The sequence below is a fragment of the Neopsephotus bourkii genome, unplaced genomic scaffold, assembly GCF_033783945.1.
Source record: "Neopsephotus bourkii isolate Nb327-2 ecotype Australia unplaced genomic scaffold, CSIRO-AGI_Nbou_v1 NB_580, whole genome shotgun sequence".
NCBI classification, from domain to species: domain Eukaryota; kingdom Metazoa; phylum Chordata; class Aves; order Psittaciformes; family Psittacidae; genus Neopsephotus; species Neopsephotus bourkii.
This window is the reverse complement of record NW_026901081.1, coordinates 1,685,279-1,827,500: the sequence shown is the minus strand read 5'-3', so window position 1 is coordinate 1,827,500 and position 142,222 is coordinate 1,685,279. Positions and strand designations below refer to the sequence as shown.

Sequence of the window (142,222 nt, the reverse complement as noted above, 5' to 3'; positions counted from 1 at the left end):
AACAGCTCCACGTCCCTCTTGTGCTGCTGCCCCAGGGCTGGATCAGGGCTGCAGGGGGGGTCTCCCCTTCACACAGCAGAGGGGCAGGATCCCCTCCCTGAGCTGCTCCTCACGCTCTGGGTGTTCAGCCCAGCACACAGGGAGGGGTTCTGGGCTCAAGCGCCCATTGTCAGCTCATGTCCGCTGTTCATCCATCAGCATCCCCAAATCCTCCTCAGGGCTGCTCTCCATCCCTTCCTCCCCAGCCTATACAGACAGTGGGGATTGACCACTCATTGCTGTGCCATGCCCATTCCTAAGTATGCAGAAAAGAGGAGAAACATCACAGTGAGCGGAGTGGGGCCACCTTGCTTCAGATCAATCAGATGTGTGCATACTGCCTCAGTAAACAGTGTCACGTAAATACTGATGCCTCAGATGTGGTTTCATCACTGGGGGATGCGTACCAGGGAGTGGCTTGTTTGATGCCAAAGGCATGCAATGGTTTAGAGAAGATGGGGAGAGTTCAGCCACATGAAAAAGAAGCTAAAAGCAGCTAAAAGAGACTGGCGATGCTTTAAAAACACAAAATAAATCTGAATGGCAATTTAATACTAGAAAAATTAAACCTTTAGCTCAGATGCAGTGTTTAAAAGTCAAATATACTTCAAAGTCTTCTGGGCATGTGCAGGTCCCAACACATGGCCTTTTCCTCAAGCACAGTTGAGCTTTTGTTTTGCATTTGGAGAAAGATAGGGACTAATCGGTTTGTTTGGGAGCACCGGGATTCATAGAATCACAGAATGGTTTGGGTTGGAAAGGACCTTAAGGTCATCCAGTTCCAACCCCCTGCCATGGGCAGGGACACCTCACACTAAACCATGGCACCCAAGGCTCTGTCCAGCCTGGCCTTGAACACTGCCAGAGATGGAGCATTTACCACCTCTCTGGGCAACACATTCCAGTGCCTCAGCACCCTCATGGGGAAGAATTTCTTCCTTTAATCCAACCTAAATCTTCCCTGTTTCAGTTTAAACCCATTCCCCCTTGTCCTATCACTACAGTGATGTATCAGCCCCTTCCCTTGCCCCACATCTACGTGTGCTTCCTAGCAAAACCCACCCTCTCTAGCATCCAATCTCCTTTTGGGGTGAATCCAGGAGTTTGAGTTATTATTGCAATGATCGGCTTCACTCCCCATTAAAAATCTCACTCTCTTTGTTAACTACCACTGGGCAAACGCTGTTATATCCCCTCTGCTTCTTAGAATTGCTCTGCGCAAGCTCAGGTAGATACATACCTGGCAGCAACGCAGAGTTAGACCTTCCTTTACATAAACTAAAAGCTAATTTTCCCCTGGGGCAAAGGCTTTTCCAACACTTTAAATCACATCCACTCCCTTCTGTCACCCCTGCCTTTATCATTTGCTCAGCCAAGCGTCCGTCTGTCCATCCTCATCATTGCCTCTGTGGGTATCTGGAGACCCAAGGGAAATAATCTGGCCGTGGGTCCCCATTCCCCACCTCTCCCCCTGCCCAATAATAGGTTCTGTGATGTGGATTTCTGTCGACAGAGCGAGACGCCCGGCTCTCTCCTCCTTGATGAACACGTCCCATGAGGGCAATGATGGAGTTCCTGCGCAATTTTTACCGCTGACCTTTCCTCCTCCGTGGACAGGGAATGCGTCTCCCAGCGAAGGCCGAGGGGACAGCGGAACGTGTGTTATAACGCTGGAAAATGTGACTCTGTCTTTGTGGAATGCCATTTTCTTCCCCCTTCTTTCCTTCCCTTTTTCTTCTTCTCTCCCTCCCCATTAGGAAAAAGGCAGCGCTGAAAACGTGAATATATAAGGCAAAAAATCACTGTCTGCTCCTCCTCCCCTCCGCTTCCCAGCCCCGTCTGAACAAGCAGCCAAGCTGTTAAATGCTTTTACCTGCTGTGTCCGAGTCAAAAGTTAAATAATGTGTGAACGAACGTGGAAGGAAAAACAAGAGGCAGAGAGGGAACGCGGGAGAGAGCCCCCTTTTACAACAAGATAATTGTTCCGTTATGAGAAGCAAATAACACACTGCTCATCCTCGGCTCTGTGTCCGTGACATCTTGACAGGTACATCTGAAGGCAATTACGGGCCTCTCACTGTGTTTCACTCCGCTGCTGGGGCTGGGTCCTGCAAACACACGTCCCAGAGCATCACCCCCTGGCAGCCAGTGCTTGCTCTTTGGAGCTCAGTGGGTTTGCAACGGGGTTGATTTGCTTTCTATGGGCCATTGTGGCTGCAGAAATGGCTTAGCCAAGAGGCTGGGGCATCCCAGCTGGCTGTGAATAGTGAGTTGGATGCTGGTGTCAAGGGAGCTGCCTTTCCCCCATGCCTACAATGAGGAGTTCCTGCCAAAATAAGAGAGGTTTATTATTCTTGCTAGCTAAATAGCGCAGTTACCACATCTTTTCTTCCTGGGGCTTGCTTGCTGCTCCTTGGTGCTGGGAAGCTTTTGCCGTCTAAGCCGATGCGTTCCTGTTTGCCTACAGATGCTGGTTTAACCCCAAGTGTTCCCACCATTGCTGAATCTCCTTTACCAGCACTCCTTCCTCCTGCAAACCTTCTGCTAGATCACCCATCCCACCTTCATCCCCATGGGAAGATGTCCTGCATGTCTCAATTACTTGTAATTGCTAGTAGTTGAGTCAGTGTGGTAAATGAAAGGGCTCTTGGTCCTTTCTGAGCATGGATTTTTCTCAACTGCATCAGCAACCAGATGTCTTTGAGCTGCCTTTGTGTTTGATGGAGAGTTTATTGGAAAGCACTTCATCTGTCTTCTCCCATGACTGCATTTAGAAGAGGTGTGTCAATGTGTCACTCTTTCTGTGCTGACTATAATGGAAGCTGGACACGACTACCTCAGATGGAGGGGACATGGGATGAATATGTTTGGTCAGATGTCTCCTGCCCCATGCATAGAAATGTGTGGTGCACTCATTAAGAATGCTTATTTAGTCTTCTTTTTTAACATCACTTTTATTGTGGCTCATATTCAAAGAGATGAGGAATTTGATGAGTGGAAGAGTGGGTTTCCCTTCAAACTTTCCCCCCAGAGCTGTGTATGTCATGATGGATCTGAGTTTCTTAAAGGGAGGGAGTAAAGAGAGGAGCCTGTACATGCATGGTACAAAAGGGACATCTCTTCTGTTGCCCACGTTGGGTGGCCTGAGCTGAGAGCCACCAAGACAAAGTGGGTTTGTCTGCATTGCTGACCAGGAGGACACTAGAAGATGAGCTTGAGACCATCCTGATAGGCCATATTCCTCATCCACCTACCCCATACCCAGCCTGGAGTGAGCATACTCAAGTCCTCATGAGCAGGGAGTGTGAGTCTGAACCTGTTTTATCCCCTTCCATCTGATGTATAGACCTATATAGCATTATCCCAGCAGGCTTCACACCCTCAAGCATCGGTTTCGTGCTAGAAAACACCACTCCGGTGGTCTGCAGCACACCCGCATTGTATTTCAGACAGCTTAACTTGGCCAAAACACACAAAACAGTTGTTATGTCTTGGGGCCAGAGGGGCAACACGTGAGATGGGGGAAAGCCGATGTTGTGTGCAGTGTAAGAGGGATGTGCTCCAGAAAGGGACACCCACTGCTCCATAGCCCTTGCCTCAGGGCCAGGAACACTTGCTAGGCCCCTCTTATTTGGCAGTATAGCCATGACCTATGAGTCTTTACATGTCTCTTTATATGATCTTCAAGCATACCTCAACATTAACTACAGCTCCTTGGGTGAAGATGTCTGGCCATACCCACAAAACTAGGCTATGAGGAGTGAAAAAGTGATGAAGACTTGAGATCTACAATTCAAAGAGGGGTTTTTTGGTCCTGTAGACCTGCTCTTGATTGGTGTGTGGTAGGTGCTCCCTAAGAGCGAGTTGAAACATCAATGGAGATGTAGGCCCTCCCCTTGGAGAGGTGCGATGGTGAGGAAGACCATGAAAAGCTTCCCCCCACCCTTAAGTCTGTGTCTTTGACTTCTGCTTCAGCTTTGAAGTTCAAATAAAAGCAGAAACTTGAAAGAAAACCTCATCCAAAGCTCCCCAGAGGCAGCTTCACCCTTGCAGCCATAGTGAGACCACAAGCTGTTTGCTTGGGGAGGTGTACCTTGCCCTGCAGAGTCTCACCTCCATCTCAAATCCCAAGTCCATATGATCTTTGCCTGCACAGCATTTAACTTCTACATTTGACCCCTCTAATAATGCCATTACTATTCATAGAATCATAAAATCACAGAAGGGTTTGGGTTGGAAAGGACCTTAAGATCATCCAGTTCCAACACCTCATGCCTCACGCTAGACCATGTCATCCAAGGCTCTTTCCAACTTGGCCTTGACCACTGCCAGGGATGGAGCATTCACCACTTCTTTGAGCAACCCATTCCAGTGCCTCAGAACCCTCACAGTAAAGAACTTCTTTGTTATATCTAACCTGAACTTCGCCAGTTTCAGTTTAAACCCATTCCCCCTTGTCCTATTGTTAATGTCCCCAGTCATCTTCAGTAATACAACAAATGTCTTACCTCGTTTTCTCTGAGGATGAATTTTGCTGAGTCCACTCAGCTATTACTTTAAGGTGTTATGGATTTACTGTTATCAGTACTTTCTGTCTTTCTAACTTGGATGAAACCTCCACAAAGACAATAATCAATAGTGAGTAAATACACATTGCCACACACTTCACAACAGGTTTACAACCTGAATACCATCAAGACTTCTCAGTAAAGACCACATAGGTTTTTTTTCCCCCCAAACACTTTATTTGGAAGGTGTTCCTGGAAGACCAGGGCTCAGCAGTGGGGTTGGGAACCGACTGAACAAGACCCGCAGCCATGCTTATGGGATTGTGAGCGTTTTTAATGCTCTTGGAGAAAACACCAAACAAAATAGTTTGGAATTAGGTTGAAGGCACTTTCTCAAGGCTTATTTTTTGCCCAGAGGCAAAATATATCAGGCGAGACTCTTGTCTTTCTATCGCTCACAGACAGAGGGGAAGGGAACTCATTTGATGTTCTCTCTGAGTAGACCTGCCTCGAGACTACCATGCATTTTTAATATTAGCCCTAAAAGCATTCCAGGTACAGTTCTAGATGCTGGAGGGATTTCAGAAATGCTTTTGTGCTGCATGCCAAACTGTTCAAAGCAGGGCTCCATTGTGTCATCAGTTTGCAATCAAGCCTCTCTGTGCCTCTTTTTGGGAGCTGCTAAAAGAGTTCTGCATAAAATGATGAGGAAAAACTTTCCATAGAGCCTAAAAAATGAGGTTCCTCATTGCAGCTGCTGTAGGTGGGTTAAGGTGCTCTGCTGAAGGACCTGGTCCCGTCTGGGTTCATATGGCAGTGGCGAGAAGAGGGGAATACTTTAGTTTGGCTTAGTTTGCACATTAGCTGGGTTTTGCACCGAATTTGATCATCATATTTTACAATTCCATCCCAAGCAGGAAATCTAGACTATGGATCAGTGGCTGCCCTAATTTTTATTGGCAAATCATGATCTTTATTGGTGGAATTATGAGCTAGCTGGGCTTTACAGTCTTGTGTAATGAAGCCAATATATTACTACCAGCATGATGTTTTAAATTTAATGTAGCAAAGAACAAAGGTTGCTTTCTCCTTGCTTTTCTTCTCTTTCTTTCTTTCTTTCCCTTTTCCTTCATTCTATTCGCTTTTGTTCTTTTCCTTCCTTCCTTCACAGACTGGTTTGGGTTGGAAGGGACCTTAAAGCTCATCCAGTTCCAACCCCTGCCACGGGCAGGGACCCCTTCCACTGGAGCAGCTTGCTCCAAGCCCCTGTGTCCAACCTGGCCTTGAACACTGCCAGGGATGGGGCAGCCACAGCTTCTCTGGGCACCCTGTGCCAGCGCCTCAGCACCCTCACAGGGAAGAGCTTCTGCCTAAGAGCTCAGCTCAGTCTCCCCTCAGGCAGGTTCAAGCCATTCCCCTTGGCCTGTCCCTACAGGCCCTTGTCCAAAGTCCCAGCACCTCCATTCCTAAGCCAGGATCAAACCCCCCCAGGTTGCTCAGCAGGATTTTGTGTTTCACTTCCAAAAACCTTAATGAAAAAATAAATAATAATAATGAAAAAGACCTTTTTGTGACATTTTTGTGTGCTTTTGTCATGTTTTCAGAATGAGAGTGCTCACGGCAGTGATGTAAAGGATGAGACGATCAGGCCCCCGATGCTGCCAGAGGTGTTGATGTAGCCAGAGGAGCACATCTGGCTTCTCAGATCCTGGGACCGTGGGTTGGCAGCACGAGCAACAAGAAGGAGCTGTGCTTTACTTGTAAACCACACCAAGTTATGGTGGTGTCACCACAGAACCATAAACGTCGAGTCCCACAATACCCATTTTACAGCCTCCATCCAGCCCAAAGCCTTGCTTCAATATTGCTTGCACATAATCTTCGGTTTGTAACATTTGCTTAATTCCTTCTTGTTAAAAACCCCAGAGGAAGAATAGGCTTGTCCTAACCTCTTCTGGCCTGCAGTTCTGAGCTATTAATCTGTCATGTCAGCATATTTTATTAATACTCTTTTCCTGCGGACGAGAGGTGGAATACATCATAAGTCACTTACCATCTGCTGTGCAAGTGCGTTGTAAAGTATCTTTCTTCCATAGATTATTGCTTTGATAGATTAGGGGCTTGTACAGCCGTGATGCCTCATCCCATCAATTTTAAGCTCCCAGAAGAGCTTTCAGGGCTGAAGTATCTGATCAATGTAAAAGTCTTCAACAGCATCTCACTGTGCCTCTGCGGGCTAAGAGAGTGCTATTACACCCACTTTCCAGATGAGGACATGGTGTCCCAGGTTTCTGATGCATTGCTTAAATAGAGTGTTTTCTCCTTCTCTTCCATCCCTGGCAATGGGGAGAGATATGTAGGTCTAGAGGAGAACAGCCTTTTCTCCAGATTGAATCAGGGATGGATCTGGATTATAGGGGTGCCTCATAGCATCTCAGCCTGTGAGCCATCTGCTCTGCATTTTGGAGCTTGAACACATCTACATCACCAGCTCCTATGGTCAGAGCTGCATCAGTGCAGTTGGGGTACTGCAGACCTAGCCAGAGCAGCAGCATCTATGGGTGCAAAGCTCACCCATTGCTGTCAGAATCCACCTCACGCTGTTCTAGCTGTATTTAAACCACGGTGCTTAAGAATGAAGACTTGTGCTGAGATTCCAAGAACGAGAAAGAGGGAGGCCCCAGGACAGAAGGGGTTTATTTCCAGCCTAAAGAAGGCATCTAAAGAAGGGGGGCTGACCCTGAAGTGTCTTGCTCCATCTCACTGCAGCTGCAAGATGGTGTCATCCCTTTCCTTGCACTTGTTTATTCACATTTAGAGAGATGAGGAATCTATGGGCAGCTGATACATCAGCGGTTCCCATTCTGCCTTCCCCGATGCAATGTCTCACAGCACCTCCATGGCTTCCTTTGGCCTCACTCCAACAGCTCCACATCCCTCTTATGTTGTTGTCCCAGAGTAGAGGGAGACAATCCCCTCCCTGAATAGCTTTCCGAGCTGCTGGTATATCTGAGCCACTGACTGCATGAGTTTGGCCTCAGAAACCAGCAGTTGGTTACTGCTGGTTGAACTTAAGTGGTCCTTTTGGGAGTACTCAGTCTTTCTGAGGAGGGCTTGGAAAACAAGGACTGATCAAAGGCCTGATTGAGCAAGATGGAGACCAAGGGCCACAAAGTGCTTTTGAGTGCCGTCCATCAAGTTAAAGTTCATAAGCCTGGGGTTTTGTATGAAAGTATGCATTATCTGCATAAAGAAATTCAGTGTGAAGAGCTCAGGAATGGAGCAAACATGAGGCACCCATGAAGATGGGGAATAAAGGTGTCAATCAAAGAAATAAGGCTTATCAGTCTGTAGTCCAAGAGTTGCTGAGAGGCCATGGTAGTTGGGATGTAGCATTGCCCACCTGGATTTTCACTGTATCTTGCTCTCCAGATACCACAAATCAAAGTGGACCACCCCTTCTAAGCACTCATCTCCCTCATCTTGGCATGCTTAGCACCCCAAAACCCTCACGTACCCAAAAGCAGTTCAGCATTCTCAGGGTTAAATCAGATTTGGTATCCAACCAAGACCTGGCAGCTGAATTTTAGCCCAGCGTGAGATTTTTTATGATCAAATTATAGACCCCAGAAAAAGAAGAAAATATACCCCCAAAAGTCCACTCTGAGGTTTATAATGGAAATCATGACAGAGCCCTGATTGTAGTAGCAGGAACAGCATCACTCTTACACAGTCGTAAACTGGTACTGTCCTGCAGGGTATTGTAAAAGGGAATAAAGGCGTCTAAAGTGCACTTGGTACCCACAAAACCTCTGAGGGGTAGGTGCCATGAATGGATGGGAAAAGGGCTGCTTGCCAAGATGAACTTTAAAGAATTAAATCTACTCCCTGGTGCAAATCGTCATCCATGGTGTCCCTGTATCCCTGTGTTGAGGGAGGCGAGATGCTGAACTGGCCTCTTTGAAGCGCTAATGGTGAGTCTTTGCACCCTTGAGGTATGGAAAATGGAACATGTCCATTTCCAGGATGGATGGTTGTCTATATGTGAGTAAACTCAAACTATATTGGGCTAACGAATGCTGGACTGCAGGGATTTTTCATAATGTGGGCCTAACAAGGTGGAGGCTCAGCCTTTTCATAGAATCATAGGATAGTTAGGGTTGGAAAGGACCTTAAGATCATTCCAACATAAAATTAGAAAAGCAAAAAGTAATAAAGCTTCTGCACCTCATCTTTATTATTCTCTGGGCCATAAAGGGAGGCAAAGCATTTGTGGGTTGCTTGTAAATCCCAGCTTCTGAACTCCTGCTCTAGATGCTGAGCTTGCAATGAGTTTGGTCCATCCTCTCCAGGACCTCTTAAAGATCTAGTGTGAGGCGTCCCTGCCCATGGCAGGGGGGTTGGAACTGAGCTTAAGGTCCTTTCCAACTCAAACCATTCTATGATTCTATGGAGCAGAAATGATGTTAGGCTCCAGCAGAGAGAATGATACAATAAAGAACAAAATACATTTTATTGCCTTACTCACCCATGGTTTCTTGAGTATGACTTATGGAAGCTTTGATTTACACTGGTGCAAGCTTTATCTGCTGCTGTCTTGGCCAGCTCATTCTTAATACTGAGACCTATGGGCCTCTGCTGACTTTCTTGGTTAAATAAATTCAAGCAAATATAAACGTTAATGGAAGGCTCTTTATTTATAGCTAGATTGGAGCACAGCCTCTTACACCATGGGTCCAATCCAAAACCCATTAATCCGAAGCCTACTGACATCCCTGCATCGGGCTCTATCTTTGGGCTTTTCCTTCTCACTATGAAAGGGGCAGTTCAAAATTCGCTTTAAACCTGATTACATTATCCCACAAAAGCCATTCTGCACAAACTCCCAGCCTTTGGCACCTCCGGGGAGGCCAAGCATCGGGATGTTTTAGTGGCTGTTGTTTGAAGGCTGAAGATATTCCTCCCTCAGCGATGCCTCTCCCCCTTCTCCTCTCCATGCCAACCATCCCACACTCTAAATATCTCCTCATGAAGCGTTTTGCAATGCATCACGAGCTGTTTGTGGCCAAACACATTTTTGGCTCTTTTGGATGATACGGAACCTACTTGCAGCTCTTCAGACACTTTCTCAGATTGTTCCTTGCCAAACCTTGATTTGTTTTGGCCTGGTTGGATGGGAGAGAGCTTTCTGCTGCTTTTATTAGTATTATTAGTATTGTCTTGTTATTGTTTATTCAGGGATGCTTTCTGCCACATGTGCTTGTATAACCACTGGCTTCTCATTCCAGTGTCTGCCTGAATGCATTCTTACGCGTCTTCCCTTCACCCCTATATTTTACCTTCTCCAGTTCAAAAAAACCCCAAACTAACCCCAAACCACCACAAAAGCAAGAAAACAAAACACCACCCCAACAGCCAAAGAACAGTTACGTGCTGTTTTGGTGCTGAAGAAGAAAGAAGCAGCACAAAATGTCAAAAGCATGGAAAAATATAGGAGTTGTCCCACAGCGGATTAAGATGAGTCAGTAGTTGAAGCTGTTGTGTTTTCACATGGAAGTAGCAGGTTCGGGGTTATTCTCTTAGCATAAAGACTTATTGTTATCACAGCTGTGGGAGGGATAAAAGGAGCAGTGAGAAGGAGGATCAGTTCCTTGGTGAGTACGAATTAGTATAGTTTATTAAGGCTGTGGCTTTTCACATCTGATTGTGTCTTGTTGGTATCAATAGAGCTTTTACACAGAGTCAAGTGGGGACTGGATTCAGAAGGTAAAAGGCAAGAAGAAAGTGTTTGGTTAGACCTCGAGAATGGAGAGAAAAAGGGAATCTACCCAAAGCATCAATCCCTAAACCTCTGTGTGAGCAAAAAAGCATCCTTTAGGATGGCATCCAAATTTGTTGGGTTTATAGATAGTGTGGTCTTTCCCAGCCATGCCTGTTAAAGCATGTGGGCATCCAGGCATGGTATGTGTGGCTCTGCAGGATTAGGAAGCTGCCAGTCTGACAGAGTGGGATAATTCAAGGCATCCTGATGCCTTTATATCCATGTTTAAAAATAAAGAATACTATTTATGTTGCAGCAGTGGTTTTTGGGAGCCCTGGCTTGCTTTGTGCCAGGGAGCTTGTGTGCATATAGTAAGAGGGATTTTGTACCCTCTGGTGTACCACGATGCTATAGTCCAGCCTACAGACCAGATTTGGGGACTGCTTGCAGGTTGGTTGCCCTATTTCTTACTGAATTTAAGATAACAACCCTGACTTCCAGGGAAAATGGGGTGTTAGGCAGGTGGGATGGGATGTCCTCTATAGGACACAGCCTATGTGAGCTGGTGAAACAGCTCTATACTCCCAACTAGGTCATACCAGCATAACCACACTCTGCCACACGCATCCTTTGGAAACATCCAGAATCCTCCTTAGACCCATCTCACAGGGCCTGATGGGGACCCGGGATGGAGGTGGGATCAGAAGAGAGGATTTTGCATGCGGTCTTCAGGCGTTTGTGGCTGCTGGGCATGCAGCTCAGCATGGGAAAAGTCTGCTTGTATTTTGCCTTCATTTTCATGCACATCAGCACTGATGGGACAGGGGTATGTACCTGGGTATCACTGAATCATAGGATGATCAGTTCCAACCCCCTGCCACAGGCAGGGACACCTTCCACTAGAGCAGCTTGTTCCAAGTCCCTGTGTCCAACCTGGCCTTGAACACTGCCAGGGAAGGGTCAGCTAAGGTGGTTCAAACAAGGCCCTATTTCTCTTTGCCATTACCTCACCTTAATGAACTCCCTATAACCACCCTCCTGCCAAGCCCTTGACTTTTTGAACAAAGTGACAAATGGCTTCCAGATCTGCCTTGCATTTTGCTGATGGGAGAAGGAGCTTTGTGAATATTTACCCTGCAGATTTCCTCAATTAAAACAGCTTGGAGAGTATTTGTTCTGTAGATTCCATGCAATTATGTGAATAAGCGATAAGGAACAGCCCCTGTTTTCCAAGAGCAGGATGGTGTCCAAGCGATAGCGCAGCAATGGCAAAAGGAACAAATGCCTGCCTGTGTTTTTATGCCAACCTATAATTAACCCCTGGAATAGCTATGGAATAAAATTCAAGTAACTCAGTGCAAAGTCAGGCCCTGAATCCATACTACAACCTCAAAAGGTTAACCAAGCCAAGTGCGACGTCCTATACCTGGGTCGGAGCAATCCCAGGCACAGCTACAGGCTGGGCAGAGAAGAGATTCAGAGCAGCCCAAAGAGAAGGACTTGGGGGTGCTGGTCAATGAGAAAATGAACATGAGCCGGCTTCAGTGTGCGCTTGCAGCCCAGAAAGCAACCGTATCCTGGGCTGCATCAAAAGGAGCGTGACCAGCAGGTCGAAGGAGGTGATCCTGCCCCTTTATTCTGCTCTCGTGAGACCTCACCTGGAGCACTGTGTGCAGTTCTGGTGTCCTCAACATAAGGGCATGGAGCTGTTGGAACAAGTCCAGAGGAGGCCATGAGGATGAGCAGGGGCTGGAGCACCTCCTGTGGGAAGATAGGCTGCAAAAGTTGGGGCTGTTGAGCCTGGAGAAGAGAAGCTGCGTGGAGACCTCATAGCAGCCTTCCAGCATCTGAAGGGGGCCTATAGGAGTGCTGGGGAGGGACTCTTCATTAGGGACTGTAGTGATAGGACAAGGGGTGATGGGTTAAAACTTAAACAGGGGAAGTTCAGGTTGGATATAAGGAGGAAGCTCTTTCCTGTGAGGGTGCTGAGGCACTGGAATGGGTTGCCCAGGGAAGCTGTGAATGCTCCATCCCTGGCGGTGTTCAAGACCAGGTTGTACAGAGCCTTGGGTGCCATGGTTTAGTGTGAGGTGTCCCTGCCCATGGCAGGGGGGTTGCAACTGGATGATCTTAAGGTGCTTTCCAACCCAAACCATTCTATGATTCTATAATTCTATGGTTCTAAAGTGCTCTATCTTGATCAGTACTTAATTCACAAAGTTTTCATGATTGACATGCTCCGTCATGGAAGATGAACCAAAGCCTGTAATCAGGTGTTTGTCAGTAAACAGGAAGCCTATCTGAACCAAGAAGGTGGAATCTGAGACAAATCACACCAAGATCAGGAAGAAATCACTCAGGAAAAGAAATCAGTGCTTTCAACAGAAAGGATTCATCTCCAGGTTTTTCCTGGTAGCTTTAGTTAAGAACCCAAGTCTGGGTGTTTCTGGGAAACGATGAAGGGGGTTTGTACCTGGAAGATCAATTCCTTAATAAAACTACGTGGAAGATAGCTCAAGCTGGGATGGCTTAAGAAAGTCTGAAGGATGTCTTAAAGTGTGCCTAAGAAAACAAAATGCCAGGTTCTTGGGAGATGGGCTTGGAGCAACCTGCTCTAGAGGAAGGTGTCCCTGCCTGTGGCAGGGGGTTGGAACTGGGTGAGCTTTAAGGTCCCTTCCAACACAAACCAATCTGGGATTCCATGATCCATAAAGCAGATTCATCTGGGACAGATTTTCCTTGTCCAAACGGTTCCCAGCTTAGTTTCAAAGCATTGTACTTTGCCTGGTACCTTTCCAGCTCTTGTCAATTAGGTCACGGTGTGATTATGCCATTAATTCCCTTTCTGTTCCCAATCTCTATCAAAAAAGCAGCTTTTTCTCACAGTTGCAAATAGAAATACTTGGCTAAGACGGGGCTTTGGGGTCCTTCCCATTCTGAGTGCTGTAGGTTCTCCATTCAGTCCATGGATTGCAATGAACCAAAGTGACCCGTGTCTCATCTTGGTTTTGCTTTATTCTGCCTTGCCTGAAAATGTGTCCCATCAGCAAAGTCATGACTGGATCTTTAGGAGTGTTCAACCCCTTTCGTCACAGCTGGGTTTGAGGGATGTGCACACAAACAGCATTGGAATAGCTTCCCAGGAGCTTCGACAGCCTAAGGTCCACCTTCTTTCCTGCAAGGAAACTTGTTTGAAAACCTCTCCAAAAGCCCTTTGGATAACCTGGCCCTCATTCTGCCTTGCATGAGGTGGTCCCAATACCCACTGAGTCAGAGCAAAACCTGGCGCAGCTCTCTCCTGGTCCCTGCTTCCCACTACAGAGTCAGAATGGATGTTGGGATCAGGGATGAGGTTAAAGCTGGTCAGAAATAGGGATGTCTAACAAATGTCTTGCTCACAGATGAGGTGTTTTTACTCTCAGCCAGCACTTGCAAAGCCAGGACCATAATGGCAGATGCTCCCCTGAATATTTATCGCTATTCCCTCTATTCCAAAGAGGCTATTCAGGCATTTTAATCTTTCCAGTCGGTCTCCATCTCTTCACTCTTGCGAATCACTGTTATTAATTATGCACCCACTGCTAAGCCCCCATGTGAGGGGGTCTCACAGCACCGTAGCAAAGCAGGGGTTACTGGGCTTCATAGGGAAGAGAAAGCACTACCCCACCCTGAAGGGATCCTTCAGCTTTGGAGAGAGGAGCTGACAGCTGGTTTTTATTAGGATAGAGGCCTTTTAAAGGCAGCATTGGGGTAGGGGTGGGACCTTTGGTCCGGAAGGGAAGCGTGTTCTGCTCAGTCCCAGTCAGGCTCGCATGGTCTGCAGCCAAATGGTGCAAGAGTCATGAAGCTCTGCTTTGGTTTTCCTTTGGATGGTGATGGGAACTGGGCTGGTGCAGTGGGACCAGAGCTGGCCACTGCCGTGGCTTGGACTGGGCAGGGACTGGGCACTCCTGCAGCATAGGTGATGAGTGACGGTATTAAAGACAAGGTGAGGGAGACAAACAGCACTGAAATATAGGGAAAATGAGCTGTGGCTGTGGGTCTGAATGCAATCCCTTTACAGGCAGGTAAGCAGGGTGTTAGTGCACGAAAATCTCTGTTACTTAACGGCAGGGTAGGAGGAGGAAAGGGGCAGAATAAAGCAGAGCTGTGAGGCTGCAGGCTTGCATTTTACCCTGGAAAATGCTGTAATCTTCTGTAAGGTGTCTGGTGGGGGAGAAATCTCAGGTTGCTGCAATCTTGCTGCTTTATAGGGATGGCTTTGCATGCCAGAGGAGGATAAACTGTGGCCTCATCCCCTTTTAAAGCTGTCCATGCTATAGCTACAAAGGAGTTTGTCTATGAGCTCTGTAAGATCTGGCCTCTGTCACCACGGTTCAGGCTCTACAAGAACCACAGAGCATTCACCTCCCTCTGACTGCACCTTCTTGGGACAAAAACCCCATTTCCATCATTTCCCTCAGAGTTGCCGTGTACCACCCAGGTGTAACTGCAGCTGCATCCCCTCCACAGGCACAGCAGTGATGTGATAGATGCTCACACATTGCTCCTCCCTAAAGGGGCTGCAGGAAAGCTGGAGAGAGGCTTGGGACAAGGGCCTGTAGGGCCAGGCCAAGGGGAATGGCTTGAACCTGCCCGAGGGGAGACTGAGCTGAGCTCTTAGGCAGAAGCTCTTCCCTGTGAGGGCGCTGAGGCGCTGGCACAGGGTGCCCAGAGAAGCTGTGGCTGCCCCATCCCTGGCAGTGTTCAAGGCCAGGTTGGACACAGGGGCTTGGAGCAAGCTGCTCCAGTGGAAGGGGTCCCTGCCCGTGGCAGGGGTTGGAACTGGAGGAGCTTTAAGGTCCCCTCAACACAAACCAGTCTGGGATTGTGTGAAACCAGTAACTGAACAGGGTCAAGAGCACAGACCTGTCACTGACATCTAATTCATCATTAATAGGCATTGCTCAGTAAAATCTGGCAGGGCTTGGGGGAATTAAGGTAGATATTTCCGAATGTGTGGATGTGATCATCCTGTTTTGGGTACCAGAGCTCAGTTTCCCATGCTGGTTGTGAGCCAGACTGGTAAATGACCATTAGCCTGAAGTTATCTCTATTTATAGCTGAAGCCTATGTCTGAAGATGGCCAGAATACTTGTTTAAAAGGGAGGAATTGCATCCTGTCCCTGGCTGTGCTGCCATATGGAACCTTCCAGCCACCATTCCCAGCTCTATGGTTTAACCCCCCCCTCCGGGACATTTATCAATGGCTCCTTTGAGCTTCACATGCAGAGCACACCCCGACACTGGGTGAAGTGCTATCCTAACCCCTCTGCGGGTGTGATGGCTTTCATAGCTCATTCATAGCTCACAGCATCTTGAAACTCACTGATAAAACCCTAATACCACAGCCCACAGTGCACATAACTATGTCATATTGATAAATATTTGCAGAGTGCCACGACTTGGCACAGCTCTATAGAGATTTGTTAAATAAAGGAGCACAGCCGCCTGCTCCAGGAGAGTTTATGCTTCAGTCCCGGTTCTGCATATGTTTAATGTTATCCTGAGTCATCCGTAGAGGGCCTTCTCCTGTAGGCAGGATGGAAGTAGAAGAAAGGGTGAGGAGACACATGCATAGAAATGACTGATAAATGATGCTACTGAAACAGCATGGGTGGGCCTGTGGGTTTAGGGATGCAGTATGAGCCCTCAGCATGTCATCCCACTGGAGGGAAGGGATGGGATCCAGAGGGACCTGGGCACGTTGGAGAGGTGGGACCGTGTGAACCTCATGGAGCTCAACCAGGCCAAGGGCAAGGTCCTGCCCTTGGGTCAGGGCAATCCCAGCACAAACACAGGATGGGGGAGATGGGATGGAGCAGGTTGAGGAGAAGGACTTGGGGTGCTGGGTGAGGAGAAGCTCCCCATGACCCGGCTTCAGTGAGCGCTTGAGCCCAGAACCCCCCCGTGTGCTGGGTGCACCCCCAGAGCGTGAGCAGCAGCTCAGGAAGGGGATCCTGCCCCTCTGCTGTGTGAAGGGGAGACCCCCCCTGCAGCCCTGATCCAGCTCTGGGGCAGAGGCACAAGAGGGACATGGAGCTGCAAAGCCAAAAAGGGTTGTTTGCTCAGCAACCACTTGTATCCCCAGGGTTAAATGCATTTGGAAACCCAGCTCTGATTTATTTATTGCCACACTGATGTGGTGAATTCTCTTTCATGAGAAAGCCTGGAATATGGTGACTCAAGTTATCTTCTAATGGTGAAAACTGCTATAGCTTTGACTCATAGAAGCAGTGCGAAAGGTAATGATTGCTAGAAATGAAACCCCATATGTATCTCCTCACTTTCCAGGTGCCCCAAAAGCATCTTTGCTTTGCCACCGGGCGCCACTGTGTGCATGAGGTGCAGGAGACAAAGATCTGCGGTGTTCCTGCTGTGGCAGTCCTGATTCATTGAAGCATTTAAAGCACACAGGGTCACATAGAAATTAAAAGGAATTGAACATGTGCTGAAATTTCATAGCACAGGGCCTGGGGGGGGGCTTCTCTTTGTGCAAAATTGTCTCAGATTAAAGGTTTTGGTTGGTTTTACAGTTCCTAAAGCTCTTCCTGAATAACCACTATACACATGGGGTTAGTCCAGAACACAGATGATCTAAAGGTCTTTCCCAACCCTAACCATTCTATGATTCTGTGGTGCTATCCTTCATGTATACATCCTTTCTCACTAGCTTTCTGGTTTCTTACTCTTTATCCCACCTTTTGGCTTCTGCCTGCTACGTCCTTCTGTCTGGATGAACACTGTGGACAAGCAGATAGTTCTGCTCCTAGCACCATTATTTATGGTTCCCCAGCATGTTGTCCTCTCAAAAGAAACCTTAACAAACCATTAGAGCTCAAGACAACCATGCAGAACCATCTTCTCCTTTCCATGTTCCTCCTCCACACCATCGTTTTGGGCCATTCAGCTCATAGCCTTTGTATTTAGACCATGGAGGGCTGGTGGTAGGACTTGCCTTGGTGTGTTGTGTCTGCACAGCTCCAAGCACAGCAGGTGCCTCCTGCAAGATCATGACTATTATGACTACCGCTACTCACTACTTCTGCTCCTATTGATTAATAACAACCACATTTCCCCAGCAGCCCTTTTAAAGATTAAGGTAATATGGAAAAAGGCTGTTTGTATAGAAATCAGGGCATTTGGACCGCAATTGATATTCCAGGCAGTGTAAATAAGTCCTCCTTGGAGAACCCTGACAAAACCTCCTCCTTGTAGGTACATGTATCTGGGGGGCACTGGGGTGGAAATGGGGGTTTGTAGCAGTCTGAGCACTTATGGGCAGCTGTCACACATAGAAAAATGGACACACTGTGCAAAGCTGCTGGCAAAACCGGGTCTTAAATAAGGAATATAGTGCCTTGGGGAGCTTGGGGTTGTGTGTACAGCGTTCTTTGCTGTTCACATAGGAAAGCCCATTAGCGACCTGTGTATATGAACACGATCTTTCCGGCACAGGGACACACACATAAACATATGATGCTGTATAAATAGCTGTTCCCAAAATAGACCTTTAGGAAATGTATTCTGGGTCTCTGGTCCTGGGACTAAAGCATTTATTCTGCTCTTTCCTTCCACCTGACAGTCACAGTTACACTCAGTGGTCAAAATGACACCGGTGCTTTCGCAACCAGCACCCGTTAGTGCAGTCCACAGCTGACACAGGCTCATGAGGTTTGAGGCTGAGGAGCCAGCTGTGCTTTGCTTTCTTAAGGGTATTTTTTCTTAACCTTTCTTTTTCCTTTTCTTTTTCTTTTCTCTTTATCTTTTCCTCTTTTTCCCTTTCTCCTTTTCCTTTGTATTTTCTCCTTTCCTCCTGTCCATTTCCTTTTCCAATTTTTAATTTTCCTGTTCCCTTTTGTACTTTTGCTTTTCCTTTTCTTCTATTTTTCTTTTTCTTTTCCTTTTTAATTTCTCCTTTTCCTTTTTTCATTTCTTTCTCCTTTTCCTTTTTCTTTATTCCCTTTCTTTTCATTTTTTCCCCTCTTCATTTTCCTTTTTTATCTTCTCTTTTTTCTTTTCCTTTTCTCATTTTTATCTTTTCTCTCATTTTTCTCTTTCCCTTTTCTATTTTTCTTTTTTTTTTAATCTCTTTTTCTTTTCCTTTTCATTTCCTCCTTTTTCACCTTTTCCTTTTTCCCCTTTTCCTTTTAATTTTCTCCTTTTTTTCCTTTTTTTCTCTTCCTCATTTTCTCTGTCTCATTTTTATTTCCATTTCTTCTTTTTTTTTTTTTCTTAATTCTATCTTTTTCATCCTTTTCCTCTACCATGCAACCCGCATCCCCAACCCTGCCGTGAAATCAAACCCCCGATCTCAACATCTGAGCTATCCCACCGCTTTAAAGCCAGATCAAAGAGCAGGAGGCTGAGGACCCCGAAGGCTGCGGCAGGACCCGGCTCGGCAGGACGAGTACCCGCACCCCGCGGGGGCAGTGCCGGGCACTGATTTCCTCAATGCCCGGAGAAGGAAATCCACCTGACGGCATGAAAACTATCTTTGTGCTGTAATTGCGGAGCGCAGCAAAGCGCTGAGCGCCCTCGGGAGAGGTAACGGCGGAAAGTTTCCGGTGACCACACGAACGAGCGATTTCTGCTGCTAATCATTAACCGCTCATTACAATAACGCCCGTAGCACTTGCGGCACCGGCTCCCGGCCCCTCGGTGGGGCAGAGGGGAGGGAGGGGGGAAAACGATCCCCAAGGGGGGATAACTCAAGCCCAGCGGAGCCCCTGCCCTGCCCGCGGGGGGATGCGCGGGGCGCGGAGCCCTTTGTTATGCTAATCCGGGCTGACATCACGCCGCATATCAAAGCCGAGGGGGCCGCATATAAGGAGGCTCCGCGGGCTGCCCCGCCAGAGCCGGTCCGGACCCCGCGCAGCCCCGGCACGGGTGCAGGTAAGCGGGGTACGAGCCGCTGCTGGGGTATGGGGGAGCGGGGAGTGACCGGATGGAGCACCCCGAAACGCTGAAGGGGTGGCCAAGAGGAGGGCAAAGAGACTGGGGGGGGGGGGGGGTGGCTTGGAGGTTGCAAGGGAGATGGGAGACCTCGGGAGGGAGGTGCAGGGATTAATGAGACCCGGTGGGATACGGGGAAAAGTGAATCTTGGAGGCTGCAAAGGAAAGAGGAGACTCAAGGGGATATAGGGGTATAGGAGGTTTGGAGGCTGCAAAGGAGAGGGGAGACCCTGCAGAGGGAGGATGTAGAGAGAAGGGAGACCCAGGGGAATGCAGGGAAAGGTGAGTCTTGGAGGCTGCAAAGGAAAAGGGAGACCCGGGGAGATGCACGGATTGAGGAGGTTTGAGGGCTGCAAGGGAGAAGGGAGACCCCAGGGGGATACAGGGAGAGAGGACAGCAGGGGGGTGAAGGGAGGGAGGAGACTCAGAAACTTGGGACCTTTTGGGGTGCAGGAGAAAGGGGGGACCTAAGGGCTGCAAGGGAGAAAGAGACCCACAATGTATAGAGAGACCTGAGATGGATGTGCTGCATGGGAGAGGGGCTGCAAAGGTCCCATCTGAGGGTTGAAGTGAGAGGGGAGAGCTGGAGCCTGAGAGAGAGGTGGAAGATGGAGAAGGGTATGGGGATACCTAAAATGCAGGGGCTGCAAGGGAGAGGGTGCAAGGGACACATGGGGGTTGCAATGGAGAAGGGAGCTGCAAAGGAGAGGAAAGGCTGCACAGGGAGGGAAGACCCGGGGGCTGGAATCAGCTTGTCCCAGCTCCCCATCCTTGCTGCAGGTCAACTGGGGATGTGCTACACCTGGGGGAGAACTGGAGGCTGGCACCAGGTTCAGGTGAATCTTTCCTTCTTGGGTGGGAAAGCTGGAAAAATGGGATGGATACGCACACATTTCTATGTAATTCATATTGCCTATTCCTATCTTTGGGATCAGACTCTTGGAGGTGTTGGATGGGAGCGTTCTCAGTGCACGGGAGTGGGGCTGGCTGCAGACAGCCTCGGGTAAAGAGAAAAGAGAGCATTGAGCTAAAACCAGCTCCAGTTTTTAGGAGCCCACAGGCCACTTGCTGCCGGTTTGATCAGTGACCCAGAGCTCTCCAGAGCTGTAAACATCACGTCTGCCCCTAAGAGTCTCCTTCCCCTCCCCTTGCAAATTCCTCTTGCAAACGTAACCTGTGCTGGGCTGAGTGGAAAAAGGCATTATTACCTCCCCAAGTAACAGGGGTGCGATTGCAGGCCAAGCTTGCAGCTCTTAGAATGGGCATAGGGGGGGTACATCACTTCTATTCCTCCCTGGGGGTCGGAAACATCCTCCAGAGTGTTTTCTTTAAGGTAGGGGGTAAAGCAGAGGGTGATGTTGTCTGGTCAGGGTTAGCGAGAGGGTTTTAGAGCATCTGAGACATTTTACACCCGACTCTTGTGCTGTTCAGCAATTCAGCAGAGGGAGATAAGGGGTCTGAAATATCTAAATGGACACTAAAAGGCATGGGCAGGATTAAGGGCTGAAGGTTTCCAGTGTGCTCATGGAGGGGTGGGAAGAAAAGAGCTTGCAGAGATTAAGAGATATAGAAATACCCTGAAACAAGGAGTATGCCTGAATGCTCGCGGGAGCGCTGCCTCCAAGGGACACATTGAACCCAAATCCAAGCAGGCATTAAGGAAAAACAACCCATAGTGATGAAATCCTGCCTCCCTTGTAGTCAGTTCAGTTTTGTCTCGGACTTCAAGGGAACAGGGAACTTGCCCCTAGAGGTTATTAAAATCCTTTGTAATAACAGCACTTCTCTAGTAACCCTTTACACCAGGCGCTGGGATTTGGGTAGCCAAAAATGAGCCTGAATGGAAAAATACACTGCAGATAGCAGAGAAAACACCCCAAAGTACGCCTTCCCCCAACCCAATTGCTCCCAAAGTTGAGCTATTGGGGCAGAAAGCTGCATATGGGACAAATCCCAAGCTTGGGGTCAGGTGGGATGTGCTTTTCCCAGGGTAAGGGGTTTGCCGAAGTGATGCCGACTGATCCAGCCATTCCCAGTCCTAACCCGAACCCCTCTGAGGGTGCAATGAGGGGGGATGCCAGCATGCAGTGCGACTCCCGAGGCGCAATGTGGCAGGCAGGGTTTTCTGTTTATTTTAGTATTGGCTTTCAGCTGGGGTGGGAAATCACCGCAAAGACCACAAAGAGCAGCCTGGAGCGGTGTCTGAAGTGAATAAGTGAAGGGAAACCCATTTACTGCTATTAATACCCCTGCTAAAATAAGCAAGCAGTGCCCTGGAGACACAGAGGAACCCTTCTCTAAGAGTTTAAGCCCTGCACCTGGTTTGTTTGTGTGTTTGGGCTGACGAAGGGAACAACAACAGTAAAAGGCAGAGGGAGGAAGGATCCTTGGGAGCTTTTGTGTCCTCCTGGATGCTCCCTAGAGACAGAAACGTGATTTCATGTTTACGGAGTTGCAGCCTTTTCCGTGAGCTCCAGGTGCCCGAGGACTTGGAAGGAGTGAGAGGCAGAGTTAATGAGGTGAGAAGGAAAGCAGAAGGGAAAAGAGCAAAAGGCATTTTGTTGTAACAGATCAGACCGAAACATCTGCAGGGCACGGGCACCTGCGTTGAGTTGGGCCGTGCTGCTCCCATCATTTGTCTTCTCTGCAGGAAAAGAAGGGAGAGGAATGAAGAGGGAAATCCAGAGAGATGAATTTGGGCTCGTTTAAGGATTTATCTTCTTTTCTTTTTTTACACAAACCTTTTGGAGAGAGAGGGGGGAATAGAAAACCTGAAGCAGTGAATAAAGCCTTGCCATGTGCAGGGTTAAATGGAAACACACAATCAGACCATAACTCAGGGTGTAATTCAAGCCATACGGTTTGTCTGTCTGTTGACTCGGAAGGTTCTATCAAGGCTTGGCGAGGGAGGGGACTGAGAGGGGAGAATCCAAACTCTTCGTGATTCATAAACCACTCCTTTGCAATTGGGATAATAGAGCTCTCTCTTGCGACGGCTCGCTCAGCCTCGGAGCTAACCGTGGCTCGTGTTCTTTCTCTCTCCTTTCAGGTTGTTCAATGCCCAAGGACGAGCAACACCCAAACTGAAGGGAAATACGTTGTGCAGAAAATCAGGAAAACCCCTTTTTTGTGTTATTCTTTTTCCTTTGGAGAAGCCGATTTCCTTCATCAAGTGGGGGAAAGTGGAGAAAATGAAGCCGAATCCACGATTTTTCTTAGCTGGTTTTCTGTCCTTGATTCTGCAGACGGGGCTTTGCTATGGGATAAAATGGATGTAAGTACCTGCCTATCTCTCTCTGTGTTTTTAAAGCTTTTGTAGGCATTGCTGTTCTCCTCCCCAGTTATTGCTATGTGAGGCATGCTGTGAAGCTGTTTAAAGAGCAGCGAGCGCTGCGTCTCTCCGGGCATTCATTGATTTCAAGTGTGTGTGTACTAGGGGCTTGTGCTAACAATATGTCTCCATCTTCTTTCCAAAATATGCATGATTTAGGCTCTCTTTTTATCTTCCCCTCATTGATACCCAAGGAAAAGCACACACTTGAGTGCTCACATGAGCCACTTCATGGAGTTTCTAGCATTAACTTCTACCACGCTGGGAAACTCTCCCACCGGGACCGCTGGTCGTGCTGAGTAGGAGATGAGAGCAATAGGGACGGCTGCTAAAATAATGCCGCCAATCTCCAGCCACAGGGGATGCTTGACAGATAACATGGGTGTTTTTTTTGTGGACCTTTTAACCTTTGGATTTCATGAAGGGTGTTAAAAACGACGCAGGGGGGAGGAAGGAGGGTGAAGAAATACCAGGGAGTGTGGCCAAGTCTGGATTGAGTTTCCTCGGAGGTAATGTCACTGCAAACAAAGTGAAAACATCACTATCTCATTTCTTTGCTTGAGCAAGCAATCAATTAGTTGCTTGCTGCAAAATAAACAAACAAGCCCCTCCAGCACCCATCTGGTTTCGTGTCCTTGATGAGTGATCTGTTTTTTCTACTCGGGTTTGAAGCTGTGCACAGAATAAAGAAGGGGATGTGGGCTAGCCCCAAATGAGCATCTTGCGTAGAAGAAAAAGCCCAGTTAAATGCAATGACAGGAAGAGTTTGTTGTGTAGGGTATAGCGTGTTGAGGTGAGGATCTTTGGGTTAGGTGGAGAAACCGGAATGAGAGGTCCCTGCTTTGTTCTCCTTATGACACTGGCCTTGTGCTACCTCTCATTCCCGTTTCACTCTTCCAATCATTGTCATTTGAGGCTCTCCTGGAGTCACCTTTTACAAAGGCTCTCTTAAATCTGGATATCTGCAGATTAAAATGTCTTGTTAGAACCAGTGTTTTCAATGCCCTGCATGCAGTCAGGGGAGAGATGACCTTCCAGGTGGTAATTCGTCCTCTTCAAAGAGAGACATCCAGCACAACTGTCAAGAGATGCAGGGAGCTGCTTGAGACCACAATTATATCTGTAAAGAGAAGCAGGGTGAATCCCTCTGTAGAGTGCTTAAATGCACATGATTGGAGGGGAGGAATAGGCAGCCTACTTTAGAGCATCTTTCACTTGCTGTCTCCATACTCTAAGGATCATGTTGGAAGCACAGGAGAGTCAGGATCTGATTTGCTCTTCACTGTCTTAGCTTTACACCTTGTAGTAGTGACCATGGCTAAATTACACAACCCAGCTATTTCTTTCTGTCGGCTTCCTTAAGTATTTAGGCTCTCAGCTCTGCATCTATCTATGTATCTATCTATCATCTGTCTAAAATATGCGATAGATATATATACATCCAGCACCTTGCACAGGGTGGGCATCTCCTCTCTGCAGGTCATTTATCACCATGCCCATGAGCTGGCAGACTCACTCAGAACCTTTATTTCTATGCAACACAGTAATCAAGCTGGTTTGTGGCACCCTGATTCCTCAGGGCACTTACGTACAGACCCATACATCAGTGGAGGGGCTCTCTCAAACACTTGCCATTAGGGTCCCACATAAGCAAGATGCTTAATCCCGAGCAAAGAGCCTGAGTTTCCCCAAAGGGCAGAGGTGAGACGAGCTTCAGAGGGAACCTGATAGCATTGTGACAAGCCATAGACATGAAAAACAGGTTGGAAAGCAGCACAAGGTCCCCATTACTTTGCTGGCCAAAGCAGCTTTTTGGCTGGTAAGTGGTTAAGTGCAAGAGTTGCTTTTGGGGACGGGGGAGAAGCAGTTGGAGGAAAGACGCTGCAGTTGCTGCTCCTCCCCTTCCCAGCAGACATATCCCCCCTATCGCAGAGCGAGTGGGGAAGATGAAAGCCAGGATTAAAGTGGCATTTGAAGCACGAACTGCATCCAGATGTGCTCCACTCACACCTGTTTAAAGCCTGGCAGGGACCTGCACTCCCTGTCCCAGGGCACTTCACCACTGGGATGCTGCCAGTTGGGATCTCACTGAATTATAGGGGTTTTTCTTTTGCTTTCATTTGCTGTTTTTCCTCACTTCTCCACCCTTGTTTTTCTATGGAAACATGGGCCAATTTTCCCCTCCTCCCCATCACTCTCTTTTGCCTGCCACCACTGGGGGTAGGGTGCCATCCTTGGAAACCCCATGGGTAAACTCTTATGAAACAGAGATTGATGCTACTGAAGTAGTACCTCAGAGCTGCAATCACAGACCTGGACTCACATGCTGGGTGCTGCACAATCAAACCCTGCCCTTTCCAATGCTCATGAATAGAGAAAGAGGGGGGAAAAGGGACGGGAGGAAGAGGGAGGAAAGTGCTACGAGATGTTTTCAGTCTTAGGCTTGTCTCAGCAGTCTGCCCGCTGCGATGTTGTTGTAGGCATGGTGCCAGGGAGAGCTTCAAAGAGGGCTTGGGAGGGAAAGGGGAAGATAAGGGGGTGGGTTTTGCCAGCCTGGGGAAGAGGGAGTGACTGATATGAGAGGCGATAGGAAATCCAATTTCGATGCAGGGTGTGATGTAATTGCAGGAAGAAGAAAAACACTCTGTTCAGCTGTTTAGTGCTTCCCTGTAACACAATTACCCCCCATAAATTAGTAGAAGCAGGGAGAAGCTAAAAGGGAGTTATTTGTTTTGTTTTAGTTGGCTTAGTTTTACGAGTTCTATGGTCCAGACCCCCATGGTTGTGAATCGCCACCGTGCCCTTCCCTGCCACAGATGCACTGTTGAGTATCCAGCCTGGTGCATGGATGGTTAGCAGCTCATAAACGTGCTCTTGCTACTGGAGAGATTGCATTTTGGCCTCTTCCATCTGAAATCCAGGGAACTAATGGACTGTGGGCAGATCTTTGCAGGATCAGGGCTGTCATGAAGAGGCAGCCTTTCAATTCAATGCATATAAGACCCTAAGTCTTATTTTTGCATGCTGCATTCTGCAGCCAATTTTCCATCCTTGGGCAGGGTTTTGTTTCATCACTTCATGGTCCTCAAGGATTGTTTTGCACAGGAAGGTGAGGCAGCCATCGGTTTCAAGGGGATATGTCTTAGTGTCAATGCCTGTAGGGACTCTTGTCACACTACCACCTCCCTTTGCACCCCCTTTAGCTAGGGGAGCTTGAGTTTGGCCAAGCAGGTTGCCAAAGCAACGTTTTTGGGTAGAGCTGAAAAACAGATGAGCACTAGAGGGAGCTGCAGCCAGATGTGCATGCCAGAGGTCTGCAGATGTTGGGATGTCCAGGCACCAAGTCGTTTTTGAGACACTTCTGTCTCCTTAGGGGTTGGCATCTCCTCTGTTCAGGACACAGGTTGGACTGTCCCCCTGTATTGAGTATCATCCACCTTCAACAGCGGTTGTAAAGAAGCCCATTGGAGCAAGTGGTTGTGTGGCTTTGGGGATCAGCCCACAACAGCAACTGATGGCATTAGGAACCCCATCATTTATGCATGGAGCTTGGCCACTTCGAGAGAAGCCCTTGTTGTGGTGCCCTGGACATGCCCCATGCCCTCTGGAGCCAGCCCAGCTTTGCTGCACGTGGTTAAATCACTGCACTTCAGGATCACTTTGGTGAACCCAGGATATCCCCCAGCTCCGAGCATCACCTCTCTGCAGCCAGCAGAAAGCAAGGAGGGAGGGAATGGAAAGGGTTTGTGCTTCCCGGCACCGTCTGCTTCTCTCCTTTAACCAGGGAAGGGGGGAGCTGGGACATGGGGGCACGGGCGCCTGCGAGGAGCCCGTCTGCCTGGCAAAGGGGCTGCTAGATGAGCTGCTGTGAAAGGACTGCAGGACGGGGAGCGAGGGAAAGAGGGGGGGACACACACACACAACGGCTTTGAAGTTTGCTCTTCGCTCGGGAAAACTTGACAAAGCTCCATGGCCTTCCCCAGTGCTCGGGGAGCCAACGCGCCGCTGGCATCCACTTCAGTGGAGCTCGGGGGGAAGTCAACAGCCCTGTGCCCGCTGCTGCCAGCGCTGCATTTGGCACCGTGTCTGAAAGCAGCTCTTATTTTAAGGTTTTACTTCTGGGTTGGTTCCCCCCGCCTCCTCCTCATTTCTTCCCCCCTTCCCCCTCTTTTTTCTATATAAATCTTGCTGTTCTGTTTAAAAACTCTTTGCAGAACCAGTGGGATGTGGTGGCTTTTCCAGCGCTTGTTGGTCCCGATACCAGAACTAACGCAGGGCAGGGCAGTAGGAGCATGGGCCTCCTCCAGTCACCAGGACAAGGTTATTGTAGCAGTTCTGCAAGGCTTTTCCAGTTGAAAACCTGGGGGAATGAGGCTTCTGCAGACTAAAATCCCTCAATGAGATTGAATGTGAAAAACCCACAGACTCAATCTCTGCCTCTCTTTATTACAGTTTACTGTACAATTCACTGTGCTTAAATCTTTCTTTTCCCACTCAAATCTCTGCGAGATCGAGCTGTTTAAGCATAAGAGTGCCTTCGCAGAAAACAAAGTGGACAATTTGGAGGAGAAGTTCGTGGTTTCACTAACAGTCCTTGTGTGAGGCCTTTCTTGGGTCACATCACATAAGGGAGGAAAGCACGATGCCCTCCAGAGAGAGCCCACATCAGAAAGAGAGAAGGTCCTTCCACCCTTTAAGGGTGGTTTAAAGGGCATCAGTGCTTCACTGCTCAATTCAATGAGTTCTTCCTCTGTTTGGCTTGGCCAGGAGCAGTTTTGTGCTCACGGTGGTCCTTGCAAACCGAATAATGTATGGCTTTTACTGATATCTGCTCAGATCTGAAGGTACTTATCCCAAGATGTTTCTCCTATGAATAGTCCCCTCACATCTGCAGGAATGGGCCCATACTTCTCAAAGGACCTAACACTGTGGAGCATTCATGTTTCGGAATGAATTTATTAGCTTGCTGAGATAATTAAAAGAGTAAATGAAAGTCATGATCCATCCGTGCATCATGTTTCCTCTGTAATTACGTTTATGATTTGCTGTCAGTACCCATAACTTCAGTTGGAAGCTCTGCTATGCTATATATAAAGCAGGAGATGTTTGGCTTGGGGGCTGTTTATTTTAAGGGATGGGTCAAATATGTACGTATAAAAAAGCCCAATCATCCCCTCCAGTGTCCTCAGCTTTCTGGAGAATGAAAGATGGGGCAGGAGAATCAAGGGAGGAGAGCATGACATTAGGAAGAGGAAACAGTGAAAACCAGCATTTATAGAGTGGTGGCAGGCAAAATGTGAGTCCAGATAAAGGTATTTAACAGGTTTTTGCCACCAGATGTAGGACTAAAGGCTATTCTGCAGACTATGCCCTTGAGGGCTGCTTTATTCAAGCTGACTGTGGCCCATCGGCTCCAGTTCCACTCCCATTAATGGTGGTCAATGAAGACTGGATAGAGATGGGATAGAAACCACCAAATCCCACCATGGACAAGCCTTTTCTGGGGGAAGATGATTTCCTTTTCTCTGCCCCACAAATGGACTTTGCTTCCCATCAGTATCCTTTGTGGGCAGTGGGCATCCGTCCATGGTGCTGCCAGAATGTGGGGAGCAGGGAGGGTTGGTGCCTTTCCATGGGGAGGGTTTGGACCGGCAATGGGTGGAGAAGACGTTTCTGAGTGCAGGACGGAGACTGAGCAAACCTGTGCTGTCAGGGCATGGACTAGATGACCTAATAGGCCCCTCGCATTCCTGATCCGTGATTTATTGATGCACTTTTTGGGCTTGGAAAGCAACTGCAGTAACTGTGAGTTTTCTTTTCCATCTCCATTACCCTTTACTTTTTCCTCCCGACGCTTGGAGATGTTTCCAGTTATAGGTTCTCACAAGCAAAGGCACGAAGGTCAGGCCTGGGAGATGTTCAGAAAACACCTTTCTGCCTCTTGGATCTTTGTTCCTGGTGGGGTCCCTGGAGCTCAGTTCATTCAATGGAAAAAGCCACTGTTGCCATTTAGTGAGCTCTCCTCAATGGGGCCATGGTCCTTCCTCTTTTTACTGTCTGGCAGATGTTTTCCCTCTTCCACGAAGCAAATTTCTTTCTTGTTGCATTATGTATCTGCTTCTGTAATGGTGATCATTTCAGGCCACCTGTAATAACATGATCTTGTTGTATCACGTCCCCTTTTATCACAATGGGGATGAGTTTCAGTCTGAATTCAGCTCTCATTCCATCCTGCCAGTGGTTATTTCTGGTGTTCCAGACTTGTCTGTAATGATGAGATCCAGGTGCCTCAATGTAGGCCTCAAGGTCCTTTAAAGATGCTGAAGACATCTATACAGGACTAGAAAATGTGGTGCAGGAACTAAGAGAAACATCCCAAGGCCTCTAAAGCATCACTTGGTACCTCTGATTAGAAAACTGAGCTGGTGCCCTGTAGTGCAGCATCTCTCAAAGCATTCCTCATGTACCTGGAGCTCAGAATGTGAAGATCTCTCATTTTGCTGCCTTCCCCTGCCTGCTTGTTTTGCTGCAGGGACAAGCTGTGCTGAAGTATTTGTCATTTTAACTCTATTGGTGGTGAGCTGCTTTGGCCTCTTGTCTGATTTGTGTTTCAGCCCATTCCTGAGGGTTGCTGATAGGCTTTCTGGGATAAGTTTTCACAGGTTGCTGGTGCCAAGTGCTAGCGGTTGGGCACATCTCACCCAGCTCTGCGCTTATGCAGTCCAGATGTCTGCATCTGAGCTCGATGCCGGGGTTCCCTTTATAGTGCAGAAATGAGCACTTCTAGGGCATGATGTTATCCTATTGTAGATCTTCAAAGCACGTCAAGTTAATCTCTCTCTAGATGTGGCTTTTCCTTTCCATGGGCTAAAGGAGGACCCTGAAGGACTACCATGAGGTCCAAACCATAGAGTTCCAGCTAGGTGATATTCACATTGTCCAAAGACTTATGGCTCTACCTTGAAGGACATGATATATCTGAGATACCTGAGCATCCAGAATGTCACAAGTAGGTTTCGTCTGCATGAGCTCAGGTCCAGCACTGGGTCACAACTAAGTCAGGATGAGTTGCCTTCTGAAGGTGCCCCTCTTCAGATAAGGGAGCATTGCATGGACAACAGTGGGCAAGGGACTGAGATGAACTACAGGGCAACTAAATACTCCCCTTTCCCTTCCCCTTAAAACTCACTGGCCAAAACTTCTGCTCGCTGTACATTTAATGGACCTCTTTAAATACATGTATGATGTATATATTTGCATAGCTAGCAGAGTGGTTGTTTCCCTTCCAAGTTTGTACCTGATCATCTGGTGCCAGCAAAGCCAAACTCCAGCCACCTGGGAATTTGTCAGTGCAGACCTAGTCAGACCCTAGCAAGGATCATAGCTTTTCCCAGCTGGAATAGTGGTTGGGGTTAGCAGTTATGTACAGCCCAGAGAGAGCTCCAACATACACAGCAGCTGGTTCAAGCCAAGCCTGAGGGAGCTGGTGGAACATAGATGTGTTTTCCTGAAAACCGGAGATCAGAACTAATACCCACAGTCTTGGTTAGGGCTCAATTTTAGCTCCGTTTCCATCTCATTTAACTTCTGAAGGATGTGGATGTTACAGTAATAAAGTGAAATGCACCCAGAAATGTGTCTGCTAATAAGCCAAACTAACCAAGATGGCTTAGGATGAAACTGAAAGGCAACACATTTAACAAGGAGAGAAGGAAATATGTGTTAAGGCACTTGTGTTGCCAGGATCAGATGCCAGTTACTGATGCAGCCAGCTAGAAAGTTGTTTTATGGGAATGAATAACATTTATGACTACCCTAAGCAGGTCATAAAGATACAAAGAGAGTTACACACCAGGCTTCTGCTGCTTGCTGTGGGTGCTTGGGGAAGAAGAGCACGAGTGGTAAATGCTCCATCCCTGGCAGTGTTCAAGGCCAGGTTGGACAGAGCCTTGAGTGTCATGGTTTAGCGTGAGGTGTCCCTGCCCATGGCAGGGGGTTGGAACGGGATGAGCTTAAGGTCCTTTCCAACCCAAACCATTCTATGATTTTATGATTCCATGCATGGCAGCATTTGCTGTTTTTTTTTTCACTTGGAAACATTGGCAATTACGCACTAGAAGAACCAGTGAGGTCTTTAGGGTGCTGTTGGTTTCTTCCCTGGTGCTGGCGGATCCCTCCTCAGTATGTGCTTTCCCTGCACATACTCTCATTGTGCTTCCGCACTACGTTTTTGGAGCCTACAGAAACAGAGTTATCTACATGCAGCAGTGATGGATTTGGTGAAGGCCCTTGGCGTTAATGCTAAGGGAAAGCATCTGTTTTGCAAATGTGGTGGCTTTTCCCTGGGCCTTGCAGGGGATTTTCTCCATAATTAATTACATGACATTTAGTATAATCCTCAGAGAGTGAGTGAGACAGATGCTGAATGCAAAACGCTGATAACACCAACTTCACTTTCTCTCCCCCCTCTGAATGCCACAGTCTTGGAAGATCCAGCTTTCTGTTATCGTGGGAATGATGGGTCATTTTTCACTCTGTTGGGGGGTCTGTCCTCTTCAGTCTTCAGCAAAAACCCTTCCCATAAGGATTTACACATTCAATCAAGTTGGCATGTGCCCCAGGAGCTTTGTCCAGGCTCTCCGAGATGATGGAGAGTGCACTTCTAGAGGATGTTTCTTCCCACTTACCTTAAACACCTACTTTAGATGAGATAAATCACTCTTCATAGTTGCCTATCTTTCTTATCCAGCTTAAACTAAGCACCTATTTACAGGTAGCTAAAATGAAGCCAGATTAACTTAATTTGTAGTTCACTAGACTGGAGGTGATGGAGAAATTCACATTGACCTGAAGATTAACTGGGATTTTTTGCAGGTTTTAATGCCTTTTTGCATGTGTTTTCCTCCTCAGAGCCTTGTCCAAGACTCCTTCAGCTCTGGCCCTGAATCAAACCCAGCACTGCAAGCAGCTCGAAGGCTTGGTGGTTTCCCAGGTACAACTGTGCCGCAGCAACCTGGAGCTAATGCAGACCATCATCCAGGCGGCACGGGAAGTGATAAAGACCTGCCGTAAAACCTTCTCGGACATGAGGTGGAACTGCTCTTCCATTGAGCTGGCTCCTAACTACCTGCTGGACTTAGAGAGAGGTAAACAGCACTGCTGTCAGCCAGGGACATGAGTGAGTAGAGTCAGTCGGTGACCGTGTGTATGTGTGCTGGGGCAGGAAGCGTCTTGCTACCAAGGGGATGTTGAGGAACTCCATAGCCTCGTTGTCCTGTTCTCTGAGACCATGTTTATTGTTATGGGGCCAGTCATGCCCATGTGGTCTCCAGTCCAAAGTCTTCCACAGAGCATGCCCCCATCCTGGTCTACTCATCTCATTAGGAGTCATGGTGCACTTGCCTACAGCAGTGGAACTGCTGCTCAGAGCATGCAGGCTTGTCAAGCAGCAGGCTGCACAGTCAGATCTCATGGGTCAGAGCATCCTTGCATGCTTATGCTGCAGCTCTGTGGCCTCCCATGCTAGCTTCATGACCTGCTGGCAAGCAGCATCCATCACAGTGACAAAAGGAGGCAGGAGAGTCCATGGAAAGGCTCCAAGAATAGATCACACCATGACGGACAAGTTATATGTGCCTCCTTGTCCTGTTGGGATGTTGCATGATGTTGAAGAGCTCACTTAGGTGATGCTTCAGGTTAATGACACCATGAGAGGTTTCAGCTGCTGTGACTTGGTTTGTTTGCTACTTTATGGGGCACAGATTGTGTGGATCACTTGTTAGGGGACTTGCTTTCCCAGGATGCTGAGCTGGAATTCTTGTCTCTTCCAGGCACAAGGGAGTCAGCATTTGTGTATGCCCTTTCTGCTGCTGCCATCAGCCACACCATTGCCAGAGCCTGCACCACCGGGGACCTCCCTGGCTGTTCCTGTGGTCCCATCCCAGGTGAGACACCTGGACCTGGGTATCGATGGGGAGGATGTGCAGACAACCTCAACTATGGTCTTATCATGGGGTCCAAATTTTCAGATGCTCCCATGAAGATGAAAAAATCAGGATCACAAGCCAATAAACTGATGCATCTGCACAACAGTGAAGTAGGGAGACAGGTAACAAATCCACGAGAGTTATTGTACTTGTACAATCATCCGTAGTGGTCGGTTGCTGTTAGGTTCAGTGTCTCTATCAGCTAGCAAAGGAGCAGGCTTCTCCCACATTGCTCTGAACTCCTTTGGCCTGCTGAAGACTGTGGTGCTATAACCCCCACTGGGACTCAGGAGGTCCTGAATGCTGTTATCAGCCCTATAATATAGAACCATGGGTGGGATGTCTCATTGCCACCCTCTCCACAGCCAAGGATGGCTCTGGCTTGCTTATACCCCAGGAGGTGTGGTGGGGATGGGTCCCGTCATGCTCTGCCAAGGGCGTTGCACAGGCAAAGTGCTGTGTAAGCGTGGAGGATTATCATCTGCCAGATGCATCCAGCAGCAGCTGCCTCCCTCCCAGCCATCCCATGCAGCCAGGAGGGATGAGTCTTCCTTTCCAAACTGCTTTGCTAGTGATTATTCCCATATCTGGCAGAAGCTGCTTTTAACAGCTTGCATCCAGCAGAGGGATAATGCTTACCATGTGCAGTGCTTGGTGTGCACCGAGGTGTAAATCCCTATCTCAGCCCTCCACACAGTGGAGAAATGAGTAGGGGGCTGTAAAGCTGAGCCCTGCACCCATCTCTGGGGATGCAGTGTGGTTCCCAAGGCTGGTCCTACCACACAGCTTGGACCTTTCTAGGGCACTGGAGAGGATAAACCTTGGAGCATGCTAAGCTCATTGGCAGCTTCCTGTGTAGCTACAGGCTGAACTCACCTTTGCAGAGCACAGCCATGCCAAACCTGCCTCCTCTGGGTGTTTACTGTTCCCACTTTATCTGATTTATTTTTTCATAATGTTTTAAGCTTTTGTTTTGATTTCAATGGGAAAATCTTCTTTTGGGACATAGCATTGCCATGGCTGCTGGATTCAGCCCTTCTTACCAGTGTCCCACTGCAATTAAACCAGTGCAGAACCTAAGTAAAAGGCTCTTCTGGCCCCGTAGCCAGAAGAAAGGCAGGGGTGAGAATGCCCTGAATTCATCTGAGCCTTAACATCTTTTGCCCAAAGGGCTGCTGGGGGCAGAAATGGGTGTTTAATAGCATATTTAATGGATTGCTTTGATTTCCAGCTCCTTAGGAATTTAGAGGGGGGGAAAATGCAGCCCTTTTGTAGATATCTGATCAAAACACAAAATGCTTTTCTGTCTGGTGGCTGCAAAAGTACCTTGGTGAAAGCAGTATTGCGATAACCCTAACTATTCCACGATCCCATGATAGTGATCACCAAGGAGTTGTTTGGTATCTCATTCCCTTTGCACAGGAGCTACTCTAGAGTGACTGTGCAGAAATCAGAGCAGCATTCCTTTTCTATAGCACACCCTACTAAGAAAGCGCTTTCTTTAGCAAGCTTATGAGTTGTTTGGAGGTAAGAGAAGGGCATTTCCTAACTCCTGCATTCCTTTTTGCAGGTCTTGAAAGCCTCTCTTGAAATGAAATGTAAGTGCCATGGAGTTTCTGGGTCATGCTCTATCAAGACCTGTTGGAAAGGCCTTCAAGAGCTGCGAGACATTGCATTGGACCTCAAAAACAAGTATCTATCAGCCACCAAGGTCGTTCACCGCCCCATGGGCACACGCAAATACCTCGTGCCAAAGGATATTGATATCAGGCCGGTTAAAGAGACAGAGCTGATTTACCTGCAGAGCTCGCCTGATTTCTGCATGAAGAATGAAAAAGTGGGGTCGCACGGGACCCAGGACAGGTGAGGGTTTCTGCAGTGGGTGCTGACTGTGCTCTGAGCCCTAAAGAGGGAAGGGGAAGAGGGGAACATGTATGGATGAGAGGCAAATATCCATATGCGTGCAGGTCAAGTGTAACTCTAGCACATGGCATGGTCTATAGATACCTAAGCGATGGCTGCGGTCAAAAAAAAGGGCTGCAATCCCTTGCATTATACAGGCAGGCACAAGATACCTTTGGAAATCCCCCACACCTCCACAACAGCTTATAATGATCAAGCAGATGCTTTATGCTGTGTTGATACTCTCCAAGTCATTTCCTGCAGTCACTGCTGATGTGATGAGTTGTTACTCTACTGTAAGGCTCCTCTAAGTAGGCAAGTGTTGACTCCATTACGACTCGCACTCTTAGCATTAAAAAAGCCCTGATAACTACAAAGGTTACTTTTTAGTTTTTTTTTTTTCTGTTGTATTTAAAAAATCCAGGTGTGTTTGTGTTTTTTGTCTCTACAGAGGAATTTCTTCATCTCATTAATACTAGTGATTTAAGGTCATCTTAACCAGCCTCCACTGGGTATGGCCCTGTCCCCTTTCACAGGCAGCAGACATGCTTGTCTCTTCCATGATCTATTTAATTCCACCCAAGACAAACCATTTCCATGTTTCAGCAGTCTGATCATCTCTAGGTGGGCAGCAGACCCTTTCACAGCCAAATAGCTGTGGTTTTCAAGATGTCTCATTAGTTGCTGTCTGCTGGCTAGGCTTTCCTTACGTAGTTCTCATAACTCATCTTTGCTCTTAGCGTTACTTTATGGTGGAGACTTGGACAGTCCAGTTGCAAGGAGCATGTGCCTGCCCTTTTGTAGGGTGTTTTCATTCTAACTCTTGTTAGATATAGTGGTAATTGGACTGCTTTGGTTCAGTGGATGGAAGGCTTTGTTGTAGTGAAAATGAAGTAAGCAACCCAAATGCAGAAAAAATACTCTTTGGATTTCTTTGATTGTACGAAGTATTTGTGGGGGGAGACTTCATAAGCTATCGTTTTGGCAATGGCCATTTAATCTGGAACTGCAAGTCTGTACACAATATATCACCATTTAACTGCTGGAACTCATCAGGAGATGAAGACAGTTGAGTGAGACAAGTGTTTCCTTTTTGTTGTCTGATGTTTCAGGCCAGTTTTAGTTTTGTATCCTCCAAAACCACTGGCTTGACTGCTCTACAACAGCACTTGTCTGGCAGCTTTGTGGTGGGAACACCAGGCTGATGCTCATTGCCAGCCCAGTGGTGGAGCAGTGATTAGCAAGTGAAGATGTTTATGAGTCACTGAGGACTGTAGGGAAAAAGTGTGTGTTCAAACCAGGGCTTCTGAGGGAAAATGTAATTTGAGTGGGAGCTGTGTTTTTGTAGATTTGTATGGATTTTGACAAATTTGTGTCTCGAAAAAGGCCTCTTTGTTGTATGCTTTGCAATGAAAAGAACTGTGGAGGTCATTTGGAAATTAATTTTATAGGAATTGTGTGAAATCAACAGACTGTGTCAAAACCAAACCGAATCCATTCCAGATTTGCCAAGCTAAACATTTTCCATGAGCTGAAATCCTTTCAAGAGAGAGGCATGGCTGCTTCTTCATCTAATTTAATTTCATCACAGATTTCTGCCTTTTTTATCCCAGCTAAGGATGAAAACTGTGTCAAGCTCTTGACCGATGTGTTGTTTTCTTTTCCCTTCTGAGGATAGGAAAATGTGTATTGCAGGCATCCGTTTATCCTGAGCTGGGCGACAGCAGTGATTGTGAGCCTGCCAGGCGAGGGTCCAAAGGAAGTGAGATTGAGTGAGGATTTAAAGGCCCGAGATATTAAGGCAGGAGGGGATGGCTTTCAAAAGGAACCTGTCAAGAAATGCTCCTGATGTTCGAGACGATGATGGCTGTGGGAGGGGAGGAGGGTGAGATAGTCCTGTGCTGAGCTGCAGGCATCTCTCAGGCCAAGTTTTAAGGTCATGTGTAGTTACGCTCATTTTCATCACAGTCCATCTGCAGGCTCTTGAGAAGATGCCTAGTATCTCTGAATTGGCATGAGTAACACAAGCCATAGCATCCCCATTTCTGCATGGAAATAGCAGAGGAAATAAGTGTAAAATGCACACAATGTGTTTGTGGATCGGATCTGTGGTTTCTAAGGGGAGCAGGGAGAGGGAGGGGATCTGGCTAGATGTGGATCTGAGCAATATGGTCTAGTGGAAGGTATCCCTGCTCATTGCAGGGAGATTGGAACTAGATGAGCTTTAAGGGCGCTTCCAACCCAAGCCATTCTGTGATTCCCTAACCTTCTCCTCCCGTGGATGCCTTTTTCCCTTCACAACTATTCTCTCATGAAGATGACATCTAAATGTATTTTAAACGCAGTGGCTCTGTTCCAGCCAGCCGTGGGGCTGCAGATAGCACCTAATGACAGGGATGAGAAAGAAGGAACACAAAAGGGATGATGTTAGTGAGGGCAGGCGAAAATGTGGCTCGTGCTTACTCTGCTAAGTAAAACACTTGCATGCAAGCAGGTTTTTATAAGTAGAGTCCCAGAGGCATTTTAACACTTTATCCTTGTGCACATTAATTTCTTCTGGGGGGAGATCCTCCTGCTTCTTACTAGGCTAATTGTTAAGGCCTTTTATGGCAAATGCAATCAAAAAGGGATTTTTTAGTAGTGGTCCCTCAGTTCCTTTTCTCTCTTCTTCCGCCACCTGTCTATTCCCTCTTTGGCCTTATTCTGGCCATAAGTGTGGGTGCAGGGATCAGCTCACAGGGTGTTACAGAGCACACCCTGATCAGCACAGTCCAAGAGACTTTGGTTTGGGCATCTCCAGCATCTTTCCAGTCCTGCTTTCTGCCTTCAATGGGGTGCAGAGGGGAGGAGACACCATTAACAACTTTGGTCATCATATAATTGTTTGTGTTGGAAGGGACCTTAAAGCTCCTCCAGCTCCAACCCCTGCCATGGGCAGGGACCCCTTCCACTGGAGCAGCTTGCTCCAAGCCCCTGTGTCCAACCTGGCCTTGAACACTGCCAGGGATGGGGCAGCCACAGCTTCTCTGGGCACCCTGTGCCAGCGCCTCAGCACCCTCACAGGGAAGAGCTTCTGCCTAAGAGCTCAGCTCAGTCTCCCCTCTGGCAGGTTCAAGCCATTCCGTTTGTCCTGTCCCTACATCCCTACAAGCCCCTCTCCAGCTTGCTTGTTTTTTGTCCTCAAAAATGGATAGTTTTGCATCATATAGACAAAAAGTCCTTTCCCTCCACCCTTTCCCCCAGGTCTGGTGCTTGCTCAAAGCACGCTGGAAGGAAGACAGCAGTTGATGGCTCAGTTGCAACACCTCAGACATATTGCGTTTCAGTGTATACTGCAGGGAACAATCCTGCACTGGCAGGTGGGTGGAAGGGATAATCTAATTGGTGGCTTCCATCTCTGTAATTATCCCTTGCATTATGCAGACTTGTGTGGTTTTCAGGCAGGAAAGGGAATTGAGTTACCTTGTAGTGGAATCACATGAAAATCCACTCGGAAAAGGTTCACTTGGGTGCTCAAAAGCCTTTCAGAGCTGAAAGGATTTCAAAGTTTTTGCTGAAAGAATTTCAAAGTCTTCTTTGGAGCAAGCCTGAAATGTTTTCTGAGATGCCTTTCCCTTTCTTAATCAGTTGAAATTAGAAATGGTTTGGAAACCCGCTTGCCTCCAAGCACTTGGGGTGCATCCAGATTCCAAAGTCAGGGAGCTGGACCCAAACCTGAGATTTGAAGCCTCTTTGAAGTGCTCAAAATCTGATTAAGGAGCTGAGTTTTGCAACCGGTGTCCAAGGCTCCTTCAAACAGGCTTGTTGCAACCACAGCCCTCATCGACTCCAGCCAAACTCTATGTGCTTGTGTGCCACCATCAGGGTTTCATAGCCGAAGAAAGAATGGTCTGGATTAAAACCTGAAGGAGCTGATCTGCAGAGCAACAAGTGGATTGTACAGATTCCCATACAACAGATTAGCCACTGGGGTTGGAACTAGATGATCTTAAGGTCCTTTCCAACCCTAACTAGTCTATGATTCTATGTTCCCATTTCAGAGCTTTCTTGGATAGAAGCTCCCCATAGCTCACCTTTTAACAAGGTAGTTCAGTTTCTCCTGCCTGGAAATTTTGTTCCTGGCTTTGAGTAAATGATAAATAACAATTTATTGCCCTAAATAATAGCAGATTATAAACCTGAGATCTCTTGTGTGAGAAAAGAAGCAAAAGTATTAAACTTCTTTATCAGTTGGGTGCAATGTATCACGTTTCAAAGGCTGTTTAAGGTCCCTTAAGGGATCCAAGGCAAGGGAAATTCTGCCATGCATGCAAAAGCCTTGCAGAGATAACCAAGCTGCTTATTACTGATCTTTCCCAGAGCAGCCTTGGAGCCAAGTGAACGCTGTTTCCTCCCTGCTGAACATGGGAAGGAGCTCTCTTACACTGCAGAAACGGGGCTGCAACCTTGTGCTGCAGCTCATCTGGGTTGGTTAGCCACCACTCCTTAGGTGATTCACTCTGGCAACAGATGTGGCTGCTCTTTGGTGGTTGCTCCTTGCTTAGGTATTCATCCTTTTTATTAGTTTTATTTATTAGCATTATTAGTCTTAAGTGCCTCCCAAGCTGCCTTAGGCTGGTGTATTTTCTTGTATAGGAACACACATGAGCATTCAACTGGTGCTTGATGATGACTGCAAAGACTTCGTGGCTAGTACCTCTTTGGCATCTTGGTCCCAACAGTGGGGCTGGTCAAATGCTGCAGATAACAGTGGTTTTCAGTGCTCAATGGCAGCCCTTGCTACCACTTGTTCACTGCCACCTCAAAGGTATGCTTTGCATTGCACGGGTTATGTAATTTCTTAGCAGAAGCACTCATATTTAGGTGACAGAGTGGTAGTTGTGGGTAGACAACAGCATTTGGTGTTTGGTTTTTATTACAACCTCTTTCAGTTTCTGTCCCTCAGAGCAGGCAGGAGAAGTGATACAGTGAAATTTGTCTTTGAGTAGCTCATAATGTGTGTGATGATTTAGCAATTTTGGGAGCTGTTTCCATGTGTGCCACCTTTGTTTCATGGGCTCCAACAAATGATGAATAACAAATAGCAAATAGCTCTTCTGTGAGTGTCCTAGGAGTTTAAACCGGAGGGAAGTCAGAAACAGGCAGCTTTCTGTTCCTCCCACCTGCAATACTATTTCTGCTTTCCCAGGGCAATGTGCTCATAGCCAGTGCCCATTTCAGTATTTGGGCCAGCTGTGTTTTTGGAGGGCTTTTTCTAGTTAATCCCTAGGGAAGTCTGAATCCTTCCCACTTTGAGAGACCCGGATTTGACCATAAAGTTTCCTGAACAGATTGGTAAATCATAAATTTAGCAGTGGAAAGAGTAATTTCACACGGTAAAATTACAGTGGGCAAGTGAATTAGGGAATAAAATATTGCAACCAGCTCTCCTAAATGTGTTTAATCCCTCTGCATCAAACGAGTATTAGAGTTAAGGAATATCAGGGTTAGGAATGCCTTTCCACAAAGCCTGATCTTACTTAGGAGCAGGACTGAACTGAGTACCTAGTTACTGAAGGTATTTGTGTACTCTGGTCTTAAAGTTTCCCAAAACAACCTGTTTTAGGGTTTTATTATCCTCAGAGTTATGTTTTTCTTAACCTGAATTCAAACTAATCTAAAATCAAACTCATTTCTTGTCTTCTTTTGTCTGCATATAAAGAACATTTATTCTCTTTCCTTTTTGCAATGATCTTTTATAGATGGGAAGAGGCATCTTACAAACTTCCCTACATCAGTTCCTTTGTCCTTTTCCTCTTTCTCAACTGCTCCTCTGGTTCTCCTGGGAACACTCCCACATTTATCTGTGTCTTTCTCAAACTGTGCTGCTTACTTTGCATTTTAATCCATGCTCTCAGCTCCTTTCACCCCAGCCTTATCCACAAGTTTTTAAGCTCATTCTCTACTCCTCATTAATGAAAATACAGGCTGGTTCCCGGATCTCCCTCGACATCTCCTCGCTGACATGTACTATTGATAACTCTCTTTGGTACAGTTGTTCAGCATCAGTCTCTAGTCATTCCTTGTGGATGAGAAAGCAATTTAAAAGTAGTTAAGATTCTGCCCTCAAAATCTTCTGTAAAGCTGTACACTTTGATGTATTTTTAGCATTGTCCATTGTGCTACACGTCTCCAGGGGCATTTGAGTTATTTTTCTCTTTCTTTCTTCTATATACTGCTGTAAGACTTGACATTCCCAGAGCAAGGGGCACCAAAGGAATGAATAGGAATTTGATTTAAAAGAGAGAAAGTGAATTACTTCTTTACACAGCAGTACTGTCTTTTGGGACTTGTGGCTGCTAGAGCTCGTGGAGGCAGATGGTTTCCCTGAGGTCAGAAAGGGATGAAACAAGCCTATGGCCAAGATGTCCACAAGGGGATACTGAGATATCTAGGCAGGAATATGCCTTCTATCATCCTTAATGTAACAGCCCAGGTGCCGGTGATGTATGGGGAAAAGGACGACAGAAAGTGGCTGGATTTGTGGTTTCCTCCCTAAAAAAACATTTCCCACAGCCACTGGGAGATGTATTGGGCCAGACAGGCAGTTGTTGTGACCCAGAATGAGTTTTATATATACATATGCATATATATGTATAGATAGTTATAAGCAGCTTCCACTTAGCAATAGGACTGGTAGGATGAGGTCCCAGTGGACATCTGGCCCATTACTTTGGTTGACACATTACAGACCTGGTCTCAGTGTGGCTCCCAGATGCCAGATGGGCAACCAAAAAATCTATTCTTATATCTGCTGGTGTGACAGAAATGAACTGACATTCCCAGCAAAACTAAGTGTGGCTGCACCATCCCTGGCAGTGTTCAAGGCCAGGCTGGAGGGGGCTTGGAGCAACCTGCTCAAGTGGAAGGTGTCCTTGCCCGTGGTAGGGGGTTGAACTGGATGAGCTTTAAGGTCCCTTCCAACTCAAACTATTCTGTGATTTTATGATCTCCCCATAGCTTTTAAAATGAAAATCCCCCAGGAGGTAACTATGAGATGGATTCGCTTCTCCATCTGGAGAAAGACTCTTAGAAGTGCTGTGATGTCCCTCACCATCTCTGCTGAGGAGCCACCCCATGATGATGGTCTATGATGTTTCTCCAAATGAGGGCTGGAAGGGGTTGATTTTGGACAGGCGTATTAAGTAGGATTTGTCCAGTCAGCAGGGCTGACCTCCTCCCTTCTTACATGAAGAAGGAAAACGCACTGTGACAATGTGAAAGCCTGTTCCTGAGCCAGAACCTTGGCTGGGATTATGCCTGAAGCATCATTTTTCACCGGTCTTCCAAGTGCTTGTAGAGGTTACGGTGTTGTGTTAAGATGCAATCGCCTGCCTTCGTGTTTTCTCTCTGGGGCTCAGGAGGAGGGCATTTCTCTGAGTTGATGGAATCGTGCTGGACCAAGCCCAAAACAAATGAGATTGAACTTAACCCATCAGCGGGGAGCTTGGTGAGATCGCAGCCGCGGGCTCTGAAAGCAGATGCTCGAGGGCAGCTTCTGTGGGTAAACTCTGGTCTTTGGGCTCCTTTGTCTTCTCCCACTTGCTTTTTGTGTGTATAGATACAGCTGAGAAAGTAACTCTGTTTCAGCTTGTTTAAAAAAAAAATAAAGATAATTCATCCAGGCCTATACTTTAAAATAGAAAACACAATCTCTGGTGAGTGGCATTGCAGGGAAAGTCTTCTAGAAGCCCATTGAGGTTCAGGATGGGGTCAAAAGCTTTGTTTTGCCTATTCAACCCAACCATCCAGAATGTCCCTGTTCTTTTATCCAGAACTGAGGGAAGATTGTGGACTTTTAAATGAGATTTGGGTTTTTTTTTTTCGTTTTTATTTCAGGCTGGGTAGGATGGGGACATCTATGGAAAGGAATATCTCAGAGTAGATCCACTTATTTTCTACAGACTACAGGAGTGGGTGCAAGGAAAAGGAGATTCCCAGGTCCCAACAGAGCAGGTAGAAGAGTTTTGCTCCATGAATAGGGTAAATTTGACTGTTGGGTGCTTTGTACTTTTGAGAAATGAATGTCCTCAGTGGTGAACTGGAGTCAGAATGGAACCATAGAATCACAGAATCATGGAACAGTTAGGGTTGGAAAGGACCTTAGGATCATCCAGTTCCAACCCCCCTGCCATGGGCAGGGACACCTCACACTAAACCATGGCATCCAAGGCTCTGTCCAACCTGGCCTTGAACACTGCCAAGGATGGAGCGTTCACAACCTCCCTGGGCAACCCATTCCATTGCCTCAGCACCCTCACAGTAAAGAACTTCTTCCTTATCTCCAATCTAAACTTCCCCTGTTTCAGTTTTAACCTGTTACCCCTTGTCCTATCACTACAGTCCCTAATGAAGAGTCCCTCCCCAGCATCCCTATAGCCTCCCTTTAGACACTGGAAGCTGCACTGAGGTCTCCACGCAGCTTCTCTTCTCCAGGCTCAACAGCCCCAGTGTTCTCAGCCTGTCTCCATACAGGAGCTGCTCCAGCCCCTGCTCATCCTCGTGGTCTCCTCTGGACTTGTTCCAACAGTTCCATGTCCTTTTTATGTTGATGACACCAGAACTGTACACAGTGCTCCAGGTGAGGTCTCACGAGAGCAGAATAAAGGGGCAGGATCACCTCCTTCGACCTGCTGGTCACACTCCTTTTGATGCAGCCCAGGATACGGTTGCTTTCTGGGCTGCAAGCACACACTGAAGCCAGCTCATGTTCATTTTCTCATCGACCAGCACCCCCAAGTCCTTCTCCACAGGGCTGCTTCATTTCTCCAGGCTGAACAGCCCCAACTTTCTCAGCCTATCTTCATATGAGAGGTGCTCCAATCTATTCCTTTTCTTGGCCATTTTAATGAGCTGTCAGCAGGAGGTGGCATGGATGCACTGCACATCCATCACCACACCTCTGCAGGCTCCCCATCCTCCTTAGGTGAAGAGCCGGGCATCCACCTTTCCATCCACCAGTAAAGCTGAGTAAGGATGTCAAGTAGCCTCCCCTCTCCTAATGTCAACAGGCCTATATTTGAACCTGTGCTCCGAATATTTAATGCATTTACTAATACATTTATGAGGAGTCATTTGGAGGTTTCCTGGCGGAGGGGCCCTGGCTCACAGGGGCAGTAACAACGCCTTTGGTTCAGCGTTCGGCAAACATGCTCAGTGTGGTTGCAGACCTCGGCTTCAGCAGAGGCTTTCAAAGGTTGGTAAATATTTACACAGCTCTGAAAAGAGGGGGAGCAAAAAGGGGAGGGCCTTTACACACTGAACCTGGAGAGGAATGCGAGTCAGGAATAACAAACAGGAGGCCTGCCTGAGTCAGGAGAGAAGAAAGGAAGAACGAGAACAAAATCTCAGCACCTCATTAATCCAGTAACTTCTCCTAAAGTATTACCTCATGAGGAATTCCTATAAATCTCATGGATTTGTTTTCGTCTATTAATGGAGTGCTCAGCTCATGCTTCTCTCTCCTTTCTTTGCCCCTGAACCAGCCATAGGATGTTTCGGGCTAAATAGCTGTGCAGAACAAGACTTCTCCATCCTTAGAAGAGTTCAAGGCCAGGTTGAACAGGCTTGGAGCAACCTGATCTAGTGGAAGGTGTCCCTGCCCATGGCAGGGGGTTGGAACTGGATGAGATTCAAGGTCCTTTCCAACCCAAACCATTCTATGATTCTATGTCAGCAATTGCTCAACTCTCCATGCCACCCTTCTCGCAGTAGTTTCAAGATACCATCAATTTCACAGCCCCATGGTCTTGAGTGCATAGTGATGCCTGTTACTCTACAGTGCTAATGTCCAGCCAAGCACCTGACCAAACAAGAATACTTCCATCATGGGCTGTTTTTACAGTCAATATAGAAACAGCATCTCTAGGACATGCTTCATTGCATCCGAAATGGGTTGGATGGATTAGGAGGAAATTCTTTCCTGTGAGGGTGGTGAGGCACTGGAATGGGTTGCCCAGAGAGGTTGTGAATGCTCCATCCCTGGCAGTGTTCAAGGCCAGGTTGGACGAGGCCTTGGGTGCCATGGTTTAGTGTGAGGTGTCCCTGCCCATGGCAGGGGGTTGGAACTGGATGATCTTAAGGTCCTTTCCAACACTAACTATTCCATGATTCTATGATTGACATGGCCTTTCATGTCAAGTGTGGTCCAAATGACCCAGCTGAGTAAGGCTGGATCAAAATATGCCAGGTTGGGTCCAAATGACCCAAGCTGGCATATTTTAGGGGAAAGAAATAGCTGGTTTTTGAGACTGACTGTGGATCCATGATCAATGGATCAGTTGTGGGAATGGCCGTGGATCCATGATCAATGGATCAGTTCTAGGAATGGCTGTGGATCCATGACCAGTGAAAGAGAATCCCCAGTCCACAAGTTACATCTGAAACCCTCAACCCCACCACTTGCAAGTGAACAAAGCGAGGGAACCCAACACAACGGCCGACTTATCCCGATGAGTCTGGCTTTAATTAAAAGCAGAAGCAAAACAAGCAGTGGAAGTCCCTGTGATATTTGGCAACTTGTCATCCTACACCATGCTCCCGCTGTGCCGCCTGCTCCTGGGTCAGCACTCGGGGTGTTATAGTGCCAGCTCCCTGGCTACTCTACCGTGCTGGGAGACACTTTGAGAGGAGAAAGTGCAGAGTCCAGCCCTGCCAGTATCGGTTGTGATTTCCCTGATAGTGTCAGGGCTGGATAGTGGCTGTAACAGCCTGTTTGGGAGCTTTCCCAGCCCTGAATCATTGGCATGGAGCCTGTGCAAATACTCTGTGCCTGCAGGGTTTCTCCTCCATCCTTTGCAGGTTAGGTAGTGTTGGACAAACACTGGTGTTTGGTTTTTAAGGTATCATCTCCTTCTAGCTTCTTTCAAATGGCTTTGGAGCCTGCCAGGGGATGCAGATTGCAGGGACTATGAGGTCTTGATTTGGTGGAGGTATCATGATTTACTTGTTTGCCTGTATGTGAGCTGGGTCCTGCCTTGCCTGACAGGGAGCTTGAATGCTGCTGAGCCTGAACTGAGAGTCAGAACAGGAGTTTAATGTTAGTTTGGGTGTCAGAGCTGGTGATGTGAGTGGAGCCCTGGGGCTCTCCCCATCTCCCTTGAAGGTGTTGAGGGCTGCTTGGCTGGGTGCTCACCCCTGCCATGTGCTGGCTGCAGCTGAGATGCAACTGTGCTGCCATCACCCAGCACCTTGCAGAGCTGTCAGATCCCAGCACCACCACGAGCCGGTGCTTTGGAAAGCCCTGCAGGGAAAGGAGTGTGAGCAGCAGGTTGAAGGAGGTGATCCTGCCCCTCTGCTCTCGTGAGACCTCACTTGCAGCACTGTGTGCAGTTCTGGTGTCCTCAGCATAAGGAAGACATGGAGCTGTTGGAGCAAGTCCAGGGGAGGCCACGAGGATCATCGGGGGCTGCAGCACCTCCTGTATGGAGGCAGGCTGAGAAAGTTGGGGCTGTTGAGCCTGGAGAAGAGAAGCTGCGTGGAGACCTCAGAGCAGCTTCCAATGTCTGAAGGGGGCTACAAGGATGCTGGAGAGGGACTCTTCATCAGGGACTGCAGTGATAGGACAAGGGGTGATGGGGTCAAGCTTAAACAGAGGAGATTTAGGTTAGATATAGGGAAGAAGTTCTTTACTGTGAGAGTGGTGAGGCACTGGAAGTTGTGAATGCTCCATCCCTGGCAGTGTTCAAGGCCAGGTTGGACACAGGGGCTTGGAGCAAGCTGCTCTAGTGGAAGGTGTCCCTGCCCGTGGCAGTGGGTTGGGACTGGAGGAGCTTTAAGGTCCCTTCAACCTAAACCAGGCTTGGATTTGCACTTGTTTACTGCGTATTCTTTCTTGCAGGCAATGCAACAAGACCTCCAACGGGAGTGACAGCTGTGACTTGATGTGCTGCGGCAGAGGCTACAACCCCTACATGGACAAAGTGGTGGAGCGATGCCACTGCAAGTACCACTGGTGCTGCTACGTGACCTGTAAAAAGTGCGAGAGGACTGTCGAGAGATACGTGTGCAAGTGAGATCCCTCCTGTCTCCACCCGGGAGCTGAGATGCCAGCGGCAGCCCAGCACTATACAGAGAAGAGAAATCATTTCCTCGACTAGACGTTGTTTATCTTGTAAAGACACAGACTTGGAGGAAGATGGTAGGAGGAAAACAACAAGCATTCACACCAGTAAAGAGAAGACCCTTAAAACCCCAAAACCAAATGTTTCCCCCGCCAATAAAATGCCCTCTGAGAAGACAAAAACTCATTCGGGATGTTATCTTCTTCCCGAATATTTCCTATAGTTGCCAGTGATGTTCAACCATCAAGTGCCTTAGTATTCTGAGAAACAAAAGTAGAAAGCAGCTCTTGTTTGAAAACAACTACGGCTCCCATTTACCTTCCAGCACAGGTACTCAGTCTGCATTAGAACCATCCCAAAAGGGATAAAGCTACGACTTCTCAGAAAAAACTGCCTTTGTTGCCAAAGACTTTTAGCAGGAAAGCATCCATCCCAGATGATAAAAGTGGAAAGATTTCAGGTCAATGCCCTGAAATGAACGATTCATTTTAACTTTTCTTTTACGCAGGTCTGAGACTTTGAATTCACTTCTGCAGGAAAAGCTATCCTTGGTTTATCCAGGCTGGATGGGGTTTTGAATTCAGCCATGCAAAAAATCCCCTGGGATCACAGAGACAGAATAGGACTTTGTTGGGTCTGTGAGATAGTAGTGGGGACATTAGGGTAAAATATCAAAGTGAAGGCAAAATCCAGTGGGAAGTGGGAAAAAAACCCAGCTCCTGCTCTCTTTCTGTCTTGCCCTTTGGGTACAATGCCCTTAGTCACATTGGGCCGTATTGGGCTACCAAATCCTTAGGGAAATATGTCGCTGCCTCATTTTTCCCTATACAAAGTATTGACCCAGCCCCAAGAAACTGCAGAGAGCTGAGCAAGTCCTGTCCCTGCTGCAGGGAGCAGGGCAGCAGCTATTCCCAGCAGGAAGGAATGGGAACGTGTCAGTCCTTCACATGGCCCTGCCTTGAGACAGCAGAGAACCACTATCTGTGGCTGTACATATTTTGTATGAGAACATACAGAAATATTTATATCTCCTGCTTTTGTCTACTCTACTTCCTACATAAATATATCATTATGTTATAAAGAAGCATTAACAATAGTATGAAATAAATGCTGAAGTTACTGGTGCAACAGCAAAATGTTAGATGATTATGTTTCACTCTCCTACTTGGAAAGCAACCCTGGTTCTCCTCCCAAGGATGGGAGAAGAGCATGGCTCAAGGCACTCACTGGCGTGGGATAGAGAAGTTCCTTTATTCCCTGTCTCCCCAGCCTCTTCATTTGGAGCAGAATTAGCCAAGATACAGTCAAGACAAGGAAACAGAGCACTTGGAGAAAGGAAGAGTCACCGTTCTTGTTTTGTATCAGCCATCATTGTCAACGGTAAAACATCTCAGTGCCCCCAAAGGAGCTTGATAACGAACGTGACTGATACCTCTCATGGTGGTTTGCTCCTGTCTGTGAAGAGAAGCTGCTGTGCAGGGGAGGTTTTAGTTTGGGTTAGGTTCCATTCCTTGCTCTTTTACTCCTGCAATAGGCAGCCAGCTCTGTGTCCCTGTTAGGAAAGGGGATGCTGGAGGAGGGTGTCTGCTAGAGGAGTAGAAGGCAGTGGAGCCTTTGAGGTTCTTCAGATCATTCTGGGAACCCCATTCCCTAAGGAAGTGCTGTACACAGCCGGAAAATCACTCCTACAGAAATGAGGGGAAACAGTGGCTCTTTTCTATGGGGAAATATGTCCATAACACTGCAGTCTTCATCCAAATCCCCTTCTGTCCCCCTCACTCAGCTGCCTTCTAGGAGGCAACTGCCTCTGACATCAACCTGAGCAGTCCTGAGACCTGGAGGAGAAAAGCATTGCTGGCTATAGAGCAACATTAGAGATATTTTGCTCTCCTCAGCTACTTCGCTTTGCTGTAATGGGTTTGGTCTCCTCGCCTCCTTCCCTCCCCCAGCCACGAGCAGGCAAAAAGAGGCCTTTGGTAGTTTGTCAGTGGTTTGTGTTATTGTCACCCCATAAAAGCTGGTGGACTAAAACGTCTCTGCAGTGTGGTGTGATGAGCGGTGGGTGTCTTTAGGCTGACATGCAGACAGGCTGGTGGCACAAATCCCACTGCTCTCCAAAGCCAGGACTTGGCTTCGGTTGAGATGTAAAGAAACGGTCCACTTTCATTCTTTTAAGGAATTTTTATTTCCAGCTGCTGATGGAGCCAGCAAGGCAGGGATGTTCTGAGCGAAGAAAAATCTGAGCATTTCAATGCTATTCCGTAATGACTCCTTTTCTTGCTCCCTTGATGTTGTCCTGAGTCTTTCTGCTTGGCGAAAAAAGCAGTGAGGTGGAAGAAGTGCTCTATATGCACATTGCTTTCAGCTGCCTTTCACTCCTGTGTTAGAGCTGTGCTCCTCAGCTGGTTTTCTCATGTCAGAAGAAACTTTGGAGAGCATGAGAAGATCTGAGTAAGCCTACCAGGCATCTGCAAGTCCATCTGGTGGGACATGACCATTCAGCAGACTTTGAGCCATGGTAGTACCTCACGTTTTGTGTCTGCCTCTGCCCATAACTGCCTGTTACTGAAGATAGCAGCCTCCCAGTATCTGAAGGGGGCTACAAGGATGCTGGAAAGGGCCTCTTCATCAGGGACTGTAGTGATAGGACAAAGGGTGATGGGTTCAAACTGAAACAGGGGAAGGTCAGGTTGGATGTAAGGAAGAAGCTTTCTCTGCGAGGGTGCTGAGGCTCTGGCACAGGGTGTCCAAAGGTGTGGTGAATGCTCCATCCCTGGCAGTGTTCAAGGCCAGGTTGGACAGAGCCTTGGGTGGCATGGTCTAGTGTGAGGTGTCCCTGTCCATGGCAGGGGGTTGGAACTGGATGAGCTTAAGGTCCTTTCCAACCGAAACCATTCTATGATTAGATGATTCTATGCTGAACTGAAATGCTGTGCTCTTTGGGGGATTGCAGTTTGGGACATCCAGGCTCAAAATCTGCCTGCTCCGCTAGATAACTAATTGTAGGCTTCATCTGAATTTTGCTTCTTTGAGCTGGCACTGTGTGTCCCCAGCCCATATTCTAGGCTGTTGGTCTATGAACTAACATTGTTACACCCCTTTTCCCATAACTCCTAAGTTTAAGAGCCCTTGTCTTCTTTGGAGCAGCTGCACCCTGCATTGACAATGTGCTTTACCAAGACAAGAGTAATGCACAGGACAAGGTCTGATGATAAACTGCAGCTTCCATTGTTACACAGCCCTATTTCATCCTGCAGACTAGGGTCATCTCCCTCCTGATGCTCTTGCATCTTCTATTTTGCCCAGAAAATAGCTTTGTATAAGAGGGAGACAAGGGCTTTATGTTTTATTTTCCTTTTAACAGAAACTAGGCATAAAAAGAGAGTCTATAACACAGAGTCGATAACACGGGACCATACTCTGGAAGGTCTAATGGTGCGTCTTGTTCCTTGCAACCTGGCTCTGGTACTTTCCTCCTGGCATTAGCAGCAAAGCATAGAGAGACCAGAAGAGAGGTGCCCTTGCTATCAATTGCAATTCTCACTGCAACAGGACTCCAGGCCTTAGCTGCCAAGTTATTTTCTGTGTGGTCTGAAAGATATTTGGGAGAACATTTGTCACAACCCAGTTTTGCAAGGAAAATACATCCCTAACAGCAGGGCATGACCTTCATGTACCACTCTCCTTCACTCCCCCAGCTCCTCAGCAACCAGTTTTCAAGGCTTTGCTCGGAAACACTGAGGTCTTTCAGCTTCTGAATGAAATGGCTTTAATTATTGTGAAGGTCTCAGGTGATGCTGCAGTTCTCTCTCTTATAACATTGCCCTATCAGATCCTTATAGCTGGTATAATTTGGCCAAGGCCCATGTCCTGCTACACAGCTCTGTTGATTTACATTAGTTGGGAAAATACAGCTGATATGTTCCCATAAATACTATTATTTCCAACTATTACAGTATTAGCCCTGAGGGAAGAAGACAAGCTATCTCAAGAGGTATTATATCAGTGGCTTTGTAGCATTTACTCACTTGAAAAAATAGCCACAGTTTAATAAACCAGTTTGGACTTAATTCTATTTCTATATCTGAGGATTTAAACCTTATGTGCATCCAGCTGGATTTATATGTTTAGATGAATTCCCCTTCCAATCCTCACCCCCTTCCAGTTTTATATCGTTTCAGTTTCTCCCTAAGGTGAGCAAATGATATTCATCATAGAAAACTCCCATTTGATGTTTTAGTTGCAAAATGGAAAGTATCTTAGTCACACTAAAGCAGCAGCCCATGAGTGTTTCATAAGCAGCTACAAAAGCTCTTGCTCAGGGGAAAGGGGGTGAGGAAAGGAGGCAAAAATCAGAATGGAATGGAATGGAATGGAATGGAATGGAATGGAATGGAATCATGGCATCACAGACTGATTTGAATTGGAAGGGATCTTAAAGCTCGCACAGTTCCAATCCACTGCCACGTGCAGGGACACCTTCCACTACACCAGGTTGCTCAAAGCCTCAATACAATTAACAGTGCCTTTGTCAGGAAAATGATAAATGAGTCCCTAAAGGACCATTCCTTTTCCTGCTAGAAAACAGATCCCTGTAGACAACCATTAGCATCCTGCAAGTGAGCTGGGCTTGTGCTGCCTACCTGCTCAGGGAAGATGTGGAAAGAAGCTCTAGAGGTACTTGGGGGCATGGGGAGCAAGAGGAGAATTCAGCCCTGGGATGACTTGTCCTTAACACCCTCGCCCCACCACGAAGGATTTGGCTTCCCTGCATGAGGAGGGGTTGTCAAACACCATCTCTTGGGGCTTTGCACCCAAGAGCTGCTCAGAGCAACCACCGACGCGACTTTGTCCTCAGCACATGGGAGATAGAGCAGAAACCAAGACCTGGGAGAGGGGGAGAAGGAACAGGAAACAAAATCCACCTGAGATTAATGACTTTAACATGTACACCGTGTTGTGTTGCAGTTTGTTTTACCCTCGGGACCCGTTTCATCAGTCAGGCAGAGCTTGATTAAATATCTCAGCAGAGCCATGGTTTATTCATCTAGAGCAAAAGTTCCCCCTGTTCAGGGGAGCAGCATTAGCTTTGTGTTCTGATTGTAAGAGCAACTATGATAATAAAAACAATAACAATAGCGTGCATTGTGGATGGGTTTTATTTGCTTCTTGCTCAGAATAAGCGGAGTGGGTTTGGTCTGCATTGTAAAGATGAAATGAGTTATTTTAAAGATCCTTTCTGGGCCGTGTGGAAGGGGTTTTTTTTTGCTCTTTTAACTGGAATTTTTCAAGGTATTCACCAGAACCACATGGCCTCGATATTTCTCTTAAGAAAACAAAGGCAGATGGGATAAAACGCAAGTGCACAACTCCGAGAAGCTGGAATGTGAAGGAACATGCTTTGAAGGCTGCAGAGCTTATGGGAAAGGCATCGGATCCAGAATGTTGGGGCTCTTGTGCAGCCATCAGGGAAGAGCTTGAGACCCCCAGATTGTCCTGGGTTGAGTCACTTTGGGTGTCTGCCCACCAGTACAGCAGAGCAACAGCTTGAACTGGGATGGCTCCTATGTTAAGGCTAAACATGTGTATAAGTGTTTTTCTGGATAAGGGCCAAAGCACTGAAAACCACAGAAGATTGAATCCTATAAATGCCAGTTATCGATATCTCAGATCTGTCTAAGTGGTAACTGCTGACAAACATGGGCTTGTTTAAATGGAGACCCGGATTTCTCTGGGATTTTCTAATGCTGGGCCCCAAATTCACTCAGCCTGGGATCAGGTCTGTAGCATTGCTCAGTGGTGATGGATGATGAAACTAGGCTGGACCAAAGGTGGGACTATAGAATAGAAACAGATACAGTTGAGTGCTTACACCCCCATGTTTGAAGCTCTAAGGATGTGTGAGAGCTCAACTTCAACATGCTTGAGGATTGGCAGTTTTATTGAAATTCATACTGAATTTCAGAGAGAAGAGAGATTTTAAGTAAGTCCATCAATCTTTGGGGTTTCCTTCTGACCCCGTTGTTTCTCATCCTATATTTCAAGCAATCTGGAGTGAGGCCAGAGGAGGCCATGGAGCTGCTGCGAGGGCTGGAGCAGCTCTGCTCTGGAGCCAGGCTGAGAGAGCTGGGCTGGGGCAGACTGGAGAAGAGAAGGCTCCTGAAGGGGAGACCTTAGAGCAGCTCCAGTGCCTAAAGGGGCTGCAGGAAAGCTGGAGAGGGGCTTGGGACAAGGGCCTGTAGGGCCAGGCCAAGGGGAATGGCTTGAACCTGCCCGAGGGGAGACTGAGCTGAGCTCTTAGGCAGAAGCTCTTCCCTGTGAGGGTGCTGAGGCGCTGGCACAGGGTGCCCAGAGAAGCTGTGGCTGCCCCATCCCTGGCAGTGCTCAAGGCCAGGTTGGACACAGGGGCTTGGAGCAAGCTGCTCCAGTGGAAGGGGTCCCTTCCTGTGGCAGGGGTTGGAGCTGGATGAGCTTTAAGGTCCCTTCCAACACAAATCAGTCTGGGATTCCATGATTCTATTGAGGGTTGTCCTAAAACAGCTTGAAGTCTAGGATAAGAGGATATAATTTGGGCCATTATAAAAGGCATTAATAGAAGCAACTACATCATCAAAGGAAACCAACCTGTTGGCATATCTCAAGCCAAACGCCCTCCAGGTCCAGGAGGTTTACCATGTAAAGGAGGATACAGACCTTTCTTTGCTGCATGCAGACACTGAACACCCAACCACCTGCAGCTACTTCCCCCTCCTCTACCTGCTCCATGTGCAGTTAATTTTACCCAGTGCTGCACCTGTTGACCAGGGCCAGGCTGAGGCAGGAAAACTGTTTCCTTTTCTCAACTCCTGCTCTATCCAGAGCTGCTTCCCTCGTCTGGTTTGCACAGATTAAAATACCACCTCGGTGCTCACCTCTGCAGGTGCTTCCTTCCTTGCTGCAGGCAGCATGCAAGCTGCAGGGAGGGCGAGCTGGAAGTACCTTTGCATTGGGAAAAGTGGGAAGTGATGTTTAGTAATTCCCTCTGTATCCATGCTTGATGAGCAACCCTCGGTGTGACATAAAAGTGTCAAGCTGACGGTTGCAAAGAATTGGCTGATTTAAGGCACCCACAACCTCCCTTCTCACCCTGACCCCTGTAATAACTCTTCTTCTATGGGGCATATGGCTCCTTCCAGCAGTCTGTAGTGAAGCATCTGGTGCACTTTGAGGCTTTGCTCAGGACTTTGGAGTGACTTAGATCCCACAGGAGTCCCCTGAGCACAATGGCTGGAAGAGCAACATCAAGGGGACACCCAAAGACATTTCAAATAGCAATAGTAATTAAATTACACCCCTGCATCCAGTGATCCAAGGACTCAAGGATGCTTTTTACCCTCTACAGCGCTGATCCCAAGGGCTCTTCCAGGTCCACCGGTGACCAGTAAACTGGGTGACACTCAAAAATGAGCTTTGCAAAGCCATCGGGCCAATCTGGTCTCATCATTGCCACTGACACACATGAATCCCAGACTGGTTTGTGTTGGAAAGGGCCTTAAAGCTCAACCAGTTCCAACCCCCTGCCATGGGCAGGGACACCTTCCACTAGAACAGCTTGTTCCAAGCCCCTGTGTCCAACCTGGCCTTGAACACTGCCAGGGATGGGGCAGCCACAGTTTCTCTGTGCCAGATCAGATCAGGTCCTTACAGCCCCAGTTCATCAAAAGGGATGCTGAGTTAAACAGGATCTTAGTGAAACATTCCCAAGTTGTTGAACAAATTCCGGCAGGAGGGATTCCCGTGCTCTGACACTGCACAGGTTGTGTTGTCCTCAGCTCCCTGCGCTGTCAATGAAGATATTTCCAGAGTGCCTGAATCCTGGCATGCCTCCAAAGAGGGGGTCAGGATAAGATGGATTGTGTCCATTGGGAGTCAGCGTGACCCTTTTCATGTAGACATCATAGAGCAGATGTCAGAAGTCGGCAGAGATTTATCCTTAACCTGATGCTTGTCATATAGGTCCTTCTGTTTTGATGTTTGGTCTTCTTATAAACCAAGCTAATTAGTTGTTAAGCATAGCTGGACTATTAGAGCATGATCCTAAATAACTCCTATGCCTCAAATGATTGCAGCTGCCATCTATTATTTTACATAAATTGCTTAAAGACACTTCCAAATAAAACAATGAAACACAATGGATGAAATCAAGCATTGTAAACATGAAAATATATCTGGTTAGATTTAACTTTTCCTCTTCTCTCCATTAGAGGGAACATTTTCATCTTGGGATTTGCACATAATTCTATGGAAACCTGAAAATGTTACTTTTTGTGGAGTGAATAAAGAAATTAAACCATTCAAGTGCATTGTCCACGGTGCTTGCAATCAAATGTGAGGCTTAAGGCCCCTGAACTTGACTCCTATTGTTAATTGCTCTGGTACAAAGTAACTTTCTTTTCCCAACCATTAACAGGGATATTCCAGATAATGAAGTATAAACAAAGGAACTTCAAAGAGCAAAATGAATACCATGCAGTAAGTGTGTTTTACATGAACAATGAATTGCTGGTAGAAGATTTCTCCTTGCAAAGTATTTCCCATTGCTCTGTGTAGGCTGTTTAACAGCCTAAGTGCCTTGGCTTACCTTTAGGAGACTTAGATAAGCTGAGAGATCTTCCTGCATAGAAATACACTGATCATCCTTTCAACATCATCCTTCTTCTGATCAAAATGATGTTGGCCGGTCTAATGAGATTGACCTTCTTTCTTGTCGCTTATATCATGATGGTGCTTTTGAACTCTTCTCTCAATGGTGTACTGGATGGAATACAGGAGAATAAAGGAATCATGGAGAATGAGCTGACATACTCCAAAACAAACAAATAAGCACTCAAAGAGAAGATGTTCCAAAGGGCCTTTCAGACACCAAAACCAGTGAGAATTGAATGCCTCAGTGACTAATACATTACTATATTTTATCTTTTTTTAGTCCAGAGCAATTGTTCCTTCCCAGCTTGACAACTGATGTAGGTTTATAGAATCATAGAATGGTTAGGATTGGAAAGGACCTGAAGATCATCTAGTTCCATTTACCATTTCTCTGGGCAACCTGTACCAGGGCCTCACCACCCTCACAGGGAAGAGTTTCTTCCAAAATAGAAGAATTCTTATACATAAAATTGATATAAAGGAATCGGGTTAAGGAATTCACCAAATACATTCTTAAATAAAACTCTCACCTTGTTTTAGCCTAACCAAAAGCAATTCCACAGATCTCGAATCCCATTAAGTTTTCCTTTTACTCCATATCCCAAGTCTTTTCAGGTGCTTTCATGCAAAGAGGTGAAAATCATCTCATAGAGCTTCAGGTGACAGTGATGAAGGAACCTATATCTGAGCTAACCCAGCACTTTCCTCATGATGGATGGGTGTGTAGAAGGGATGAAATGGCTGTGCTCCCTCTCTTATTCAGCCTTTCAGCCTAGTTTGGGGTAGGAACATATGATTTGAGTTTTACCTGGTTTGCCTCTGAGATCTGGCTTCACCTAATTCTGGTTTGTAATTGAATCCAGGACTGGGTCTACTACGTTCCATACTAAGGGACTCATCAATGAGCTGAAGGTAGGTAATGGAGTTATGTTATATTAGAGATCCAGTGGAGCTGGGTTTCTATTTATCATCACCCTGTAACTAGGACTGACACAAAAAAGAATAAAGCAATAAAACCCAAAATAGAACATCTTCGTGCAGCATGGTTTTTCTTTAAAGGCCCAAAGTTTTCAACTAGGATTTGCCTTGACAGGATAAAGCACATTTTCAGACTCAGCTTCTTAATGGGCTACGTCTGCTTAATGTAATTTTGCATCTCAACTGTGTGTCTTGTCAGACACAAGCACAGTCAAAGCTGCACTCAGCAGTACTCACTTTCCCTGGAATCAGATAAACTCAGGCCAATAAATTAGTTTTACTGCTCTCGGTATCACCCTGTTATCATTGTGAATGATTTAGTCTGGGCTTCCCAAACTTTCCCATTCTTTCCCAATGAAAGGAATTGAGCTCCCAAAATAAATAAAGATTATGTTTATTTCTTTCTCCTTTTTCTTTCGCTTCCTTTTCTTTTTCTTTCTTCTGCTCTCTCTGGCTCTCTTGCTCTTTCTATTCTATGCTTGCTTTCTCATTTTCTTTATCTGTTTATGGGTTACGTAAAGTAATTCACAGTTACACTTCTAAAAGTATAGCTTTTTTCTCAAAGAGAAGCTATTTAATTAGGCAGTTGTGACCTGGTTCTCAGCTGGTGTCAATCAGCAGCAGTGATTTATACCAGCTGAACATATGAATTCTGGTGTTTGGTAGCAGGTTTTAGAGGCCCTGCCTTGTAAAGTGCATTGGACTGTGTATTATATTAGCTACAAAAACATTTTGTAAAAATACAGTTGTGTTTTATGCCATCTTTTATTCATATCCTTTATATTCCCACATTGTCTGCATGATTAAACAAGAGGAAAGATGGACTTGTCGTTGCACAACAGAGCAGGAGCTGGGTGATAATGGTCTAAGCTCCCTCTTACATCATGGGCAAGTCACTTGAAGGTGAGGTGCTGAATATCCCATATGAGGTATTGACAGCTTGCAAACCTTTCTGGAGCCCACGGTGCTTTACAGGGATCTAAGAGGCCTCCAGAGGCCTTTGGAGCTGTGGTGGATGCAGCCCACAGGCTGGATATTTAGGAGGGAAGGAGGTGGGAATAGATGCCTACCAACCATGGTGCTGGATGGGAAGAACAGTGCAGCAGGAGGGGAAATAAGAAGCATTTGGGGTGGGTTTTGAAATGTATTTAATTTTCTCGGAAAGGCTGATGGAGCTGTGCCTGGGGCAAGTGAATTCACAGGGTGGCAATCAGTATATGGACCTCTGATTCGGGGCACCTGTGAACCTTGTGAACATCTACTCCTGTCACAGGGTTAGCTAGGCCTGACAGAGGGTTAGGAAAGCAATGAACACTTGAGAGTGGGAATATCCTAAATCTCCTAGCTAATTTGGCCAGAGTTGTCTATCAGAGCTGTAGGAGAGGTGGCAAGTCCTGGTAAGGTGCAGGGACTGTGGTTAGGGCACTGATTTGCTAAGGGTTTAAGCCTTTAGCAATATTCTTCTTCTGCCTTCATATGTCTGTCCTCCACTTCTCTCTCAGTGGCTAGTTCCAGCAAACTGGCAAGGGGTTGAGGTTTCAAGGACAACCAAGGTGGACAATGTCCTGTCTGTATAGATATGCTAACTCTGTCATTGAGCTAGCTCGTTCTAGACTCCTTCTATAAGCAGTGATAAGAAATTGGCATTAGGGACATGCTTTATCTGTGTGCAAAATAACCTTGAAGTTCTCTTAAGTTATCACATTGTCAATAACATTGAAGTTCTCTTAAGTTATCACATCGCCAGGGTAGTTCAGCATCAGTCTATTAAATGATCAATTATACTTGGGATACTTGGAATTAAAAAAACAAACCAACTGTACTCCTTGTGGAGCTAAGTAAATTAATTCACCTATAATAATTCCAAACCCTTGGAGTTGAGCTCCTGTGTCTATTCCGGCTAAACATCCTTCAAAACATGCTAGATCTATGGGCATAATAAGTCAAAGGAAGGCATTTCTATATGAAACAACAATTAATTTCCCTGCTTTCCTTTGGCCTCAATTATAACCAGGATTTCTTGAGTGTGCTTGAGAGTGGAAAACTTATAATCCTTTAAATATGGTGTCCCAGCTATGGCTGAACTTTCTGTTTGGATTTTGACCAAGCTGCTGGGCTTAAATCCCAGCTCTGGAGCTACCAGATGGACCACATTATTCTCACTTGCAGGAACCCCATCAGACAAATTGTTTCGACCAGAAAAGGCCTCCTGCTCATGGAAGGTGAGAGGTGCTAATGAGATGTTGTGTTCCTGCTCCTTCTGCTACCCATCTCACCTCGCATCTTACCTGGTTTGTTAAATTACCTAGATCAGAGGAATGGGGAAGGGTCTAGTGGAGATACAGCCTGGCTAGCAGATGGGGCAAGGCCAGAGGACCACTGGCATCTCAGCATCACAGCAGCCTGAAGTGCTTCACAAGGGATTGTCTCAGCCCAGCCAACTTGCATTGCCAAACAGAGACGTGTTGGAAATCACACTTCTTTCTTGGACTCAAGCGCCTGTGTACAGTCCCAAGATACCTGTGCCTTTGGCTGTGTTTGACTAGTAAATGAACCAGGTTGGAGCCTGTTGACTAGCTGCCCATGGCAAGTGGCACTGGAGAACCAGATGGCTTTTATCACCCGAAGAGATGACTTCACCCCTGCTGCCTTTTGTCCACGATCCTTGCTCTTTGCTAGCATGAGCATGTGTGGATGTTGTCTGGACTCACTAACTGGTGTGGGCTTCAGACATGGTGGGGTATAAGCTATGATTTAAGCCGCCTGCATAATCACGGAACAGAGCTGGAGCCATTGCTCTAGCTCTACCTGGTTCTTTAATACAAACACAGCCTTGGAGACATAAAGCATTTCATAACCCTTTTGTTTCCCTTTCCCGAAATCATACATTCTCCCCTTGAGCTGCTACCGTAGAATCATAGAATGGTTTGGGTTGGAAAGGACCTTAAAATGATCTAGTTCCAACCCCCTGCCATGGGGAAGAACTGTCACCTTTTCATATCCCAACAGTCCTGCAGTTCAAAGAAGAGCTAACTCCCTTGTTTGTCATGAACCTTGGCTCCCAATGCCTTCATTTGGTGTCCCCTTGTTCTCCTTCTACAAAAGAAGGATCCTGTACTAAAAGAATAACCCCTCCTTTTAAATCTCTTAATCTTTTTAAACTTTTAATCCCTCTCAGATGTCATTCCAGGATATCCTCTCATTTTCATGTAGCTATTACCCTCATAATCCTGAAGGATGGATAACACAGACATAAGTGGGATATCCTGCTATAGCCAGTAGCCAAGTTGGGTCACATCTGCTTATTTTTCTTGTCCCAGTGCCTCCCAGGAGATGTCATACCTAAAGGACAGAGCTTAAACAGTGCTATGGGCCACAAGTTCATGAAAGGCCAGGAGAAAGTTATCCACAATGTATGGACCACATCATCCTCACTGGTGGTATCAGGTCAGGTTTCAATATAGTCATTTACCTACCTTCTTACTTAATAAATTGGAGGCTGAGGAAGAAGACTGAAAAATAAGTGGTGGATCCTTTACTGCTTCTCTTGAGCTACTGATTTTTCTCCATAGCCCTTTTCAGGCAGGCAAAGAGGATGGAGGTGCTGGCAAGCCTCAAGCCCCTGCAGCAGGTTGGGAACAACAATAATTGTTGTTTGCCTGCACGTGCAGTGCTTTGCCTGCATGTAGATGAGATGCAGTTGGAAAGGCTGCCCAGCCAAATGTTCTTCTGGAGCAAAACCAGCATGTATCACCCTGGGAGGTAGTAACAGAGGTCACAAAACTCCTTTCTTCCATACCTCCCAATGGGACAGGAGAACGGAGCAGCTAACCTGGAGCAAGCTGATCTTTTCTGCATTGCTTAGATTTGGCATAAAACCTCTGTATCCCTATTATACTTGATCCTCCTCCATAAGACCCCTTTATATATGCTCAGAGAGAGGGACACACAATGAGGACCAGAGATTGATCCCAAAATGCTTCAAGAGTGAGTAGCTTCCCTGTCTCCTCAGCTCAGTTAACTTTAGGCATTGGGTGTTCAAGAACAGACTCCTGAGAGGTTCATTGCATGGGGTTCACCTGGACCACACAAATCTGTGCCTCAGACGGAGGTTTTAGCATCATCCGAGACTATAGAGTCATGTTCAGGTATCACAAGGTGAGGTCTGCAGGGAAAGCAAAGGGCTCCTTGCCCGAGAAACTAGGCAGGAGCTGGTGAATCAGGCCACAAGATCTTCATAGTACCACCAACCCTCACCAGTGCCCAGCATCCTCCATCCTGGTGCACTGGCAGGAGGGTGAGGAGCTGAGCTCCACAAGCATCTATGGAAATGAAAAGCCAACTGGCTTTTCTGGCTTCATGTCAAGATGGAAAACAGATGGGATCCTTGTACTGTGGCTTTCTTCCTCCTTGGCAAGCAGATGTTGTACCCTATTCTAGAGCAGGCTGGAGAAACGTGCCCTCTTCTCCAAGAGCTGGCCAAGCTCCCTGCCAGGAGAAGGAAGATTAAGAGACACAGACCTCTTCTTGGCCCAATTGACAGCCTGCAGCCCCACTGGCCTGCAAAGAGGGTGCAAAAGAGCATGTATAGGGGCACTGACACCCTCTTCATCATGGCTTTACATCCGTGGGAAAGGATCTGCAAAGAGAATCAGGAGTGTTGGCTGGCTCAAGGCGGAGTTCCCAGCACAGCTTGTGTGGGGTTGTTTTAAGCATATGTAGTCAATTGTGACCTGATTGTAGGAATGAGTGGGAAGCCTGGGTCCTTTGTGTGCAGGCAAAGGCAGGTAGTAAGCAGGTTTAAGGGTGGGCTGGAAGGCAGAGCGTTGGGAACCATGGAGCAAAGAAAGTGCAACAATCGAGGAAAAGAAGGGAATGAAGTCACTGATTGCTTCTCGAGGCTGTAATTTAAAATGTCACCGGATTGGTTTTCAAGCCAGAAAGGTTTCGGGTCCAGTGGGTTTCCAGTAACGATGGTAAAATAAGGAGGAGCACTGAAAGGAATTTGTAAACTTTGTATTTCTGTCCCAGTTTCTGAAAGTCTCATGAAAAGGACTTTTGTCCTTCCTGGCTTGGAATCAAATTGGGAGTAAAAACCTGTCTGTGTTCACCAAGAGAAAAGGCTTTTTCTCAGCAAGATTTCCAGTACTTGGATTTATAAAATTGGATGGGCTTTCTTAGGAAGAAACATTTTTCTGTGTCTCTTTTGCAGGATTTCCCTTGTCTGTGTGGAAACAGTCTTTTTGTAGGTGAAGTCCCCATAGCCACAGGATTCCAGCCCCAGGAGGGAGATGAGACATTTACAATGAAGATACAATGCTTCCACATCAGTCATTTGAAGATAGCATTGCAAAGTGCATGGATGTGTTCCGACTGATCTGATCTCCATCAGCTGGGAGCAGTGCCACTGCTGCCAAGGGTTCTTCTGGGTCTGCTCTTCTCCAGGCACATCTAGTGTCAGTGCAACCTGCAAGATGTGCAGCAATGAGGTTCTGGAGCCCCCATTAATCCATATAATTATATATATTGGTTATATCAGACCATGGGCAATTCACTGAAGCCTTTACATCACACCAGAGAGCAGAGACAACTAGAAAACAACAGGATGGAAGCAGACATAGCGTAAGTAGAGAGCACCCAGTCCCTTACTAGCACTGCAACAGACACTGGGGCTGTGTCTTGACCTAAACACTTGTTCAATAAGTCATAGCCAAGCTGGGGTTTCTACAAAGGTTTCTTTTCAAGAGGAGGAAATATGACTTCATCATGCTAGCAAGAAGCAGAGAAGGAATCATGCACTAAGGTCCCAGGGGCATTCAGGAATCCAAAACGTGTAAAGCCAGAGGCAGGGACAGGATTGCTGGAATAGGGAAAATTGCATAACTATCCTGGCAGCTTGATCCAGCATTAGTCCTGGTGACTCACCTGCAAACCAAGCTGAACAGCACCAGCTTGTGCAGACCCCAAAGCAGAGGGAGTTAGATCTTACGTGCTTCGTGTGGAACAGCTTGCAAGGGATTTGGTGAATCCAGTTTAATTTCCATGTGTCTTGTGATGAAATCTGCACTGAAGTCATTATGATAGAGCAGGCTTTTCCAGATGTGACAGTAAACGTCTGCAGGCACACTTTTTAACAGTCTGCAAGGGTTAGGAAGACGTTTTATGATCTAGGTGGATGAGGCTGTTTAATGTCTGAGCAAAAGGAAAGTAATAGCAAAGAGCTGCCTAACAAGCCTTTTTCTGAGTGATTGCTAGCCAGGGTAATGTGTATTTGGTCATAAACCAGCTGGGACATTTGGGGTGTATTAGCCAACTTTTGCATAACATGTGCAGGAAGATGCTGAGAAGATAGAACTGGTATGTTATGATGTACCCAACTATTGAGTTTTATGGTATAAAACATGAGTTTCTTTAACAAGTTGACCCCTGTCACTGGTATGGACATGGTTCATGTGAAAGGCTGAGATTTTTTGGTGTGACATTACCTTATGATATTTCATATGTATTCCCCTTTTCCCCCCTAACTGCAAGTTAAGGTTTTTACTTTATCGGCTTGAGGATCATTCAGATATGACAATAATGAGAGATAGACACTTACCTCCAAAAAAGTGTGGCCACTTCACTTTAGTAGTAGCAGATGAGTGAGTATTTTCTCACTGTTTGGGAAGCATTGAGTCTGCTGCTTCCATGGAAAATTATACTTTTTAATAATAAGCTTTGCTTAGCAATGGGGCTGTCTGTGTGAAAGACCCATAGTGGTCTTCTCATCTGGAGTGACCTTGTACTTGAAGGTGCACTGTGCTGCTGCTGTTGTGTTTCATGGGCAACCATCTAATTTCAGATTGTATTATAAATTACAATCTGAAGTCCTTAGCACTCTCCATAAGAAGGTTCTTACTGCTCCTAAGCCATAGGGAAACTGGTTTGAATACCCCTGAAACCATTCCTGGGATCTCAAGGGTTACCTTCACTGCTAAGGGCAGTCCAGGGTGCAAGCTCAGGTCTTGGAGCACCGGTTGTCCACGGTGCTTTGCCATTAGCTCACTCCCAAACCCTGCTCTCAAGCAGAGGAGAGCTGAGGTGTTTGGACACAAGCCATGCTGTGACACTTGGCCTCGGGGCCAGCGGATCAGCCCCGACCGGCTTTATTTAGTAGAGTAGGTGTTGCTGATGAGACTGAACCGCTTTTGGCTCCCTTTGCCCTGCTCAGTCCTTCAATACTCTCCCGGCAAGCTTTGCACCTTCAAACACCCCCACAAGTCTTCTTGCCACATCTCAGAGCTCGTAACACCTACCCTCTGTTTCTTGCTGTAAAAACATTACTCTGGCAGGCTGCAGCACAGCCCACTTAATATTTCAGACACTTTGAACTGACCCCCTCCTTTCCATCCCTCCTCCAATAATTACTATGAACTAGGGCCATGGGGCATCACACAAGACCCAGAGGAGGCTGAAGGCCAAATGCCATGTGCTGTGGACCAGGCAGTCTGTTGGCAACCCCGAGCTGTGTGTGGAGATACAAACCAGGCTGTGGGACTGGACTTCAAGATGGGAGCACAACTCTTTGCTTTAGCATTACAGAGGAGACGATTGTGGATTTGGGGGGAGCTGTGCCCTTAGAAGGCAAGAAAGGCTTTTGCCAGTGCAGACGTTGGAAATAGTCTGTGAGATGTACATTCATCTGACTGACTTCCCAGCTCACTTTCATGTGATGAAACTTATGGCTTAGAGACATGCTAAGACATGTGGCAGCACTCAAACCCCAACAAATCTCCATAAATACCCCTGGTGAAGCCCCCAGCACAAAAGAGTTGTTTAATAGGGTTATCAAATCCAAGCAAAGCCATGGCAGCCAAGTGTGAGGTCATTCACATCAACTCAGCTTACTGTGCAGAAGTGTCCAACTTCTGCTTGCCTTGCATGGAGAACATGCACTGGGATAGTCACTACATCTCAGCCAACATGTGGCAATGCCATATGGGCTGCCACAACTGGGTTGTGTGTTTGAACCCCAGCATCCAGCTGTTCACAGATGATGAGTTGCATCTCCACAAAGGGGTGGCAGATGTGGACTGCTCTTTGAGAAAGCCAGCCCAGCTTGTCTTTAATCCAGAACGCATGGGTTTGACATTCCAGGCACATCTTGACATTGCTGCAGATATTAGAGCAAACCTCTAGGTCCCCATGCAGCATGAGCACACCTGTGTTGTTATATATGGGAAAGGACCTTGCGCCAAAGCACTTGTGGTCTGAATTTGTTCAATAGCTTGGATGTGGTCTACAGCAATACGAGTGCCTTGACTTTGTAGGAAGGGGTGGGTAAGTAGGTAGGAAGGTAGATGCCTCAGGCAACACCATAGTGTAAGATCATGGGCACACTCTGGGCTCTGTTTGCTTAATGAACAAATGACTGAAAGGCCATCACTGAAAAAGCCACCCTGGCTTTGACCTGAGGAATTTGCATCTCTTGACACAATGGCCTTGCTGTTGGCCTTCAAGAGCCAGCCTGTGGAAGTGTGAAAGTCAACAGCTCATTTCCCAGCCAGCCTTTTCCTTCACCCCTGGGAGTACAAGGATGCTGCTGTCCCATTTCTATAGGTGTTGGGACAAGATTCCTCAAACCTTGCATCTGGCCCACCTCAAAGGAGACAGTTGTCCCCATTGTTTTATCTTCAGGCATCCATGTGTGAAGTTGCTCTGGAGCTCCTGGGTCAGGTAGGGCAAACAGGGCAGGTTTCCCAGCTGAGATACCAGTTCCTCTGCAAGCATGGAAGTGACATGCCTCAGTCAAAGGGCAGAGAGGCTTGACACATCTTCAGAGATAACGTGGAAGAGAAAAGGTCTCTCATGCTGTGAGCCTGAAGGAAGGAGCAGCTCCTTCAGCACCCACCTCTCTCCCGACAAAGAGATCACAGGGGGCAACCATGGTTTTTATAAGATGGATATAGTTCTACTTATTGACCCCAGGCAGTGAGATGGTTTTCACCCTTATCAAACCAACATGTATTCGAACTAGCATCCAAAACATATCCCAGCAGGCTTACAAGCCCCTGAATGCCTCCTTTCTGTACAGTACTCAGCTCTCAGAGGCCATGGGTGTTATTACTATAATAAACATTGATGTTAGCTCTCTATCTGCCAGACATGTTTCACTTCAGAAATGCCACACGTATTCCCAGCCTTTAGGAATTTCCCCAAATCCTACCTATTCAAAACAGATCCCACAGCTGCTTCCCCTGCAGAAATCCAGCTGCATCTTCTATTGTGCCTTTACAGTGATTATCAGGTTCTCCTCCACTATAGCAGAGCTGCAGCTTATACAAACTTCTGAACCACAAAGAGAAAGAAGGAACTAACAGGGCACAATGTCTCCTGAAGCCTTTATTCTACTAGGGCCAACCAAGCTACTGAAAGGGAAATCCCTGCACAAATTAAGGAAATTCAATGGTTCCTTCCATTCCCAGAGGCATTCCCAACAGAACCAGGGCTTATTTCCAAAGATATGGCTGCATTCCAGCATCAAAGAAGCTTCATTATGCAAATATTGACGACTGTTGAAGGAAACAGCAATAGAAGACTGTCAAAGGTGACAAAAGCTATTGCGCTTGGGCTGTAACGTCAAACCAAACTTGGGGAGCATCATTTCACTGATGAGATGGTTATTGCAAGGAGAGGGTAGCACTGGATGGTTTGTGTTTCTTCTTTTTCTTTTCTTATTACTTCATTTTAATTTGGGAAATTTTAGGCCTGGAAATGATGACAGAAACACCAGCGAATGCACAGAATGCTGTTATTGTCCAAGACTGAGCAAGGGTCCAAACAATAATCCAACACGGAGACCAAAACTAATAAAGACCTACCTGGCAGGAACATGAAGAGGAACATTATGTGTTATGGACCGGCCCCAGGAATGAAGGCGCTGGGTTAGAAGAATATTGGAAAAAGATGGGAACTCCACCTCCAGTGAAGCTGATGGAAAAGTCCAAAGGAGGCCCTGGAATGATGGGGGAGGAACTCAGTAATGATATACAAGTTGTAAGGTTTGAGGCAAAAGTCAGGGGTCATACAGATGAGGGTTTAAGTTACACATTGGTGATTAGTCTGAATATTTGCAGCTTATGTGTGAAGGAGCTAGAGAAGACATAAGGATCCAGCACAACCCTGCAGGCTGTGTAGGTGTGAGCTGGGGCAACATCTTGCCCTTAGAATAGCATCATCTGCCTCCACAGCAGAACTGAATTAAACCCTCAAGCTGGGGAGAAACACTAAACAGTCATCTCTGTGCAGAGAGAATTGTCCTTACAGAAGTAATGATAGAAGAATGACTACATTAGACCATACATACACAGATGGTGTCCTACTCAGCTGCGGTCAGAAACAAACATTTGAAGAAGTATTAACTAAAGCAAGTAATAGTTCCTCTTTCCTTTGCAATACCCACCTGGCTTCTGGCATGGGTGACTCTAGGGTACAGTGGACAGAGCCTTGGGTGACATTGGGTTTAGTGTGAGGTGTCCCTGCCCATGGCAGGGGTGTTGGAACTGGATGAACTTAAGGTCCTTTCCAACCCAAACCATTCTGTGATTCTATGGTTCTATGAATATACCAGACACACATTTCATCCTCAGGAATTCTTACTAAAGCTGAATTTGGCCCTGAGATAAGGGATTCTTTAACTGTTATTTTCTGCTGTTTATCTCCTTCTGTTAGACATGCCAAATCTAAGCCATGTTCACAACTATATATAAGCACTTCCCAATGGTTCTATAGGATATAGTCATTTATTCAAAATAGATCTTTTCATTTTCCCTTCAAGCTCCCCTCATCAGGTATATTATCAGCAGCATAGACAGTGTGAAATACAGACTTTACACCCCATCCCTGAGATGGCATATGAATCAGAAGCCAAAGACACACACTACTTTTAGGCATCTAGCCAGAAATTGTTGTCCAGGTTCCCTCAATACGTCATCTTCCGTATCTGAACCATGCTGAATAAAACATCCTCTTGCATTGCCCATCTCCTTTCATTGACTACATAGACAGTGTAGTTGCACCATACCAAATGCTAATTTGTCATGACCTTTAGCAGACTGATCCAAAAGTTCACAGAGGGCATGAGCTTTCCATGACCCCCTTACTCCCTATGTGTGCATAGGGAGTGTTAAGCGAGTGCTTGTTCAACCCTGTGGTGCTACCTTGATCTGCATATGATATTGCTCTTTAGGTTTGACATCTGGGAGTGTTTTCAGGGCAAGATGTTAATTGGGACCTTTGGGAGCATCACAGGTCCTTCAAAAGCAGCCTGTGTTGTGGTTAAACTCCAGCCGGCAACTAACCCCTACACAGCCACTTGCTCACTCCCTCCCACAGTGGGATGGGGAAGAGAAATGGAAAAGTGAGAAAACTCATGGATTGAAGTAAAGACAGTTTAATCAGTAAAGAAAAGGCTGTGCATGCAAGCAAGAGCAAAACAAGGGATTAATTCCCCACTTCTCATCGCAGGCAGGTGTTTAGCCATCTCCAGGACAGCAGGACTATATCATGTATAACAGTGACTTGGGAAGACAAACATCGTCACTTCAAACATCATAGAACCACAGAATCCCAGACTGGTTTGGGTTGGAAAAGACCATCAAGCTCTTCCAATTCTGATCCCCTGCCACGAGCAGGGACATCTTCCACTGGAGCAGCTTGCTCCAAGCCCCTGTGTCCAACTTGGCCAGGGATGGGGCAGCCACAGCTTCTCTGGGCACCCTGTTCTCATGCTGGTGCTTCTTGTGCACCTTCCAATGTTGCAGAGTTAGTGAGGGGAGACAGCATGTCAGCCCATGTCCCTACGGCTCTCTCTTCCCTTCCTTATCATGTTTATTAAGGTGCAGGAGGCGGGTCTGGCTCTGAGGAGGACTCTGTGTAACCTGACGTGGTCTCAGCAGTAACACAGACGGGCAAAACATTTTACTTTACATTTGGTGAGAGGCAGGCATTGAACAAAACCCACCCGGTGACACCTTCTGCAAACAGTCTGCAGTGGGAGGGGGGTGAATCTGCAAACACACTCCCAGGCAGGTGAGATTTAGAGGAGGAAATAGGGTATAGGGATTGCTTCTTCCTATGTACCAGGCACAAAGTTGTCCAGGGAGCTTTAGCAGTAAGAATCACACACGTACATACACACACAGAGAAAGAGATGCAGAGGAGTCTAGACTTCTTAAAGCCTTTTCCTTGCTGGTTCTGTCTGGCAGAGCCTGAGTTTTGAAATACCAATGCCTTTTCATGTCATTCTCAGCTTTAATTTATTCTTTTTTTGAATCAATAAATATCCCTCCACTCCTCCATCTGGAGGATTCCTCCTTCATCCCACCACTGCCAAGCTGATCAGAGCCACCTATGCAATGCCATTTGATCCAGAACATATTTCAATCTTGGCCCGTTCTCAACCTCATAAATTCCTGACATGATTCGGGAGGCGTTCCTGTTGGAAATAGCTCTCTGCTCCGCTGTCGTATTTATAGAGATTGCTGCTGCCTCTGATCTGAGGCCAAACATTAGGAATAACTGCAGCAGGAAGCAGGACAGAGCTCGACATATTGTTTGTCTGGATTGTTTTAATTTCAGGATCATGGAATACCCCCATTTATTGATGTTAGGAGAGGAGGAAAAAAAAAAAAAAGGGAAAATAAAAGCATTGTTCAGGAATTTTCTATTTTAATTTTTTCCCTTTTTATTGCTTTTGTTAGAGGCAAAGAGGGAATCGTTACGTTTGTGCTGAGGACAGGGAGGTGAATTAGATGTTGGTGACTTATTAATTCAGGAATCCTGTCCCTGCAGATTAGAGCAGAGGTTCCCACTTCTTTATTCTCTGCTTGTTGAAACAAAGCCAGGCAATGCACATGGCTCTGCGTACGTGTATGTGTGTCTATGTGTGTATGACATGTGTGCATGACAGTGCAGAGATGTAGGTGGGCCCCTGGAAACTTTGTCCATGCACCCCTGAGCATCACAGAAACACCAAGCACTGGTGAGGGCTGAAGCTGCTCATGGACAAGGTGCTAAGGCTGGCAGTTTGGAAGGAGCCACCCTTCCAGCCAGGAGATGGCCCTTACTCAAGGCGTGAAGTCCTTGGCCATGGGCTCGGAGTTGAGTAGGAAAACACAGGATGGAGATGCCAGGAGCCTTCAGACACAGCGTGTCTGAACTGGGAAGGCTGTGTTTGGAAGTGAGAGACAAATGCACATGCTGGGAGCCTGCTGAAGTCGACAGGAAAAGGTTTTTCACTTCAGTAGACGTTGGATGACATTGGAGGTGCAGCTGAGAGGGAGGATGGGGAAAAGGACAGAGCAAAGTCTTCCCTGTACAGGGGTATCAGGCAGTCTATGGGGGGAACAATGGCGTGCCTGGTGTTCAGAAACCCCATCATAAATGTCTCCCACCCCTGTCTGGCCATCAACTAACTGTGAGGGGGTTTAGGACACTACTGAAGCACAGAGTGAGCTGATGAAGTGGGATCTCACTGCAGAGAGGCACTGCACTGTCTTCTCCCACCGCCATGCTTTCCTTGTAGCATTACTCTGATACAATGGGGATTTAGACTGCCCCAATCCTACTGCCTTCAGAAAGAGTACTTAAAGACTTAGGTATCTTTTGTTTTGGTAAAATCATGGAATCATAGAATCACAGAATGGTTTGGGCTGCAAAGGACCATAAGATCATCCAATTCCAACCCCTCCTTAGGGTCTTTCTTAGGTACATGTTAAAGTACGTTCCTAAGTAGGCATCCTGAATTTGTGCAATTGTGTCTCGAGAAAGAAACCCGAGTGTGATTTCATTGCTGGGCAATAGCACTGGGAAAAGAGGTCTCTTCTGCCAAATCCTGGGCTGTGCTGGTTCAAGCCTACCCCTGTTGCTGGTTACAGAGAGCTCTGTTAATTGAGCATAGATATGGAGTAAGCTGCTGTAAGTTCAGAGGAGAAAACCATCCACGTTTCCAGCAAAAGCTACAATCATATTAGCTTGACACAAGGGAATAATGAAGGGCTCTACTCAGAGAAGAAAATAGCAAGAGCCAACAACGGGGAGCTGAAGCCAGAAAAACATTGGTTATGAGCAAGTGAGCCTTGTAAATGGAAGGGGGAGGTTGACAGCCTGGGGCAAGCTATCAAGGAGTGGTTGAAGGGTTGGCCAATCGCTAGGGTGCCTTTAGGAAAAGATACTTTAAACAAATCCAGGTCACTGGGCTCAGTCCAGCTTTGAGGTGAATGTGCCTGTGCTGTGCTATGTGGGAGACCAAATGAGGGGTTTGACTGTTTCTGCCATCCTCAATGTCTCTGAATAGAGAAATGCCAGGAATCACTTGTGGGCTTCCTAAGCTGATAGAGAAAATGGAGATGAAGCCATCTCACATTGCGTCTTGGATTGTCAGTGCTACTGTGTGTTTGCACTTTGTTCCCAGCAACCTGTGAAATAGTTCAGACACAATTCTGCAGTGGTGGAGAACAGATAAGAAATAATCTGTGCTGTGTGTCTGGCTTCACAGGGAGAGAAAGCAATTGCCTTGACTCACTGCTATGTGAAAGTTCCTTTAGTATCATAGAATCACAGAATGGCTTGGTTTGGAAGGGACTTTAAAGCTCATCCAGCTCCAACCCCTGCCACGGGCAGGGACCCCTTCCACTGGAGCAGCTTGCTCCAAGCCCCTGTGTCCAACCTGGCCTTGAACACTGCCAGGGATGGGGCAGCCACAGCTTCTCTGGGCACCCTGTGCCAGCGCCTCAGCACCCTCACAGGGAAGAGCTTCTGCCTTATTACATCCAACCTGACCTTCCCCTGTTTCAGTCTGAACCCATCACCCCTTGTCCTATCACTACAGTCCCTGATGAAGAGTCCCTCTCCAGCATCCTTGTAGCCCCCTTCAGACACTGGAAGCTGCTCTGAGGTCTCCACGCAGCTTCTCTTCTCCAGGCTGAACAGCCCCAACTTTCTCAGCCTGGCTCTATATAGGAGGTGCTCCAGCCCCTGATCATCCTTGTGGCCTCCTCTGGACTTGCTCCAACAGTTCCATCTCCTTCTTATGCTGAGGACACCATAACTGCGCACAATATTCCAAGTGTATCCTTCATTACCTTTCTAAGAGCGGAGACCAGCACTTACATTCCCTTTGATGTTGAGTCTACTGCCTCAGTAAAACTGCCAGCAGCTAAAGGAGGATGGAAAATAAATGTCTGGAACAATATGAAGGAAGAACCAAAATAGGTCTTGCTGTATCCAGGCTCGATCATTCTTTCCTGAGCTCCTGCATCTTCTTAGAGGTAGGAGAGAGTCTAACCCAGTGCAGCCTTTCCTACATTATTATATGGAGGAAAACTCATAGACATGCAGCAAGAAGTGCAGATGAAAGGGTGGAAAAAAGGATGGAATAATTCTGGTTTTCATCCAGAAAGCTGAGGCAGCAAAAACTTTAAAGGGAATAAAGCAATTCTTTTGAGTCTAACTACATCTGTGTCATTCCAGTTACACCTTCCCATGGAGCTGACCACCTCAACCCATAACTGTGGCTGGCAGTGGTGTTACCCTGGAGTCTTTGCCACAGTTAAGTCACAGTAACCTCCCTCTAGGAAGAGAGCTAGCCTTGAGAAACTAAACAAGATCAACATTGCCTTGAATCTTTTAAGTGACTCCCAATGTGCTGCCTCCCTCAAAACCTATGCTACTAAAAAATGTTCCTTTTATTTGAACATAAGGATAATGGAAAGAGGGAGAACATAAAATAGATGGTGAGGAAGACTGGGACAGATGCCAGAAGATCTGATGCTAATCAGATCCAGATAATGTCCACATCCAATATCATCTTCCCTGGGGATGGTACCCAGGATGCAGCGCCAGGAGGATGTCAATGCCGAGACTCCAGCACTTTGCCTACACCACCAGGGAAAGGGAATCTGCAAATATTTAGTCTGCCAGGGAGACTGTTCCAATCAGTGGATGTCAGATCAAGGCTTAAATGAAGCTGAAACATGTAAGGGTTTGGACAGAGCTTACCCAAGTCACACAAGGGTCATCACTTACTCAGAACTATTAGTATCTGACAAGCATGCACATCCCTAGGCACTTAAACCAGAAACTGCTTAATTTACACTAGCAGTCATGGGATGGATCCCATTTAATGTGAATTCCTGCATCCCCAGAAAGATGAGCTTGGGCTGATTTCATTGCTTCTCATCCCCTGGAAATCTGCTTATTCATAAATAAAACCCCACCATCATTATCTGAAATGGGGGAAGGAGCCTTAGTCACAGAAGACAGGGTGTCATCACTCAGCTGTGTTATTACTAGCTTCACCCTGGCCCTCGATCCTAATATGGTTACGGGTAATGCTTGCACCAAGAGCCGTGGGCAAGTGAGGACTTGTTTGGAAATGAAGGGACAGGCACTGCAGAGCTCCACATGAACATTCAAGTGAAGAGAGTCATATCACCAGATGCACAACACCAACACTATGTTGGTTGTGGGATGGGTCCTGTTCTCACCCTCCTTCCTTTTTCCACACTGTAGCTATAGGTTTTCTTCAAATAAGGGCAGGAAAATCTCTCAGGTCAAGACAACAAGGAGATCAAGAACAACTGACAAGGTGGAATTCAAAGGACACCATTTCACCCAAAATCAGTGAATGGCTAACAGATAGGAAACAGTTTTTTTTGGTCCTTGTTCCACTGATGTTAAACCAAGTTTTGCAGCTCTATCTGCTGCATGAAAAGGGCTTCATCAGTGCTTTCTGCCTTTGGGCATATCTTCCTGTCTGAAGCAAGAAGGACATTTTCAGAAGACTGATTTTAGGTTCAGGGTTGCTGAATTATGTGGCTTTAGGTGAATGAGACAGGGGCAAACTGGAGAAACAAAAAAGCTGCTGGTTTAGTGTGCATCAAGTTTTGGAGGCTGAAACTTCCACTTTGCACCTTGTGAAAACCAAAGTGTCTCAAATGAACATGTAAAACCTTAAGTTTTGCAGCCCTTTAGCCTCTTCGCTTTCCTGGTACAGTATACACAGTCCTATGGAGGAGGATTTACAGGACACGGTCTTCATTAATGGAGCCCATCTCAGCCTTGCAATCCTCATGCAGAGGAACAGCAGGAGTTTCTTTAGGACTCCTCACCACACAGGGGTTGGTTGTTTGTGAAAATGGGATGTCTTGGAAGGAAACTTGCATCTGAACTCCTCAGCAGGTGAGCCCCAAATGTGTTTTATTTTACTCTTCAACACACAAAGCCAGGCCTGATGGATTTGATAGCCTTTCTAGTCCATCAGTCTGACAGATTGGAAGGGAAAAGGAATGTTTTCCAATTCCATGAGAGCTTTTGGTGCTTTGCAGATGATCCCTTTCGTGGTGCACCCTGTCCTCTGACTGGATAAGGAAATAATGTTAGATATAAAGGCTGTGATTGACAGTCAGGCAGACAGATGCATTTTCTAGTAACAAAAGCCAGACAGATAGTTGGACTGTTTCTCTAAGCCAACCTCCAAAAACCTGCCCTTGGCATAAAGAAACTCAGGGAAGGAATCTGTCGAATCTCCTCAATCTTAAAACACCAGCAAGAAATTACTCCCAGCCCTTACATTTCCCTCTGCTTTTGTGCCGTAACCTTCTTCACTTACCCTCCAGCAAATCTGCTGTACCAGATGACAGAGTTCAAGCATAAACAAGAGGTTTCAAGGCTCAAACCTGATTCCTTCCTTTCCCATTGCAGTCCTCCCCTATTGACTGTTTCCCACAATTAGGGGTCCCTCCATTCCCAAAACTGCTTTAAGTATAAGCGTGCTATCACGTTACTTTCCCTTGGGCAGACGCTACCTTTGGTAAAGTCCTCTTTTCTGTGTCATTTTTCTTTTCCTTTTCTTTTTCCTCAAAGAGGAAAATTACAAATACAAGTAGCCATAGCAATAAATCTCTGCCCATGTTTCACATTCCACCCTGCCCCTTTAATATATCTGTTTATATATATAATAATGTATCCGTTATGCACCATTTATGCACCGTGCTTAGCACCATTTCACAACACCTTTTGCAGGAAGATCAGCCAAATATTTATTGGTTTTGCAGAATTTCAAGGCTAAATGTTGAGTTCACACAGGTTTCTCTGTCTCATCTTAGTCTATAGCTTAGCTATGGTACATATAGGTAATGTAGGGTCTATATCTGGCCCACGGTGTAAGGAAAGACAGAGATAAGGTCTATCAGTGGGCTGTACCAGAGATGTTACCCCTTGATGCAAAGACCTAGAGTATTTTCTAACTCTCAAGTATGTTGTACAATGATCTGGGGCTGACCTTTGTTTTTAGAACAGGAAATTCTCCAGGATGTATTTTCTGGGGGTACGTGATATTTTGCATATATTTCTGTATCTGCTGCTAGCTCATGGCCCATGTTCCTTCTCTGTCCCTCCGGTCAAGTCTCAGCAGATTTGTAATCTCTTACATCTGCATCTGTAGCTCGTATGTGCAATGGGCAAACATACTTGTGGATTCAAAGAACTGTTTTCTCTTATAAGCCCTTTACTTCTCGGTACATGGAGCTCTCTTACACATTTGTGTTTTGTTCCAAGGAAACAGTCTGGTGCTGGAAAAGACCCCAGAAAAGCATCCTAGAAGTTCTCCAGCTTGTGAGAAAGGTAAGGTCTGGTCTTTGGCTGTCTTCTTTCTCTTCTTGTCTTGCTTTCCACTCCTTTTGGTTCTTTCATGCTGTGCAAGTATTTGGACTTTGGTGCTTGAATCGGAGCACCATGCTGGTCTTCAATGAGAGGATTTCTCCCCTAGAGAAAGACTCACCAGGCATCGCCTTTGCTTCCTTCATTATGGTTTTAGCAAATAAAAACTGCTGTTTCAGCTTTGCTGTTTGGTCACGGTCAGAGGGCGACATGCTGGGCCAGGATTTCTCTTCCTGGGTAAATCATGCAAAGTTACTGCAAGTCAAACAAGGTGCCTTCTGAAATGCCTTTTTGCTTTATTGCATTTCCTCTGACAGTTCATCTGCCTCCCCTTGGTCTGAGCTGTTGTCTGTAACGATGAGGTAGTTTGTGTGGTTTGCAATGAAAAGGTCCTTTCCTAGTTTGTTCCAAAACCTGCTGGGGATGCTGTATATTTTCCTTGTCTCTGTTTGTTGCTTGGCCAGCGTTTCCTTGCCTCTCTAACATCTGCTCACCAGACCCCAGATATCCTTGATCGCATTTGGCCAGTATGAGGCACCTCTCGTGCTCTGGTGCGTTCTTGGGAGTGCATCTGCTCACAAAAATCTGGTTGCTGTGATCCAGCTGCATTTGTGTCTGAGCCGTCTCTCCCATGGGGCTCCTCATCTCTCTATTTCCAGCTAGTAGTGTCTCTCTGTCTTCTTTTCCATGGCTTTTTGTGCATCCTGTTGATATCTGGTGAACTTTATGTCTGTTCTGCACTTTTACATAGGCAGGAATTCACTTTTGCTATACTCTCAGCTCTTGGTAGTTCTAAAGAGAACTCTACCAAGTTCAAGAGAACTGGATAGAGCTCAGCATGAGGGTTGACAATTCAGGGGTTTGGACAGCTGGGGATGGTTGTGAAGAATTGCTGTCCTCTTTATCCAAGAATTCACTAAAGGAGCTTTGTTTCCTGCCTCCTTCACTCCCCAGCCCCATTATCTTCCTACCTTTGGCTTCCACTGTATCATCCCACTTAGGCTCTCCATCTCCTCCAACCACTCAGTGCCCACCTCCACCTCTTCTGCTTTACCTCCATTCCTTGTCTAGCCTCTTAATGTGCTGATATTTCAATCCATAGATTTTAGACCTCATTTTACCCAACCTCAGGTAGCTGGCTGTGGTCAGGAGCACCCTTGATTAGCTGCAAGTAATGGAGACAGCTTCAGAAGGCATGTCAAATAGCTTGTTCCTTGATGCTCAGGGTAACTTCATTCACTGTCTCTGGGGCACTTTACCTGCTATTTGTAGAAATAGCAGGTGAAGAAACCACCTTCTTTCCAGAAACCCCCTTCTTTCCAACTTTTACATGCACAGTCCAGAGGAAAACATGAAAGTTGGTAAGTTCTTGTGAGTCTTTTCATTCCGACTCCCACATCTTTCATTGCTATTACAAATTCTGTGTAATTTGGCTGTGGTTTGACCTGTTGTTTCTCCAGATTTTTGACCTCTGTCATGAATCTTTCATTCAGGACATTTGCTGTGGTCTGACAGTGATTTTAGAGTACAATTAGAATGTATTGGGTCCTCTGGTGAGTTGCGGATGCATCCAGATGAGGGCTGACCATGTGACAGCCATTGCCTACTACAGCTTGTAGTGCAGCAGCTTGTATTTAGCTTTATTTCTTAACCGTTGCAATACCAGGCAGCAAGCACCAATCTCCTAAGCAGGGTTTGGTGGGAGTCAGGGCTGTAATTCAGTGCCAGGGATGTGATTACTCTCTGGCTTTTGCTCCTCTTTCCACTAGTCTCCGCTTTGGATTTCCTAGATTAGGATTTCCACTATGATTTCCTACATTTGAAGTTAGGATCATGGCCATAATCTAAGTAGAAAACCAGCAATTCCCAAACCTGATACCGTCCTATTTTATTCTTTCTGCCTTAAACACAGACCTATCTCATGAAACACTTCCCCAAGCAGAGCTGCCTGCATACCCAGATGTTGTCTGAGCATCAGTGTGCTGCAGTGGTCCCACAGGGAAAAACACATGCCATAACCCTCCAGAAGTAAATTTTCCTTGTCTGGCCTTCCTACATCCTGACATCGCTTCTCCCCTATGCATAGCAGGGATTGCAGCAGCTCATGAGGCCTGGGAGTGTGTTGGACAGGTTGGAAATACCCCACAAGAGGTTTCCAAGAGACCAGAAGTGGGCTTTGGTTGGAAAGCCAGTCTATAGATTTCCTTGTAGCTCTTTGGAGGTGATGAGGGAATGCAGTTGCACCCCTCTGTCTAGCCAGAGGCCATGAGATGGAGTGGGTTGCTGAACTGGACTCCAGAGACCTCAGCTTATTGCCTGATCTAAGGCAGAAACAAAAGATGAGAGCAAGCAAATCTCTTCCTCCCCTTTTCTCCTCCTCTCTGATAGCATGTCTTTTCCATTTAGAGATTATCTCTCTATGTGTATCCACAGTGCACTGGGGGCTCATACTCCCCACTTCCAAACACTGCTTAAATACAAAGGAAATTAGAGGAACCATTACCCGATGCCTGGGGCTAAGCTTGCGTTCCTCATCACCTTCAAAGGTCTGATCAACAGCTTGCATTGAGGTCGAATCCCTTTTTCTCATTCTTTGCAATACCTCTCTTTATGGGATCATACTTTATTGCTTTCTTTCCAAGTGTTTCATTACAAACTCCATTAATGAACCACTAGGGGTAGCCAAATGTGTTTGGTTGCATGCAGGACCTCAAGAGAGGATTATGGAGCACATTCACCACAAAGAGCCTCAGCTTGCTTGCAAACAAGGCAGCCTAATTAATCCTGCTTCCTGCCCTAACAGATGAGCTCTCGAGACAGAGACCTCCCTGAACTCTGGTCTTTGGGGAGATCTGGAAGGACATCAGATGCTCCAGAGCTGAGAACTTGGTGCAGGAACCTGACCCCCTCCAGACCCAACATAAGTCCAGCAAGATAAACCAATGATGCTTGCCACATGGCTGTCACACATCCCAGTGCTGAGGCCACCGGCCTCCCACTGGGGCTATAAAACACACACTGGAGAATACTGGGAATGAGAAACCTCTCCCCACAGTTTAAATGAAAAGGCTGGGAGAACGAATTGCAGAAATGGCTGACATGGCCACCTCTCTTGACAACTTTACCTCTTGTGAGATGGTAACTTAGGAGGAAAAGACAATTTTGTATAGGTCATCTTCCATCTTCACCCTCCTTCAGTCTCTCCTCCCTGTGTTATTTATGTACAGCCATAAACTGCTGTTAACGACACTGTGCAATAAGGAAACAGCACTGCTGTAACATTGATGGGGAAACTACATAAACTTAATGACTTCCCAAGGTCACAAAGGCAGCCTGTACTTCGGGCATGGGATGTACCGAAGTCCTCCTGCATCCCACTTTAGTGCCTTGGTGGGCTTTTTCTTTCCATGTTTCACTACATGGATGAAACCCAAGAGAGATAAGTGAAGCAAGCATGACCCTGTTCTGCTGGAAAACCAGACCAAAGGCAAATGGCTGTGATGCTTTGGGTCCCAGTGCACTTGCATCTGCTTGCTATTAGGCTGAAGGTGGCCTGTGAGCTATCTTCACCATGCCTCAACTGGGGTTGTAGGTATTGCACATAGGATTCATTGAGCTGCTTCAGCATGAGTTTGAATTATGCAATCTGGAATCAGAAGCTTTTCTGTGATGACATGGGTAAAACACAATTTCTTTCTAGAAACTGAGCGCTAAACACTTCCCCATATACAGCTCTGCCACTTCTCTGCTGTTTCAATAAGACCTGCATATACTCACATCATAGATGGGCACAATGAAAAATGAGTCTGCTCCTTTTCTTGGGACCTGGAAAGTTATGAGGGAACAAATCCTTAGTACAGGAAAGACATGGAGCTGTTGGAGCATGTCCGGGGGAGGCCATGGAGATGCTGCAACGGCTGGAGCAGCTCTGCTCTGGAGCCGGGCTGAGAGAGATGGGCTGGGGCAGCCTGGAGAAGAGAAGGCTCCTGAAGGGGAGACCTTAGAGCAGCTCCAGTGCCTAAAGGGGCTGCAGGAAAGCTGGAGAGGGGCTTGGGACAAGGGCCTGTAGGGCCAGGCCAAGGGGAATGGCTTGAACCTGCCCGAGGGGAGACTGAGCTGAGCTCTTAGGCAGAAGCTCTTCCCTGTGAGGGTGCTGAGGCGCTGGCACAGGGTGCCCAGAGAAGCTGTGGCTGCCCCATCCCTGGCAGTGCTCAAGGCCAGGTTGGACACAGGGGCTTGGAGCAAGCTGCTCCAGTGGAAGGTGTCCCTGCCTGTGGCAGCAGTTGGAACTGGATGAGCTTTAAGGTCCCTTCCATCACGAACTGTTCTATGAGTCCATGATTTTAAGCCCTGCACCAGACAATATTCACCTCTTGGACAGGGCTCTTGAAGGAAGTGTTAAACATAATCAGGCTTTGAGAACTGGTATTTAAAATCGGTAGAAAACCCAAGGGAGGAAACGGGCATAACTTGCCCTCAGAAGCCATCCCAGGTCTAGTAGAGTTCTTGGTACGTGTTACTGAAAAAGGGGAGGGATGTGATTGCTAAAGAAAGAGTAGAAGTTAATTAAACTTTTATGAAGTTCATCACTGGAGACTCTTATGGAAACAATACAGTCATGATGGGTGCGTGATAGCTGTGTTAAGGAATGGGCCTATGTAAGAGACAGAAAACTAGGATTAGGAAAGAAAGATCAATTTTAAACCTACTGGTGAGGTTCCTTGGGGCTGATGCTGAATGATAAATGGTCTGGAAAAGAACAAAGAGGCAAGTAATAAATGGTAGATGATTGTCAAATACTTCTGGGACTCTCTAGAAGAGAATGGAAAGAACTCAATGAGAAGTTTCCAGAGGTCTTTATCAGGTCAGTGTAGTCATCCTACCTGCCTATATCCTAAAATTGTTAAATAAATTTGCTTTCTTTAAAACCATTTTCAGATTTGGAATGTGCCTGAAGAACTCCCCACTTAAAAACAGGACTTCAACACCAAAATCTGTAATATAACACAGTTGGTTAATTTTTCATTTAACTTCTTAGTTTTGAGCCATTATGGTTGGTCTGAAGTTTTTTTCTTAGCAACCATCAGGACAATAAGCTTTGGAAAAATATGACTTGATGCTCTCAGAGTTAGATGTCCCTGGGAAAGGGGCAACAATTTCTGTTGGAGTCATTGTTGAACATGGCCATGGTGGTTTCACTGCGTTGCTTTAGCAGCACAGCACACTGTGCATCGAACAGCTTAACGTCAGACCATGAACAGAACACACATACTTTACACTTGGATATGTGCATTTCCTCCACAAACACATGCTGCAAATCAGCCCAGCAAGGGAACACCTCTCCTTGGTTTAGCTGACCCATGGTAACAAGAGGAGTACAACTTGCCTTTCCGTATCGTCGTCATTTACCTCTTGACATGACACCTTTCTCTGCTCTCAGCCCCTGGCTATACAAGATGTGGTTTGCATCCAGGTCTAAATCCAAACCCCTCCAAGGTGTGTGAGAGTTCAGATTTCAGCCTGTGCCTATGTCAAACGTGAACCCTTTTTAATAAAGCAGAAATCTCCAGATGCACCCAAACAGATGAAAACCATCAGCAAGGATAATGCCATTTCATCTCTTCTGGAGGAACCTTTACGATCCCCCTTGCTTTCCACCTCCCTGGTCTCCATCTTGCCGTCTGTTATCCCACATAACTGGATCGTTGCTTTGTATCTTGCTCATGGCCTTCACCTGACACAGCCCATTCCCCCTTTCCAATAAAGGTAGAAACACAGAGGATGTGCTTGTGTGCACTCATTCTCTTTCCAGCCCATCTCATGCTGGGGGCCCCATGCAAACCACGCTATCAATCTGGCGGTCTCTGATGATGGAGCCCACATGGGAACCTTAGATAATGGATTACAGTGGAGGACATATATTTCTAAATGTGTTTAAGATGTCTGGCAGTTTCTTAAGAAGCAAAAGAGGGGAGGGGAAAAACAATTTAAGGAGAGAGAAATGTACCCCAAATCAGTGCGATGCTTTCAGAAACAGGATGAGGAAAGTCCATCATGCTGTACTGCTTCACCCATCCCAACACAGGAGGTGAATGGGGAAAGTATCCTTAAAGCAGAACTCCCATAGCCGAGGGCAAGGAGACAAGCAGGTAATATGGTAAACATTGCACATGGTTTGAATTATCATTGGTAATAAAACCATTCATCATCAGCCTCCATGCTGAAGATTGAGATAGCTATTGCTCCTGAGGATTCAGTGACTGAAAGAATGAATCATTTGCTGTTCTCCTGCTCTCTTATTTTCTCTGACCTCCATGGCCCTGGCTCAAGGTCTTGCTGCAGAATGACAGGTCAGCTGCTCTGGGCTCAGTATCCCAAAAATTACAGCTTGGGATTCAAAGCTAATCACAGTCATCACTGGTGTGTCTTCCTGCTCTCTGAGACTGGGCCTCCTTTGGCATGAGGACTGAATTATCCCTCTGCCTCAAAGACTAATCACTCAGCATCAGAGCTGAGAGAGGGATGGGGATGTCCTGTGTATGACCCCACCAAGCACTGGTGATTCTGGTAAGCCCCACACAGACTGCAGAAGGTTGGTACATTATTGAGGTTTCTTTGGTTGACCCTATTAAAACTCTGCTTTGTGTATCACATGCAACATCAGGGTTGCAGTATGTGAGCTTCCCTCCCGCTTACCTCAGGAGATGGATGCAATTCCTGCATGTTCTACCAGAAGCCTGGAAAACAGGGCAGAGCCTGTGGTGCCCTCTGTTTAAGATCACAACTCAACCATCATCAATTCAAACCAACACCCATTCAAACCATCACCCTCAGAAACAAATAGGAGGAATCTTCCACATTGCCCCCACAAAACCATGGATTTTGGGTTCCCTCTCCAGTGGTGCCCAGGTTCCCACTTCCCTGACATTCCTTCCATGACTTCTCTTCCAAGCAAAATCTCCTCACCCATAAACTACATTCTCCTTTCCAACTGGGCCTCTCTCCAGGAAGGTCTGCCCAGAGCAAATCCCTCTGGTGCAACGTGAAGTACATGTGTGGTTCTCCCCAGGTATCAACCCAAAACTGGGTCAGGATGGCTGCTGTAAACTTGGTGTACGTGCTCCACTGAGTTTTGGGAGGGAATAAGATGCTTCCCCTACTCGGACTGTCTGGTTGTAGAAACCATCGCAGGTTCCTCGCTTCATGAAGTGATTTCTTTCAGTGTTATTGAGCTGTTTGGATAATAACAATAGCAGGTTTCTCTTCCAGACACATTCTCTCTGCGGTCAGCAATGCTCTTTGGGGTTTCCTTGCCTCCTGTAGCTGTATAGCAGCAATACTGGGTAAAACAGGCTAAAAAGAGGTGAGTTTCTAGAGGTATCAGTGACTTTAAGCTGCTTTTACACACTCAGTTTTGTATTACAGGATATTTTATTACAGATGAGGATGCCATACAACAGAATTGCTTTTCACACAGCTTGGGTTTTTTTCAAATAGCTTCGTTTAGTTCTTTCTTTGCATCAGTTTTACACTGCTGCACCTTTGCCAGACCTGAATATGGTTTAAGCCATCAAGGATCACACACCTTCAGCTGCTCAGTCACAGCCCCTTTGAGGTCAAGTGTGTTCCTGTTTCCCCCATGTGAGAACTTGGCCAAGGCTATTACAGTGGCGTGGCCCTGGGATGAGTGAGGTTGGATAAAGGGGGTCTTCCAGGGGGTTACTCCAAAACACAGCTCTGGTGGAGAAACAGAGGGCTCAGACCCACAGCAACAGTTGGATTTCTACAGGAAATGGTAACTTGGAATCTGGAAGAGGATGCACATGGATGCACACGGCTACATTGGACAGGGCTTGGAGCAACCTGCTGTAATGGAAGGTGTCCTTGCCTGTGGGAGGGGTTGGAACTGAATGAGCTTTAAGGTCTCTTCCAAACCAAACCATTCCATTCTAAATAGCCAATACCAGGAACACCATGTTTTGAAGTACAAGCTCACCCTTGCAATGCAGTATTAATAGAGTCAAGTTGTGGCTTCAAGTGGATGCAAGAGCCCATGGACCACAGGTTGGTGGAGAAAGAGAAGGGTGGGAGGAAAGCAGAGTCTGCTGTGATGTCTTCCATTAGCACCAGACTTCTCTAACCCAGAGCAGCCTGGAGATCTGTTCCGTGCTCATCACTTCAGTGCTGGAGCAGATAGAGAAATTAAAAATAGGACAATGGCCATAATGACACCCAGAGGTACAGTGTGGTGGCTGGTCTCTGCCCAGCTCATTACCTCCACCATAAAACCCTTTGCTGCTCCACTGGAGCCAGTGGGTCTCAGATTTACAGATGTCAATGCACAGCTCCTGTTTCAGCCCTTAATTTACTACTGAGACGAGTAAGAAATCAGGCACCTAAACAAGGAGTTGGACACAGCAATGCCTCTGTGGATTTGGCCAGGCAAGTCTGGCCAATAAATATCTGAAATGTCCCATCTCCTGTTGAGAGTCTGCTCACACTTCGTGTCTCCAAGCCCTCGGTAACGCTACTGCCTGCAACAGCAGGGCCTGGGTATCAGGGCAAGGAGCATGACCCATAAATCTACCGCTTAACGAGATACAGAGAGATTATCTGTCCTCTCCTTATGATTTGTGGGTTTGTTGCTGTTTCATGTACATTTTCAACCCTGTTGCAATGTCCACAAGGCACAGCAAGCTCTGCAGTAAATTTTATCCGGCGAGGGAAAAGCAAGCAGGGGGGATTGCTTGTTTTCTGTCCGTAGCTGTGGGGGTTTCTGATGGTTTTCATTTTGCTCTGAAGTCAGGAGGGCGGACTGAAGCTCTCTCAGGCTTGTTTGGATGTCAGGAAGTTGCAGTAGGGTTACATTAGGGAGTGCTTTTCTCTTGAATAAATAGAACTGAAGCGTTGCTCTCAGCTCCCAGGGAGGATTGCTGTGGTATGAGCAGTGTTCTCTTCTGGAGCACATACAAAGCTGAGGTCTTGTTCTCTGAGGTCTGCAGAGTCTGTGCTCCTTTTCTTTGGTGACTTGCAGTGCCACGAGTGTCCTGGGGAAGCTCCAGCTTTGGTATGTACAGGGACATGAACAGATGATCTAATGGTATCAGTGGTAGCTGAAGATGCTCTCACCTTCAGCCTTTGCTTTCTATCTTTCCTTCTCATGGTACCTCCTCCTAATCTTTGCCAGTGCAATGCCAAACCTTTTTTATCATGCCCTATGCATGTAGAGATGCTCCTGCCTCAGAATCATCCTTGTTTCATGAAGGGTATTTCATCAGAACCATTTGGCTTTTGCAGCTACATAGTTTTGCAATAGCTTAGGACTGAAATCACTCCATTAACTATAAGAAATTAATCCTGGATTTATCCTTGTGTCCTTGCTGATGCGATACCAAAACTGGAGAACCCAGGGTCACTTCAGAGAGCAGGGTGGAGGAATGGGCTCAAACTTGCTCTGTAATCCTGAAGTGTGACCCCTGTGCATCTCTATCTCTTCTGCATTCTCATCTCCATCGACAGGGTCCATGGACAAGCCCATCTTGCCTCTCTGACTTACTCTGTTCAGCAGGAAACGTTTTACTTTCCCTCTCACTACCCCTCTTCCCACACAACATCGAAACACAAGTCTTGAAAACTCAAGATTTCAAGCCTAAATCTTCCTTAAGCCACCTGGGTTCCCCCATCACCCTCCAGCTGCATTCCTGAGATTTAATTATTCTCCTCTCTCCTGCCTTTTGTATGGAGCGTGTTTGCCAGAGGGTAAGGCAATGGCAGCTTATCACCAGATGATGTTACCTTTCAACATCCCCTGCTCAGGCCTTAGGAAAGAGCTCTCCTCCCATGGCCAGCTGTGACCTTTCTTGTCCCATATGGGACAGAGCTGCCAATCCACCACTAGGACACAAACACGCCAGATGTTGTTGCGATTGAGACATTCTGCTCCAAAGCCACTTTTTATTGCTATTATGAGCATATTAGAAACTACCAAAATTTATGAGTTTTGGGGCCTGACAGGTGAGCCTGCTCCCCAACTTTAGCCTCCCCTCCTCTGATGCTTTTTTGGGTTAAAAAATCAGGGCTACATTTGAAGAAGGAGCAGGAAACAAAGGAACTAATGAGCAAACCATTTGCCAGCTTGTAGGTCAAGTCTGAAAGTGTTTTCCTTAGAGTCAAGAGCAAAAGTCCCATAAAATCCAATGGAGAAGGCTATCTCTGAAGAAATGGAGGCTCCTGCAAAAGAATGCAAAAGGCACCCTGTGCCCCCTCCCTGCTTTACAGGGATGCCCATTCCTTTTCTAGCTTCACTTCTGATAAACCCTAGTCATCTACTTGCCAGACCTGGAGGTGTATTTCTTCACACCCTCATCCCACCTCTTCAATGAGTTTTCTACCAGTGCGTTATCCCATGTGTCTTGTAGGAACCAGTGTTCACTTTGGCATGAAAAGGTAAAATTTCCATCAGCGTGATGATCTGTTGCTCCCTTAACAAGGAGTTTCAATGTTGCTATGTGTGACATTTGTTATATCATAAAGCAGTGTTACTCAGGTTCACATTACCTGGGGTGAGGAAGGGTTTCTCTTTCTACCTTTTATCACATTCAACAGCATCCCACCAGGAGCCTCAAGCACCCAGGGAACCAGGAAGAGGAAAAGAACAGCCCTGACTGATTCCTGGGGATCAGTGAATGTTCTGCAATGGCATTCACTAAATGCATTCAAATCTGAAGCCCCCAGCACAAGAGGGACATGAAGTTGTTGGAGCACATCCAGAGGAAGCCATGGAGCTGCTGCGAGGGCTGGAGCAGCTCTGCTTTGGAGCCAGGCTGAGAGAGCTGGGCTGGGGCAGCCTGGAGAAGAGAAGGCTCCTGAAGGGGAGACCTTAGAGCAGCTCCAGTGCCTAAAGGGGCTGCAGGAAAGCTGGAGAGGGGCTTGGGACAAGGGCCTGTAGGGACAGGCCAAGGGGAATGGCTTGAACCTGCCCGAGGGGAGACTGAGCTGAGCTCTTAGGCAGAAGCTCTTCCCTGTGAGGGTGCTGAGGCGCTGGCACAGGGTGCCCAGAGAAGCTGTGGCTGCCCCATCCCTGGCAGTGCTCAAGGCCAGGTTGGACACAGGGGCTTGGAGCAAGCTGCTCCAGTGGAAGGGGTCCCTGCCCGTGGCAGGGGTTGGAGCTGGATGATCTCTAAGGTCCCTTCCAACCCAAACCAGTCTGGGATTCTGTGATTTTCTTAAACCTCTGGCTTACATATGGAAGGTATGGAGCACACGCTCCAGCACTGCATGATGGCCTTTCAAAAAGAGAATGAAACTCCATGGAGTTCATAGTAGTTGGAAGCACACTTTAGGTAATGTCAGAGACAAGGGATCTCCACAAGTCCTCCGTCTCTTTGGGGAAAATACTTGTAAAGAGCCAATATGGACCAAGGTTTGCATTGCTGGTGGTGAATCCCAGGCCAGTGGCCAAGTCTCCTTCCTCACCTCCATCCCTTTTCCCTCCATAGCCCTGCTCTTGCTTGTAGTCACTTAGTCAAGCCAGGTATTCCAGCAAAAACCGCTCATCAGCAATGCAACATAAAGTGGAAGTGACCCCTGACACCAGCTTCAAATTAGACTCGATGAGCCTACAACCAGGAAACTGTTCCCCCAGCCCCCTTTAAAACGTAACGAATGAAAACCATTTGGTTGCTATTACCGGTGATTATGATAAGCTATGTTAAAATATGAAGTGGGGGAATTTATCTTTATTTCCTGGGATAGCATAGATGAAAAATACGCTGCTCCATCTTGATTTCCAGTCACTCGAATGAACTCTGTCGTGCATTTGTCTTTATTTGGCTTGATGCGTGTAACTGATCTGGGGAAGGAGAGAGGGCAGGGAGAGGGAGGGCAGGATTGGCAGCTTAATCAGATGCAGATAAGTTTATTAGCTGCCCTCAGATCTGTTCCTGACCGAACACAATGAGCAAGGCTGCATGTCGGATATCTCCTCATACTCCTTTGGGGAGAAGGCACAGCCTCTGTCGTGGCATAACCTCCAGCAAATGGTTTACATCAGTTCTCATTACACTTTCAGGCCTCTCTCTAATTATTTTCTGCCAGAGCCTGGGGGCTGGGTGGGTTCTGCTGTCCAATGGGACTTCCTCATTGCAGAATGAAAGCAAAGACTTGGACAAGAAACGAGGTCAAAGCTATCACCCCTCCCCACCGCCCCCTTTCCTGTAGGTGAGATTCAAGCAGTATCTACCAGATTTCTTGCTCCGAAAGCAGCGTTAGGAAACTTTAGATTTTGGCAAGATAAGATGAGAAATTGTTAGAGGGTTTTTTTTATAGGGCAAAGTTTATGCAAGATTTTCTGTAGCACAAGCTGGTTGTTGAATTGCAGTTCCACTGCTTGATGCTGCACCAGGAACCCAGGGAAGACCTGACAGATATTTACCCATGGAAAATACGGAACAGCTTTCTGGGAATAGCACTAAAGCAGAGGTAGAACATTCACACTACTAGGCTGCCTATGAAATCAGTAGCTTTGTTATTGAGGTCCATAGGAATGCATTGCAGAGATTTAATTTTATATATACATATATGTATAAATATGCACACATATATATAGAATATACATAAATTTAAGGACCCTCCCAACCCAAACCAGTCTGGGACTCCATGATTCAGGATTGCTCTTTTTAAGCATTCAGGGGTGAGCATTTTTCAGCTGGAGCAAAGCATGGAAAGGTGTGCTCTAATCCTGAGGGCTCTATTGAGCTTCACCAGCTAAGAACCTAACCGAGAGCTTTAGGGACTTTGTAGCTGAAAAACTCAGAACCATCAGAAGAGTGTTACATCTCCAAGCAATTAGCCCTCATTGAGCTGGCCTGAAAAACATCTCTTTCCATTAACATTTTTGTCTGTGGTGTAAAGAGCTGAGCTATAATGAGGGTGTTTCTCCAGGAGCAAAGTATGACTCAGTACAAGAACAGATCACTTGAACACTTCTTCTCCCCTGTTCTTAACTGAAGTGCATTGCAAATTGTAAATCCCTGTGCTGGTTTTGGCTGGGGTAGAGTTAATTTTCTTCATAGTAGCTATTACAGGGCTGTGTTTTGGGTTTGTGCTGGAAACAGTGTTGATCACACAGGGATGGTTTAGTTATTGCTGCGCAGTGCTTACACGGAATCAAGGCCTTTTGTGCTCCTCATCCCACCAGTGAGGAAGCTGGGGATGCACAAGTAGCTGGGAGGGGGCACAGCCAGGACAATTGACCCCAGCAGACCCAAGGGATATCCCACACCATAGGACATCACACAGAGCATATAGAACTGGGGGAAGAAGAAGGAAGGGGGATATTGGGAGTGATGGTGTTCGTCTTCCCAAGTCACTGTTATGTGTGATGGAGCTTACCCTGGAGATGGCTGAACACCCACTTGACATGGGAAGTGTTGGATGAATCCCTTGGTTTGCTTTACCTATTAAACCATCTTTACCTCAGCCCACAACTTTCCTTGCCTTTCCTCTTCCAGTTCTCTCCCCTATCCTGGTGCAGGGGGAGAGCTGCGTGGGGCTGGGGTGAAACCATGACAATCACCCATGCGGTTGCCTGCCTTCAGCCGAGTCTATCCCACCACTTCCACCACTTGAGAAATCCATTTTCTGTTGTGTTTTTTTACCTTTAAAAGGAAAATCCCCACCACCCTCTCACTCAGCACAGCTCAGTTTAACAGATGTCTGCTCGCTTACGACAACGTCCTGCTTACAAGACGGGGTAACTCGTCTGGTTCTTGAACAAAAGCCGCTATATTACCTCGATGCAAATATAACAACAGGTGAGACCTGACAGAACAGACATAATGGCTCATTCTGCAGAATGGGTCCGAAACCATTTATTGCCCCTCTCTCTCAGCAGAAAGGAAACTTCAGGAGTTATTCCTCTCACTTGCTCTCTTAGTTCCTGTTCTTATAGGAGGGGTTTGTATTTCTGCTCTTGGATGTTTGCCCTGTTTGTTGGTGCTGTGCATAAGCTTTTCTTCTCTCTTTGCTTCATCCTATGCCTTTCCAGATCCCTGATCCCATGTAAAGGGAAAGGGAAAGCATGATGACCTCCATGGTCAGATCTCAAAATGCTACAGGAAGGATGCGATTTACATTAAGCAAGAAGGCACTGATGCAGCAAAAGATGGATTTGAAGTCACCCCAAGGCTGAGCACCTAAGTTACACAGCTTTTAGGGACAGACTTTTTTAGCAAGGCCTGTTTTGATAGGACAAGAGATAATGGCTTGAACCTGGCCGAGGGGAGACTGAGCTGAGCTCTTAGGCAGAAGCTCTTCCCTGTGAGGGTGCTGAGGCGCTGGCACAGGGTGCCCAGAGAAGCTGTGGCTGCCCCATCCCTGGCAGTGTTCAAGGCCAGGTTGGACACAGGGGCTTGGAGCAAGCTGCTCCAGTAGAAGGGGTCCCTGCCCGTGGCAGGGGTTGGGGCTGGAGGAGCTTTAAGCTCCCTTCGACACAAACCTGATTCTCTGATCCTATGATCCTCATTTAGGAATATGAACAGACCTCCCATCTGCAATCTGAAGTGCCTGGCTCTAAATCACAAATTCCCTTTAACCCAGATCAGCTGCAGTGGAGTCTAAACTTAGCTATCAAATGCAGCATCAGCTGGTTTCCATGAGGCTCTGCACATGCAGTAGAGATGCTTTCAGCCCCTGCCGCACTCATAAAGGAATTTTGGTGGCAATGAATGGTCCCACAGTGAGGACAAATGCTCCTGATACCGATTAGGAGTGAGAGGCTGGAAAAGCAGCAGCCAGTTCAGTATCAGGAGCGCTGCTCTGGTTAGTGTTATACATCCATCTCAGGCTGAAAGTGCCTGCACGCATCCAGGCTCCTCCAGGGAGGGATTTAACAGCTTTAGCTTTCAAGGCAGAGCCCAGAGGCTCTCTGGAGCATGAGCCCCAAGGGAGCAGAAGCACAGACTGAGGGGATAAGGGAGAGCATTAGTGCACAGCAACCTTGCCATGGCCTCTCTGGTGAAGTTATCATCATCTTTTTCACTGGTAAACCCATAGCAGATGGATTAACCTACTGTGTGTGTACTTTTGCTGTTATGTTTTTCCCTCTGCTTGCACTTGGAGATACACATGCACATTTGCCCACCTCCTCTAGAAATAACTAAAGCACATAGAATGCATACGGCTTTTTCCATTTCTCTTTAAGTTGCTGGTAGATTCAGTGCCTTGGCTGCAGTCTCCAGAGATTTAAATCTTGCAGCCTGCTCTCCCTGCTGACTTCATTGAAATATTTTCTGTTCAAGTTGTAGCTTGGTTTTGATTTTCCTCCTGTTTTTAAAAGTTTCTGTGTGTCGTAAGTGCTTATCAGCAAAAATAACCTCCAAAAGACTTAATCACAGGGATATGATCCTTGCACAGAAACTGAGGTCTAGATCAGGATGGAAATGGGCTGGGAAATCATCACCTCATGAGGCACTTATTTGGCACTTGTTTTGCAGCCCAGCAGCCAGAGCTGAGACCCTGGTGCAGGCAGGAGAATGGTAAGATGTTTCTCCACTCCATGACCAAACTCCTGATGCTGAAGGGATGGGAAGTGCTTTTCTTCACCCATCAGCCATGCTTAGGACCTTGCTTCAGTATGAACAGGACTTTTTGTCCCCATCTTGCAACACACAATAGACAAGGTGGGGGAAATCTCCCAGTGCATCCCCTTGACCATAGTGCTGCTGTAGTGGAGAAGAGACAACCATGTCAAGGCCAGGTTGGACAGGGCTTGGAGCATCCTGCTCTAGTGGAAGATGTCCCTGCCTGTGGCAGGGTTGGAAACTGGAGGATCTTAAGGTGATTTTAATCCAAACCACTCTATGATTCTATGATTCTTGCTTCCAATGAGGCTTGATAAGGTTTCAGTGTACGTAAGGATCCCAAATCCCTCTGTGTGCCTTTTCTACATGAAAATGAATTACCAAAACCAGTGCTCGGCTCCATTGTGTCCTCTGTATGTTTCACTGGAAGCTGCAAAGCCAGCAGAAGCATCACCAGATGCTACAACTGGAAGCAGAGACCAGATCAATTCAGACGGGTGATAAGACGTATTTGTCTTTTCATAAGCATAAAGAACCCTTTGGGTGGCTTACCTAAAGATGTGCTGAATTCTTTATTGTGTGAAGTCCCTAAATCAAGATCGAGTGCCTTTCTAAGAATAGATGTTAACCAGATGGTGCTGTGATCCTTAGTAGGCATCTGATTATTGAATAGGTTGGTGCAGCTAAGGGAAAAGATCAAACCAATCTGTAAATGTGAATTAGAAAAGAACTAAATCCCTTTCCTGTGGCATGGTTGTAGTCTTCCGGTACAAATCACAAAGCTCTCTGTTGTTTTGGTGTTTTATTTAGAGTGATTTTGAGGATGAGGAAGAGAATTTGGCAGCACATTTCTACACTCTGCTTTCTCAAAATGATTTTTCTTTATCGTTCTTGGAGTATAAAGAGTTCCAAAGCAAGGACTTGTAATTGGGCTACCCGGGCTGTACACTAACTGTTGAAGCACCTGAAAAATTGCACCATGAAGCAGGATAGAATCATAGAATAGTTAGGTTTGGATGGGACCTGAAGATCATCCAGTTCCAACCCCCCTGCCATGGGCAGGGACACCTCACACTAAACCATGGCACCCAAGGCTCTGGCCAGCCTGGCCTTGAACACTGCCAGGGATGAAGCATTCACAGCTTCCCTGGGCAACGAGTTCCAGAGCCTCAGCATCCTCACAGGGAAGAACTTCTTCCTTATATCCAATCTAAACTTCCCCTGTTTCAGTTTTAACCTGTTACCCCTTGTCTTATCGCTACAGTCCCTAATGAAGAGTCCCTCCCCAGCATCCTTATAGGCCCCCTTCAGATACTGGATAGAAACAGCTAAGATATCATCAAAACCAGAACATACTCCAACTATGGCACAGACTTCATTTTCTAAACAAGACCAATGAATGCACCACCCCTTCCACCAGAAAACCCTCTGAAATCTTGGTAGGACTTTCTAGGTGAATCTGGTACTTGAAGCAGAGCCAATCCTGCAGATGGCTCTTGGCAGCACTGAGCTGCAGTAACAGGCAGCTACAATGATGGCTTGCGTGGTGCTGCCAGCAGTGGGACTGGGTACCCGAGCCCTCTTACAGGGGGATTGGGATTTGTTTGTATGGTCACTGATCCCAGGAAGCACTGGGCAGCCTTGGAACAGTGGAGAAATAGAAGGGAAAAGAGGGGAAACTGGTGATACTGAGCATTGCACATCTCTGTGATACAGATGGGATAGACTTCATGGTACTCAATCCCTTCAAGAGCATCTCCTCCATAAGCAGAACCCTTACGGATAGATGCCGGCACATGGGACTCTCCAACACTGACACAAAGCAAGAGGCAGGTCCAGAGTCCCCACAAGCAGGTAAGAGTGGTGCAAAGAGAAGATGAGAAACAGGCACCAAGAGACACCTATGTGGGGCAAACTGGGGATATTTCAAGGCCAGGTTGGATGGGGCATCAAGGCCAGGTTAGACGGGGCTTGGAGCTATGGCAGTGGATTGGAACTGAATGAGCTTTAACGTCCCTTCCAACACAAACCATTCTATGATAGTTCCAGGTTTCCTGTGTTTTCCAGCCATACCCCAAGATGCAACCAGCATTTTAGAGAACTTAAGAGGACAGTAACGAGCCACCATCATGAACATGAAGGGTTTGCACAGGAGAGCTCAGATCCTCCATGAGGAACCTCAGCTGAGGCTCCTCAATCTCTGCCTTGTCACTGGGTTAGCCAAAATGTGCCCCCAAACACACACATTCCCTGAGCCCTGTGTTGTGAGAGGCCACAAGAAGCCACCACAGGCAGCAGAAACCTGATTTCCTTTCAGGTTCACAGACCTGCAATGCACATCACAATGATACAACCACTCAGCGAGTAGGGCTTAGCCGGGTGACTACCCCATGTGGGTAATGAACACATTTACAGCCCTGACCCCACGACTGCCTTAGAAACTTACTCAACTGCAGTTAATTCTTTACCAGGTCCAGTCATTAATGCTGTTATTTGTCTTTCCTGGAGTGTGTGAACTGAACTTCCTGACCTTGCATGGGATACAGGGATTTTAATAGGGAAATCTGCTTAATATTAGCACATTTTTCAAGCCCTGCACAGGCCTTGACAAGATTATTTTTAACAGATGACACACAGCTATTTGAAAAGAAGATGAATGGGGTTTTGGCTGCTCAAACCAGAGCAGAAATATCTCATTTGGGGTGATGGAGGGGGAGGAAAAGGAAGGGAAAGCTGCTTGGGAAAGGCAAACTGGAAAGTTAACTGACATACTGTCATTTAGACACCTCTGTCACTCATGTGCAAGTCCTAATCCTGGCTTCAGGGGAGCCATGTGGAGGTCTGGGTTTGGTGAGTGAGCCAGGTCTTCTCTTGCAATGACTATCTTGTCTGGTGTCTGTGAGTCCACGGTACCTGGGATGAGGGCTCAGCTCTTGGCTAAGACATTACATAAAGACATTACTTCTGGGAGAAAAAACAAGGCACTTCTTTAAATGAAAATTGCAAATCAAAGCCCTAACAGCAAAGGTGCGCTTGTGCAGAAGTCATCCGGATCGGGCTCTTTGCTGTCTCTGACACACGTGGTGGAGCATCATGCAGAAATATCCAAGCGTCAGCATTATCTTGGCACTATTTGTGCCAAACCTGGGTCAGACAATGGCACATGATGCTCCCTAGCTCTCAGGCTTGGCGTCACAGAACATGGACCTGAGTTTTCTGCAACCATGGCCCAGGCAAGCCTTGACCCACAAAAGAAACAAAGGGCTTATGCCTAAGTAAGAATGAACAGTAAGAAGAAAGAATGCTTTCTGCACAGTTTGCAGTTTGCATAGACAGCAGCAGCAGCTGGCTGGGTACATAGCAGTCATGAACTGCAGATACCAGCTGAGAATCTGACCCTGTTGGAGTAAAACCAAGGTAAAACAAAGAGATGTTGGCAAAGCCACTTAATGTTCACAAGCTGAAGGATGGGTTTTGTGAAAGCTTCACACCAAGAAACCAGCCCGAGGCATAGGAAATGTCAAGCTGAATGGCAAAGTCACACACAGCTTAAAAGAGGTTTGTAATGGAAAGGCAGAACAAACTACACGCTGTGTGTTACGCTCCATTGCCAAGGAACAGTCTGAGAGACCTCTGAATTTGGGTTCAAGTGCTCTAGGGCTATGGGGAGCTGTAATATAAAGAAGGGCAGTCGTCTGACTCCTCATCTTGTAGCATTGCATGTGTGATAGATGGAGAGGTGCTAAGAGGGAAAGGTGATGGATTTTCCCAGCCTACCCAGTAAATCCACTCTTGCACTTAACCAGCATCTTTTCAGAGACGTGCAAATTCCTTGAGGCCCCAAAGCTGGGCTAACACTCCTGCAAGGGAAAGCTCTTTCTGATTTCCTTGCATTGCCCCTATCTCTGCCCACCTTCCTTCCAGATGAGATTTAAACCAGAGCCACAAAGCTCTGTGAAGCTACCAACATGGTCAGTGCAAGACCTACAGGGAGAGCTTGAGGAAGGTGGGCTTCTTCAAAGGGGATCTAAAAGCAGCCTCCAGCTACTTGAGGGGTAATTCTAAAGATCACAGAATCCGAGACTGGTTTGGGTTGAAGGGACCTTAAAGCTCATCCAGTTCCAACCTCCTGCCATGGGCAGGGACCCCTTCCACTGGAGCAGCTTGCTCCAAGCCCCTGTGTCCAACCTGGCCTTGAACACTGCCAGGGATGGGGCAGCCACAGCTTCTCTGGGCACCCTGTGCCAGTGTCTTACTAATCTCACATCAAAGGGTTTCTTCCTTATATCCAACCTAAATTGCCTCTGTTTAAGTTTAAACCCATCACACCTTGTCCTATCACTCCAGTCCCTGATGAAGAGTCCCTCTCCACCATACCTGTAGGCCCCCTTCAGATATTGGACGGATGCTACAGGGTCTCCACGCAGCTTCTCTTCTCCAGGTTGATGAAGATGAATAAAGCTGAATCATTTTCCATAGTGGCAAATGCAACAGGCAATAGATTTCTTTGTTACTTTCATAGTTGCATGGATGAGAAACCTCCAAGGATCCCTTTCTACCAGCACTTCTTGGACTGCATGAGTAATACTGGTCTGATTTTATTTTGTTTTGAAAGTTAAGTGGGCTTTTATTGAACACGCCTGAGTATAACCCTGTCAAATTGGAAGTGGTTTCTCAGCAGACCTGATTTATCTATAGTCTCCCTTCTTTGACTAATTTAATTGAAGTGCTTTTACTGCTAATTGCCAGCATTTACAGATACCTCAGTCCTACAGAGCTAAATTACCACTGATTAATAGTAAAATCAGTGCAATCATCTGAGCATGTACCTAGCTAAGAAAGAAGGGAGGCATTTCTTTATCCTTGAGAACCAAACACAGGGAGGTCACGATCTGGCATGGTACTTTCAGGTGGAGGAGGTTTGGCACCCAAATGGTAATCTGTAGGCATTCAGATTCAGGAGGACCCAAGTGATGAAAGATCTTTCTAAGTCCTACGGATTGCAATCCTTGTGATAGAGAGAAGGTGAGATGGTCTGAGATGCCCCTGTCCCAGACTGCAATAGCAGTATATCAGGACAGTGGTTTTGGCTGTGTGACTTTCACCCAACAAAAACATGACCACCACAAGTCAAGGAACAGCCAAAAATGCCTCTAGTTGGGCATTGACCATCTGGGACTTACACGTGATGATTAATAGGACTTCACCAAGAAGACATGGTGAAGGGATGGACTGTGAAGCCCTGAGATACCACACAGGTTCCATTTCTCCTCTTAGCTGATTCTTACACAACACCCCAGGTGAAGCTCCCATCACAGCTTGAAAATGGTGCTTTGCAAATGTCTGGCACAGGACCTCATGCTGCAACAGCAGATGAAAGAACTGAGTTTCTTTCTGTTATTATCCCTGCAAGCCAGCCACTATAAATTATTCCAATGGAGTGATTTGGTTTTCCTGTAGCTTCCCCACAGCTGTTCAGCTTGGCTGATGGGCCCAACCCCTCCTGTGATGTTTGGTCAGGTTTCCACCCAGATGGCAAACTTCTCATTGGAAACCTGTGAAAACAAGAAGGAATGAGGTTGCTTTTTGTTCTCCACTTCTTTTGTGCTTCTTAATGTGCAAAAAGGCCATGCCTGGGGCAAAGACCTGTTGCAAAACCTCTGGTGGGCAGGAGGTGAATAAAATGAGATGGAAATTGCAGACTGAATGAAGTAAAAGTGGAATGATATTCTAAAGTTTCCTGAGTGTTATCAAGCTCTTTTAATGTCAAGCTTGGCATTATACCTTTGACAGGCAAATTTGGATATTACACTGAGGTGCAGAAGAACCACTATAAATCATTGCCCAGTCCATCCCACCATGGACAGGCAGGTCAAACACCTAGCCTTTTCCTCTTCTTCCTCTCAGCTGCTTCTTATATTCCACTGCATCCCTGCCTATCATGCAGAAATTATGACTTTGAAGCAGCAGGCTCATAATTTCTGAGGCTGGCTTAGAAATCATGAGAATTAATGGATTCTGTATTCTTTTCCTTTGACTCCCTGGTTTTGGCACACTTAGGCACACTCAGGACATACAGCATAGGTTTTTCAATATTCATGAGGACTAAAATAAACTCTTTTTCCCTTTTTTTTCATGTTGTTTCCCACAAGACAGAAATGGAAACCCAGATGCTCAGCTCCTGGAGCTGGAGCTTGAAGAGAAACCATAAACATCTTGACCTGCACAATGAAGTCGTAAGAGCTAGCAACTTTCTGGACTTCATGTTTCAAAAGTCCTTGTTCTTCTCTCATTATCTAGTTTGGCTTCATTGGGAGGGAAAGAGAGGAAGGGGGGGTCCTTTTCCCCACCATAAGCATCCTTCTTGCTGTGCTCCTTGACAGTTTTGATGGTGGCTACTTCTTCTACCTTGCTTTGGGATGGTGGAGGGCTCTGGATCAGTGTTGTTTAGAAGATACTGTCAGTTTTCATACCTCACCTATTCAGGTGTGATGGGTGATACCGGACTAAAGCACCCACATTGCTCTTACTCCTCCAGATCTCTTGATACTTCGCACCTTTCTGTGGCAGGATGTTGTCCCTAGTTTGGAAGAATAATGGATACCACTGGGCTCTGAGCTGAATTACATCATCTGGGTTAACTAAAACAATACTCCAAAAAAGCACTCGTCATGTTCCCATGATAGAGCAGGGTGAGATTTACATCAGATGACGAGATGGCTCTGCAACGCCAAAGGCCCAGAGCCACTCAGTATTAACTCGCCTTTGCTTCCATGAGTGCATTTGGCTTCAGTGGAAATCAAGAGCTGAAATGCCTTCCTGGAGGTGGGCCAAGATTGCTATTTTATCACGATCCCCTCTTGCTTGTCCCTGTAGAACTATAGGATTGCTGGGGGGCGAAGGGGGAGACAATGCATTTTCTTGTCACTGATGAAAAAGGAAATTGTTTTAACTGGGCACAGAGAAAAAGAAAACTCTTTTCTCCCTGTGGTAACAATAAAATGTTCTTAGGCATTTCCTCATTGATACTGCAGCATCAAGCAAGCATCAGTGGGGCTCCGCGGGTTCATAACCCAACAGCATTTGGCGTCATGCAGGTTCTGTGGATCTCTTCCAGGTTTTTGCTACCACAAAGAGTCAGATTCCCGACCCAGCTTCAAGGGATGGTGATTAAGGGAAGTGTTTCCTAAAAGAGAATATATATTTTACACTTTTTTTGCTATAACTTATCAGATCAACTAATTCCCGCACCCAGTTCTTGTGTATCACTGTTCATACATACCTTTTACCAGCTGGTACCTAAGTAGCTGATCAATGTACATTCTCGTTACTTGAACTAATGTTTCTTTATGCAATGAGGATCCCTAATATGTTGCATGTGGTTTCCATTTGGGGCTTTTTGGGATCTTTTCCAGGAAGTTTCAGGTCATTACCTCAAACCTTCCTCAGCTGAAAACGGATTGAGGTAATAACCCACAATATCCTGGAGGAGGGTGGAAAATAACAAAGAAAGGAAAAGAGAGAAAGAAAAATTCCTATAATGCATTGAAGACAAGAGAATGAAAATTGCATGCAGGATAGATAGAAGGAATGTGGCCTTTGGCCCTCCAGCAAAGGTGTCATAAAATGTGCTGGATTGAAGCAATATGTCAAAACGCAAGATCTTGGGCAAGGAAAACAAACTGCACAAACCCCAAACCACTGGGACCACCGCAAAGTGGTCGGTCTGATCCCCAGCCCCTGCTCGTCTTTCACCTACCAGAGCTGAACGTTAATTAGTTAAGAGGTTTCCTTGGAATTCATTGGAATAATGACTGGATTTTTTAAGATGAAAGAGAAGCAGAATGCACCGTGTGCTAAGAAACCACTTGAAAAGCTTCTGGCGTGATGGGGGTGGCTCAAAAAGATCACAACGAATCACTAGCACAGGAAGGTCAGTTTGAAGTTTAACTTATCTGAGTTCATTCTCCATCACAGCTGACACTATACCTCACTCTATTCACTCGTTTTTCCTCTCCCCATCTGAAAATTGCCTTGACTACAGGAAGTACCATTTACATCCACTTTGTGTTTTCTGGTTGGGAGCCAGATATCTACTGACTAAGCTAACTGACCCCAGGCTTGGTCCAAAATTGTTCAGCACCTACAGCCCTTTTTGAGGTGGGGAAAGGACTGCCTTGCATGGCCTTGGAGGGAAGGGGGTGTTTTTATAGCCCCAACACAAGCAAATGGCTTTAAAAGTGTTCTTTTCCAAAGGACTGAACACTAAATGCTCTTCCTGTTTTCACCTATGGTTAGGAGTGCTCAATGATTTTGATGACCAACAGTGGGTGCTCTGGGTATTTTGTGAAGCTTTAACTCAAAAACTATCTGCAAAGCTCTTTCAGGTGAGATCTGAAATGGTCTATTTAAAATGGTAGAGAAGGAAGCCTCCCTGCGTGGAAAACTATTGGTGGCAATGTGAGTGGAAGAGGCTGCATCAAAGCAGCTTTGGAAGTGGCTGAAACTACTGACTCTGCCAAAGGATGGATGGAGCTGTTCTCCTTTGTTACCTTGTTTTTGTGTTGCTAGCCTGATGGAGTGAAAATGATTCCTTTTACTTGAAAGGATAGGGCTAGCTGGCTGGATGTTGAGGGACATGACAGGAGTTCCTAAATCCCCCTCAATTCATCTACAGCTGGTATCCTCTGAGTGTTCATTAAAGCATTAAAGCAACACCATGTCAACAGGTAGAGGTGAGGATTGATTTTTACCCTGCAAATCTCATATTTCCAAAGCATCAAGCTGGCTCTGGGTATCTACATCAGAAGCCTTTCTGGGGACCTTGTTTCAGTAGGTATTGAATAACCCATGTTAGAAGCAGGTTCCACATTGCCTGCCCCTCCACCAGTCAAAGTTCAGTTTGAAGCCCTTTTTCTCTATTTTTGTAAAGCAAATATCACATCCAGCCAAGCACTGCTCTTTCATCTGTGGCTCTGAAGTGATGGGAATTGAGGGACTGAGCTCCAAAGCACTAAGGATCTACACACTGCTAAACGCTTGAAAAGATGCCTCTCCCTTCTCCACTCCTAGTCCAAACCATCTTTACAGCTAATACATTTTCTTAACATCAACAAGTAACTGCTATAGCATTCCTGTACATCAAGGACCAACATCTTAGAGCTTTCTAAGACTTGAGACAAAAGACAGTGTTTTGTATCCAAGGACAGCACACGTTTCCTTCCTCTTCTCATTCCTCCTGTATTTTAAGGTGCTTGTGTGTGTCATCACCTGCCAGTACTGTCCAGCACAACCATCCAAAATTCCATGAGCCCACCCTAGGAAGTAATGAAATCAACAGGAGATTCAGGAGGTGTTTCTGGGACAAGACACATATTGCTTTTGCTTTGTCTTCTGGTTTCTACGGAGCATCAACTGGCTCCAGACTGATTTTGTACCTCTGGCATTTGGACTGCTTAGACATCCATTTCCATTTGTGATGAGTGATTCCTACAACCGGTTGCATTGATGATGCCTCCAGGAGATACTCCTATTGACAGAGGATCTTTTAAACCACTCCTTGCTTCTCATTTAAGGCTCATTGCTCCAGAAATTAAGCTCTTTATTCTCTTTAAATGCAAGATTATATTTCAGGACATCTCTCCACTTGCTCATCATGGGCTTTAGGAATACTACAGAATAGCACTGAATTCACACATAAAAACATAGTGAGAACAGCTAAAAACATTTTCCAGATTGAGCACTGTGCATGGTAGATTTGAAAAGAAAAAGAATATTTGGAGGGTGTGGGATATTCTATATTTTGGACCAAAAGGAGAAGGTTTTTCTGTTGTGTGATGCATGCTCTTAGAAATTAAAAAAAGAAGCCTCTATCTCTGGTTCTGGATCCTTTCAGCAACTGTAATGAAATCCACACGCTTGTGACTACAATCTGAATCCAGAAACATGCCAAAAAGCCTGCAGACAAACCAGTTTTCGATTAATAAACAGTTTTAGATCATAGTGTAACTCCAGGAGGGAATATTAGCTCATCTGACCTGTATATTGTAGGCTTTTTAATGGTACCCAGTTATCTGTATATTAAGCCCAGCAATTTGTGTTTGACCGCAGCTCATCCTGAGTAAAGAAACCTGTCTGTTTTCAAAGACACAAGAGACATCTTCCACTTCCTTTGGTGCCTTTTTCCAGCACTGATTGCACTTACTTCCACATGTCCATGCTTTATAATCTAAATTTGTCATGCCTTGTCTATGAGACATCTGCTCACATTAGCTTTGCTCGTTCTCCACTGCATGAGAGCCCACTTCTGTTCTACTCTACAAGATGCCTTACATGGAAATCAAGTCACACTTCGGTTAGTTTCTTGATGGCTAAGCAGATTGAGTAGTTGAATTTCTCACTATATGATATTTCCATTTTCTCTTGTTTTTTTTCAGCATCATAAACATAAATTCTATGCTAACTCCAACCATCTCTAGAAGTTGGACATCTACACTACATAAGTTTTCCAGGTCCTTTTTTGGTGCTGGGTTCATCTCCAAATGGGACGATTTTTGTCTGCCTTGGCTGTCTATGATTAGTAGTGCAAGTCAACACATTTGCCTGCTATATGACTAAAGTCTGTTGGGATAAAACCTCACTCCTGAGGCTTGAAGAAATGCCCTGCAGGCCTGAAAAGAACAGGTAATGAAGAAAATGCTTTGTAGTGAGAGGTTTAAACCTGGTCTGGGGATGATCCTACGTATCTGCTGTTCGATAGAGAAAAGCCTGCAAAGCTCAAACAAGTCATCTCCCCATTCTTGCTCACCAGCACCTTTCCTGTTCCTCAGATGGAAAGGAGCAAAGCTGAACCAGAGATATGAAACCTTTCTCTTCCAGTTTGAGTTACTTCAAAAGTGACTATCAGAATAATGCCCAAAAAAGAGGAAATAATTTATCCTCTCTTCCAGTTCTTCACTCATCCTCTTTCTCCTCTGCACCCTTTTCCAGTTTGCTTGACAGACAACAGATTTGTCAGAAACTACCACAAAGGCTCACACTACATTTGTTGAAAACCCCAGATCTTCAGACAACCAGAATCAGTCCTGAACCCAATATAATCAGGACTGCAAGCCCCAGAAGTGCCTCAGTCTTGCCTAGGCAGACCTTTCCTCATGAACAAGGCAGCTTTGAGATGAGGTAACGTCTGAGGACAAGTTGTGTTGGGTTTGTGTAATGAGGTTTTGGTAGCAAGGGGTTACAAGGGTGGGCTCCATGAGAAGCTGCTAGAAGTTTCCCTCATGTCCAATAGAGGCAATGCGAGATGGACTCACAACTGACCAATGCCAAGGCCATCAGTAATGGTGGCAGTACCTATGGGAGAACATGCTTAGGAAGGGGAGAAAGTGGAGGACTGTCTCCTGTGGGAATGACCCCACACTGGAGCAGGGGAAGAGTGTGAGGAAGGAGCAGCAGAGAAAATGTATGATGAACTGACCACAATCCCCATTGCTGTTGGGTGGGAGGGGGCGTGGAATTCAGGAGTGAAGCTGAGCCTGGGAAGAAGTGAGGGGTGGAGGAAAGTGTTTTAAGATCTGGTTAAAAGCTTTACTTGTCATTATCTTATTCTGATTTGATTGGCAATAAACGAAACTCATTTCCCCTAAATTCCCTAATTTTCCATGATGGAAATTAGTGAATGATCTCTCCCTGCCCTTTATTTTGACCCACAGGCCTTTCGTTCTCTCTTCTCTCCCCTATCCAGTTGAAGAGGGGAGTGATAGAGTAGCTATTATGGGCACTTGACATAAGCACAAAGTGGTGACTTCTTGACCAGGAAGGTCTTTGTGAAGAGAAGCATCGGAGCACCACAGTTCCCAGTGACCTTCTGCAGTCCTTATGGCCCAAACACTGTGTGCTGAGAGCTACCCAGTGGTTTTGGTGCATCCACAAAGGTCACCTGCTGACATCTAACAGCCTATATATAAGCAATGGGGAGAGATGGGGCTTTCTAAACTCATGATCCTGACAAACATGCCTTCTGGGGTATCCCCAGTACATGACCCTGAAGGGGTATCATTCTTCAGTCTTTCCTTTGCAAACTCAGCCCTTTGTAAGGAGACCCCTGAAACCAACTCAGGCTCCCCCTACACTGAGAGGACCTATCCATCTGCCTTCACTCATCTTAAAGTACTCTTAAGCAATGTGTTTCCCTTCGTGGTCTGTGTAACACAGTATTATTTCCTTCTTCATGTGTTTCTGCTCCTTCCCTGGTGTATCCCTTTATTTGTTTATTGAATTATCATTTGAACTTGCTTCTGCTTCTTTTCAGAGACCTCCAAATTATTCTTCCTATGCTAATCTTCACCTTCCTTTCAGGCCCCACGTTGGCCTGTGCTGCCCTTTAAGCCTACTGAGGCTTAACAGCGGTGGATTGAAATTGCAAACTCTTCCAACTCTTCCTAGTTTTTCTGCAGTAAAATTCTCCATGCATTTTAAGATCCCAATCACGATTCCTTTGGGCGTTTTACATTCCCTCCGAGTCAGCTGAGCAGAGGTCAAGAACATTTAGTATTGCCTCTTCCAGCGTTTCATTCCTCCCATGCTTTGCGAATCCAGCAGAGTTGTGATTCTTTGTCTGAGATGTTCTGCCTTCACATCATCCCTTTTGCTCTTACCTACAGCTTTAGACCAGAACTTGGTTATTACCCAAGTGGCGCCACGCACAACTGCTTCTACATCAACACACCCTTGCTAGCAATCAGCACCCTCTCTTGCTCTCCTCTGAGTTTAAATTGATTTAAGTCATTCAACTTTCAGTCTTCTCTTATACTTTCTGTCATCTGAGTGCCATTTTCTTTTATGACTACAGTCTCAGAGGAGACCAGAAATAGCCCATAAACCATCATTTTTGGCACTTTGGTACTTCCTTCGGTCCAAGTCCTTGGCAAACAATATAATTCAAGCTTCAGCATGAATGTCCAGTCCACTTACATCAAATAGAGTTTGCTGCAACATGAGCTAACTTTCTTCTGTGGATATTTCAATCCTATGTGCTGTGACAGGAGCTGGCAGAAGTTATCTGTATCATTTAATATTTATATTGCTGTATTGGCCTGAAGTCCCTGCTAGGACCCATCCATATGGATGTTTGGCAAACTTGAGCTGATGTGAAGCCTGTTGAACTCAGAGTCTTCCAGTGACATCCAATGCCAGTTCCATAAATGCTAAAAAGCACAATAACAGATCTGGGCAGGAGATGCACAGATATAGGTGCCTTTTCATTCACTGGTCCCTTTCATTTACACAAGAGAACAAATATTTAGCTGATAACATCCCATCTAACATGATACTTTGCTCCTGAAGGTCACCAGCTTTACATCTTCATTCAGCTATGAACATTGCAATACCATCTTAGAGTAAGAGCTGCTGAATCTGGTAGCCTGATAAGGATGAGTCTGCTGTAATCCCATGTCCCCATGGTCCCCACATCCAGCACTGCCACATATACACAGTACGTATGTGTGTACCTACATAAACATTTCTGTCTTTGGGGAGCTACAGCCCTGACAGTTGACCTTGGTGACATTGAAGTTATGGAGCAGAACATCTTGACTGCCACCATGTGGCATGTACAAGACAACCAGGTGATCAAGCCCAGTCACCATGAGCTTATGAAAGACAGGTCCTGCTTGACTAACCTGATCTCCTTCTAGGACAAGGTGACCCACTTAGTGGATGAGGGAAAGATACTGTCTACCTATGCTTCAGTAAAACCTATGGTCTGAGCAGCATCTGACCACCACATCTGAGGGTCTGCCCTGTAGTTGGCTTGGATTCCCAGTTCCCTCCAGATGCCAGCTTGCCTTGGACTCTCCAGTATCTGTCCTAGCATTATGGCCACTCTTATACTTGGCTTCCAAGCTTCTCCTCCCTCTCTCCACCTTTGGTCTTTTCCCTTAAACATAATGTTAAACTTGCACAACCCCAAGGGCTTCTTTTTCCTCAGCATCTCATGAGTCTCACAAACTGCAGGCTGTGATCTCCCTCAGTCTGCAAGGAGACCTCGTTGTCTCCTTTCTTGGGTGGTTTCACATAAGGACTATGGGTTTCACGTCAGGACCATGAGTGTCACAGCAGTAACATGGGCTGATCCTCCTCTTTATGGCAGTAACAAAGGTGGTCCTGCATTTTCTCCCCCTGAGATGGTTGATCTGCTTCTCTGAGCCTGAAAAGATGAGCCTAAGAAATGAATGTGACAGGCATGTTGGTCACTGTTGGACCATGTAGAAGTTCATGTATGTGGACAGAAGCAGGAAAACCTACCCATGGTCTAGTGTGAGGTGTCCCTGCCCGTGGCAGGGGGCTGGAACTGGATGATCTTCAGGTTCTTTCCAACCCAAACCATTCCATGATTCTATGTGGGACAGTTTAAAACAACCAGGACAGCAAGGTGGCCCTGGGAAGCAAAGCTCTGGGTAGAGTTTGCATCCAACAGTGCCCTCACCTTCCTGTCAGTGGTGCCAATCCCTATCACATGTCTGGCAACCGCATTCACACAGATGAGGTTTCTGCACATAAAACAAACCAAGCCAGAGATCCTCTCTCTTGATAAAATCCCCAAACAAACAAAGCAACAAATCAAGGGAAAGAATTCTCTGGAACAGCAAAAAAGCAGGATCTCAGTTTTGTCCTGAAACTGAAATTTCCAGCCTCGGAAAAATCCAACAGAAACAGAAAAATTCCTTTAACCTTTGCAAAAATACGTTCCCTTTTGCCAGTAAAAGCCATTCCTTTGCAGCACCATTTGGATAATTTTCTTCTACATCTTGTTCATCTGTCACCTCATAGGCTTCAGATTTTGCTGTGTTTTCAGCGCTGGTCTGTATATAAGAAAAGGAGTGGGGGGAGAAAAAGGAGGCACAGATTTTGGCAGGAATCCCTGCCTGGAATGAATATAAAACCTTGTTTTATTTAAGTGATCTGGTTGTGAGAGAGAAAGAGAAGGGAAACAAATAAAGATAGGTTTTTTTTTTAAAGCGAGTGTGAAAGAAATTCCCCAGAGAGACAAATAAAGGACTTTTTTATTGCTAATAACACATGTTCTGGCTGGAGCTTTGCACGTTGTTAACCCACCTTGAAACCGGTGGGTTTAGTTGTTGGTTTGGGTTTGGTTTGGTGGGGTTTTGAAATCTCTCTCCTGGCTTTTGAATTGTTGCAGTAAGGAGGGAAAGATAATTAAAACCCCCAAAACCCAATGCACACCCCCCAAAACTCCATCTCCCTTCTTGCTGCTTGTTTGGATGAGGGGGTGATTTCATTCTGTCCCCTTGTTACATTACTATATCTCCCATCTGGACTGGGGTGGCCTTATGTCAGCTTGTGCATGTATACTTGGGATGCGGTGGGATGGGACGGGATAGGACGGGATGGGGTGGGATGGGATGGATGAATGGATGGTTTCAGCAGCTGTCGTCTTGGTGGTTACCATTTGCTTGACCTGGGTGGATTTAATCACATAGAGCAAAGGAAATGGGCTTTTATGAAAGAGGAAAATAAAATTGCAAAGGAAATAAAAAGGAAAGGTCAAATAGATTCTGGCATTAACTCTGCTCCCCACTTGCATTTGCCAACACATAGTACATAATGCATCAGTTTGGGACAGGGATGTACATAAACCTATATTTGAGCATGTCCTTGACCAATGAAGGACCATAGTGCATGGCTAAATGTTTTCTCAACATGGCCCAAATGCTCATGACCTATTTTGAGTGCAGTGTTGTGGGATGTCATCATGGAAGTGTGGTCAGCTGAGAGTCCTCAGATGCAGACCAAATGGATTTCCAATATTAGACAAAGAGAGAAATTAAAGCTCTGCCTTCCTTCTTGTGGTAGGATCTTCAGCATCATGGCTCTGGAAAGTGTGTGCAGATGAAAGTTAAATGGTAATAAAGAAGTTTCCTGTATTAGTGTTTCTCACTTTTGAAAGTGCAGTCTTCGAACAGGACATTACCAGTCCCTTCCCACAATGGACATAAGGTCTTCACCCAAAGCTGTCCTCACAAAGCACCTCTGCACCTCCTAGAGCACAGCCAGGCTCTAAATCTGGCATTGACTCCCATCTTCCTTCCTCCATGCCTATGTCCTCCTCTGATGGCATTCTTCTCACCCATGGTGACCCCAGATTTCAAACCCTGCTCCCAGCCCACTCTGCCATCTGCTGACCATCTCTTTGTTAGACATACAGTCCCCCTATACAATCTATAAGGTCCCATAACAGGACCTGCTTTCACCCATAGAGTCATAGAATCACAGAATGGTTTGGGTTGGAAAGGACCTTAAGACCATCCAGTTCCAACCCCCTGCCATGGGCAGGGACACCTCACACTAAACCATGGCACCCAAGGCTCTGTCCAACCTGGCCTTGAACACCGCCAGGGATGGAGCATTCACAACTTCCTTGGGCAACCCATTCCAGTGCCTCACCACCCTCACACTAAAGAACTTCTTCCTTATATCCAATCTAAACATCCCCTGTTTAAGTTTTAACCCGTTACCCCGTGTCCTATCACTACAGTCCATCCTGGAAGCAACTCCTACCCTCTGTTTTCCCAGGAATGAACACCTCAAGTGTCACCCAGAAGAATGTGTGTCCCTGTTTGGACAAGCGGATGCTGTTCTACTGCCTTTGCCCATTTACCAAAAAAATCCCACAAGGTCAGTCCAAGGTGAGCCATGCAGCTGATGGACTCCAGGAGCTATATTCATTGCTCAGAGCAGGAAGGTTCAGATCAATATACAGGAGTTGCAGTGCTTTTCTAACCCATACTCCTTCCCCCTAAGCGTTTCTGAGCTCTACCCTATACTACTTCACATCCTTCAACCCCGCTTTTCCCAGCTCCACAAGGATTTCCCTGAGCAGGATCTGCCAAACCAGGACGGTGTCTCTGTGATGATGACAAACATCTGGGAGAGCACGAAGGGAAGAGGCTGCCAAATTCTCCCTCTTGTGATTTGAAGGAGACTTGGCCTTCTCCCTACCATAACCCAGAGCTTTCTCTGGGTGGTGAAAGTGACAGCAGACATTCAGACAGGGCCCTGTCCTCTCTTACCCCAAAGGTACCTCATACACTCAACACTCTGCTGTCAGATTGAGGTCAAAATCACTGAAAAGCTGAACCCAGAGGTATCCAATTCTTGTCTAGACCACCAAAGAACTGGGCTACATGAAGAGCAGTGACACTGATGTGCTGCCTTGAGGGTCCCCATCCAGACATGCTGTATCTCCCAGCTGTGGCCAAGAAGACACTGTCCCACCATATTTCCCAACCCACGTCCTGAGACATTTCTGTCTCACATAGAAACATAGAACCATAGAATGGTTTGGGTTGGAAAGGACCTTAAGATCATCCAGTTCCAACCCCCCTGCTATGGGCAGGGACACCTCACACTAAACCATGGCACCCAAGGCTCTGTTCAACCTGGCCTTGAGCACTGCCAGGGATGGAGCATTCACAACTTCACTGGGCACCCTGTGCCAGCACCTCAGCACCGTCAGGGAACAATTTCTTCCTTATATCCAACCTGAACTTCCCCTGTGTTAGTTTGAACCCATTCTCTCTTGTCCTATTGCTACACGATGGACATGGAGTTACCAATGAAGTTTTAGGATATAGGAACACAAGGCAGAAAGGAATTTCTTCCCAAGAAGGAAAGGGACATCATTTCTCCATGTCACACAGCAGGAGACCAAAGAGGACATGGTGTAGCCTCTTTCCCGCTTCACACAGCCAGGTTTTCTAACATGGGAAAGCCAACCCCTTCATGCCATTTTTGTGAGCAAAAACTTTCACCCTCCCATCAAACACCATCCCATAAAGGTACCAAGAGCTAGAAGCAGGCAGAGGGAGATTTTAAGCCAACCCACCAGCAAATAACTCAGTCCTTAAACTGAAGAAGGGACTTTGGTTAATTGCATTGCTCCTCAGCCATTCATCTGCAAGGGGATTTCTCACTTAACCTGGTGGCTTATTCTGGGGCCTGAGGGATTGTTTGTGGCATTTTGCCCACTGAGCTCTTTGCAAATGGCTTTCTGGAGAGGCAAAAGTCAGGGGGAAAAATCATTCCTCTCCATTTCTCAGCAGGAAAAGCCAGGGATGATCAATGGACAAACCTCTGCAGTGTTCTGCCAGGCTGGCTGGGGTCAGCAACCCCAGAGGATGCAGCACAGCTACTGTCTTGCTATGCCTTCATTTTCTCTCTCCAGTCGACAGCAGACAAAACACAGGGCTTCTGAAGCTGACAGCCAGCCAAAGGGCTGCTTCTTCCACTGCTGGAAAGGCTCTGACTACATCAAGAGCCATAGGTTAACCTTAGACATTGTTAAACACCTCAAAACCCTAATACATCAGGACCCAAGGGTCATAACATAATGGTCATCCATGTCTCAGGGTTAGCCCTTCCACACTACTACTACTACGACTACAACAACAACAACAACAACAACTACTACTACTACTACTACTACTACTACTACTACTGAATTGCACTCTGAATTTATGGCAGCAAGCCAAGTTACCTTTCATCTTTCTGAAGTGTTCATGTCACTTTTCATCTGTCCCAGCCACAAAATGAAGTGTGACAACCCAAGTCTTGTGTTTTAAGCCACAAATAGGTGCTCAAGTAATGCAGTTGCCTTCATCCTGCATGAGACACCCCTATGGGAGCTCCTTCTCATCATGGTTTGCATCACTCCAGACAGGATTGCTTGTCTTTGCAGTCATGAGCTTTAGGTCATCACTGCTTGAACTAGAAGTTTCCATTTTGGTCCATAAATCCAAGCCAAAACCGTAACTTGTCCCTTTCTTAAGATCTCCTGTGTAACTCCTCACTGTGATCCCATGGGAGAGAGAAGCGTAATTGTCCTACATTCAGCTCTGGGGTCCCAAACAGAAGAAGGACGTGGAGCTGTTGGAGCGAGGCCAGAGGAGGCCATGGAGCTGCTGCGAGGGCTGGAGCAGCTCTGCTCTGGAGCCAGGCTGAGAGAGCTGGGCTGGGGCAGCCTGGAGAAGAGAAGGCTCCTCAAGGGGAGACCTGAGAGCAGCTCCAGTGCCTAAAGGGGCTGCAGGAAAGCTGGAGAGGGGCTTGGGACAAGGGCCTGTAGGGACAGGCCAAGGGGAATGGCTTGAACCTGCCCGAGGGGAGACTGAGCTGAGCTCTTAGGCAGAAGCTCTTCCCTGTGAGGGTGCTGAGGCGCTGGCACAGGGTGCCCAGAGAAGCTGTGGCTGCCCCATCCCTGGCAGTGCTCAAGGCCAGGTTGGACACAGGGGCTTGGAACAAGCTGCTCTAGCGGAAGCTTCAGGGTCCCTTCCAGCCCAAACCAATCTGGGATTCTATGAAACTGAGACAGAAAAGGTAAAGAAATCTGAAAAAATCCCTGGAAATGCTCTGGGGTACTTGGTTCCTTTTATTTCATTAGAGAGGTGCCAATACAAATGAAACCTGCTGGTTACTCAGCTCCTTTGAAGTTTAAGCTATGTCACTGGGGGGGTCCTACCTCTTAAGCTTCCAGCTTTGAACATTCTTGCTTCATTGACACATCCATGGCTGAACAGGGAACCGTCAGAGCAAGCAGGAGCTCCTGACTCCCACACCATGGTGTGCAGATCAGAGCATCCTGCATCCATTCTGCAGCCAAAGCTGCACCTCCTTCCCAGCTGTCCACCCTCTGCAAAGCAATGGGAATTGCTTGTAAATCTGAGCCTTGCATTTGGCCTGACACCCATTGAACTGGAGTGCTGACTCCAAAGAACACTCTTATGGCTGGAAAGACAGCTTTCCTAACCATTTCCAGTGAGGACACTGGTGAAAGTGAAACTCAATACAAAGCAGATGCTGCTCATAACCAAATCCCCCAGATGATATTATCTCATCTCACAGCCAGTAGCTTTTATTTGTTGGTGATGCTCCGGTGTTCTTCTCCTTTCCTTGTTTTCCCTGTAGATCAATAACCATGTCTTATCCCTGTTTTCTCTTAGATAGAAGCCAGTTACCTTACTTCAGACACAAAATGTGTATTTCCATCCTCACCTTTTCCCTCTCCTCCTTGCTTGCAGTCATCCTCCAGCAGTTTGGCTACTGCATTTTCTGATCTCCTTATACCATTGCGGCAATAATGATGCTCCTGCCCCTGCAACCACCATGAATAAAATATAGAAGTGAGTTTAGAAACTTACATAGCAAATACACGGGGAATTTGGAGCGTTACATTAGTGACTTAATGCCTTTAAGGTGAATTTGGCGAGTCTTTGAAGGCTATTTACCTGTGCACTTGAACTTTGGCTTTCTTCCTCTCTTCATGTCTCCCAGGCATAGATATCACCTCATAAACATCTCACACCACAGCAAAGATTTCTTTTCATACAGCAAAACACCCGGAAGACACGTGTGACCTCACACCTCGCTTTCGGCAGGGGTATTCATGCAATCAGGTTTTCATGCAGACTGAAGCAGGGGTAAGGATAGCATTTAATGAAGCGCATCACATATACAGCCTCTTAGACCGTCTTGTTATCATGCCCAGCTAAGTCACTGGGCTCTGGTCCCTTGGCAGTAGATGCTGAGATGCTAGGAGTTTCCCAGTTGAAGCTGGGCAGCCCGGCATCCCATCATCTGGGTCTGCAGTGTCTCCAGTCATCTCAAACCTTGTGCTTTGCCTCATGCAATCAAGCCTGGTTTCAAAAGTCTTGGTACCATTCTCTGGTCCAAGCCATCCTAACATGAAGAGGGAGGGAAATATCTTTCCTCTCCCCAAAGAGTGAGATCTTTGGGATTTTGGCCAGCAGCTCAGGGAGGGGATCCTGCCCCTCTGCTGTGCCCTGGGGAGACCCCTCCTGCAGCCCTGATCCAGCTCTGGGGCAGGAGCACAAGAGGGACGTGGAGCTGTTGGAGCGAGGCCAGAGGAGGCCATGGAGCTGCTGCGAGGGCTGGAGCAGCCCTGCTCTGGAGCCAGGCTGAGAGAGCTGGGCTGGGGCAGCCTGGAGAAGAGAAGGCTCCTGAAGGGGAGACCTTAGAGCAGCTCCAGTGCCTAAAGGGCTGCAGGAAAGCTGGAGAGGGGCTTGGGACAAGGGCCTGTAGGGACAGGCCAGGGGGGTATGGGTTTAAACTTAAACAAGGGAGATTTAGATTGGATATTAGAAACCTGCTCTAGTGGAAGGTGGCCCTGCCCATGGCAGGGGTTGGAGCTGGATGAGCTTCAAGGTCCCTTCCAACCCATACAGTTATATGGTGCAGTGATTCTATGATGTGTGTCATCTTTGGAAGCTCTGGAGTTCTGGTTAAAGTACAGGGAGCACCCTAACCATGAAATCACTCTGGGAGGTATGGCATTGTGAAAAAGAGGAGGTTCACTAGGACCAGTCCTACACTATAAAGAAGCAGCCATCCAGACCAGTTCAAGATGCAGATGGGAAATGACTGTATCACGTGCAGAGCAGAGGATGCCTCCATGCCCATGGGCACTGCATTTTACCAGCTTGTTTAGATAGGGTCATGATAGACTCAGGTTAAAACTTGGGTTGAAAATCATTCCATCAGGAACTCCTTAGTCAATAACAACTTGCAGGGAATGGAAGGAGCCATTTCCAGCTACAAGTTCATGCAGGGAAACTGAGACCCAAAATATCTCAGTGTAGGGAGAAGGGTGCATCACCTTTTATCAGTATTCACAGCTGATTAATTGATTGAATGCTGAGGATATCCCACTTGACTTTGAACTTTTCTTTGTCTTATCTACACATCCAGTGCCTGCCAAAGGGGCATTTTTGTCTAACAGGGTTGCTGCTATGGGGGTCACATCTTAAAAGTGATGGCCAGAGGCGTTGATTGAAGAGACACAGCACAAGGTCCATGCCAGAAGGTTATCTGCTGCTGACACTGCCCCTGCAAGGCTTGTGCTCGAACCTTCCCCATCACCCACCGGACCTCTGCACTTCCCAGAATCATTGAGGACTTCTCATATTTGCAGTTGATTTGCCGACAATCTCCTCTTGCTCCAAACAAGCACAAATGAAAGGAGGAACCAAGTTCAGCCTGGATAGGCCATAAACCTGCTTCCACCAAAGGAAAACCTGTCCCGCAGGAATAACATTGTCCAGAGGAGGATGACTGATGAAAACTGAAATCTCCCTGGAGAGCCACTCCAAGTTTCTTTTTTATGCCCTTATCTTGCTATTAAAGGTGCTGTCTCACCCTGTGCTTGGTCTCCCATAGCTGAGCCTTTCTTCCAGACCCACATTAAGCTGCTCCTGGCAAATCCATCCCATCATTTCCTTTATGCCCTTCCTTTCTCAGGCTGTAACACAGAAAAGGTGTGTGTGCGTGGAGGTTTCCCATCAAAATATCCTCTGTCAAATGCACTTCACATGTAACGTTGCTGACACAAATCAGGGCTGGAGGAATGTCATTGAAGTCAATCCTTTTGTTTGGAAGGGGAAATCCAATAAATTCTCTGGCAGCTGGGTTGGGTGTTCAAGGATAGGGGTTTCTTTTCTATCTTTGCTTGTAATATCAGGCATTCTTCCAGCCCCATTCACCTCTAATGGCAATTTCTTCCTTTTACACCTTTTTCTGTTCCTTTCATGTTTTATTTTGGAGGCAAACACTAGCAAACAAACAAACAAAAAAAGCCCCACAAAAATCCTTTGGAACGTAATTGATGGACCCAAATGATTTAATTTGGCCTGGAAGCCACACTGAACAAACAAGTTCAAAAGACACCAGCGAAATCGGCGTTGACCCTTATAAATAGCTTAGTTGGAACAAAGCAAGGTTGGCAGAGACAGGCTCCTTGATGTTAGCCGAGGGTCTGTCCCACCTGATGCCGTGTTATTTTGCTTTCAAACAACATGTGAACAGACCACACAAGTACCAGGAGAGCTGGAGGGTGGCAGGGGATTAACTGCAAACAACCAGCCGGGGCCACTGATTTACACTCAGCAGCCTGAGCTGTGCCCTGCAATAGAGCAACAGAACACATGAGAACCAGCAGTGAGTGCTCACAGGCTATTAAAGGGGACACAAGGACCCCCCTCACACTGAATACCTCATTCTTTAATTACAACATGACAAGAGAAGTGACATGAGCCTATTATTTGGTTTTTAAGATCCTGTTCCCGTCTATAGCAGATGCATTTGTTCTGGGACGATTGACTGCGCTTTGTTTCTGCACTCAGCTTTTGCTCCTCTGCACCTGGGGTGCTCTTTCATTAGCAGTTTTGAGACTAATTTAGCCAAGTTTTGAATCCTTTCAAAGGGCAAATCTCTTGGCAAAAGTGTTTTTTTAAATAGATACCTCCTAAACTATCTGAAACTACCAATTATAGCACAGACATAATGAGTGGTTAAAGGGGAATATTCCCTGTGTCGCTTTGCAGTGCTCGTTTTCAGCTCACAAGGGGAATGCAGGCTGATCACCACCACTTTTCTTCTGGCTGGTTTCCAGTTGCCTTCACTTTCGTTTATATTCAGTTTCCACGTTTTCTATGGTTTCTCATAAGCTGGCTTAAGCAAGGCCACAAAATAAGGCCTGAAATTGCAAGTGAAGAAAGAACCACTGAGATACAGGAAAACGTAATAGCAAAATTACATGTGCCTGAGTTTCTTAGGGCTATAGTGACTTTATATGGTGTGGATAGCCATTCAGTGAACACATTATGCCAGCACTGCCCTAGAGAGCAGCAGTCCTTTGCTCCTCTTGCCATGGATCCTATCCCCTTATTCCTCCCCATTGGCTCTCTGGGGCCACCACAACCATTTATGTCATGACAGGGATTGATATTCCTGCAAAACAGCTTAGGAAGTCTCCATTTAAATAGAGCTTGGTTGCCTGACCTGGTGCAACACCCAGAACTGCTTGTTGTGGGGCAGGAGGTGGTGAGGTGACACCCCACAGTGGTGACAGCTTCTGACAGCTCATCATGTTCATTGAAATGTGGCCTTAAAACCTTCCAGGATATGAAGGACTCTTATTATCCTTGTTCCACAAGACAGCACAAGAGAAAGGATAAGGTGATGGTTACACCATGCAGACCTTTAAATGTGAATTCACAGGGCAGCCCTGAAGTGAGACGTGAATCAGAACTTCTCATATGGGATTCATCCATCTTTACCAGGTTGTTTGAGAGCCTTGAGTGGGACAATGCCGAAGACTCATGTATTCCATGCAAAGGAGAAATTAACCTGATTTAAGCCCAGACACAGAACAATTATCCTAAAAAGGGTTGCACTTTGGTCCTAAAAAGCATCTTCTCACCCTCAAATCATGGGCTTACTACATGCAGAAAAAGTATATCAAGGGAATCTAGCAGAAAGATGCCACAATCATGTACATGTGCATAAACATATATAGAGAGAAAACACATCAATAAGAAGCAGCATAACAAGTCTCTGCAGCCATCAAGTCTGTGATGATTAAAAGCCATCACTTCCCCCCCTTGCCCTACTGCCCCCACAATTTGCTGAAGCCCCAGTGGTCATTACTCACTGAAAACTACACAGCTGGATAAACTCAGTGATCAGACAGGTCTTTCCTATTTCTAATGGGAATCCTCCCTGAACTCTGGCCTGCCCGGGGTAGCCTGGGGAGAAATTAACTGATTAAAAAAGTCCAAAGGGAGCTGCAAATGGGAAGAGTTTCATTCTTCTAAATGCAGTTGGCAATGCATCATGTTAGTGAGTTATCACAAGACGCTGCATGACCAGAATAGCCCATTAAAGCATCTCCTTCCTCCAATTCATTGTCTGGCCCAGGTTCTATATGCCCTGAGCTGGGGGGAGCAATGCCTCTCCAGTGTCTGTCCCCAGGAAGGTCAGGCTGGGTTAACCCAAAGCAGAACAACAGAACAAACACATAGGATAGGATAGGATAGGATAGGATAGGATAGGATAGGATAGGATAGGATAGGATAGGATAGGATAGGATAGGATAGGATAGGATAGGATAGGATAGATGTGGGCAGCATAGAAGTACTTTATGCGTGGACAGCATTTGCCTTACTTTGCTTCTGAGTACAGTGAGTTTGGTTTTATGCATGCTGCCCCCTCCCTGCTCAGTCTTCCCCTTCAGTGCACAGAATGCATTGAACTCCCGTTAGAGCCGAGACCTGGCATGCTTCGCACTGTCACTCCAGGGGGATTCATGGTGGTGAAATCCATCTTACTTGGTTTTCCAGACCCCATGCCTGAAGACATCTCCATCTGAGCTGCAGATCCCACGCTCCTCAGGCATTAGAGTCAAGAGAGGAAAACAGGCACTTCTGTGGTGCAATTTGTCTCAGCCTCATGTAGACATTTCTATGAGGTCAGAACCATGCTCTGCTTCTCTTCACTGACTATAAAGGGAGCCTGGGGTGGCTAGCTTGCATGGAGGCCTCTTTCATAGATGCCTATGTTAGGTGAGATTAGTTCTTTGTTTGCATGGAAGTAAAGGGATGCTGGGGATGGACTCTTCATTAGGGACTGTAGTGACAGGACAAGGGGTGATGGGTTAAAACTGAAACAGGGGAAGTTTAGATTGGATATAAGGAGGAAATTCTTTCCTGTTAGGGTGGTGAGGCACTGGAATGGGTTGCCCAGGGAGGCTGTGAATGCTCCATCTCTGGCAGTGTTCAAGGCCAGGTTGAACAGAGCCTTGGGTGCCATGGTTTAGCGTGAGGTGTCCTTGCCCATGTCAGGGGGGTTGGAACTGGGTGATCTTAAGGTCCTTTCCAACCCTAACTGTTGTATGATTCTATGAAAGCACCCAGTTTTATGTCAGAGCTTTGATTATTGAGCATTACTTGCAAATCTACTTCTTTGTCCCTCTCTCACATCACCTGCAGAAGGGCTCTGATAGAGGTTAATCAACCTGCTGTAATTTTGATAAGCCTGGATAGCATCAGACCCTTTTGATATCTTCTTTGGCAATTCAGCCCAGGAACTTTGCCCCATCCCTGGAAACATTCACAGCCAGGTTGAATGGGGCTCTGAGCAATGTGATCCAGCTGAAGATGTCCCTGCTCATTACAAGAAGGTTGGAACATCCTTCTTGGACATCTAAAGTTCCCTTCCAACCCAAACCAGCCTATTCTATGTTTCTATGACTTGCAGCAAGCATGGGAGCCCTGTTGGGTCAAGGAAAAGCTTTGTTGCAGAAAGATGCTGTGTAGATCAAGCAAAGAGCAGGCCATGGGCAGACTCTGCTTTGAGCACATGCATGCTGGGGATTCAATGTCCTTTGCTGAGCATGACCCACCATCCGTTTGGTAATGACAAGGTGCAAATGCTGTCAACCTCGACACAAAGCTCTGAGTGTCTTAATGTAGCTCCAGTGGCCTGCACAAACCAAGTGGAAGAATGATGAGAAGCCCCAGGCAGCATGAAATCCACAGACACACAGTGCTAAACCGAAACACCGCCACGCTGCTAATGCAGATGTCAAAACAAAGTGTGAGCTCTGGGATTCATCTTTTGCCAGTTCAGTGCAAACAATTTGGCTCACGGAAATGAAGCGAGGAAGTCTAACTTCAAACATGTCCAGGGAATGAGTGGGAATGTGGATGACATCCAGCTCTTTTGAACTTGGTTGATGTTCGCAAAATGAGGGACTGATAGTCACTGGGTAACTATGGAGGACACCGGTATTCATTGTGCTGCTCATCTAGAAGGTGTGACTGGTGTAATAACACATCTCCTGGTGATGAAATGAACATGAAAGGGTATTTAATGCATATTATTGAACCCCAGCCTGGTTTGTGTTGGAGGGGACCTTCAAGCTCCTCCAGCTCCAACCCCTGCCATGGGCAGGGACCCCTTCCACTGGAGCAGCTTGCTCCAAGCCCCTGTGTCCAACCTGGCTTTGAGCACTGCCAGGGATGGGGCAGCCACAGCTTCTCTGGGCACCCTGTGCCAGCGCCTCAGCACCCTCACAGGGAAGAGCTTCTGCCTAAGAGCTCAGCTCAGTCTCCCCTCGGGCAGGTTCAAGCCATTCCCCTTGGCCTGGCCCTACAGGCCCTTGTCCCAAGCCCCTCTCCAGCTTTCCTGCAGCCCCTTTAGGCACTGGAGCTGCTCTAAGGTCTCCCCTTCAGGAGCCTTCTCCAGGCTGACCCAGCCCAGCTCCCTCAGGCTGGCTCCACAGGAAAGGTGTTCCAGCCTCTGTGATACACATCATTCTGACCTAGGTCTCTGATGTATGCACATCTTCATGAACTCTGGTGCATGTCATGTATAGCTGGTGGGGTGAACTGTCACTTCTGCTCAGCCCCCCAAAATTAAGCATGCTTGCTTATCCAAGTTTAACCACAGAATACGTCCTAGCGTGATGCTGACTGTCCTTCACGGATCATAGTCTGAAGTGTTATGGATGAGGGCATCAGCTAAAGCCATCTTAGAAAAAGCCCGCATTAAAGTGATCCTGACAAAATCACTCCATGGCAGCTCAAGTAACAGTTGACCTCCTTTTTCTGTAGCAGAAAGTCTTTTGCTGCCAATGAAGCCATGGGACAGACAGAGCTTTCATCCATTCAGATCCACTGACTGCAATTTGATCAGTCTTTTTGAGGACTCCAGGGTAAAACCTTCAGAATAGAGAAGATTTGTTGACTATTACCTCTCTCTTCCCATTATTTTGACTTTATGGATGCTCCTGCTGGAGTTGCAAGGTGGGTTAGTAGTAATGACAGCAACGTATTTCCCTTGTCAATGTGTTGTTCTCACAGTGGATGTAGTGGCAGTAAGCTGAGTTTAAGTCCTTACCCATTAGCTGAATACTCACTGACGCTACAGAAGAAATCTATATTGTAATAAGAAGCAGGCTATCCTAGTGCTGAAATCACACCAATTTCCACAGGAACAACCACAGTGATAGAATCTAGCTCAAGAAATGCAGTTGCACGTGTAGATTAGGGCCAGATCCACACGAATGGAGCTTCTCGCTGCATTGTTGGGATGGTTCAGCCACTGAAGTCAATCATTTCATCCTAACCATGAGGTTGGACCCCTTTTTTACCATACAAGCACTGTGATAGATTCTGTACTAACACAGTGCTTAACCCACAGCCTCACAGTCAAAGAAGCAAAAGCGACAGAGGACTTCATCTCAGTTCTTTGCCCTAAACATACTGCATGCCTTGTATTCTGTCAGGTGCTTTGAAACCTGGTATTACGAGTTCTGATCAAGAATTTACATCTACTTCATGCAAGCCAGTTGTTATCCTTGCAGCAGCACATGCCTGGATGAGCTCTAGTGAGTGAATTCGTGGGTGTTTGAAAACTGAGCCCTCAAAGAGGCTGTGAACAATGTGAAATCTCTGATGCTTGTTACTGCAGCACTGTGACGGGCCCATTTGGACAACCAGCAGTTTGATGGCATGATAGCTGTGTGCAGAATAAACAACAGTTCTCATGGTGACAAGAAAACTGTGCCTAGACGGATGCATCTTCCTCCTCTATTCACCTATCATCTGCTTTTCTTCCCTTTGGTAAACCAGCTTGTAATCCTTCTGAGATGAGCACTGTCTTTAGCAGGAGTCTGTGCAAGGCTCAGCCTATTTGTACTTATATCCTTGCTTTGGACTATATGGTACTAGTGTGACATACATAATACTCTCTATTGACAGGCAGATAAGAAGTTGCCTAGGTCTTCACTTGCTTGCACTATATCCCAGTTCAAGAATTATCTCACAGGTGAGCTCCCCTTCCAATCACATATGGTCCTGCCAGCAAGTCCCACTGTTATTTCCACGTGAATATAATATTAAGAAAACATTTACTGAAAGCTGTAGCTTAATTTAGCAGAATTTAGCAGCTGGAAATAACAAGGAGGAGCCAGCACCTTGCAAAGAGCCAGCACTGCACAGACCACCAGCAAGTGCTCCACACACCTCAGCTTGGAAAGCGATGAGGCAGATGGAAGTCATTATTTGGTTTTGAACAAAATACCATCTGGGGCCAGCATTTGCTGTCTGTTACTTCTGAGTAAATCCAGAGAAACTCCATTGTGTTCCTTAATAATCAGTCCTGGGACCAATCTTATTAAATATTTTCCTTAATGAACTTGGCAGAAAACAGGAGGTGTCTGGTCGTGAGATCTGCTGGTGACACAGACTTGAACGACTGTGTTGCTGTTGCAGAGGGGGATCAGAGTATGATAGGGGAAGAGCTGGGTGACATTGAAGGAAGGCTGAGTGAGAGAAATGGGTGAGTTTTAACAGTAAGAAATGGTAAGAGATTGCATTTAGACACTGAGGTGAAAGCTTGTTGGTTTGAGGTAACAACAGAGGAAAAAGGACCTGAATTATTCTGTCTGAGCAGAGTGACCTTAAGACTCACAGCATCATAGAATAGTTAGTGTTGGAAAGGACCTTAAGATCATTCAGTTCCAACCCCCTGCCATGGGCAGGGACACCTCACTCTGAACCATGGCACCCAAGGCTCTGTCCAACCTGGCCTTGAACACTGCCAGGGATGGAGCATTCACAACCTCCCTGGGCAACCCATTCCAGTGCCTCACCACCCTCACAGTAAAGAACTTCTTCCTTAGATCCAATCTAAATTTCCCCTGTTTCAGTTTGAACCCATCACCCCTTGTCCTATCACTGCAGTCCCTGATGAAGAGTCCATCCCCAGCATCCTTGCAGCCCCCTTCAGACACTGGAAGCTGCTCTGAGGTCTCCACGCAGCTTCTCTTCTCCAGGCTGAACAGCCCCAACTTTCTCAGCCTCTCTTCATACAGGAGGTGCTCCAGCCCCTGATGATCCTTGTGGCCTCCTCTGGACTTGTTCCAACAGTTCCATGTCCTTTTTATGTTGAGGATGTTAAGAACAACGACAATTGTAAAGTGTCTCAGCTACAGGCCTGAATAACTTTTGTGTAGAGATTAGAAGATGGACTTTTGTTCCCCTGTGTTTGGATGTGTTTGTCTGTACTGGGAACTGGGGGGAGGCGGGGGGGGTGGGGGTGGGGGTTAGTCTGAAGAAGAGAAGGCTCAGGAAAGACATTATCGCTCTCTACAGCTACCTGAAAGGAGGATGGAGATAGTAGGTGACTGGTCCCTGCTCCCAAGGAACAAGCAATAAAGAGGAAATTGCCTCAAGGGGATGTTTAGATTGTAAATTAGGAAAAATGCCTTCATAGAAAAGGTTTTCAGGCATCGGAACAGGCTGCCCAGGGAAGTGGTGGAGTCACCATCCATGGTAGCATTTAACAGACGTGTAGATGTGGCGCCTGGGGACACGGTTTGGTGGTGGACTTGGCAGCGCTGGGTTAACAGTTGGACTCAATGATCTTAAGAGTCTTTTCCAACCTGAATGACTCTGTGTTACTGCTATTGTATGAGCTTCTGTCTTCCAGGATGTTTGAGCCACGAGATAATTGAATCTCCACTTCCTATTGCAGGTTGTGGAAGGTGTGGGGTTCGATCAGAACATGCACAGACGAGAGACTCAGACCAAGATTTCCATGGGAGACTGCTTCCTAAATCATAAATAATTGCATTGCAGCAGTGCTTAAAGGTTCAAGAGAGAACTGGGGAGCCACTGTAGTAGGTACTGCACAGACACACACACGATATACATAACGGCAGGGGTTACAGACATAGCACATACATGTGTACCCTTTGATCATCCTGCTTGCTTTTGTCAGAGCTATCCAGCCTCAGCTGCACTCAGTTTAACTGCAGTCAAGCTCTGATGACAAACACATACAATCCTTGCCTTACAAGACTGGGGGAAGCAAGAACATTAGCAAATGTGCTCATTTCCAAGCTGCACAGCACAATGGTCCTTCTTGCATTCCAGTGCTGTTTCCTTCTCATTTCAGCCATGCAACATCTTGCCTTTCAGACCTATCCCTTAGCTTCAGCCAGCAGATTGACTCTTTTTCACAAGTGCTCCCAGTTTATAATTAGGGAATGGGGAAGAGAAAAGAGGCAATGCTGACCATGGTTAGCACATGCACCATGTGCCCCACTGAATGGAACAGCAGGGATGGTGCAACTTCTTAGTGCTACATGTGCTTCATCTCTTTCTGCACTACAGTTTCATTCTTCTGAGCATTGATGATTTTAGTTTTGGGTTTATTTTGCATTCCTGCATTTGCCAATGTTGATTGAGAGGTAGGGTTTCCAAATCTTACCATATGAACTGCTCAATGTCATCGTTTTGCTTTGAGGTAATGCACCCATGTAGGCTGCCTGAAGACAAGCAGTTTCAATTCCAGGCTCTGGAGCTGATCCACAGCATGACTTCTGTGGGACAAGGAAAACCAGAGCTAAAGTTAGCTCATTGCTCTTCTGCATGTCAAGGTTTCTGATTCCTCCAGGCTTCAAGAACTGTCTAAATGGGACTTTGGAAAAGCTGATGGCCTCCATATTGAGGTAAGGTGGGATAAGTCTTCTATTTGCAGATGGGTGGAAGGGAGGTTGGAAAGCCCTTGACAGCAATTCCCAAGACCTGTCTTGGGCCAGCCATCCTGGAGTCTTAGTATCCTTCAATGCAATGAGAATCTTTTGCATCTGGATTTGGGTTTTCTAGACAATGTGCTACCATGAAACTTCCCAACCTGCTCTTCTCAACCCTTCAGCTGTGGGAAGCCAGCTGTGAAAGCAATAGTCTCTGACTAATGGGGTAATTTGCGTGTCCCCTGATAGCTGAAAGCCTTTCCAAAGCACCTGAGGACAGGACTGACACAAAGGTATTTGGGTGTCTTGTTAAGGTGTCTTCAGGGCTCCTGTGCATGACAAAGAGAAGCCTCAATGTATTCGGACTTTCCACTAAGGTAAACTCTTTCTCCAGCTTATGTGGAAATAAGATTTGTGTCTCTCATTTCCTGGGTCTCCCTTCCTTTTGTTCGTGTTCTCCACATGTAAACCCAAGTAAGAATCTGTGATTATTGATCACAGGAGTTTGGACAACACAGACAGACTTGGTGCTTCCACTGCACCTTGAGAAAGTCACCTTCATATTTGGCTACCCCAGCAGTGGAACAAGAAGCCCAGTGCCAAGTGCATCATTACAACAATATATGACTGCTGAGATGAAGATTTCAAAGCCTGGACCAAGACACTATGCTGAGATTGTACAGTGCTGGCTAGAGAGATGGGGATACAGTAAAATGGGTATCACGACACAAGCCATCATGTGATGCTCTCCAAAAAGTCATCAAGATACAAGTTTACCTCCCCATCCTTAGGAATATTATTCCTTTTCTGTATTTTAAGGTGAGCTCCTATTTCAGAAGCATGTTTAGCTCAGGTAGGCTGTTCTGCATTCCTGAAGTCCCAGTGGTCAGACTTACAGGGATGACCATGCTGGGGCATGACTAAGTCATCTGGATAGTATGCGGAAAAGCTCATTGACACTTAGCTAGCACCTTGTTTTCAGGTCTTCCTGCACTCTCCAATCTCCACAGTTTCTCATCAACTTTGAGCTTAGACAATGCACAAATATCCATGCTGCAGCCAGCATATGCAAGGATTTGGAAGAGTGGTGAAAGGAAGAAGACAAGAAAGCATGAAGCACAGGTCCTTAACTTGGAAGGCAGTAATAGGGATAAGAAGGAGACAGACGAGAACTGGAGATAAGGGGTTAGATAGATCACTGAAAAGACCTCTGGGGGGAGGAGGAAGAGGGGAATAAAAGTTAAACCAAATAAAATGAGGAAACCTGCTTCTGAATGTTCCCTGGGGAGTGTCTTAACCCCAAGTACTGGCTATGGGATAGATGCTCCATAGCAACATCCCATTTCCAGCCTACATGCTGCGGGATTTACAGCTCCACACTGAACAATCCAATAACTACAGCTGTTTGGCTCCATGAAGTAAGCTAGGGACAGTTTTCCAGCCGTGAACACCATTGGCACAACGTGTTTCATGTCCATAGAGATGAACTTCCTTACCTTCCTTCTCAGGTAGCTTGGTGTTGGATCCCAATTTGCTGGGCCAGTCTCCTGAGCCTGAAAGTTCTTATTGGCTTGGGAGTCATGGCCAGGATCATTTCAATATCCTTACAAATCTACTGATTAGACTGCCCTGGAGCTTGAAATTCCCTTCTCCCACACGGACATGGCCCTTCTGGAATGCAACTGAGCTCTTCAGGGATGCAGGATGGATACAGCACATAAGATACCTGCCAAGATAGCTTTTGCAACGGGGTCCCTGAAAACACCATTACGTTGGTTGCCTCCCCATTGACCTACACCACTTCACTCACTACCACAGGACAAACAGACAGCAGCTCCTGTAAGCCAGGAAGACGGAGTCACTCACCAGCCTTTGCACATTGAACATCTGGTTGTTGATAGGGGAATGAATAAGCTTGAGGACTGATGTGAACCAGATTGTTTGCGCTCCATCCAGAAATTCCTCTGCAAGCTCCCAGTGTCGACTTTTGGCTTATCTTTCACATATACACAGCCTCTCTGGGCACTTTCTGGGAAACCAGGAGAAGTATGGATTTGCACCAGCCAAGAAGAAGGATTTACCATGCTCATTGTGCTATGCTTTCATCTGAGCAGGCAGGTTTGGGCTTGATTAAGGACACGCTCCTCCATGTCACTGGAGTGAGGAGAGTCACTCTCCCAAGCTCCAAAGCAAGTGGAGCAAGAAGGGGAGGAAAGGACCATGGAAAGGACCATGGAAAGGACCCTGCTTCTGCAGCAGATGGGGAAGGAACTTGGGGTAGGAGGGAGATGGAAGAAGGCCAGCTCAAAAGTTGCTTATGAAGCCCCAGGACGTTCTTGCTGTTGTACCTTGTTCACTGTGACCAAGGGCTGGGATTCAGCATTTGCATCCATCCTATCTGCAGTTTCACTCGACCCTGAGGATTACTGCAGAGCACAGTGTGGCCAATAGGTTGCTATTGAAACCCAGTTCTTCTCTGAAGGTGAGGCAGGTTTCTTTCTAAGACCTCTTCCCTCAATAACAAGTGAATAAAGAAATTCTGGCCCAACGGGAGGAAATACCAGGTCTGACACCCTGTCTCCATCTATTCACAAAGAAGATGGGCCTAAATTCTGCAAAATCCCCTGTGCAAATCTGCCCCATTTTCCCCTCCATGATGTTTTTTGACACGTTCAAATGATAAATCTGAGAACAGATACATTGCTTTTAAAAATACTTTACAATTTACTTGAGTGCTGGTTGGGTGAGTTTCATCATTCACAAATACCAGTAAACAGGAAAAATGGGGTTTCTCTTTCTTTAACCAGCCATCCTTGGCTTGACTTACACATCTCAGGACCTCTGGAATGACCACTGAGTAAATGGGTGCTCAAAAATGACTGCCTAGGTTCCTCCTAACTGAGGCATAAAGGGAAGCAATTCCAGGGAAAAAAATCCATCATGGGCTGCTGAGTTTATCAACAGCATTATGTGTGTCATCTGTAGAGGGCAAGAGCCACAGCCAATCTATAACAATCAGGCCACCACATTCGGATCCTTGGTACCCTACACTGACACTCTTTCTTTCCCTGCTCTGTCTTCCACACAGCTGTAATTTGTTCCCTGATTACTCATGGTTGTTTATAATGACTTCTCAACATGAAGTCTTGGCCCAGGATTTCTATTATGTTCTACTCTGGCCCAAATAAACCAATAAAGGCTTTTTTTTATTGCAAAAAGAACAATATCTTCCATTTAGCATTGTATAGTGAAGATACTGAGCAGACCTGGCAAGAAATCATGAGGTTCATGAGCAAGGATAATGCAGGTTAGATATAAAGAAAGACTTGCTAGCAGAGATCAGGACTCTGGAATCTGAGGTCTCTGTGGTCTTCAAGACTGCAGGCTGTTAAGCACCATCTCTTTAACTAGATATTTAAGGCAAGACTCTGCTGGGAACAGCATGGTTATAGTTTATCCATTTTTGGTCCAGGAAGACAAGCCAAGTAATGTTTCAAGATGCTTTTTGGTTTTATTCCTGTATAGTTTCAAAAATTGCCTTAGGGGCTAGCACATGGCCTTGGCTTCTCCCATAAAGGAGTGCATGAACATATGCTGCTCTTTTGGGAAGTCTGGATGAAGTTGAGAGAATGGGAACTGTATATCTTGTTTTCTGAAGAGCATCTCTAGGCCATCTTCAAGACCAGATGTGTGAGCCGTAGAGATGGTCATGGTGCAAGAGCAACCTTTGTGTGTGCAGAGGCCTCAGTGTTGAGCTCAAGGGCAATGATGCTCAAAAGCTTAGTGTGCCAATGGTTGCACTGTATGACTCCAACAGCCATATTCTGCCTTCCAATGCTAAGGAAATGCTAAGGGTTTTTAACCTCAAATCGCAACAGAGGGAAAGAATTGAGGTTCCAGCATTATGCCCTTTTGGAATTGCTAATGGAGGAGCCAGGAGGGAAGGAAAATCATCCCATTCAATGCATGAAAGAAGACCATGGAGACTGAACGACCTCTTGAGTCATCTGGTCAAAATGTTGCTGTCTCAGGTACCCTGCCACATATTCCCATCCACATCTTTAATACTACTAAAAAACTTTTCCAGAATGGAATTCCTCTGATGCTTTAAAGCCAATTGCTAATTTTTCCACTTCAAAAGTAGCCGTGGCCCCAGTTTACATCCATTTGTATTCATGCCAACAGAGACCTGCAATTTAAATACCACTTTCTCCCTCCTGCATCATGCGCAGCATCCAGAGCTTTCCTCTCCCATCCACCCCTTACAAGGACTTTGCTCTTTATATTATTTGAGAAACTCAGATTTGGTGCCTAAAGTTGAAAAAACCCAACAAAATAGATATGCCAACAGGTCATTGTTGACAAAACTGACATTAACATAATGTCATATAAAAGTAGCTCATTTTCTCATTAGTATAATCATAACAATTCCATTTCCTTCCTTCCTGTTCACACCCTCTCTAAGGTGAAAGCAAAGGTTTCTGTAATTACTATCACCAAGCCCAAACAACTCTAAAGAAGTCAAATCTGGCATGCAAAACATCTTCACTAACCATATCTTTCAATAGATTATTGCATATTTCACATACAAACACCCACACCCGCACAGGAATGCCCTTTTTAACAGTACTTGATGAGTCTCCCCCAGTGCCAAAAGAATGAGTAAAAGAAGCTGGAAGATTCCTTTGGATCATGGGGTTGAGGAGACACAATCCAAGAAATGTCGATGTTGAAAGACAGAAAGAAGTGTCAAGTCAAAGTAAGGTGGCTCCTGGAAATGCCGTCTAATAGCATAAATCCATACATCATTATATATCCTGAAGTGCATTCAGGCTCAGACTGTGGTTGCTGATCTGCTCTCATAATGCAGATGGGGAAGAGGGCAGTAGCCAAGTCCTGTCTGTAACACAGCAGTTTTCAGGAAGGAATGCAAGTACAGAATGAAATCAACCCAACCTTGAGGAGGCAGATTGGATGGGATTCATCTCATTCAGTGTCTGCAGTGGAGAAGTCTCCATCCCAGCTGGAAGTCCTGAGCTCTCTTTCTAGTTGAAGGAGAAACATGGCCATGTATAGCACAGAGATGGTTTAATCTGTTGTAAATATCTACTTGAGATGAGTCATATCCTTCAAGTGCCTGCTTCCCTCCATTGGCTGCAAAGAGTCCAAACATATAATTATTGCACCATAAATATATAGGGTGGGATTTATAACATGTATTTTACATATACAAAGTACATGCTCTCTTCTGAAAGAGAAATCTAGGTCTCCAGTCAAGTCAATGGTACAAAATATGGTTTTTTGCATCAATGGACTCTTAGGGGTCCAATGGAGTTTTGAGCTGCATTTTGAGTCAATAGAGTTTTAGAGGGCAACCCAGCCAAGCAGATAAAGATTTTGTACATATTGTTTATCATTTACTTAATTTACCTAGTCTCTTATTGCTCTTTATTCTCAGTACTGACTAGGTCTCCATTCACTGTCATAGAAGCCTCAGTGTTCAATGGAGGGATGAATACCTACACTGAAAACATTTGCAGTTATTTAAGATTAATCCCATTGCTGAAGTTAGGTGAGATGGATTCCCACAATGATATGGTGCTTTTCCCTTAGGGCCCACAAACATTTACTACATCCTATACCATGTTTTAATGATCAAGCTTGGTCCACGCACTGTTTCTGCGTCCTAGCTCAGAAGAGGTAAAACTGGCATCTCTCACAGTACAAACCCCTGGAGCATCACACTGGGATGCAGCTGATGGGAAATAGATCCAAGTTCTTACGGAGTTTCAGATTTCCTTAGAGATTTGATGTACTAAGACTGATGTCAGAAAATCTGGCCCCAGCAGAGTAAGGGATGTTTAGAAAGTTCACAGGCTTTGGCAACAGTCCTGATGACTAGACAATGGCTTCAAAGCATCTTTACAGTATTAATTAGCACAGCCTTAGCTGAGACATGGTAAATGCTTGTTTCAGGGGGGTGAATTATGAAGTGAAAAGCTTCATTTTGGACTGCTGTGACTCAAGCCACTTCTACTTTGTATTGGGAAGTGCAAGCAGCACACACAGCCATGGCTGGATCTCATGACTGAAGGTTCTTGGCCATCCAGAACTTGAATCAAGCAAGGCGTTATGATAGCATCACTCCTACTTCTGGCTCCATCACCTCCACAGCCACTGGCTGGGCAGGCACATGCTCCTGAGTCACTTGAAGCAGCTGTGGTCAGACAGCTGGATCAAGCTGAACGTGTTTTTTCCACTTCCAGACACTCTGTGAAGTCCCATCTGAACACCCATTTGATGGGGAGCACGGCATGGAGCATGCATATCTCCAAGACACAGATGCAAGAGGTTTGAAGATCAGATTGGAGGTGTTTCAGGACAAAGTCATAGGCCACAGGACATTCCTTCTTAAGCCATGGCTGCATTATTTCATATTCATACCTTTCTAACAGAAAGCCAGAGGAAAGGCTGTGCTAATCTCAAACCTCACAATTCATGGGGCTGATGGATTAGGCCTGACACGCCAGCAGGTTTGATTGGGTCATGGAAATATCCACTGAAAGCCAATTGAGCACATCTGATTTGGCAATAATAATCACAAAAAAATAAGGAAAAAGAAGAAAAAAACCCCAAACATTTGCTGCATATGAACAGAAAAAGTTGCTTTGTTTTATATGCTGAGTGGGGTGTCGCAGTTTATAGCAGAGAGACAGAAAACATATGTGAATCATCATGTAGATTATATTTATATTGCCTAATGCTCAGGTTTGTTTGGTTGGCATTAACAACAACTCGTGGCTTCCTTTCCTATAATGCTGGTTTACTTTTAATACAATCTTGCATTCACATCATCTCAGCCAAGCATTCTCCTGGGGAGGAGCCGAGGGCAAGGAAGGAAACCTCTGTGAAATGCATTTCAAATGTTCTCCCTCCCTCGTGCAGGGGTTTTATTTCTCTTTTTTCCCTCTTATAAATCAACAAATAAGTAAATGCAAGATGCCCATTAATTGCTTTAGACAAAAAGGCAGGCAAGAGGCTAATAAATGCTTGCATTGGTTTTCCTTGCTTTCAGCACTGTCGCCCTGGGTTGTGCTTGGCGTGCAGTGGTACTCATACTGAGAGCTGGTAATGGGTGCCAGTATATACATTTGGGATTGAAAGATGGTTTAAGATCACTAGAAGGATCAACTTTGTCCTTCTCAGTGGTGATAATGTTTGGAGTAGTGGGTGGGACAACAACTGGGAGAGAATGGGGAAAAGGATGTGGAAAAAAGGGGGTTTTGGGGACTTTACGGGGTCTGAAGTCAAGTTTGTTTGTAGGAATTTGGGGTACATCACATGAGGATGGTTCATCTTGCCAGACAATGTTAAACCCTTGGTCATAGCAGAAGTTCCTCAGCTGCAAATACAAGGCCAGCAAGGTGGCTACACGAGCTTCTTGCTATAAGTAAGGAGCCATGTAAAGGAAAGGGCATTGATCTTCTGTATCACAGACTTCACACATGCTGCAGGAATTAACTAGAAGTCATCAACCACATACAAGTGCGATGGAGCAGAGATGGCTGAACATCAGGGCACAAAACAGTCATTGATCATAGGCCTACCACAGTCTGATAATATTGGATGTGATGCCTTAGGAGCTACCTGCAGATCCTCCCTTCATGTTCCTGGCATTGCGTTTGACTGGGGAAAGCAAAAACTGGTAGGGAACAGGGTTCTCACAAAGTGACTGCTGGAACAAGCATGCTGAGGTTCTTACCATGCATAGGAGAGCAACTAGGTCCTAGTGCCTTGGTTAGACTTCATGGTACATCACCCAGCTGTACCATGGAAGGCTGTTTTGGAGAGCTGTTTTGAGGCCATTCTCTAAGCCAGACTCATTATGCTTACAAAATTCAGCTCTTGGCTCTGAGTAACTACCGAACAGCTCAGAACATGATGGACTTTGAGTCTGGGAGGCTGAAGTGCCCACAGAGAGTGAAAAGAAAACCCATGGCTGCCTTTCAATGTGTCTTAGGGCTGCCCTGGAAGGTCACACCTTGAAAATCTTCCACTTCTAGATATTTTCAAGGTATCATGAAGGATAAAGATGGAGGACACATCAAGTTTCGTCCAGTCCATCCCACTGTATGCAAGCAAGACCAGTTCTCACTCATTCCAGGCTGCTGATACCAATGACCTGGGAACTGCAGCCTTCCTTTGAGGGTGATGAAGAATGATCATCTGTAGATGGTGGGGCAGATGGAGATGTAGGAGAATCAGGAAAAGTAAGAGATTTTTCCCGGAGACATTCACTTATCCATCCAAGTGTTTGGATGCCAGATCCTGCATTCGGTGTCTCCTTACATCTGTTCTTCTCTCAAGTCAGGCATTAGTTTCTCCTAATTTCATTCGTGCTGACGGGAGCAATGAAATGGGTTTGTCTCCTATAGCAAGACCTGCTCCATCACCCTCTTCCTCAAAACCATGGGAAACAAAAGCAATTGCCTTTAATCTCCCAAGCCCAATCAATCCCCATTGCTTCTCCTCCATTACACAGATGTCAAACCAGCTGCGGTAGGAGCTGAAAATGGGCTTTGCATTATGTCCAGCTGTTAGGCAAATCATGGAATAGAAAAGACCACATTTGGGATCTTTTTTGCTTTTCAGTGCTGTCAGTCAGATGAAACAGCAGGTCCCTAAAATAGTTATGAATAACCATTAGCAGGAGAAGACTTTGAACATGTTCCTTGTTTATACATTTGCTGGAGGGTCTAAATCCTGGTAGAGCTTAGAAAAATCCACCGTTTTCACTAAGCTTTCAACTCTGCTTGGGCAAGAGCTCTGCAGCACAGGATAATAAATAAATGTCATGCCACATGTATACACATTTGCTTCCAAGGCTGTTTTCAATTTCTCCTTTCAGGCATGTTTTGCCCTGATGGTTCCCTTTGCTGGCTATATATATAAGAACCAGCTTCAGCACGTCTCTGAAAGCTTTCCAAACAGAAAGCTCATTCATGTCCTCAGCTCTGAGATGAGTAACAGTCTGCAGCCATGTACCTTAGGAGCCATAAAGAAGAATGGATGAGATTGGAAAAGCTCATGTTCCCGTTTCCACCGTGTTTTTTCTTCATGGGAATGATATTCTGGAGGAACAAAGGGGTTGGAAGCAATGCCAGCAGAAGGGCCCTGGAGAGTCAAGTCCCCGTATCTCCAAATTTAGCAGTTTCAGCCTAATCTTGTTATTTTTGCTACCACCTCACTGCCCACATCACGAGCTGAGTCCACAATATATGCAGGACCAGTATATTGATTTGACCTGAAGAGCTAGGCTCCCTAAAGAAGAGGGTACTATAGCAACAAGTGCTGGACCTGCTCACATCACCCACCTTGTCCTCATCATTAGGACAGCTCTTAGAAACACTGCATGACCTTCACAGGTTTTCCATGTGGGCTGCTGCTGGTAGATGTGTCCTTTGGTTCATGGCATCAAGTGGTGTGGCATGGCCATGGTCCATGGCAACAGACCTCAGGTCTATTTCGTGCTTATGTCCTCAGCACGGGGCTGAAACAGAAACTGAGACTACTAAACACCTTGCAGCAGATTAGTTCTAAACCCACCGATTTGAAGCCCTTGAAAACACTTTCTTGCCGTGGTCTATGTCAGATTGAAGTGACACTCAGAGAAAACACAACACAAACCCTCAGGGACACCGAACATACTCTTGATGCTGATGAATTTTGAACATGTTTTACCTGCAGTGCAAGCAGAGACACAGAATCATAGAACCATAGAATGGTTTGGGTTGGAAAGGACCTTAAGACCATCCAGTTCCAACCCCCCTGCCATAGGCAGGGACACCTCACGCTAAACCATGGCACTCAAGGCTCTGTCCAACTTGGCCTTGAACACTGCAAGGGATAGAGCATTTACCACTACTTTGGGCAACCTATTTCAGTGCCTCAGCACCCTCACAATAAAGAACTTCTTCCTTATATCTAACTTATACATCCTTGCTGCCACCTTGCATGCTGTCAAACATGGTGTCCATCCAAAAGTGGCAAGCTTGATATTCCCAATGCGTGTTAGGGGAGTGATCAGATGGAAGCTTATTTGTTGTAATCTGGTTTTGTCTTCTGATCTTGGCCAGGCTTTCCCTTAGAACAATTTCCCCTTCCCATTTATTTAATTACTTTAACAATAACATAGCAATAAAGCATTCTGGAGTGAGTTTTATCAGACCATTAATACACAGCATAGGTGGGTGAAGGCAGAGGCCACAACGCAGCACCCCCCCTGCAAGGCACATAATAATGGGGCCCATAAAACACACTCCTTTGTGTCTTCTGGCTTCGTTGTGAAATGGTTTCCAGATTTAAAACCCCTAAAGAGAATCTTTTAGGGGATCTACATTCATTAGGTAACATCAAAAGCACCAGTAAACATAGGAAATGGGAGCTGCCATTTCGAACTCACAGAGACATAGATCAGTGGGGGGGGGTTAGTAACATTTTCTTTCATATTGGCCCACCCCAATTAAAAGAAGAAAGAAAAATGGGGAAAAAATTAGCTAGCAGACAGAACTGAATACACCAAAAATTATGTTGCTTTCAGGAGCTCGAGATCTCCTTTTGCTTCCTGCCTAGTTCTTAATCCTTTTGTTGAACTGTATGTGTAAAAGAAGCAGGAAGAAAATGAGACCTTGGGGATTAGGAACCACTGGCCACAGCTGGTAAGAGTGTAGATCAATTTTGGGTACCTCAGAGTTTTTGGGTGCCCATCCTGACTAACTTGAAGGTGGCTTAACCTCCACATTATTAACTCCATTGCTTTGCTACGTCCCACATTGGGCACTTGAAGATCCCATAGATTCTGTCTCTGTTTCACCTTGTTTCAGTTTCTTTTCTTTTAACACATCCATAGCAGGGTGGTTCAGTAAATTCCTTCAGATGGCTCTTATTTTCATCATATCCTAGCTTCTTGTAGCTATTTTCCTTGCATCTGGTGCTCATCATGGGCAGAGACACAACAAACTTGCTGGAGTACAGCTCTGTTGTGGGGTGGTCTGGAATTAGAGACCTTCTGCTTGCAGTGTCCTTTGGTACCAGTTCTGTTCCTGAAAGCACCTGGGCTGTCTTCTGATTCCTAACCTGGAAAGTTTCACCAGGAAGGGAAGGGAGGAAAAGAAAGGACAGCTTTTTGCTTCGTCAGTGGGCTTTGGATAGCTGGGAACAAACTCTGCTTGACTGTCTACAGGAGAACCATGAATCCCCCATTTGTGGGACTCACTACCAGTAAAATGATTGACAGCAACCATTTTCCATCACATCATCTTCTCTCTTCTATTCTATTACATAAGTAATATAAAGGGTTCCTCAGTCTGGGGAAATAGATACTATGGGGGAAATAACCTATGCATTAATAGTATATATAATCTCTCTGTGTATGTAGATGACCTGTAGATGTCCATGGTCACAAATAGGTGCTTGAAGACTATACCATCTTCAAGTAGATGGCTAAAATGATCCACCATCAGTTTTCTAATGCAAGTGTATGAAACCAATCAGACAACTTGAACTCTGGAATTGCCTCTTTGTCAACATGGACAATGAAGGGAGTTTACTGTAAGTAGCTCAGATTGCAAACACATCCTCTACACGTGGAAACGTGGATGTCAGTAATATTACCCTTACTTAATCCCTGCCCAAGCTCTTCCTGAGATCCCCTGAGATTCCAAAAGAAGGCCAGGTAACAAGAAAACCTGTTGTGCAGAAGAACCCCATTTGTAAAATAAGGCTGGTAACGCTTTCTCTCTCCCCTTCCATGCTTGCCCTGTTAATCAGTGCTAGAGATTCTGGTTTTATTCAGGATATAGTTCCTTGTATACCACAGCCTTAACCCTCATTCAGGGTACCAGCTTCTCCTCTAAGTCCGTTTCTCTCCAAAACCAACGATGGTGGAAGCCATGCCTTAGGATTCATATCGACACCTTGGCCTGCCTTCATCCAGGTTCAAATCACAAAGGTGGTTTGACCCAACAGTGAGTGAAAAGGGGGTGTAGTGTCTCTAACCTCAAGCTACTGTTCAGTGAGGAGCATTTGGGATCATCTTTAACTGTCCTTACTAAGGAGGATGTGGTCCCATGGAGCTGGGAAGAAGAGGAACAGTTTGGACCATAATCTTGCCTTCATAAAGGGATGCTGATAGCACAGCACTACACAACCGGTTTCACCAAAACATAATGCCAGCAATGTCAAAGTATAAAGATGCTTCTTCTGGACTATGCTGTAAAAAGCCGATTAGTGATGAAGAAACTTTGCTGGATGCCTCTGCTGCTCTCCTGTGCTGTAGGACACTCATCTCTTCTGTCCTAAGAGAGGGCTGTATTTCTTGAGCATGAAATATTGTGTGGATTGGCAGGAAAACCAAGTCACAGAATCATAAAACAAAGAGGGCTGGAAGGATGAGGAGAGGTCATGAAGGCCTTTTCTTTGCCTCAGGGCAGGATCAGTTTGTTCCTAAGCCATTCCTGACAGATGTTTGTCTAATCTGTTTTTAAAGACCTCAATTGGTTCAAGGATCACAGCCTCCCCAGGCAATCTATGCTGGTGCTTAACTGGCTTTACTGTTAGCAACTTGCCTCTCAAGTTTAACAGAAGTCTCCCAGGGCTCCATTTAAGACCATGACTTCATGTCTTGCTCCCTGAGGATACAGAGAAGGCCTTATTCCCTTCCTCTTTACAACCCTTTTTATACAGTCAGAGATTGCTGAGGGCAACCCTGAATAACCCCCTCCTACTGTGTATTTGATGTACACACTGTTGACCAACTTCAGAGGAGCTCTAATGCATTCCTGTGGGGTTTATGCTCCCTTATGGGATGGCTAAGTTCAGTTCTTCTGCTGTCCCACTCCTGGCCAGTAACAGTGCCACAAAAGCTGGGAAGCTTTACTGCCTGAGGGCTTGTGACAATGGGGCACTATGAAAGGCTTGGGAAGTATACATGCAGTGGGTCCCTTGGGGTGGTGATGTTTGCTCTTAGCCCTACATGTCCTGAGAGTGTTAACATCACCTATCTCCTCCCCAGAGACCTACAAGTCCCAGCATCCTTGCAGCCCCTTTCTGGCACTGGGAGCTGCTATGAGGTCTCCACGCATCTTCTCCAGGCTGAACAGCCCCAGTGTTCTCAGCCTGCCTCCATATGGGAGCTGCTGCAGCCCCTGAGCATCCTCATGATCTGTCTCTATGAGCACTTCCATATTCCCTAGACATAACTGCAGCTCATGTGCCCGTAGCCACATGTCCTTCTGTGATGAAAGGCTGAGTCAGCAAAACCTTGAGGAATCCCATTACATTTCATGATGGAAAAAGCAACCAAGCCTTGCTACCAGGTCCCAAAGACAGGCAATAATACATGAGATGGATTGAGGCCAACAGCTGCTCCTGTTCCTCCTCTCTGCGATGGCTCTCGCCTTTCAGAGCAGCCATAGAGTATTGCCTCACAGTGAACATAATCCCCTTCCTTCCCTGCTCCTCTCCTCTCAAGAGGTTGGTAGCCTTTTGGTATCAGCTCACGTTACCAGGCAGGAGGCTTCCCTCCTGCTCCCAGACTGCTTCTTCACTTCAAAGGCCAGCAGGGAGTAGGAAGCACAGCAGAGGCCACATTCCTGCCATCTATCTGCCTTACAGCCAGGTCTCCACACTCTGTTTTCCCTGTCAGGGGTACTCGCAGCCCCCTCCAAGACCTCATCTTGCACTTGGGCATGTAAAATGGTTTCAGAAGAGAAAACAAGAGCTTGTACCCAGGAAAGGTCAGCATCATCTCCTAAGTGATGTAGGCTTTAGCTCTAGTAGGAGTTAAAAGCCTGTGCCATTTACCCTTATGTCTGCACTGCAACTCATCACTGTGCATGGAACAAGAGAACAAAAGCTAGTGCTCCTGCAAAGTGCTAGGAATGGGGAACTCAAAACACTCTGGTATGAGACCAAAATGCAAACGTGGGACAAAAATGCACCCCTCAGATAACTGTAGCATCATAGAATGGTTTGGGTTGGAAAGGACCTTAAGATCATCCAGTTCCACCCTCCTGCCATGGGGGAAGGAGACCTCACACTACACCATGTCACTCAAGGCTCCTTCCAACCTGGCCTTGAACACTGCCATTGATGGAGCATTTACCACTTCTTTGGGCAACCTGTTCTAGTTTCTGAGATCCCTCTAATAAAATCCAGTGTGATTGCAGCTCAGTCAATGGAGGTGGAACCACATTGCTTTATTCACAGCAATTCAAGAAGCATCACTATGAATAACATGCAATGAAGGTACCAAAGCTTTCTGCCTCTTGTGCAAGGACAAAGGCTGTGCTGTCTGTAAGGCATCTGTGCTTCTTGAGCTCAGAGCTGAGGGAGGCAGTGCTTTCTGATTGCCTGCTTTTATAGTCCAGCTGGTGCCACTGGGATTCATTTAACAGGTCCAGCATTAACTTGTGGGGAAGAACAGAGGTGCCACAGCTGATTTTATCAAAACAAACTGTAATGAGAAGGGAAGTGAAGTCATTGCTCCATTCCATTACAGACACTTTCCCACTGCCATTAGCTTTCTCATGCTTCCTTCTGGTTTGTAGTGGGTGAAGGTTTTTTGTCCTTGCTCTTACTGATACCCCATGGAATCCCCATGGTGCCCACTCCATAGAGCTGGGTTAATAAATGTTACCAGTGATGCTTTGTGCTGGGTTGAAACACCATCCTGTGCACCAAGACATGGCACATGTGGTGCCTTGTCCTATAAGCAGCAGGAGCTCTGCCCACCCAAGAAACTGGTCACCATGCTAGTGAGTGATGTCCAAAAGTTCAACCACTCTGGAAGAGGGGCTTCTGGAGTCATCACTGTTTTCTATACCAGTTCATGAAGGGTGTTGGAGACATTTCAAGGCCAGGTTGGACAGAGTCTTGGGTGACATGGTCTAGAGTGAGGTGTCTGGGTTGGAACTGGATGATCTTAAAATCCTTTCCAACCCAAACCATTCTATGATTCTACGATTTATGGGCATGGAAACACGTTCACCTGTGGTTTGGGATCTAGTAGAGGCCAAGAACCATTCCCAGTGAGCAGTCCAGATGAAGGTACCTGCTCAGACTTAAGAACAAGGATACAAGCTCTTCTATGCCAGATGGCCTCAGAGTCACAGGACAATCTTGGGCATGTTTGATTTATTTGCACAGTCACAACCATTGAGTTGAGCCCTTGCTGTTTCAGGCACCCTTTCATGCAGTCTTCCTTAGAAACACATTGAGCTCAAGAGCCCATGTTTCTATAAAAAGAGTGGTTGACTTGTAAGGAGCACTGTGAACTTCTTATCAGTCCTGAGTCTTTTGTTAGAAAGGAATTAGTGTGTGAAGAAGCAAAACCATAAGGAACAATTACAGAGGGAAGGGATCACAAAAAACTACGATGCAGATCTTAAACTCATGGAATCATAGAGAGTCCAGCGCAGGGCAACTAGGATGATTAAGGGAGTGGAGCATCTCCCTTATGAGGAAAGACTGAGGGAGCTGGGTCTCTATAGTTTGGAGAAGAGGAGATTGAGGGGTGACCTTATTAGTGTATATAAATATATAAAGGGGGAGTGTCACGAGGATGGAGCCAGGCTCTTCTCAGTGGCAAACAATGATAGGACAAGGGGCAATGGGTACAAACTGGAACACAAGAGGTTCCACTTAAACTTAGAAGAAACTTCTTCTCAGTGAGGGTGACGGAACACTGGAACAGGCTGCCCAGGGAGGTTGTGGAGTCTCCTTCTCTGGAGACATTCAAGACCCGCCTGGACACGTTCCTGTGTAACCTTATCTAGGTGTTCCTGCTCCAGCAGGGGGATTGGACTAGATGAGCTTTTGAGGTCCCTTCCAATCTCTAACATACTGTGATACTGTGTGACTTGGTTTGGAAAGGACCTTAAAGCTCATTGGGCAGGGACACCTTCCACTAGAGCAGCTTGCTCCAAGCCCTGTCCAATCCAGCTTCTTACTTTCAATTCTTACATTAAGCATAACATCAGCGTAGAAGTTGATGTTATTTAGCCTTGCTTTGACCACATAATAGTAAACCTAGTGTCTGCCTTCTCATTTGTATCAATGCAGCTGTCTAGTAGCCTTTAGCTGATTAAAAATACCTCCCAAAAACTGAAACATTGCTCTTCTGTTGCTGACCTTATCTCCATTTTGAGGTGGGGCTGGGGGTTTCCCTCCATGAGAGCACAAACCACATCAATGGCTGGGATTTTCTGGCTTATCCTTGCCTTTTCAAAGGATTTTGGTTCAAATCCCGTGATGTAAATGTCCCAGGTCATGACTGAAGCTCCCACCACACTTGACAAGGCACAGGCACATAATACAGTGACAGCCCTTACCCTGAAGAGCTTTTGCAAAGGTTCTGAAGCTGGTGGAGGATACATGGAAGAGAATAATTGCCTAACACTATTATTAGTTGCATTACCCACCAGTTTAGGGCAACTCTTCTGAAGATGCCATGGGAGCTGGTGTGTGTGTGCCTATGTGCAGTTGTATGAATCCAAAGTGGGATTCACGTCTCCCAAGTGCACATGGACATTTGAGCCTCACCAGGCTTTGGCTGCATCTTCTGCTCTGACTCAGCCTCTTTCTCTCCATTCATCCCTGTGCCAAAATCTGCATTCTTGATGGTTGCCAAACACGCGATAGGAACATCTGCCTGCCAGAAAGGCACCTGTGTGGGGTCTGCTGCTGCTGCTTCTCCATGAGAGCTGACAGCCCTTGGGGCTTGGAAGGGGTGCCCAGATCCTCATTGCCCTCCCACTATTCACTCTTCCTCTGTAGACCCAAGGTCTGCGCTGTCCTCCATGGCCATAGCACTTTCCCACTGCTTCCAGACTCCTGTGTAACCTCGGACGGAGCCCACATCTTCACGTGTGGGAGCATTGCTTTATCTCCTCTCTCTCTTTTCCATCTCCCTTTCTCATTTTCATGGCTCAAAAGCTTCCATGCACCACAGTGGGAGAACTGAATCAATGAATCATAGAATGGTTTGGGTTGGAAGAGACCTTCAAAGCTCATCCAATTCCTACCCTAATGAGCAGGGATGTCTTCAACTAGACCAGGCTGCCCAGAACCACATCCAGCCTGTCCTTGAATGCCTCTAGAAATGAGGCTTCCACCACCTCTCTGGGCAACCTATGCCAGTGTTTTACCACCCTCATTGTAAAGAATTCCCTCCTCACATCCAGCCTGAATCTCCCTCTTTTAGTTTAAACCCATCACCCCTCATCCTATCACAACAGGCCACGCTAAAAAGTCTCTCCCAATCTTCCTTTTAGGCTCTTTTTAAGAACTGAAATGCTTCGATAAGGTCTTGCTGGAGTCTTCTCCGGGCATGTAGATCTTCAATAACACATGGGATTATGGAAACCCATCAATACACAGAAATCATTTCAGGACAATGAGTACCAGAGGGATGTGTTGGGATCATGGCACTGGAGACTTAAACTGGTTACATCTTGAAGCTTTTCTTCAAGAATTCCAGTTTCTCTGGGCCTTATTTGCCCATGGTAATATTTCCTTTCCTCACTGTTGTCTGTCATATCTACCTAAATAACAGGTTTGGTAGATCTCAGCCTACATGTCTAATGCTTAACACAGTGACACCCAGACCACCCTATACATTACAGGCTTCATTGTAGTAAAACAGAGTCACTCCAGTCAAAAAGAAGCAGCTTTACACAGAGCCTTGAGGTCTGGACTTCTCACATCTCTACCTCTGACCATGAGACAAGCTCCTTAGAGTATTTGGGTACCATAGCATGGAGTTAAAAGAACAAAGCTGCAAATACTCCTTTTCCCCGGCAAAAATGAAGGCATTTAGCAGCAGTCAGAAAGAAATCCCCTTTTATTGCAGTGGCCAAGAGCTAGTCCTGGACAGAAGGAGTGAAGCTGCAATTCCCAAGCGCAACTTAACTGCTGCACACCCAGATGGGGACCAATCCTGCTGAGCACCGCTCCACACACCAGCACAATCACACCCTCCCATGAAGCAGTATTTCTTTACTGGTTCCAAGCCAAAAAAGAGACAAACCCCAGTTCCTGCACGGGCTTTCAAGGAGCGGGAGGGAGGGAAGATGTGTAACACATGTGTTTTGCAGTAGGACATCTTACCTCAGACCAATCCATCACTGTCCGTCCACCCTGCTGGGCCCCGGCGGCAGGTCATCGGCGGAGGCCCCAGATCCACTGCATCTCCAGGAGTGATCAAAGGGTGAGATTGGGAACGGCATAAGCTTTCCTGGATGGGATTACAGCCGAGCCAGAGCATGCGACACTGAGAGATCCCCCTCTTCATCCCTCTGGAATGGGTTCATTTTAACTCCTCTCCTGCCGTGTTCAGTAACCAGAGCTCATAGGAGGTGCAGTAGGGATGGTTTTGGATGAAGACACAATGCAACTTCCAGCCCAAAAGCCTGCAGTACGCTGGAGGTAGTTAGGGCTCACCCTCTGCAGCAGCTTACACAGGAACAAACGTACATCAGATGAAATGTTAAGGTGATAAACTCTAAATAAGGTTTAAAGCAGAAAGATTCCATTGAGCGTGATTAACACAAGCACAGAGAAGCTGTGGCTGCCCCATCCCTGGCAGTGCTCAAGGCCAGGTTGGACACAGGGGCTTGGAGCAAGCTGCTCCAGTGGAAGGGGTCCCTGCCCGTGGCAGGGGTTGGAGCTGGATGAGCTTTAAGGTCGCTTCAACCCAAACCAGTCTGGGATTCTGTGATCTCATTCCTGTCAAGTCATCCTGGGTGCCAGGCAAGAGGATGCCAGGCACTGGTCCTCCATGCTGTCCATGTACAGTAACTGGGTGTAAAGAGGTGAATCCATAGGCTGGTTTTAGGGATCTGAGTCTGACAATGAGGTTTCTCAGCAGAAAACCCCCACTTTTCATAGGTCCATCTTCTCCTGAAAGGTGATGACTACACATCTGGGGTTTCATGAGATTTCTGTGTGTGGAGCAGGCTGCAGTAGGGTCTGGGCTGATGGCTAGTGCCAGAAATATAGGAAAGCCAAGCAGCAGCCAGGAAGGAAAAGGGACTTTCCTTCCAAGGAGGAAAACTTCCTAAAAGGAAGGAAAACACCAATACCTGGTAAGGTTAGCATCGAGCTGTGGGATGTTGCAGGGGAAATAGAGGCAGCCCTTGAGGATATGAGCACAGTGGCATCCTATGGAGAGTGCCTCAGGCACACAGGACCTCCTAAAGACCTCTAAGGTCCATCTGCAGCTATCTTAGAAAGCAAAAGCTAAGTTTCATGAGCGGATTTCGGCCTCCCCAGATAGGAACTGCTGTGACTCCATTACCCCTCTGCCCTCTTCTCCTCTAAAGCAACCATGGAACTGCATCAAACTTCATTTCCTGCCTTAGGTGAAGGACTCAGCCTCTCAGCCATGCACTGGGGTTGTCACAGCTTCTTGTAAGCACTTCATATATTGTGAGAAGTGACTCCCACAAAGGCGTTTTCCAGCTCTGCCTTGTTGCTTCCAATTACCCTGACACCGAGCTGAGGCAGATCCATGTCTCCCATCCGGAGACTCAAGGGAATCTTCCTCCTCTCTATGCCTGTGTCCATTGTCCTCCTCACGGATGAGTTACATCTTCCCTGCCTGCCTGCTTTGGTGAGCAGCCGGAAACGCACACGTAAGGAAGAAATATGCATGTCCTGAAGCAGAACATGTCTTATTGTTTAGATGTTAAGGGCAGGCAGCAACGTGGGATGTGGCATGAATCACAGCTGCGGCTTGCCTGGAGGATGGGGGTACCCCACACATGGCAGCTGGTGCTGATTATCTGGAGTTCTCCTTCTTTCTTTAATTCCTCCTGTTATAATAGGATCCAGTAATTCATCCTCAGCATGGGTTGTGTGTCTGCTCTCTCTGGAGTATCCTGGATGGGTTAGTAATCCATCATAGGGAGATAGCAATCCTTTCCTCCTCTTTGTTTCCCCCCCTCCTCAGGTGATTTCAGGGCAGTCAATGTACTTCTCCTACCTGAGCTATACAGAGACTGGCCTGGTGTGTTCAGTCTCTGAGGAGGGGCATGGTCAAAACCAGTGTTTCTAATTACATCGAATGGAGAGATAAGCACACTGACAGGCAAGCAAAAACTGCAAGGGGTGGTGCAAATGCCCTGCAGTGGAAAAAGCCCTCTCACATGATGGCAGCTCACACAATAATATAAAGCACATTACAG

General features: G+C 46.4%; 1 protein-coding gene and 1 long non-coding RNA gene across 5 annotated transcripts; both read left to right on the top strand.

Annotated features, from left to right (window-relative positions):
* The first annotated feature begins 18,703 nt into the window (after positions 1 to 18,703).
* Positions 18,704 to 47,763, top strand: WNT11 (Wnt family member 11). 4 transcript variants are annotated; one of them, XM_061351417.1, is made up of 7 exons: positions 21,713 to 21,821; positions 22,352 to 22,576; positions 31,544 to 31,779; positions 32,464 to 32,577; positions 32,662 to 32,741; positions 34,190 to 34,482; positions 46,400 to 47,763. In XM_061351417.1, the coding sequence occupies exons 1-7, from the start codon at positions 21,817 to 21,819 to the stop codon at positions 46,572 to 46,574; spliced, it is 1,128 nt and encodes a 375-aa protein (XP_061207401.1). In that variant the 5' UTR covers positions 21,713 to 21,816; the 3' UTR covers positions 46,575 to 47,763. The 4 variants fall into 4 exon arrangements, with proteins under 4 accessions (XP_061207403.1, XP_061207402.1, XP_061207401.1 ...); XM_061351419.1 differs by lacking the exon at positions 21,713 to 21,821 and adding an exon at positions 18,704 to 18,894 and having other exon boundaries at positions 32,464 to 32,741; XM_061351418.1 differs by lacking the exon at positions 21,713 to 21,821 and adding an exon at positions 18,909 to 19,242 and having other exon boundaries at positions 32,464 to 32,741.
* Positions 47,764 to 73,324: 25,561 nt separating this feature from the next.
* On the top strand, positions 73,325 to 112,680 carry LOC133211166 (uncharacterized). The gene is made up of 3 exons (XR_009725141.1): positions 73,325 to 73,505; positions 110,659 to 110,760; positions 112,346 to 112,680. It is a non-coding gene; the product is annotated as an uncharacterized LOC133211166 (long non-coding RNA).
* The last annotated feature ends 29,542 nt before the right edge of the window (positions 112,681 to 142,222 follow it).

What these genes read in the sequence shown, in the direction of transcription:
- WNT11 (XM_061351416.1), top strand. An exon ending in TGCTATGGGATAAAATGGAT is followed by an intron (nt 22,577 to 31,543) that starts GTAAGTACCTGC and finishes TTTCCTCCTCAG; the next exon opens with AGCCTTGTCCAAGACTCCTT. An exon ending in ACAGTGAAGTAGGGAGACAG is followed by an intron (nt 32,742 to 34,189) that starts GTAACAAATCCA and finishes TCCTTTTTGCAG; the next exon opens with GTCTTGAAAGCCTCTCTTGA.